Source organism: Neolamprologus brichardi, chromosome 3 (genome assembly GCF_056152115.1).
Source record: "Neolamprologus brichardi isolate AB-2024 chromosome 3, ASM5615211v1, whole genome shotgun sequence".
Lineage (NCBI taxonomy): Eukaryota > Metazoa > Chordata > Actinopteri > Cichliformes > Cichlidae > Neolamprologus > Neolamprologus brichardi.
In genome coordinates this window covers 326,966-471,144 of record NC_142106.1, presented here as the reverse complement: position 1 = coordinate 471,144, position 144,179 = coordinate 326,966, and the positions used below count along the sequence as shown (strand labels likewise).

Here is a 144,179-nt window from a genome sequence, read left to right as displayed (position 1 = left end):
TCATATGAGCTGTTCGCACTAAAGTAAAAAAATAACATCACTTCATGCGGATACCCTCTCGGCGCCAGCTACAAGGCCGGAGCCGGACAAAACACCCTGATAACGACTGTGTTTAGTCTGTTCCTTCCCATTCCATGCAAGGCCACCTGGGTTGGCTGGAAGACTGTTTACTTAGCCTGGCAGGGCGAAGGACACTGTCTCAGCTGAACTATGGAAACGCACACAGATACATATACTGATACTGATAAGCACTCACCGACGCATCACCCTCCCTACCCCGGATCCAACGCCACCTCCAACGCTTACCTCCCCTCTGATGTGGACATTGGGTCAGTTGGAGGCGCAGTCGAAAGATTGCAGCGGTCCCAGATCAGATGTACACACTGGAACTCTTTCCCATGTTGCTTGTCTGTGTTTATTGTGCTATGGTGTGTTGATATCTGTGCATTCCTGTATTATCCTTCTGTGTTACACATTTCGATGTTTTTTTCCTCGCTACCTAGCCTGACCTGTCTCCCCAATGTGATGTTTGTGTATTGTATGTACGGTCGGCAAGGTCTGTCATCTCGGTTGTGGGCAAAAGACCTGCAACTGACAAATAAAGGCTATCTCATCATCTCTCTCATCTCCACCCTGGGTTGGGTTTTGGATTCCTACAGAAATCCCTCTCGAGGCTGGCCCAGAAGGCATCGAGACAGGACCCATTCATCAAGAATCCAGACGGTCAACAAGAACGACCAAAGAACTGCCCCCACAGAGATTTGGAGACTAACATTTATAGATTACATGGTCATTGGAGCAGGGAGGGGTGTAACATGGTAGACTAATGTGCCTGTGTTAATTTAGCTCCATATTATTGTGTGAAGTTGCACTGGGTTGGGAGTGGTTGTGTCTGTGTGTGTCACATTTTTGGGGAGCCAATGGCTGGAATCGGGTTGGACTAATTAGAGTCAGGTGTACTTGATTGCACTGATACACCGGTCTACTTATAGCCCACATTACAAACATTACTGTGTCATTTTGTCTCTCTGTGCACGTATGTAATGTGATGAAATCGGATATGTTTGGGATGGATGGGTTTTGCGCTATGAATTCTATAGTGAATGTGTCATTTTGTCTCTCTGTGCAGGCCAGGGCCTATTATATGCCACAGCCTAAAGGCAGGAGATAGTGATGGCCAAATGAAGCTTTCTGAAGCATTCAAGCTTGTATTGGAAAACGGTTCATTACTCGAAGCTTTTCAACACAGTCCTGTCTGGTGACATCTGGTGGCCAAAAATATGAAGAGCAGCTTGAATCTAGAATGAACTGAAACAAATTGCTTCATTATGATTGCCAGCTCTACAGAGTGGAGTTCACATTTCTGTCTGATATTGGGCAACCGTTGTGTTGCTTTGAACATGTATTTTTTGGGGTGAAAAAAATTGTTGTTTATTTGTTTAATAAATAATTTTAATCAATAAACTGTTTAAACATGTGCCAAGGTGTGGTCTCTCTATATTTGTGACTTCTTGATGTTGGTAAATAGTAATAATTTAAAAATACATATAATGCACACATTACAATGTAGAACACATTATGGAGTATGCTTCTGCTGTGAGGTCCCGCCTCCATGTACTTATGCAATTAATTACTGGACAGCTGAACAGGTATGTTTAATAATATTATATTAGGCCAATTTTCTTATACATATTTTTTACCTGGGGGTAAAAGTGATTGTGAAATGGAAAGGTTAAATGCTGATGAACTTGCAAATTAAAAACATGATGCATTTAAGGAAACCTTTAGAGAGAATTTGTTCCACTGTGTGATGGCCGAGCTTGTTTTCATGGAGATAATTTCTCCTGCCATGAAGAAAATCCTCTCACATGGAACAGAAGAGGCTGGAGTGCACAGAAACTGGTAGAGATGCAGGTCTTCCTGGGTCCCACAGACTATCAGCTATAAAAAATAAAAACATTACATTGCTGCACATTTGTAGAATAACATTTTAAGATTATTTTAACAATAAAATATATTTTTATTAAATGTAAAGAGTCAAATTGAAGTCTTTCTAAAGTTATTTCATGATATTTATATTATGAAAAGCAGATTTTTGACATTTTACGTTTTTTACGTTTTCAGATAAAATAAACACGCACAAAACAAAAACAAACAATAAGAACACAAAGCTGGCAAACCCAACCAGAATTGACCAAACTCAACCCAAAATACTGCCACACAACAGAACCTCTCCTCTGCCTCGCTGGCTCCATATCTCTCAATAGAATGATCAGTGGTTCGCTATCTCTCACCATCAAAACACTCCATGAATCCTGCGAATGATTCACTTCCTTATAAACCACTGAATCACGTACATTCTAAATGAAGCTTCGGACGTCACTGATCACGTGAATCTGGCAAAACGAATCAAACCTCGACACAGTGCTTCTGAAGCAGTGTGTTGAATTTTTTGACACACTCACCGGAGCGTCAGCTTCAAGCAGGCCATCACTAGCAGCAGAATTGCAGAGGCTGGAGTGACCACTGGCTATCTACTTGCGGGGTGGTGGGTCTTAGAGGACAACTGCTAACCCATCAACACATGGAGTGCAACTGATAGTGTGGCATAGCTTGCTCTGGCCTTGGGACTGTGTGTTTTTACTTGATTCATAAATGGGACACTGGACTGTTTTATCTTTTATCTTTTGATTATTTCGCATTAAATTATCTTTTAGAATTTTATTGACTGTCAATAAAATTCTAAGAGGGGGTTGACTGTTGTGGCCGGAGCCTATTGGGTAAAAGTCATAGGATCAGAGATCACAACCTTTTCAACTGAGAGCTGTCACGGGACCGAGTGGTCTGTACTGAACTGAACTCAGGCACAGAAACCCAGAACAGAGACAGCTGATGGTTTAACAATATTTTATTAGGCTTAAGCTCTGGAAATGTGGCAAGGGCAAAAGCAATAAAACGTAGAGCTTGAAGTGGCGTGGCCTGGGAAACGTGGCTAGGGGAATGCAGAACTAGGGCGAGGGAACGGGGCCTGAGATGCATACTGGAGCTAGGCAGGAAACAGTCACACTGAAGAGAGATGTTGTTATGTTTCAGGTACATGGGCCAGACGTGGCCGTCAAAAAGGCCAGATGGGTCTGGTACCAGGTAGTTTCTTGAGCACCTCCTCTTTTTGCATTCTTCATATGGGATGGAAATAAAGTAGCATTGAAAAATATTGTTTTCAATATTTATTAGTGTGAATACGGTATTTACACTTTGTTACATCAACACGTCAACGACATAACCCGTTGAGGGTTTAGGTGTTAGGGAGGTAGCGGAGGTAGCCCTGAAGTGGTAAGTAGTAAGTATGGCAATTCTTACTTGCAGTAGGGGAAACAGAATAATTGCTTGGTATCCTGAGTCTGAAGGTAGAGCGTGAGCCAGGGGTTTGAGCTGGTGATGGCCCGCTTGAAGCTGATGCTCCGCGGCGTGTGTCAATAAAATCAACACACTGCTTCAGAAGCTCTGTGTCGAGGCTTGATTCGTTTGGTCAGAGTCACGTGATCAGTGACGTCTGAAGCTTCTTTTAGAACCTAACTGCTTCAGTATCTGATTCAATGGTTTATAAGGAAGTGAATCATTCGTGGGATTTGTGGAGCGCCTTTAATGGTGACACATAGCAAACCACTGATATTTCTACTGAGAGATATGGAGCCAGTGAGGAATAGAGGAGGTTCTGTTGTGTGGGAGTATTTTGAGTTGATTTTGGGTTTTCGAGCTTTGTGTTCTTGCTGTTTGCTTTTGTTTTGTGCGTTTATTTGATCTGAAAACAGGAAAAATTTAATATGTCAAAAATCTGCTTTTCATAATATAAATATCATTGAATAACTTTAGAAAGACTTCTCTTTGACTCTTTACATTTAATGTTACACAAAGATATATTTTATTTTTTAAATAATCTTAAACTGTTAGTCTGCAAAATGTGCAGCAATTTAATGTATTTATGCTCTTTTGCTGATAGTTTGTGGGGCCCAGGTAGACTGTGTAACTGCATCTCTACCAGTTTCTGTGCACTGCAGCTTCTTCTGTTCCATATGAGGGGATTTTCTTTAAGGCAGGAGAAATGAAATTTACTGGTAAAAATTATTTATTAAACAAAAAAAACACATTTTTCACCCCCCAAAAATACACGTTAAAAGCAACACAACGGTGGCCCAATATCAGACAGTATTCCACTCTGTAGAGTGAGCAATCATAACGAAGCAGTTAGTTTTATTTTGTGGATTCAAGCTGCTTTTCATATTTTTGGCCACCAGATTTTACCAGAGAGTGAGTGTGTTGAAAAGCTTCGAGTAATGAACCGTTTTTCAATACAAGCCCTCCCTGTACGTTGATGCCCAGTTTGGCAGATAGATAAACAGTTCTTCAAAAGGAGAGGCAAAGGCTTCCAGTTCTCATTGCAGGGTGTATTTGTCTCCCTAATGAAGGCACTGTAAAACTACAAACATAACAAAAGCATATTAAAACATACATTTGGAACATAATATATTTCTCACATTACAAAGTACAGACTGAAGACTTAGCAACTTGAATTATAGCTGGTATAACCAAGAAAAATAAATGAAAACATGTTAACTCCAAATCCCGCTAGCTTGATGCTAACCCATAATGGAATTTCCTATTGACATGCTAACACAATTAGCATCGGCAGTGCAGCTAACATGCCGGCTTCAAATATGAGAGTCAACAACCCATTTTACATCAAATGCTTAACATGAACACAGAATATAATCGTACTTACAAGTATATATTTCTCATGCTCCAGTACAGCCAACTTCAGGGCTAATATTTTGTGTGCTGGTATCAACTTGGCCAGACTCCATGAACTTTTCCTATATTTACTAGAGAAAATTGAGGAGAAATGAACCTTGTGTATGTAACCCATGGTTATTTTATTGCCAATTGTATTCCATTTTTATTCTAATTTGAAGTGTTACTGTTTTGTTAAGTTCTGAGTTTTCCCATGTACCGTGAATGCACCATAGCGCGTGCGTGGTGACTTTCTTTCACTGCATCCGCCTGCACGGAGCTAGATGCGCAAAGCTGTGTGGAGATTCAGTCTGTAACGTGTTGCGCTACGGAATTAATGTTTTCTTTGAAGAATATCCTGGTGAGTCTCATAGTTGCAGTTTAAGTTGTGACTCACAGGCCAGAACTGAGCATAAAACCAGTCAGGATACTATGCTTGTCAGAAATGTGATATTTGTCTTAGAACCTGCTAATGATTGCTTACCTGTGTTAGCCTGTGGAAAGTATGCTAGCGTACCCACATGTGCTCCCTGGGCTAATGCGCTTACATGTGACGTTTTAGCTAACACACCACGGAGACACATTTCATGCTTCATGATTTGCAGTGAAATGTATTTTTGTTGTTGATAAATTGTTATTGGCCAATAAGAACTGTATAGATGTGTGATGTGTGGGGAAAAAAGGGATAATATTAGAGGAAGACATGTTTTATTTTACAAGTGAAGTGATTGGACTGCACGTTGTGTGCAGACTGGTTTTTTATGTGGTAGAAATCTGCTGCAAGGACCAAGCGGTGCCATCTAAGGACTGGATGCCACTGGAGGTGCCTAGAAGGGACGTTCTCAATCTGAAGGCCACCTGTTCCCTTGGAGGGTGGTAGGATACAACGATTTGCAATTTTTTTTTGGATTAACGTTTTTCTGAGATCTCAGGACGCTTTGTGTTGTTACTTTTTTCCTTTTTTTTGGGTCAGATCTGATTCCACTTAACAAAAAGAAACTGGTGAAAAAAAAGCAAACCAGTGACTAAAGACAATTAACACTTACTAAGAACACTGAACACTAAGTGCACTGAACTGAAATGGACAGCCTACCTAAACCATTTATGGACACTTTAAGTGATATATTGTACATTGTTGAGATTTACATGTTTGAGATTATTTAAATGTTTTGTTCATGTCTATGCTTTGGACCATTTAAATGTTGAATACACTCAAATCACTTTTCTTCCTTTAAGTTGTTGTCAGTGTCTCATTCTGAGTGGAGGGATATTCCTTCTTTAAGTTGAGTTACCACTGCCAGTCTCCTTACGATCCTAACTGAACCCAATGAGTAGATTCTCAAATACTGTTTTTCCTTGACTTTGTATGACAGATTACTGCGGATTCGACTGATTTTGGACTACTCCGTTAAAAAGGGTGACAATTAGTGGCGAGCCAGCCAGGAGATTGGCATAGTGGTTTTACCTCCAACTCATATGACACACTGAGTAATACGTTTATTTTTGAAAATGGCACTTGACCTTTGTGAACGCTTTAGAGTTGATAGCCAGAAAACCCTGGTTATTACAGGTATCGAAAGACACCGTAGTGAACATGATATAACTAATGTTTTCGAAGTCAATGGTAAGATCTCTAACATTGTCAGGGTCCCTGATGAGCCACATCAGCCCGAAGGCAGAACACTTATAGCGTATGAGTCTGAACAGGCTATCTTAAAGATAGACCCTTCCACCTTAGGGGAAGTTGTCAGCCCTGTAGACCCTACAGTGAAATGGGTTTCCAAAACTGTCAGAGATATCACCCAAGAAGAAATGGGCAAGGAAGTGGCCCGTAGATACCTGAAGGAACTTGAGTTTATGGGGGGCAGTGGGAGGGCAGGCTTCCTCAGTATTTTCCAAGACGAGTTGCAGGCCAGCCCTACCCCCCAGACTGAGACACGATCACCCGTTGACCATAACGTTAATACGACAGCTGACATCATTCCCAATACTGATTCAAGTGAACCCGTAGAACCCACAAGTGCTTTCAGCCCACATACTGACACTTTTGCTGGTCCAGTGCATGTAGACGAGAGCATCTACAACCCTTCGCATATTCAGAAAGTAGTGGTTGAACATGTTATTCGTAATGAGCCAAGTCACGCACCCCTTGCTCATGCTAAGATACGTACCTTCTCAGGCCGACTTCCACGGCCCAACGGTGAAGTCGACTATGAGACATGGCGTACCCAAGTCGATCTTCTACTCACTGACCCTTTTCTGACTGATGCCCTCAAAGTGAGGAAGATACTTGAGAGCTTACTTAGCCCTGCATCTGAAATTGTAAAGCCTCTGGGGGTCACTGCGACACCAAGCACTTATGTCACTCAGCTTGATTCAGCCTTTGGAGTTGTTGAGGACGGTGAAGAGCTTTACACTGCCTTTCTTGGCTCGAATCAAAACAGCGGAGAGAACCCATCTGCCTTCTTGAACCGTCTTCACAGCCTTCTCACACGAGTCATTTCTAGAGGGGGAGCCCCTCCTGCAAATGTAAATGAACTGCTTCTTAAGCAATTCATTAGAGGTTGCTGGGACCAAAGCTTGATAATAAGTCTCCAGCTTGAAGCAAAAAAGAGCTTTCCACCCTCATTTTCGGAGCTTCTCCTCATGTTAAGGACTGAGGAAGAGCGTCGCTTCGCCAAGTTGGACCGCATGAAGAAACATTTGGGTGCAACAAAAGCTGCTGCACACGCACACTCAGTTTTTAGTATGCCCATTTTTGGCCAAGCGCCACTTGCGACTCCTACTCCAACCGACAGTGAAGCTGTGAAACTCGAACAAAAAGTTAGTGAGCTCACAAAGCAAGTTGAACAGTTAACTTTAACTCAAAGGCCAAGGAGCACCGCCCCAAGTACTGGACCTCTTGTAAGCACTAAATCCAGATCTGTGAACCCAAAACCGAATGAAACTGCCAAGCTTGAAGGTCAAATAGCTGAGTTGACCAAACAAGTCCAAATGCTTGTCCAAAGCCAAAGCCATTCAACCAAACCTGAGAGATATGAGCCCAAAAATTCTCTAGCTGTCAACACCAGAAACTCACAGGCATTTGCTAAAGTTCCTGGCACACCTAGGGCATGGTTTTGCTTTAAGTGTGGGGAAGACAATCATATTGCAGTAAGCTGCACAAATGACGCTAATCCCACACTTGTCCGAGAAAAGCACGCAGAGTTGAGAAAGAAACGGGCTGATTTTGCTGCACGTCAGGCCACAGCCCCGTTTGCTTTAAACTAGTGGCAGCTCCTGTCGTGGGACACCCAGGAGCTGAAACCCTTGATTCCCCCAGTCCCGAGACATTAGCTTGTGGTCCTGAAGTGCAAATCACAGAACCCATTCATCCCATACACAGCCTAGATCCTAACTTCCTCTTCCCTCAAGGTCTCATAGGCCCACGCTGTGCAGCCTCAGTATTTGTTGACGGGGTACCCTGTGAATCCATAATGGATTCAGGCTCACAGGTTACGACCATTTCTGAGTCTTTTCACAAGATGCACCTTTCCCACCTTCCCATCCAACCAATACATGCTCTTCTTGAAATTGAAGGAGCAGGAGGGCAAAACGTGCCATACTTGGGTTATGTTCAGACTTGCATTACATTTCCCGAAAACATTGCAGGCAAAGAACAACAATTAGCTGTCTTGGCCCTTGTTGTTCCTGAGTGTCACTTTAACAGTAGAATTCCGCTGTTGATAGGGACAAATGTGCTTTTACGGGTTTATGGACAGTTAGTACATCAAGATGGTCCCAAGTTCATTCGTAAGCTACACTCTAAGCAGTTTGCAACGATCCTTCAACACGTTGCCCAAGTACAAAGAAATGATACTCATTCCTGCCCTGTCATGTTGCATAGCAAAGGGGCAGTGACAATCCCTGCAAGACACAAACAATGCCTAATGGGAAATGTGAGGTTAAGAAAGAACAACCGGAACACAAGTTTTGTCCTTGAGCCGCATGAGCAATACAAGTTACCAGGTGGATTGCTTCTTGAATCTGCTTTAGTGGACATTCCTTTTAATTCCAGCAGTAAAGTACCTGTCATTGTACACAATGTTAGTGAACATGCTGTTACATTGCAGTCAAATAGCATTGTCGCTCAAGCTTGTGCAGCCCAACACGTTTCCCCACTAGCACCGAGTCAAACTCAGAATCCTCCAAGTCGAAATGAACCAGACAGCGACAACCTCACATTCAACCTTGATGATTCTCCCATCCCAGAGCAATGGAAAGAGCGAATTCTGGGAAAACTGAGATCCATCCCTGAAGTTTTTGCTCTCGATGACATGTCCCATGGCCACACCACAGCTGTGAAGCACCAAATCAAATTGAACAATGAAACACCTTTCAAAGAGCGGCCAAGGCCCATACACCCAAGTGACAGAGAAGCTGTCAAACAACATCTAAGGGAATTACTGGATGCAGGCATCATTCGAGAGTCACAAAGTCCTTTCGCCTCACCAATTGTATTGGTAAGGAAAAAGAATGGCTCGATAAGGCTATGCATAGATTACCGTAAACTAAATCTAAGAACTATTCGAGATGCATATGCCCTGCCAAATATTGAGGAGACATTCACAGCTCTGAGTGGAGCTAAATGGTTTTCAGTCATGGACCTTAAGTCCGGTTACTATCAGGTGGAGGTAGCCGAGGAGGACAAGCCTAAGACAGCCTTTGTGTGTCCTCTTGGGTTCTATGAATTTAATAGGATGCCACAGGGTGTTACAAATGCCCCAAGCACCTTCCAACGCCTGATGGAGAAGTGTGTGGGTGATCTCCACCTCACCGAAGTGCTTGTCTTTTTAGACGACCTGATTGTGTTCTTAGACACATTAGAAGAGCACGAATCCAGGCTAATGAAAGTTCTTACTCGCTTAAGAGACTACGGTCTTAAATTATCCCCAGAAAAATGCCACTTCTTCAAAACATCTGTGAAGTATTTAGGGCATGTTGTGGATGCTCACGGAGTCCACACCGATCCCGAAAAGATCTCTTCTCTGAAATGTTGGCCGCGCCCATCCAATTTCAAAGAGCTTAAATGTTTTTTAGGCTTCGCTGGATACTATAGGCGTTTCGTTGAAGGGTACTCCAAGATAGCCAAACCGCTGAATCGTCTCACTGCCGGTTACCGGCCACCGAAAAAGAGAGGCAAGATTTACAAGAGAGAACCGCCCAGACTTTCTTACAGTCCCACTCAGCCTCTCGGGGAACAATGGACTCATGAGTGTGAAACCTCCTTCCGAACAATAATCGAAAAGCTGACTTCTGCACCAATTCTTGCTTTTGCCAACCCACAACTCCCCTATGTATTGCACACGGATGCTTGTCGGGATGGGTTGGGAGCTGCGCTCTATCAGGAGCAAGAGGGGAGGCTGAGAGCAGTTGCTTACGCTAGCAGGGGGCTTTCTAAGAGTGAACAGAACTATCCCACACACAAACTTGAATTCTTAGCCCTCAAGTGGGCTGTGTGTGAAAAGTTCAATGACTACCTTTACGGTTCTAGCTTCACAGTCCTGACTGACAATAACCCGCTAACTTATGTTTTGACAACTGCGAAACTAGATGCGGCAGGACACAGGTGGCTGGCTGCCTTGTCTACTTACAATTTCAATATTAAGTACAGGGCAGGTCAAGCAAACAAAGATGCTGATGGGTTGTCACGGCGGCCCCAAGAGCCTCCTCATGAAGATGAGGCATTTGTCAAAGAAAAAGCTCGTATTGATGACATGAAAGAACGTCTCATTAACATGCCAGACAATCTTGACCATGAAACGTTTTCTGCCTTGTGTCAGCGTCACTCAGTGTCATGCCATTCAGAAACCCTCTCAGTCGCCGAGAGTCTCGCTATCGACCCCAGCTCAGTCACTGAGGCTTATGGAGAAGACATCTTACCCTCAATGACAGATGCTGATTGGTGCGCTGCACAAAAGGATGATCCTTCTCTTACTCGTGTTATAGCCCTGTTGGGAAGAGGCTTGAAACCCAGCCCCAAAGAAACAAATCTTGAATCGTCAGATGTTAAACTCCTTCTGAAACAATGGAACAAACTCGAGCTCAGTAATGGCGTGCTTTACAGGAAATTCAACGACAGAGATTCCCTTCTGTACCAGTTAGTACTGCCCCAAAAGTACCGCGACAGAGCCCTGGAAGGTGTACATGACGAGGTTGGTCACCTCGGGTTTGAGCGTGCCTTACATCTCGCACGGGCAAGGTTCTACTGGCCACGAATGGCTCAGTCCATTGAAGAGAAGTGTAAGAAATGCTCACGTTGTCTCATGAGGAAGGCCCTTCCCCAAAAGGCTGCTCCACTACAGAATATCCAGGCAACTTACCCCCTTGAGCTAGTGTGCATTGATTACTTGTGTATTGAGCCCGATAGTCGAGACACCAGAAATGTGTTAGTATTGACGGACCATTTCACAAAATTTGCAGTCGCGGTCCCGACAAAAGATCAAAAGGCTAAAACAATAGCCAGGGCTCTTTGGGATCACCTTATCATCCCCTATGGTATCCCTAGCCGTCTGCTTAGTGACCAAGGCAGAGATTTTGAATCTAAGCTTGTTAAACAGCTCTGCACATTGATTGGGACAAGTAAAATTCGCACAACACCCTATCATCCACGAGGAAACCCGGTGGAAAGGTACAATAGGACTCTCTTAGACATGTTAGGCACACTGGAGGACAAAGACAAGTACCATTGGAGAGACTTTGTTAGGCCATTAACACATGCCTACAACTGTACACGAAATGACACAACAGGGTACTGTCCATACGAACTTATGTTCGGCAGACAGCCGAGGTTGCCTATTGATCTTGTCCTTGGTACTCACCCGGGCAAAACCAGTCCAAAGTCTTACTCTGACTATGTTAAAGGTCTTCGTCAAAACCTCCAAGAGAGTTACACCCTTGCCAGCGAACACTCACAAAAGATGGGTGCGAAGAATAAGATGAGGTTTGATAAGAAGATCAAAGCTGCAGAACTGTTTCCAGGTGACAGAGTTTTAGTAAGGAACGTGAATGTTAGAGGTAAGCACAAACTTGCTAACCGTTGGGAACAAAATATTCACATTGTTGTCAACCGGGTCAAAGACAGCCCAGTGTATGTTGTCAGACCGGAAACCGGAGACGGCCCCCAGCGTACATTACACAGGGATTTGCTTCTCCCTTGCGGGTTCTTACCTGTTGGAGATCAGGTGGGACCGGACTCTCAAAATGGGAATCAAAGGAAAATGAGGACCAGGAGTAAACCAAACCGCACAAAAGGCAACGACAGGGATAATGGAGGACAGTACAGTGATGAGGATGAGATGAGTGATGAAGGGGATTTATGTATTGGCACATGGAATCCACAAATCATCATAAAAGGCCCTTACATTCAAACTGAGTCAGCTCATCCTAAAGGCCAACAGCAAATGAACAGTCATCCCCCTGTATCATCCCCTGATACTGCTGTACCGGAAACATCCTTACTTGATATTGGAAAGCCAACCTTCACACAACCTGAAGTCTCTAACACAAGTCATGTGGACTATGTTCCTTCCGATGCTAGGTCTTCAGACCATGTTGTGATTGACATTCCCGAACCCAACTTGACACCTACCATGACTGACGCAGATCTCATTCCACCAGAGCCTGCAGTCATTAATGATGATGCTGTTAGTACTGATGCTGGTGCTACAGAACCAGTGAGGTTGAGGCGCTCTGACAGAGAAAGACGCCCACCTCAGAAGTTCACTTATGATGAGTTAGGAGAGCCGCTGACCTTGGCTGTTAGCTCCTTTTTCCAAACCTTAGGTGTTGCATTCTCCAAAACTGTCATGTCACCTTTACCAGGTCCCAGTTGGTCAACGATGCATGAAGGGACTCATGCCGTTTAGAGGGGGAGAGTGTAACCCATGGTTATTTTATTGCCAATTGTATTCCATTTTTATTCTAATTTGAAGTGTTACTGTTTTGTTAAGTTCTGAGTTTTCCCATGTACCGTGAATGCACCATAGCGCGTGCGTGGTGACTTTCTTTCACTGCATCCGCCTGCACGGAGCTAGATGCGCAAAGCTGTGTGGAGATTCAGTCTGTAACGTGTTGCGCTACGGAATTAATGTTTTCTTTGAAGAATATCCTGGTGAGTCTCATAGTTGCAGTTTAAGTTGTGACTCACAGGCCAGAACTGAGCATAAAACCAGTCAGGATACTATGCTTGTCAGAAATGTGATATTTGTCTTAGAACCTGCTAATGATTGCTTACCTGTGTTAGCCTGTGGAAAGTATGCTAGCGTACCCACATGTGCTCCCTGGGCTAATGCGTTTATATGTGACGTTTTAGCTAACACACCACGGAGACACTTTTCATGCTTCATGATTTGCAGTGAAATGTATTTTTGTTGTTGATAAATTGTTATTGGCCAATAAGAACTGTATAGATGTGTGATGTGTGGGGAAAAAAGGGATAATATTAGAGGAAGACATGTTTTATTTTACAAGTGAAGTGATTGGACTGCACGTTGTGTGCAGACTGGTTTTTTATGTGGTAGAAATCTGCTGCAAGGACCAAGCGGTGCCATCTAAGGACTGGATGCCACTGGAGGTGCCTAGAAGGGACGTTCTCAATCTGAAGGCCACCTGTTCCCTTGGAGGGTGGTAGGATACAACGATTTGCAATTTTTTTTTGGATTAACGTTTTTCTGAGATCTCAGGACGCTTTGTGTTGTTACTTTTTTCCTTTTTTTTGGGTCAGATCTGATTCCACTTAACAAAAAGAAACTGGTGAAAAAAAAGCAAACCAGTGACTAAAGACAATTAACACTTACTAAGAACACTGAACACTAAGTGCACTGAACTGAAATGGACAGCCTACCTAAACCATTTATGGACACTTTAAGTGATATATTGTACATTGTTGAGATTTACATGTTTGAGATTATTTAAATGTTTTGTTCATGTCTATGCTTTGGACCATTTAAATGTTGAATACACTCAAATCACTTTTCTTCCTTTAAGTTGTTGTCAGTGTCTCATTCTGAGTGGAGGGATATTCCTTCTTTAAGTTGAGTTACCACTGCCAGTCTCCTTACGATCCTAACTGAACCCAATGAGTAGATTCTCAAATACTGTTTTTCCTTGACTTTGTATGACAGATTACTGCGGATTCGACTGATTTTGGACTACTCAGTTAAAAAGGGTGACATGTAGTTTAAAAACTTTTTTATTTAATCAAACTGTAATGTTGTTGAACTCTGACGGACGTGTCTTTTAATCTTGTCAACAAATCCTTAATCATCTAAATCTGCCATTTATCATCTTGTAAAATGTTCCCTCTGCTTCTGTTGCACATCTCCCCGACACCCTCTGCTTCACCTGTCCTGTGCAGGTGGTCCAACCCCTGCCTGCCTCCTTAAACTGGTGTGTTTAAATCTCTTTACCTCTGTTGTGAACTTCACACAAAGTTTGTGGTAACAAAATCAAACTGACGGGGATCTCGTTTGAAAAACACACACTCACGAGACAAAATAAAAACAGACTGCTCAAAGCAAAAGCAGAGCCCTCACAGCTGGTAGTACAAAACACAGTGACAACGTGCGTATTAGATACCCTCAGTCCCAAAAGCATAAATAGGAAAAATGGGATCACCAAGAATATCCTAAAAATGGCATTGAGGGGGGTGTTACAGTGAAAAAAAAAAACAAAAAGCAGCCAAATTTTCATCTGAAAATGTTGAATTTTAGTAAAGACAATGCTCTATAGTTTTATACTGGTGTTACAGACAAAGCGGATGTTTAAAGCCTTTGGACGCACATTTGAAATGCACTCATTCTCCTTATCAGCTGGAAACATTAAAGCCGTAAAATGACTTTTTCGAACGGATAAAAACTATTGAACAACAGCAATGTTGAGCCTGTTCCAAAATTTGAATGTACATGTGTTGAAGGTGCGGGTCTTGTTGAATTATTAAACATACTTTCTTTCATTTTTCGAGCCACAAAAACAACAACTTTTAATTTTCTTCTGCTTGAGTATTGGCCTCGGTTAGCTCTTCTTATCATTGCTGAGTCAGTTGTCTGTTTGTGCTACTTTTTTCAAGGAGCAGTGGATTATTGGTAAGGGTTACTTTATGTGTTTAGTTACTTATGTGGAAGTACTGTGGAAAGTTTTACCTTACATACATAGATCTGACAGTACAGCTTCTGAGGTAGCTGTTTACAAAATGTTATATTCTATCCACAAGTTCTTTGCAATTTTACATTGATAAACATTATCCTTAACACATTTGACCCACATAAAGTACCATGGCCATCACACTGTCATTTAGAATTGTTTAAATAACTCGTGTCTTAAGTCCTTCCATAAAACAGAAAATTAAAAAAAAACTTTTACATCACAAAATGTTAGAAATATAAGTCGTTCATAACAACCTGAAAGGTTGGGAGTTTAAAATGCAAACCGATGGAAGGAGATGTAGAAGACTATAATGTCACAGAGCACACGGCGTCTATTATTGTGTAGACATGTATAAATAAGAGCTTAATAAAGACGCTTAATTTCTTAAGAAATAAACAGGTGGAGTGATCTTTGTCAAAAGTGGATGTTGCATCTGTGGGTAAACCACTGTACCCAAAAACTTTTGTAGCCCGGATGGGAATTTGGGAGTAGATACTCATAATTCCCATGGACTTAAACGCCACAGTAACATAAGGTGTTCACAGTTAAGTTTATGTGATGTAACTGTACCCTGAATGTAATTTGCCCTGTAATATGTCACAAGGTAAATACAGGTAATTAGAGCAATGAAACTGTTATGTTAATCATAAAGTATTATTTTATGGTATGTAACCCTGAAGAGAGTTAAAATATTGTTCAGAGTTCCAATTTTCTGGAGGCCCGTGAAGGTAGCATAGAACGGGACCTGTGATCTGTTGCAATGGAGGAGGGGAGAACGGCATGGAGAGATGCACGAGGTTAGCTGGACAGATGTGAGAGACTCGGCTAGTTTACTGAGGTTAACTAGCACAAGAGAGTGCGTGTCTAGAAAGTTAACCGTGCGAGAGTTTTGCAACAGAGTGCGGGCGAAGTGACTTTTTGTTTCAACGGTCGCACCACCGTGAAAAAACTGTGTTTCTAGCTACGACAGCCGAGGCTAAAGGCTAGCCCGGACTGCTCGGCTGCGCCACGGAGGCAACCGCTATGGACTGTCGGAGAGCTGGACAGTGACTGGCTAACGCGCTGTAGCAGAGACAGCATCGGGTCCGCAGGGAGAGCGGACAGTGGATTTATTTTGGACTGGTGAACGACAACCTACCGAGCAACTGAACTGTAAGTTGGACTTTTGTGCTCATACTGGGGAGAAGGGGATTTTTCTCCATCGTCCGCTGTGAGCAGCGAACAGGCCTGCAACAAGTGTGAATGTGAGTGCGTGTGGGGCCCATGTGTGAATATTGTCTATCTAGTGGAGTTATATAGCATATTTTTGAGTGTATATTAGTGAGTCACTTACCAAGAGGTGATAACATAATTTGTGTTGTTTAACATAATGTCAAAGGGAATTATTTCATGTACACAGCATGTTTCATTTGTTATGAAGCTGGATATCATTTGAGTTAAGAAAAGGGTGTGTTGTACATTACTTTTGGCAGCCCTTACATTCAGTAAACGTTTGGTTGGTGTTAAAGAGTTGTCTGGGGTTGATTCTTTTACTACTGGTTAAGTCTAACTTGCAGGCAAAGGTTTACTGATAGTTTCTCTGATTCCTGTCTATACCAGAACCATTTGTTGGTATCTAGGCTGTAAAGAACCTAACACCCCGCCTAGGGGGTCCAAACTGAGGTAAGTGGATTTAGACTAGTATCAGGGTGGGGTGCTACACTTTAAAAATCTACTGTGTAAGTAAAGCTTGCCCTTCACACCCGCGTGTAACAAATCATTTGTTGGGGGTTGTGGATTTGACACCTCAGCATTGTGAAAGTGGGGAAACATGTTTCTGGCTGTGCATAAGATTTCTGCTTCCAACTTAGACTCTCAGCTCTAAATGACATTCAGATGTTTTATAAGTGTGGCTAATGTGTTATTTGACTTCTAAGGCACACACACACACACACACACACACACGAACAACAACAACACAGAGAAGAAGAAGAGGGGATAGTTTTACTAAGCATCATAAAAACACAATCATTCATCTTCTAACTGTATCTTTCTGTTCTGGCTTTAGGATCATAGGTTGTTTACTGATCTGTACTTTGGGAGTCACACTGTTGTGATACTGGGAGAAAAGGGTCAGGTTTGATAGACTAAACCATTACACACAAAACTTGAAAAACCTAAAGAGTGTGTGAGACTGCTAGCTGTGTCGTTCAGCAATAAACTCATCTACAAATGTGCTAGTAAAGAAACTGCAAACTATAAAAGGAATCTGGATTTAAACAGAACATAGTAGTGATGGATTAAGTGCAGGAAACACTAGGATTAGGTGTCTATGCAACAGATCTCCTTCAGCGTTAAAATGACCAAAGTGAGGCCTACAGGCGTTTCTCTCAGTTGGTTGTGTTCAGGGAAAAAGCAGCTAAATACACTGAGACTGCTCCACATTGTTAGTGAGTTAACTCTGGATATCTGTAGGTTTGTCAAACTTGGAGTGAACAAAAGCAGAAAAACAGTAGAAGATGCAGACACAAAGTCTGGTTTATTTCATGAACACAGTGAAACATTTTACAGTCCACAGAGCAAAGTAGCATACATGATAAATAGATACACATAACACGGCCTGTGAGAAGTAAAACTCATCGTCTTACCACATGTTATATTCTGTAAGTGTCACGCTGGACGGAGGCTATATTCTGTAAACTTTAAATAAAACAATGAAATTAGTGTTTGGTGTTTTAAAGTCATTATTAAAAAACATGAGTTAACATTACTGAAGTGACACTTTAACCCTTTAAAGCCGGTCGGAGCAGCACGCTCTGTTTTGCGTAACTATTTTTAAATCCCGGTAGCTCTGCAACCACGTGAGCTAGCGCAGTAATTTTTTTGCATATGAAACCGGAGGAGTTGTACTTACATCTTATGCCATCAGCTTGTCCTCGGTCACAGTTTCCTTCCACATATAGTTTTGCAAAAACTGCATAAAAAGCACTTGCAGCAACACAAACATAATATTCCAGAAACACGCTTTGCCGATCCGATCAGCTGTTTGTAACACTTCCTACGTCCATCAGCGTGAACTTTCACATGTCCGCCATGACCTGCCCGAAACCGGAAGTGACATCATTTTGCGGAAATGTAGTTTTTTACCATCAGGGCCTCATGAGCCTATACTGGTGTTTTTAAAAGTTATGTTTGACTTTATGACTTTCTGTGTGGTTTCTGGGATGCTTAGGACTCATATTGCACTGCTGGAAATAGTTTATTTTGATGCATATGCTGCTTTTTTGCAAATTTCCATTATAATATTTATTTTCGTTTTTCCTGCCGTGTATAAAAATTGGTGTATTTCAAAAATAAAACTATGAAGACACTCAAAATAAATTTCCTGTGGTGGGAAACTATTTTGTGCAACTTTTTTGTATTTACAGTTTTGAGGGATAAGCCTCTTAAATTTCTCTAACTAGAAATATATGTTAAAACAACAAAAACGATTTTACATTTTTTTGTAGTTTATTGCACTTTTTTGCAATTTATGTAATCACTATGCACTTAATGCAGACATATTATTACAATCTAGGCTGTAATGGTTGTATTGATGTATAGCAACTTGAAATGCTCCCAAAAATGGCTCCACAGCATGTAAACATATAATATAAGCTCTGGCGGACTTGGTTCTATGGTCGGTCTTAAAGGGTTAACGATGCTTCATATCACAGTCTTTATGACGATAAAACTTGTTCTCTCATTAGTAGATGTCTGCGCTTTCACTTGTCATGAAAAAGTCCAGAGCCAGGGTTCAAGCTTCCTCTTCAATTACCATTGATCATTAATAGGGTCACAAAAGATTTGTCACATTATCCTCATAAACAACATGCTTTTATAGAAATCATTGTGACACAAATATTTAGATTCTTGTTTCACAATGTGCACGAACTCAAAATCTTTAGAGTTTCATATTTATAAAGTATAGAAAAGAATACATGTATACCATTGTATGAGCTACACTTGTTGTAAAAAATAAACTGATTGGTAATGCGTTTGAGAAAACCTCCTGCTGTGAGGGCGCACACACACACACACACACACACACACACACACACACACACACACACACACACACAGAGGGAGATCATTAATACAAATGATTGGAGCCCGATTTTTGGATTTTCGCTTGTTGTTGGCTTTAATATGAACAGTCACATAAAATTCATTCCAGTTTTTTGCCTTTGCTTCAATTAAGATGTTTCTTTAAATCTACAACAGCTTCCTTTTCAAAAAGTTTACTGACATAGTAAAGAAGTAGCTAGGGAACTCAGTAAGCATGAGCAACAATAGCTTAGGGACAGTTTCTACAATAAAGAGGAATTCATCATCTGCAGTTCGTCAAAAAGTGCCGTATTGAAAACAATTCAGCAGACCCTCAGAGTGCGGATACAAACTGTCTTCAGCTGTAGAGGTAGAGGTACACTTCATGTACTTATCAACATACAGTTCAGAGGTTTGCATTAGAGTGCTTTGGTGCTTGGGCCTCTTTTATTTAGCACGGTTATACCATTGTGAATTTAGCTATATAAATATGCTCAAGAGTCTATCGTATGTTTGTCATGCAATTAAAAATTCAAAAAATATTTTTTTTAAATCAGTAACTTTGCAAATTAAGAGGAAATGTTTTCAGACAACATATGTGTCACATTTTAAACAGGGTTTGAATAATCAGCACTGACATACAGACATTTATGCGCTGGGTATAACAGACATGCTTACCGTGTGAAAGGCCCTCGGATTTCTTGGAGCAGAGAAACACACTGTATTGTTGCTTTTCTCTGTTGTATAAGCAGCGCCCGAAACGCTCTGTGCGGGTAGCAAAGTCGGCTCAATGCACATCCAGGAATCCGTGTGAAAGAAAGGTGTCGCTGCAGCTAGGCTCTCAGGATAGTCAGGCTTTTATTTATATTTGCATTCTGGTGTGTTACAACTAGCAGCCTCTGTGTCGCGCTTGGATCCTCATTCCGAAAATTCAGACATTTAAATAAAATGGTGATGAGGAGCCACTTAGATCCGTAAAATGAGGTTTGATTAAAGTAAACTCTTAAACAGCTATGAATTCTACCTCTGCTGATGTGTTCCAAACAAACAATGTTTTCTACATGTCCAAACTGTGTGCTAACTACCTCACACTGCTGTGTCTGGGATCTGAAAAAATAAAAAATTAAAACGATATACCTTGCAGCAGTTGTGAAGTGCTGAGGAAAATACTGTGTGTCTGATGGGGTGTTTTTATATAGGTGGACTTGGTTTCAGTTGGCCTCTGAGATGCAGACGTAAAGAGCAGGTTGTAAAGAGAAAGGTGGAAAAACTATGGAGGTTCGGTTAGTCAGTAGGAGGTGTAATTGTCTGCCTGTAGACATAAAGGTGTGGGGTGTAAGAAAATGTGAAAAACCTTTGGAGGTTCAGTTGGACATGGTTTCAGTTGACCTCTGACATGATAAGATAAGATAATGGAACTGTTTGTAACTAAAAAAAAATGTGGAAACTATGGAACTACAGTTGGGATGTGTGTGCTGGGATGCTCTTGATAAGGGAGCCTCTTTTATTGTTTTCTGACTTCTTTTGCTGACTGTTGGGGCCCTACCTGTAACCCACTCTGTCTAACTGTTGCAGAGTGTGACTAGGTGTGAATATGTGGTTTTAGAAGTATCACAAGAAAAGTTTATTTCTAAAGGAATACCTGTTGTTGTTTGTGGTACTCTATTTAAATCTATTAGCCTCTGTGTCTTTTCAGAGCACTAAAGAAAAAGCAAAATGCTCCTAATGCAGTTAAATCATCTATGTGTAATCATTGAGTCTTACAGGGTGTTTGTGACTAGTAGATAATTAGAGGTTTAGTTGCATTAAAGGCACATTGGGGGTTGATACAGTGCTAGTGTGGCTATGTGTGAATATGTGCTTTTAGAAGTATCACAGTTTATTTCTAAAGGGTTACATGTTATTTGTGGTACTCTATTTAAAAACTACTAGCCTGTGAAACTATTAGAAAAGTGAAATCTTCCTAAACTAGCTAAATTAAATGCTGTGTGGGAATACACGGTTTTTAGAAGTATCACTGTTTATTTCTAAAGGGATACCTGTTATTTGTGGCTCTCTGTTTGAAACTATTAACCTCTGTGTGTTTCAGAGCACTAAAGAAAAAGCAAAATGCTCCTAACTAGTTAAAATACCCCTAAACTAGTTAAATTAAATCATCTATGTCTAAATAACAGAGCTCTGAGACCTATATAATCCTTCAGACACAGACCTTCAAATTAAAGTAAATATTAAATATTAAAGTAAAGACGAGCTGCTTGAAGAACAGCTTGAGCTCATATTAATCTCATACTGTGTACACAGTATAATATTAATATGAGCTGTGCTTCTTATTGACATGAAGCACAGCTCATATTAATGAGAGTGCAGCCTCTACATGTACAAATATGTGATCCAGTCTTATTTGTTCAGTGTGAATGAGCACAGATACTGAATGCTTTCTTTCCTCCATCCTGGCTCACTGAGCACTGATGATGCATATTTGGAATAAGTGCACATCTAAAGGGCACAAACAGTGAAGCTGTGAACTCTCTCTGCAGTGACTCCATCATCTAAAGACACTGTGGATGTGACACAGAGAGGAAACTCAGCTTTTCTTCCTGCTCTTTCTCTCGCTTCACTTTCCTGTTAAACTTTGGAAGCACAAATCAAAGACAGTCAGAGGAACTCAGCCAGACCAGCTGCTGCTCCATCTACAGGTGGAGACACCACCCACGTGTCTCTCCACCTGTAGCTTTCTCATTGGCAGTCCTCTTACATGTGACCTTGGCTACATTTTTGCTGAGTCAGAGTTTTCTTTCAGATTTCTCCACCCTGAGGTCAGGGGTCAGCTCTGTCTCACACTCAGTACAAACCACAGCATCACTCAGTCTGCAAGTGTCACATTAGTCGACTGGTAGTGACGGTTGTGCCGATGCAGTGGATTTACCACATGTGAACTTCCTGCAGTATTTTGACACAGATGTGCTTTCAGATCCACCTGAGCCTGTCTTGGATCAGCACCAGCACCACGAGCAGCCCTGTAACATCACACCTCAGCCTGTGGGATATTCACCTGTTAGTACTGAGCTGGAGATAAACTGAGCTGTCAGCCACAGATCACTAAACTGTTGTCCTACACACAACTCTGCAAACACATCTTTACATCCTGTCACACATCATTTGCACCTCTGGATGAACTTTAGCAAAGGTCACGTGTTAAAAAACAAAAACAGCTGATTGAAAAGCCTGGCTGAGTGATAACACAGACAGGTTTCAATATGTACACAAGGATCTCCACACAGAGCTACATGCTGAAATACATGCACACAAAAACAGTTTTACTGCAGTAACAGCTCCATAAGGTAACTCCCATTCCCAGCAACACACCCACTGTGTTTAAGGTGGACTGGATGAAGAGTCGTCAACAAGAACAGACAAACAGATGAAGGTGAACAAATGCTCAGACATGTGAGATAAAGGCTCTGTACTTGTGCTGGTAGATGTCTGGGTCTGGGCTGATGTGGTTCTGATGTACAGGTCATAGACAGCCGTGCAGCACCGCGTACCTCATCACTCCAATCCTGTTTTTAATCTACAAGGAAACCAAGAAGGCTCACTGCTCTGTGCAAGCAAATCTGTTTTTGAAAGGATTTCCTCAAACTACCAGTGTTTACATCTTGTACAAGCACATCACACATTATCAGGAAATAATGCTTTTTTCTTCTTTGAAAGCTGTGATGCTGCTTGGAGACAATTACAAAAGTAACGTGTTCAGCAGCAGCAGCTCAGAGCTGGAAGTACAAGTGTGGCAACATGTGGCCAGAGTGGTGACAGAGCTGAACACTAACCTCTGTCATGGTGGATAAATAATGCAGCTGCATTATTAAGGCTCCTCATGGCTGTACAATACATGCATCAGCAGAGGACAAGAATCCCAATGAGGAGTGGAGCCGAACCCGAACACTTTCGAGCATAGTGTAGCAGTATGTGAAGGAGATCTTTGCTGTGAAAGCCGGCAGGTAGCTCATCATTTAGTCCTAACAAGCAAGTCCTTGGACCCAGATGCAGTCGGCAATTAAATATAATACAGAGCTTATCTATGAGTGATCTCCAAAACTGCAGAATAACAGGGTAGCTCCACAGACAATGAAAAAAGGAACCAACAGCAGACTGACATTTGTTACAGAGATTAGGCAAAGCTGGAGACATTATGTGCCTCTTCTCAGGTGTAATATAAAGCCTATTTATAAGTTTAAACTACCTTTCCCAAATAGAATTAGATGCCAAGGCTTTAAAAGGACGACAACACAACTCATCCCAAGCTTCAGCATCTATGGCGCCTACATCTGATTCCCATTGGCCCTTGATTTTGTTAGAGTTATCCATTCTAAGATCAGAGAGAACGTTATAAATCTTTTTAGTGATGCATTTTAGTTGGGTCGTTTTTACCACGAGTGATTCTATAGGAGAAAGACCAAACCCTCCATTAAAATCCTTCAATTTAGAAGTAATATAGTGCTTTACCTGAAAGTACTTCAAAAAATCCTTATTGGTCAGACCAAACTTGCTTTTATGTTGACTAAAAGTAAGAAGAGAGTTCTCGTGAACAAGATCACCCGCTGTATTAATCCCTTTTTGAGACCAGTCCGCAAAACCAGCCTGAAGACCAGGTAAGAAGTCAGGGTTTTCATGAATAGGAGTAAGAAGGGAGAAACAATTATAATATCCTTCCAGGCGCCTGACTTTGCGCCAAATAGTGAGCATATTCTTTAACACCATATTATCTTGTGCTAGAACTGTGGCTTTACAGGAGGAAATATATAGCAGGTTGCCCTTTAAAGAAGTGGACTCAGCGCTGAAGTAAATGCTCTGGGGGTGAATATGCTTTGGTGGCCAGACCTGGGCGTGGTGGCAGTTGTTTTGAATGTTCTCCACTTATAAACAATTTCCGGATGGTGGAAGGGCTGATGTCAAAGAGATCTTTTTGAATCCCTTACCAGACTGATAAGCAGCCACAGTTGTCTTTCTGAGGGCATCCCACACCTCTCTAGATCTCACTATGGCACTCACTTCAACAGTCAGGGGCACAACAGACTCAATCTGAGGTTTAAATAGGGCTCCTTTAAAATGCTGGTTAACGATGTACTGATCGTGTGCACCTGACGTGATACACCTGTGTGTGATTTTAACCATTTTAAGTGGGATAACATGTGGGGCTGTCCTCATTTAAAGTCTTGAAAAGGCTTTTCTTATTTTCTTAATTGTTTAGTTATGTTATTTGGATTCCTCAGTATGATTTAAATTGATATTAAATATCCATATGTCCAAATATGTTTTACAATATACACGCTTTCATAGGGTGTCCTAGTTTTCTCATGTGACTGTACTCCGATGAGTAATTAAGTCATGTAAATGTTGGATGTACTTCAACAGGGAGTCATTATGACCACCAGTCTATGGCAATACACAGAGGTTGTTGCTTCTGTTATTCAGACTGACGTCTTTAGACCAAACAAAATGATTATATTACTGGAAACATTGACAGATAATTAAATATCAGTTATCAGGTATGTCAACAGGTGAAGTTGATGTTGAGACAGAAGAAAGATGTCGCAAATAAATTGTCGTGACTGTGTGTGGAGCAGGCAGGACTTTAGCTCAAAAACATCCAGCTTTATTGCGAGAAGGAAAAATAAATACAACACTCGACCAGGAGAAACACAAAAAAAACTCACAAAGGAACACACAGCCATCAGGGAGGTCGCGATGCAGGACAGAGGGAGACACACACATAAATGTGGGCAAATGGGGACGGCAACACAGCTGAAGGTGATCTACAAAACAGGCAAATAAAGCTGAACATGACGCACACCAGACAGGAAACTACCAAAGTAAAACAGGAAACACTAAGGTGCAGACTAACTCACACAAGAGGTTGCTTTTGTGTGGAGACAACGAGAGCGATGTGGAAACGGTTAATGGAGATGAGACACAGAGAGTGAGGAAAGATTGAAGCATTAGGAGAACATGGGGACAGAAAAGGGAAAGAACTCACAAGGACACAGAGACACAAGGGGAACCAAAGAGGAATATTAGAAACTCAGACTAACCTAAAGACTGCTAATGTACCTAAAACATTGTTTTAAAAATATGTATGACCTGCACTCAGATATAGTGTATTTCTATGTTAAAACCAAGTAACACTTACTGATTTCTGTTTGTACACGGACATGATTTAAGTGAAAAGTGCAGACGGCAGTCTCAGCTGTCCCTCAGCTGTTGGTCTCTCCCAATGAACATCTTTGCATCTTTAACTCTGCCTCCTCCAACTTCTGTGGAGAGGGGAGGCAGCACTGAACAAAGAGCTGTAACTGCTAAATGTAGTCCAGTAAAGCTGCACTAATGAATTAAACTATTCACTTGAGCTGGATTAAGAAGTCATTCATCATGTCAGAGCAGCAGACAAACTCTCAGGTTGGTAATAAATGTATTACATGTATAAGAACAGGCGTCATGTAAACAAATGATAGCCTGACAGTAACTGTTATACTTATTGTAGCTGTTAGCTATAAATGCTAATTTAGCATAGTTTGCTGTGGTTCAGCTCTGACACACAAACATGTTTGCAATTAACAGATGCTGTTGATTTCTGTCAGCAACACTTTCTATGCGCTGGTAAAACGTAGTCCTATTAATCTGCACTCAGTTACTGTTGAAACGTCAGTCCAAAAAAACTGAATTGTAGAACTAAAACTGAATGGCAAGAAGTGACATTTTTAAAAGATAAAATACAGTTTCAAAGCATTTATTCAAGTTACAATTCAGATTCAATCTGAGCAGTTCAAACTCGAATTTAACTTTTTCAAATTCAGTTTCTGATGGCACAAAGTTCTGCCTGTATCACGGCTCCATCTAGTGGACTGATAGTAGAGCAGCTGATGGCAGCTTCCTCTGCCTCACACTGCTGTCTGACTGCATTCAGCTGACACTGACATGAAGCAGCTGATATTTGGACAGCACACATGATGGAAAGGAGGATTTCAGTCAATGTGCACATGAATGATTTGTGTTTCCTCTGCAGGTGAAGGTAGAAAGTGTGTGTGAGCTGAATCAGTGTGGATGGATCAGTGTGAGGACAGAGAGGAGGGAGCCCCTCCCTCTAAAAGAACCAGAGACAGCCAGACCAAAGCTCAGAGGTGAGATGACCATCTCTAACTGTCCATGACTCTTCTCCATGTCACTGCTCAGCACTCACATCACTGCTCCATCATTATTCACAGGAACCAGCCTGGACCTCCACCCAGCTCTGTGTCCTTACAGAGTGATAGGTCTAAAGATCACCTCTTCATTGATTTTGAATCCCAGCAGGAGTCAGCTGCAGACAGGTGAGCTGTTACCGTGTGAAAAACTGTTTACCTCTGGGTGGGGCTCTGTTCTTACACCCTCAACACTAGTTTGGAGTTTCCTTTTGCTCATGCTCAGCCTGCAAACCAGTTTATTTTTGGAACAACGGTAATCTGAGTTCTGTGGCTGCAAATGAAAAACATGTTTTTCTTCTTTAACAGGATCTTCTCTAAGAGAATTTTTGGACCTGAACCTGGACGCAGCATGCAGGATGAGGTGTCATACTGTCATAGCAATGATTACAGCTTTAGAAGAAACACAGTCTCTGAAGTCGGGGGGTTAAGGAGGTGAGCTGTTAGTAACATGAACTCTTTGATTAAACTGCTCGATGTTGTTGAATATAAACTGCAAACACGTCATTCCCTCAATCCCATTTAAACTGTCTCTTAAAAACAAGCCTTTGGTTTCTAACCAACTGAAAAACCACTTCAGCAAACAGGAAGTGAAGCTCATGATCTTGTTTTCTTTATCAGTCATGCTGTGCTGGATGTTGGAGGAAGTTAGCAGTAAACTCAGTAAAGCATAAATATCACTTATACTCAAAACTCACTCTGACCATCAGTAATTATTTCTTAAATTACATTCAGTTTGAACCCTAGTTTTCATAGAAAACAACAGTAAGCTGCTGTCTGTCTTTCAGGCCAAGAAGACACTTTTCTACCAGGAAATAAAATCACAAGACAGTTTCTAAAGAAATTAAATATCAGCTGTTTATCCAACTGGTTCAGGAGTCAATATAATCATTGCATTTGTTTTTAAACACAAAGGAATCAAACTTTGTCCTGACATAAGAACTGAACATCTTGTCTAAAGATCAGAGAGGAGAAAGCATCCCCAACAATCCTCTCCCCATATTTCTCCACTCCACTAAATAAAAATGAAACAATAATCTGTTAAAATGATGAAAATAATCTTTCATGTTGGACTTTTTTCCTCTTGGATGTCCATCCATCTTCTGCTTAATGAACTGTTCTGTAGGATTAGTTACCTTTGATGGTTGAACCAATCCAATTATCAGTAGCAGGAATTCATTAGCAGTTCCCAATAATATGTTTTTCAATTCTTTGTTTGCCCTGAAATAATAAAGTAAAAGATTTAATTGAAGACACAAGTCCAACTTCTTAGTATACACATGTATTTGCACACTACACAACTTTTTTTTTTTTGCTCTAGGTTTTGACACAAGCAGTACACTGCATGTCACACACGACAGTAAATTTGATTAAGCTTGATTTATGCCTGTGAAGGTTCAATGGAACTTGGAAAGAAAAGCAGTTCCAAAGTTCCATTGACTGAATGCTTGATTTATACTTTCTCCTCCCTATATTTTGCTCTTTCAGGAAGGAACTCCGAGAAATATGTATGCAACATGGTTGGTCAAAAAACCTCTGACTCTTACATGATGACCTCTTACATCCAATTGTGTCCAGCACACACAAGTTAAGAGGTTTTAAATCAAAAGCAACATTAAGACTCACTGAGAGGCAGAATCCTGGTTACATTTGTTACAACGTCATCTAACCTTGAAACCTGCTCTCGTTGTAAATGATCCTTTTATTGGGTTACACCAGGGGTCAGCAACCTTTAACACCCAAAGAGCTATCTGGACGCGGTTTCCACGCAAATGAAAACTCTGGGAGCCACAAATACTTTTTGACATCTAAAATGAAGATAACACTGTATATATTGTTTTTTACCTTTATGCTTTGTGTGAACAACTAAGGTGTGTTGCTTATGAAATCCATGAAGTGCTACAGAGAAAATTACATTTTATTTATGTAATTAACACATTTTGAACTCTTTTTTTTTTTTTTGCCTGTCCCATTTGGTTCTTTAGCCGTCAGAATTGTTGTCTGAAGACCAACAAGGATACCCAATGGATTTATTTTGCCAAATGGATCATCATGGCATTGCCGTATTGGTCCATTTGATCGACCTTTGTTTTTATTATTTATTTTATTATATTTTCAGTTGTTACAGACGGGACAGACATGAGTGAGGGATAGGAAAGGGAGAAAGAAAGAGGAAGGAAAAGAAAAACAGAAGGGGAGAGGGACAGTGGGAAAGGGGGGAAGAAAAAATATCTCCGGGATCACCTGTTGAGAGAAAAAGAATAGAAAACAAGCAAAAAAAACAAAACAAAGCAACATACTAAACACAACACCATCGCATTAATCTAGCTAAGTGTAAACAGCAGTAAATACTAAATATTGAATGTTGTTGTGCAGCACACAGGACAGACAGCGCACAATGTGCTTTGAAGTAGCAGCCAAGAAAGGTGTAATTTAAGTCTACGAACAGTGAACACCCGTGTGCACACCTGTGTGGATCGGCGCGCTTGTATTCAAAAGGTTTCCCCATGTAATGGTCTGCAAGAGGATGTAGAGAGCCATAGCCCCGCCCCCAGGGCATGAAGCAGGCATGGAGGAGATCCAGGCCCCAGACATCCAGAGGCCCCAGAGTGCAAGAGCCCAAGGAGGACCACCGGAGGGGCATCCGTGCCACCTTCATGGGAAGGGCTGAGGATCCCCAGACGAGGGGTCACCCAGTAGCCACCAAGCAGAAGCTAAAGGTCCTGCACCGGCGTGCCCGCCAGCTCCGCCGGCAGCCAGCTGTGCCAGAGTGAACTGAGCCCCAGGCCCAGAGGCCGGAGGGCCCCCCGCGCCCCGGAAGAGGCCTGACTGAGCAACAGGCACCAGGCCCCGCCAAGTAGCCACCCGGACACCAAGAACCACCAATGCACCGACCCCTGAGGGCATCAGTCACCGGCAGGGAGTGTGGTGAGGGGAGATAGGCCTTTGGAGGGCCTGGGAGTTCCCAGAGAGGTGGAGTCTAAGACCCGACCTGACATATAGACACAGACAAACAGGCACACACAGACACAGACATGCATTCCCACCCTCATGCACACATATACAAACACTCAGCACTCACCCAACGTAGGAATAAACGTAAATGGACATGTACACACAATCACACTCCCCAAACAAACTCTATACCCCGGGTCCAGGTATCCTCGCCCCCAGAGGGGGAAACAGCACCCAGACCCAAGAGATGTTACCCTTCCCTCCGGGGTGGAGGCTAGCAGACCGCCCCAGGCTCCGCAGCAGCAGGGAGGCCAATCGGACAGCCAGCATCTCTTCCCAGCCCCCCCGCCCCGATGGCTAGCAGAGAACGGGGGTGTGTTAAGACCCCATACCTCCCTCCTCCCGCACATGTGTAGTGTTGCTGCGTGTTGCTCTAAAGTGTATTTAAAACAAGGGAGAGCATGGTGCTGCTGCCAGAGAGCAGCAGGTGTTAGCACGGCCCCTCCCGAGAACCCTCAATGTCTACATGGATTTAAAATTGAGAGGTGGGCACCGGCGCCAGAGGTAGGTTTGAATACACAGACCGTCTACTGGACGCCGTTAACGTGCCCACCCTCAAGGCCCGTGTGTGTGTTATGAGAGTGTAAGTAATGTGGATGTCTAAGTTGTGAGATAAAATTGAGGCACAGGTGGCCAGAAGAGGACAGAGGGGGGGGATGTCTCCCCTGCACCCTGGTGACACACCTGCACCCCAAGGCCCTACCTGTGTGGGTGGGTGTGGTGGAGCGGGAAGAGGGAGGCAGCCGGGGATGGGGAGGAAAAGAAGGGAGGGGAGGATGTCCCTCCCTAGGGCCAGCTCCCCCGCTGACCCCAATAGGCACCCCCGTCCTCTGGTATCCACCGAGGCAAGGGAGCCCAGGCCCATCCAGACCGGGGCCTACGGCAGCAGCACCGCCAAGCCCCACAGGACCCGGGGCAGCCCATCCTACCCCACCGCAGAGGAAACTGTACCCACCCCAACATTCAATCATCTCCCAGACTACACAAGACACAGACACCCAGGTTAAGTTTATTCTCCACCTCTCCTATGTCTCTCCCCCACCTGCAGAGTGGACTCCTGCAAGGATGGAACAACCTCCCTGCCGGTTCAAGAGCCCCCCGGTTAGGCCGATGCACAAGAGGCCCCCTGCGCCAGGGCTGAGCCCCCGTGCACCCACCCGCCCACAACCTCGGCGACACACCGACGAGGACCGAAGCCCCCAAGGCCCAGCCAGAGCCCCAGCACGGAGGCGAAGCACCCCCAAACCCCAAACCCCCACGCCCGCCCCGGATCCACTCAGGGGCAGCCAGGCCACCAGGCCAGTAACCTACGTCCGCCAACTCTTAAAGAAATATAACAAAAGGAAAGACACCCAGCTGAACTAAAATGATCCAGCAAACACAAACTGTTGTGAGCCATCCTTATATTGCCTTTGAGCTTTTGGAGCCTTGACCTGACTTTTAAAAAATAACTGGAAAAAAGATATAAAAAATGAAAAATAGATATTTGCAAAATTCTGCCTAAATATGTATTTTACCTGGTTAATGTGTGTGGCGGGGCGTGGTCTGCAGCGCCGCTGCAGGGGAGGCGGACGCACCTGAGCAACACCCGCAATCACGCCTCGCCGCCTTTACGTCTGTGCTGTTGTGTTGGTGTGTGTCGGGCTGTGAGCTGAAAAGCTACAGCCGGCTGTGTGCGTACAGCAACCGTGTGCAGTCTGGAGAAATGTCATCATCCAGTCTGTCCTGTTTCCATCAATCACTGTCTGGTTGGCCTCAGTCCTGAAGCATGACGGGGCCAGACAATAAGGTCCTTAGAGAGGATCAGCTGTGCTGTCTTTCCTCCATCCAGGACCTGTAAAGGTCCAGAATGAGGGACAAACACATCTCTACAGACCTTTCACATCATGGAGATAAACTGTTCACATTTCTTCCTTCAGGCAGACGATACAGAGTGTTGTTAACAAAAAAAACGATACCACAGACAAGTCATTCCCCCGGGCTTTCACTTTGATGAACACTGTGAATGTTCATGTGTATGAGAGCCATGTAATGTCCATGTGTGCATGCTGACTGTGCTGCTCTGACCCCCCTCCTCCTTTCAGGGTGGAGCCTGCTGGAGTCCGATGGTTGACACCAGGTCTGAGGAAGTGTAAGTGTGTTTTTAATGGGATTCATGAAAACAAAGCAGCACACATTCAACCATCTTCATCATGTCAGGAGTCATCATCAAAGTGTCAATCAATGAACAGATGATGGATCAATAACTGCAGCTGGATTGTGTTTGTTCTCTCCATCAGATTCCTGTCAACTCACAATCAACACAAACACAGTGAACACAAACCTCCAACTGTCTGACAACAACAGGAAGGTGACACATGTGGAGGAGGTTCAGTCATATCCTGATCATCCAGACAGATTTGATCGTCCTCAGCTGCTGTGTAGAAATGGTCTGACTGGTCGCTGTTACTGGGAGGTCCAGTGGAGAGGAACCGTTTATATATCAGTGAGTTACAGAAGCATCAGAAGGAAAGGAGGCAGTGATGACTGTGTGTTTGGATGGAATGATCAGTCCTGGAGTCTGAGCTGCACTGATGATGGTCCTCATTCTGTCTGGCACAATAACAGAGTAACATCCATCTCCTCCTCCTCCTCCTCCTCCTCCTCTGTCTCTCACAGAGCAGCAGTGTATGTGGACTGTCCTGCTGGCACTCTGTCCTTCTACAGAGTCTCCTCTGACACTCTGATCCACCTCCACACCTTCAACACCACATTCACTCAAACTCTTTATCCTGGGTTTAGGTTCTGGTCTCCTGGTTCATCAGTTTCTCTGTGTGCAGTTGAGTATCAGCAGTCTCGTCTTGTTATAGAAAACCATCAATTGCGTGAAGTAATTTCCTAATCTTTTTTTACTGTCCACTTTTTAGGATTTCAGAAAAGCACAAATGACTGAGGCTGAAAAACCTTCATACAGGTGACCAAATTATAATTATTTTGTTTGTTTATTTAGAAAAAGAATGGGGGTCTTTTTTGGATTTATTTGATAGGGACAGTAGAGACTGACAGAAAAGCAGAGGGAGCGAGAGAGGGAAGACCAGGGCCACAGGTCCGACTCAAACCCAGGCAAGACACTATTCGCCAAACGGCATATGTCCGCTTGCTCTTCCCATTAAACTAAAGGTGTGCCAGGTGACCATAATTACTAAAAAAACTCAACCTGAGGGAACAGATTATGTGATAACTCACTTGAGTTTACGGTTTACATTGCTTCTGGTTAATTACAGTTTAATTCAGATCCCTCTAACACACACCACCAGACAAAAGTTTGTCATTTAATGTTTTTTCTGTATTTTCATGATTATTTACATTGTAGATTCACACTGAAGGTATTAACACTGTAACACACTACAAGCTGCAACGTGTCCAGAACTCTGCTGCCCGTATTATTACTAGGACTTCCTCTACCCACCACATCTCCCCAATCCTGAAGCAGCTTCACTGGCTCCCGGTTAAATTTCGCATCCATTTTAAAATAATCCTTTATACATTTAAGGCTATTCATTCTCTCTCTCCACCATACCTCTCTGATTTAGTACAGATGTACTTCCCATCCCTCAGATCTTCATCTTCTCTTTCTCTCTCTGTTCCTTCCGCTCGTCTGATAACAATGGGGGGCGGGGCTTTTGGTTGCTCTGCCCCTCGACTTTGGAATTCCTTACCCCCTGACCTCAGAAACATTACTTCATTCCCTCTTTTTAAGTCCACCCTCAAAACTCATCTGTTTAAAATTGCTTATGTTTAAACCTCTGCATGCTCTTAACTTTTATCTGTTACTGTTTTTATTGTATATGTTGTGTATTTGTTGTACAGTGTCCTTGGGTGCTTTGAAAGGCGCTATTTTTAAATAAAATGTATTATTATTATTAATGAACACATATACAGTTATGTAGTAAACAAAAACGTGTAAAATAACTTAAATTATGTTTCATATTTTAGATTCTTTGCTTTGATTAGTGCTTTGAACACTCTTTGCATTCTCTAAATGAGCATCATGAGGTAGTTCAATTCAATTCAATTCAATTTTATTTATATAGCACCTAATCACAACAACAGTCGCCTCAAGGCGCTTCATACTGTAGAGTATGTCCTATAATAATGGATACAGAGAAAAACGCAACAATCATATGACCCCCTATGAGCAGCACTTTGGCGACAGTGGGAAGGAAAAACTCCCTTTTAACAGGAAGAAACCTCCAGCAGAACCAGGCTCAGGGAGGGGAGGGGCGGGGCCATCTGCTGTGATTGGTTGGGGTGAGAGAAGGAAGACAGGATAAAGACATGCTGTGGAAGAGAGACAGAGGTTAATAACAGATATGATTCAACACAGAGAGGTCTGTTAATACATAGTGAGCGAGAAGGGTGACTGGAAAGGAAAAACTCAATGCATCATGGGAATCCCCGGCAGCCTACATCTATTGCAGCATAACTAAGGGAGGATTCAGGGTCACCTGGTCCAGCCCTAACTATATGCTTTAGCAAAAAGGAAAGTTTAAAGCCTAATCTTGAAAGTAGAGATAGTGTCTGTCTCCTGAATCCAAACTGGAAGCTGGTTCCACAGAAGAGGGGCCTGAAAACTGAAGGCTCTGCCTCCCATTCTACTTTTAAATACTCTAGGAACAACAAGTAGGCCTGCAGAGCGAGAGCGAAGTGCTCTAATAGGGTGATATGGTACTACAAGGTCATTAAGATAAGATGGGGCCTGATTATTTAAGACCTTGTATGTGAGGAGCAGGATTTTGAATTCAATTCTGGATTTAACAGGAAGCCAATGAAGGGAAGCCAAAACAGGAGAAATATGCTCTCTCTTTCTAGTCCCTGTCAGTACTCTTGCTGCAGCATTTTGGATTAACTGAAGGCTTTTCAGTGAGTTTTTTGGACATCCTGATAATAATGAATTGCAGTAGTCCAGCCTGGAAGTAATAAATGCATGAACTAGTTTTTCAGCGTCACTCTGAGACAGGATATTTCTAATTTTAGAGATGTTGCGCAAATGGAAGAACGCAGTCTTACATATTTGTTTAATATGTGCGTTGAAGGACATATCCTGGTCAAAAATGACTCCAAGGTTCCTCACAGTGTTACTGGAGGCCAAGGTAATGCCATCCAGAGTAAGAATCTGGTTAGATACCATATTTCTAAGCTTTTCAGGGCCGAGTACAATAACCTCAGTTTTATCTGAGTTAAGAAGCAGAAAGTTAGTGGCCATCCAAGTCTTTATGTCTTTAAGACATTCCTGCAGTTTAACTAATTGGTGTGTGTTATCTGGCTTCATGGACAGATAGAGCTGGGTGTCATCTGCATAGCAGTGAAAATGTATGCTATGTCTTCTAATGATGCTGCCTAGGGGAAGCATGTATAATGTAAACAGAATTGGTCCTAGCACTGAACCCTGTGGAACTCCATGATTAACCTCAGTGTGTGAAGAGGACTCTCCATTTACATGCACAAACTGGAGTCTATTAGATAGATATGATACAAACCACTGCAGTGCAATACCTGTAAAATACCTACAGCATGTTCTAATCGCTCTAATAGGTATTATGGTCAACAGTATCGAATGCTGCACTAAGGTCAAGAAGGACAAGCACAGAGATGAGTCCACTGTCAGAGGCCATAAGAAGATCATTTGTAACCTTCACTAAAGCTGTTTCTGTGCTGTGATGAACTCTGAAACCTGACTGAAACTCTTCAAATAAAGCATTCCTCTGCAGATGATCTGTTAGCTGTTTGACAACTACTCTTTCAAGGATTTTTGATATGAAAGGAAGGTTGGAGATTGGCCTATAATTAGCTAAGACTGCTGGGTCTAGAGATGGCTTTTTGAGTAAAGGTTTAACTGCAGCCACCTTGAAGGCCTGTGGTACATAGCCGATTATTAGAGATAGGTTGATCATATATAAGATCGAAGAATTAATCAATGGCAGGACTTCTTTGAGCAGTTTTGTAGGAATGGGGTCTAAAAGACACGTTGATGGTTTGGAGGAAGTAATTATTGAAGTTAACTCAGAAAGATCGATTGGAGAAAAAGAGTCTAACTTAACATCAATGGAACTAAGAGTAGCTGTTGATAATATTACATCTGTGGGATGATTATTGGTAATTTTTTCTCTAATGATAAAAATTTTATTTGTGAAGAAGTTCATGAAGTCATCACTAGTTAACGTTAAAGGGATGGTTGGCTCAACAGAGCTCTGACTTTTTGTCAGCCTGGCTACAGTGCTGAAGAGAAACCTGGGGTTGTTCTTATTTTCTTCAATCAGTGATGAGTAGTAAGCTGTTCTGGCTTTGCGGAGGGCTTTCTTATAAAGCAACAAACTATTTCTCCAGGCTAAATGATGATCCTCTAAATTTGTGACACGCCATTTCCTCTCCAGATTACGAGTCATCTGCTTTAGGGTACGTGTTTGAGAATTATACCACGGGGTCAGGTACTTCTGATTAGAGACCTTAGTTTTCACTGGAGCTACAGTATCCAGAGTCGTACGTAGTGAGGAGGTGAAATTATTAACAAGATAATCGACCTTTAACCCAAATGTTCCGTTTCTATGTCATATGTTAACACAAGATCTAGAGTGTGATTAAAGTGGTGGGTGGGTTCTTTTACATTTTGAGAGAAACCAATTGAGTCTAATAACAGATTAAATGCCATGTTGAGGCTGTCATTTTTAGCATCTACATGGATGTTAAAATCACCCACAATAATTATTTTATCTGAGCTGAGCACTAAATCAGATAAAAAGTCTGAGAAATCAGACAGAAACTCTGTGTATTCCATGTTGCTTGCAGTGTCCTGTTGTGAGATGAAAGAAAAATGTCACTGACTGGCAGATGTCCTAGAAAATGTCCTTCACCCAGTTAAGGAAGACTGGTTTAAGAAATTTCATAATGTGTTCTTGTGTTCTTGGTGGATCATTATTATCTGTCTTCAGCCTGGTCTGGTGCACTCCAGAATCCTTCAGCTGGCAACACAGAGCACCTCCATTATCCATTTTAACCAAAATATAAATTTTGATAGTTCTGATCCTTTGAGCTTCTCTAGCAGGAAAACCTATGCAGAGTTATTCAGATATTCAAAAACAAACTTTAAATGTTTGTGTTTTGTGCAACAGGTCCAATAGTCTAAATGAGTTCAAACTAATTCAAAAGTACCATAGGCTATTTTAGTGTTAAATAGGAAACGTAACAAAAACCATCTAAAATGCTAAAAACTACAAAATTAAATCGTTCACCCAACACTAGAAGCATTAATTTAACAATTGGGCATAATGATAACGGAATAATAGGAAAAATAATAGGAAAAGCAAGTATTTAATAAATGAAACACAAAACTTAAGCTTCACTAACCCAGCATTAGCTCACTGGCTCTTTGAATGAACGATCGCGGCTCCATATTTTCATCAATTATATCCAAAATAAAGTAGCTGACTCACCATCGAGTGGATTGAGTGAGGGCACACTGGTGAATCAATCAGCAGGATTATCTCACACTGTCAAATAGTGTTGTGTCAGTAATTAGCCATATGTTGACAGAGCACAGCAGCCACAGAGACAGTAGAGGAGGTGCTACAGATCGCCTCAGAACTTACGAAAAGTAAATGACCTCAACACTAAAAGGACCATATGTGGTCTGATTTAAATTTGGTGACATACATTCTTCACAAACTTTGTGACTAAAAGCATTGCCTGAAATTTAATAGTTAGTATAATAGAGCGGAACTTGAGACTTAGAAGTCAGGTTACTAAATTAAACTGTGAACCTATGAACTACAGCAGATACCAAAGTAAATTGTCTGTTTCCACACTTTCTCACAGTCTACTGGTAACTGGGTCTCCTGAATGCAGCAATGAAGAAAAGCTTGAAAAACCTTTTGGAGCTTCTCTCTGGCAAGCAGAAACCCATCCAGATGTTGAAAATCATACAGGAGAAACACCTGTCAGGACTGAGTTTAATTCAGTGAGCAGCACCCTGCCACCAAGCTCCCACCTGCACTACTCCACAGCTTTCTGCTGCCTGACTCGCTCTCAAAGTCACTCATCTTTATTGAGCAACGTACCAAGGAACAACTTAACACGGGCAGCAAGCTTACCATCCATGAAGTTACATGAGTATACACCCAACATCAGTGTTGATGGTTTTGGTGATGAAACCTACATGTTCCAGTGCTCCTGTCCAGGCCTGTTCCAGTGCAGTGTGACCAACCTGGTGTTTGTCATGAAGGGAGAAGGAGATGTGGTTTACAGGACTGTCCCTTGGAACAGAAGGCTGCTGGCCCAACACCACAAGAAGCCTGCAGGACCCCTGTTTGACATCACATGTCCTCAGCAGTCTTTGTGTCAGCTTCATATCCTACACTGTGAGGTCATCTCCACAGGTGGAGGCCAGTTCTTGCAGGTTGCTCATGTGAAAGATGAGAGCATTGAGTTTATCCACCCTGACCAGATAACCAAAACTCATGCTATTATAAATATCAAAGGGTTTTCTGCTTATGGTAATGTCAAGGATGAAGACTCTCCTCCTGACCCAGTCCAATCATTGGTTCTGCTCTTCTACAAACCCCTAAACGATTGTAATCCCAGATCTGTCCTCAGTGTCTTCATGTTGCCACGTAATATTGTGTTCCCCAAAATGCGGCGTGACAGGAAGAAGTCGGACAAAACTGAGATATACATCGAGACAACCTCTGACTGCAAACTGCATCCAAAGCAGGCTTACACTCTGGCCACTGATCCTGAGCATGACCTCATTAAAGTTCAACCAAAACAAGCTGATTTTCAAGAGGAGTCCTTCGAAAGCTACTTCCCATCATTTCAGGTGTTCTTAAAAGAAGTCTTTACAGATATTAACCTGTGTCTGAGAGACAAGAGCAGCTCCACCTGTGTTTGGGAAACAGAGGTTTGTCTTTTGCCTACTGGAGGAACAACTGGTACTGTGAAATCTTTGGATGCTGGTCCAAAAAAGATACGGAGGAGCTTTATCGAAAGTATATCAGGACCTGTTCTCAGCAGTCTGCTGGACCACCTGCTGGAAAAAGAACTGTTAACTATAGATGAAGTGGACAAAGCAAAAACAGAGGAAAACAGAAAAGATAAAGCTCGTTGGGTTTTTGACACTGTGAGCAGGAAAGGTGCTGATTCAGAAATGTTTGAGATTCTCCGTGAGGAGGATCCCTTTCTCTATAAACATCTAGGTTTGAAATAAAATGGAGAGCTGTCACATACAGATGATCTTGCTAACAGCCACTGTCACTAAACATAACATTCTCAGTGCTCCTAGCACCTGTCCAAATGCTGAATTTGTGCCTACCTAGCTATTAATCTCTTCAAGGGGTAAAGAAAAACTCATTACTCATCGATTTTTTTCTTATTGACTTATAGCATTTTGACACCATGAATTTGGGTTATGATACACAACAATTACAGATTTTTTTTTACCTTTTCATGGCATGATAGTGTATGCTTATAGTGTATTTCTTAACAACATCTATTTATGTTTCATGTGGTTTTTAATATTATATTTAAACATTTTCATTTAAACCTTTCGCCAAATGTGTGATTGCAAATTTCTGCATGTTTTTTTGTTTTGTTTTAGAATTTGATTCTTTAAAAAAATTTTCTGCATACTTCTGACCTTATTAGTTTAACGTTAATTTGTTGTTGGGTTTTTATTTTTTGGTTCATGGCAATGTCTGCAAGATATTTACTGATATATTTACTGTATAATTACTTACTTTTGCTTTGTCTTAATATTGTAAACTCTTTCACTTTTACCAACATAAAATCACATCTTAATTAAAGTGCTGAATGTAAGTATTTTCATGTAGCTATTAATAAGTTTTCACTGGCAGTGCCTGAATGGATTGCAATATAGTTTGAAATGTATGAAGGGCTCAGGTGAAATTTTGTATAAAAACCCAGAGGTTGTTACTCTTATGTTTACTCAAAAATGTTTTTGTGTTATAACTCTCTTCTGCTCCCAGTAAAAACAGTGACTAACGTATTATCTGCACTATAAGGTGCACTTAAAATCCTTTAATTTTCTCAAAAATCGACAGTGCGCCTTATGTATGAATTCTGGTTGTGCTCACTGACCTCGAACTGATTTTATGTGATACACGGCGCTCAAAAAGCTGTCAGAAATGTTTTAGTACGACTTTGGTAAGCTACGAAGTTGCACCGCTTTGCTTGATGGATAGCATTACGGCTACCGTAGTCAGGAGCCAGTAATCAGTTATCTGTGCCCAAAACTCCATCCATGTCAGGGACCTGGGTCTGAGTGACCCAGGGTCCATGAGCAGTTATGACTCCTTTTATATTATGTGTGTTTCTGCACTTTGCTGCTGTTCTCGTGTCCATGCTTGTGTGTGTATAGGAAGGTGTGTGTGCGTGTGTGTGGCTGTGACAGGCATCTTCAGGCCTGGTGGGTGTGGCACTGCCAGCCGGCTGGCCGCACCTGATGAGAGAAAACAGGGATTGCAGAGACACAGGAGCAGCGAGCGCTAAACGCAGACTTTTTGGAAAGAAGACAGGATGGGAGTCGAGGGAACTCACAGGGATTTATTGTTATGTAATATTTGCCTTACTGTAAATAAACGCACTGCTTTCTTTGCACCAATTCCTGCGTTTTGGGTTCAATTTCCCCCACATCCCAGGGTCTGCCACACAGACCGTGGCAGTCTGCTTTTGGTCCCAAAGTCAAACAAACACTGCAGCATCACTGAGAGTTAAAAACTGTATAAATTCTTTCATCTTTAATAACATGATCAGCATTGCTGCTTTACCAGGTGTAACAATTAAGTTTAACGTCCAGGCATCCATGAAAACAGGATTCATTACATTTAACAGAGTCAGAAGTAGCATGGCAGGATGCTGTAAACGGACCAAACTTTAGTCAGGAGAACAACTGAGATAATCCATCCACAATATGAGGTTAGTCATTAATATACTGCAACAACACGGGAACAGAGCAGCTGTGGTAGAATTCAACATTAATGAATCAATGTTACAGAAGTGGAGGAAGAAGAATGAGTTGAGTAAAGTTTGATTTATCTGACAGGCTCCAAATCCTCCATTACTGTAGTCCTACAAAGGTCAAACATGGAGGCCCAAAATAAACTGAGTAGTTCACTGAATGATTAATGGACTGTGAGCTCAGTTCCTTCATCATTAGTATAGATTATATATGTATATGTATTATATTAGTATCATATATATCAGGTGCTGCTGGTTTCAGTCATTGTGCAAATGTGCTGTTTGTAAGGTTGTAAAGCTGCAGTCAGCTGAGACTGAAGAAGTCACCTGATCAGTGAGCAAACGTTTCTGAAAACGTCCAGATGAACAGAATCAACCTTTTGGGATCAGCCAGCAATGCAGCATCATTGTTGTTCAGGTTCAGAGGTTTGCAGGAATGAACTGATGACCAGAAACAGCTGCAAAGTCCAATAAAATACCAGCTGGAGTTCAGCTGCATTTGAAGAAGTCAAAGAAAAGTAAGGATGGCAAAGGGCGATGTTTTCTTCCAAAGAACTGAAAACATGGTCGACGCCTCATTAGAAGAATAATCTGGACATTTGTGAGGAACTCTAACCAAGAAAGCAACACAAGAAAGCAACGTCAAACAGATCCAACAGACAGTTTCATGACTGGAAGTGTTGAGTGTAAAAATGCTACATTGCATTATTGCATCCTCTCACCACAGGAGGTGCTGTTGGCACCACTGATTGTTATTGTTTCCATGCAGAATCAAGACTGAAGTCAAATAAATCCACTGTATGTTTAGATAGTGTGTTAGTGTCATTTCCATGGTAACACTGACTTATAAAAACAAAGTCCATCAGTCCAGATCAATAATGTGAGCTCATTTAAGTGCATGTTTGTGTATTCAGAGCCATGAAAGCTGATGTCCACTGATGACTGCTGACATCTAGTGGACATTTGATGACATTACAACAACAGTTTGTGTGAAATAAACAAAATGCAGATAGTACTCTAAAAATAAAACCCTAACCCTTCAAAACATACACACCTCTGTGTTTGTGCTGTTCCAACATACGCACAGTGGTGACAACAAAATAGTCACGTTCAATAAATCTGATTGTGTAACATTTCTGAGAAGTTTGAACTTTTTCATACAAACATTAGTAAACGAGGCCCACACAGGTGATGACTTCATGCCTGTTGCTCTCTAATCTGGAAACACAGAAGAAGAGTCAGACGTGTGTGCAGCAGGGAGACGAGCGCTGTCATGAAGTGTGATGCTTCCAGCCTGCAGTCAAACACCACCTTCAGCATGTTTCAGCCTTTTCTCCACCCTCACACCATGAAGCCGCCTCCAGTCAGAGCAGCTACGTACTCTGAGCGCTTTGTCATCGGGTCTCCTTCGCCTCCTCGTGTCCTTGTCTCCTCCCTCCTCGTGTCTCAGGTGAAGCTCCACAGAAACCTGCCCAGCTCGTGTGATTCATCTGTGCAGAGCCTTAAACTCAGACTCTCCTGTCACACAAGCTCAGTTAAATAAAGTTTTTTGTCCTCATGTGAACAAAGTGAGTGTGTGTGCTGAAAGCAGCTGCTGTGTGTGTGTGTTTCACTTCTTATTGCAAACTAAAACACACACACGCTCTTTCAGCTCAGTTTAGTGTGTGCAGCCAAACATCACGGCAGACTGCCACAGAGTTCAGCTTCCTCATAGTTTCACACGTCATAAGCCTTCACATCACTTCCTGTCCTCACAGGAAGCTAAACCACATCTCTCACAGCAAAGAACGGAGCGTTTGTCAGAGCCACACATATTCTTAAGGACAAAATCAGTGTTTCACAATAAAAGCCTTGTTGATACAAAACTGTCCAGCAGCTATTAGGAGGGCCTTTAATTTGAAATAGATGGAAAAGGAAGCAGAAAAGAGCAGGCAGCTTCAGCGGTCAGAGGTTAAAGGTCATGTGCATGAAGAAATGCTGTTCATACTTTGGTTATTTTTTCTGTCTGAACTGGCAGGAAGTCCTCTGTGAGAAGCAGGAAGTCCCACTTTTGTTGTTTTTGGTGACTTTCAGAAATCTTCCAGCCGCTATAAAATAAAGTGATGCTGGAAACATCGCTGTGGCAGATGGAGGGCTCCGCCGCCTCCAACCGAGTAAAGAGGTTCAGGCTCAGCAGCTCTGATCGTTCATTGGAGTCAGCACAGAGTGTGGAGACATCTAGTGGTGGTGGAGAGAAGTGCAATCAAAGCTCTGCTGGTGGATGTAGTTACTGTAAGGTCCCTGATGGAGCTCTGTGATTGGTGGATTGTCCAAACTAAACTCAGTGATAAAGTTTCCTCTGATAAACAATGAAAGGACCGATCAGCTGATCAGCATCGTGACACGAACACTGGATCCAAATTTGAAGTTCTTTTCTCTGACCCACTCATGATCTTCAGAGTGTCCATTTGAGAGCTCCTTCATCCCCCACAGTCACAGTGTGACTGTGGGGGATGAAGGAGCTCTCAGGGCCTCCACAGCCTCCTGCAGGGGGTGGAGGTGCTGTCCATCATGGGGACAACTACAGCTTTAGAAGTGACTACATGGCTTGTTTTTACAATATGTGACACCTGCTTCCTTTAAGAAGTCAGTGAGTGTTTGTTCTACCTGGCAGCAGGTGAAAGTCGTATCATACAGCTGCAGCTACTGTGTGTGTGGTCAGGTTTAGGCTTCAGTTTGGAGAATAAGTGGCGATAAAAAGCATCATCTTAATTAGATGTCCTCCCTAAAACATGAAAACAAGCGTGTTTGTGTGAAAAGCCAGCGGGCTAAGTGGGTAAATGTAGCGGTGCATCCATGAAAACAGTGATCTGCCACAGTCACAGGTCATGTTCTCTATCTCATGTGGAAAACATGTTTATATTTGTTACATGGAGCTGCTTCTGTTCCTGATGCCCTCTGTTTGATCAAGGACCAGAGGAGACACACACACACACACACACACACACACACACACACACACACAGACACACACACACACACACACCCACACACACAGACACACACACACACACACACACACACACACACACACACACACACACACACACACACACACACACACACACACACACACAGATAGAGAACATGACTCTGTGACTCTGGCAGATCACTGTTTTAATGGATGCAGCGCTACATTTAGCCACTTAGCCGCTGCTCTGAGTTTGTTCCAGACTCAAACAAAAATAATCCATTTAAAGAATAAAAACATTGTTTTTCATCATAAGGTGAAGATGACCCTGTTGCCATGGTGAATTCCTGTTTTAATGGCTGCACCGATGTGCTGAGAGAAGTTGTTTCTAACTTTCCCATAATTCCTCCAACTCTGATTTGCTTTGTTTCTAAAAGCAGCAGCAGCAGCTTCAATGACAGGAGGGGGAATAATTATGTGTTTAGTTACAAACAACAAAGTCTCTGATTTTATGCTGTTTCATTTTAATGCAGACAGAATATCAACAGCATCATAAAGGCTGCAGATAAAGTGTTTTCATGTTCCTGAGTGAGGAAAGTATTAGATGCTAAAACACACACACACACTGTGTCTGGGATCTGAAAAAATAAAAAGTTAAAACGATATACCTTGCGGCAGTTGTGAAGTGCTGAGGAAAATACTGTGTGTCTGATGGGGTGTTTTTATATAGGTGGACTTGGTTTCAGTTGACCTTTGAGATGCAGACATAAAGAGCAGGTTGTAAAGAGAAAGGTGGAAAAACTATGGAGGTTCGGTTAGTCAGTAGGAGGTGTGATTGTCTGCCTGTAGACATAAAGGTGTGGGGTGTAAGAAAATGTGAAAAACCTTTGGAGGTTCAGTTGGACATGGTTTCAGTTGACCTCTGACATGATAAGATAATGGAACTGTTTGTAATTAAAAAATGTGGAAACTATGGAACTACAGTTGGGATGTGTGTGCTGGGATGCTCTTGATCAGGGAGCCTCTTTTATTGTTTTCTGACTTCTTTTGCTGACTGTTGGGGCCCTACCTGTAACCCACTCTGTCTAACTGTTGCAGAGTGTGACTAGGTGTGAATATGTGGTTTTAGAAGTATCACAAGAAAAGTTTATTTCTAAAGGAATCTGTTGTTGTTTGTGGTACTCTATTTAAATCTATTAGCCTCTGTGTCTTTTCAGAGCACTAAAGAAAAAGCAAAATGCTCCTAATGCAGTTAAATCATCTATGTGTAATCATTGAGTCTTACTGTTACAGGGTGTTTGTGACTAGTAGATAATTAGAGGTTTAGTTGCATTAAAGGAACATTGGGGGTTGATACAGTGCTAGTGTGGCTATGTGTGAATATGTGCTTTTAGAAGTATCACAGTTTATTTCTAAAGCGTTACATGTTGTTTGTGGTATTCTATTTAAAAACTATTAGCCTGTGAAACTATTAGAAAAGTGAAATCTTCCGAAACTAGCTAAATTAAATGCTGTGTGGGAATACACGGTTTTTAGAAGTATCACAGTTTATTTCTAAAGGGATACCTGTTATTTGTGGTATTCTATTTACCTATTAGCCTGTGAAACTATTAGAAAAGTGAAATCTTCCGAAACTAGCTAAATTAAATGTTGTGTGGGAATACACGGTTTTTAGAAGTATCACTATTTATTTCTAAAGGGATACCTGTTATTTGCGGCACTCTGTTTGAAACTATTTACCTCTGTGTGTTTCAGAGCACTAAAGAAAAAGCAAAATGATCCTAACTAGTTAAAATACCCCTAAACTAGTTAAATTAAACCATCTATGTCTGAATAACAGAGCTCTGAGACCTATACAATCCTTTAAAAAGAGTTTAATTAAAACACATCATGGTTTCATTAAATAAAACGCTATTAAACACATGTAAACTCATATGACCCCTGAACCCACATGCACGTGCAAAAAGTCCGTTCACGTGCACGTGCACGCACATGAACGCGGAGGCGGATAGGGGAGGGGGGAAAGAGGAAGTGGGGGTGTGGGGGGAAAAGGGGAAGTGGGGGTGGGGGGGGGGGGGCAAAAAAAGTATAGGTATTTTACTACTCTCGCGGAATTCTTCCACTGACCGCTGCTGCACACCTGCACCAGGGTAAACCTCCGCCTACCTGCTTTACAGGTGAAAATAGAGCAACAGGACCGCTAGTCTTTGACTTTATTTTCTGCTGTGTTTTACTTGCATCTATTTGAAAGACTGAGTGTTCAATTCAATTCAATTCAATTCCTAAATATTTTATATTTCCCGATTGCAGTGGTGTAGAAGAGGAATTATGGAAGGAGCAATTAATAGGAAGGACTGTAGATTTTGACCACTTAAAATGAGTAATCTGATATTCTTGCAAAACAGTTTATCAATTCAATCACCCCAGAGATATTGGTTTGTGAATTTTGGAGAAAGAGTAACACATCATCCACATAAAGGCTGATTTTATGTTCCACGTTCTTGGATTTTATGCCCTTAATTACTGAATTCCGTCGAATTGCTGCTGCTAGTGGTTCAATAAAAATTGCAAACAGTGAAGGGGAGAGTGGGCATCCCTGCCTCAGGAGACAGAAGCTGGAGGATGTCTGGTCATTTGTTCTGACACAAGCTGTTGGGGAGTTATATAATACTTTTAGCCAGTTAATGAAAGAGGATCCAAAACCAAATTTGTGTAAAGTTGCAAATAGAAATTTCCAGTTAACTCTGACAAATGCTTTTTCTGCATCTAAAGAAAATATTGTAGTTTCTAGGTTTTTACTGTATGAGTAGTCTATCAAATTAAGTAATCTATGTGTATTTGTTGATGAGTGCCTACCTTTTATGAAACCAGGTCAGGATGAATTAAGAGGGGGGTTATTTTCTCTAATCTCTTTGAGAGAGCTTTGCAGATTATTTTAAGGCCTACATTTATAAGGGATATTGGACAATAGCTTGAGGGATATACAGGGTCTTTGCCTGGTTTTAGCAGGAGATTAATGTTTGCAGAATTCATATTTTATGGAAGTCTGCCCTTTTCTTTGATTTCTAACAACGTTCTGTAGAAAACTGGTGCTAGAATCGTCCAGAATTCTTTGTAGAATTCTGCAGGAAAGCCGTCTGGACCTGGAGCCTTATTATTGGACATACTTATCAGGGCTTCCTGGAGTTCACCTGATGTCAGTGGCGAATCCAGTGCCATTGCTTGAGTGTCTAATAATTTTGGAAGAGTTATGTTGTCCAAAAACTGATCAATTTCCTTTTTAGATGGGTTTATTTGTGGTGAATACAACGTTTTATAGAAATCCCTAAAAATGTTGTTTATTTGTTTCGGTTCATATATTGTGTTCCCAGATGAATCTTGAACAGCACATATAGCTGTTTTTCTTTATTCATTTTTAGCTGGTTTGCTAGAAATTGACCGGATTTATTACCATGTTCATAATTTTGTAAGCGTAGTCTTTGTACTAAGAATTTTGTTTGTTTATCAATTATCTCATTTAATTCTGTTTTGTTTTGCGTATTTTGTTCATTGTTTCCTGATCTTGGTGGGACGCGTAGGCTTCTTCTAGTGATTTGATGTTTTTTTCTAATTCCTGAATATTTTTGTTTTCTTTTTTCTTTTCAGATCTGGCCTTTGGACCAAAATAGTTCCAAAGCCCAGACCTGAATGAGGTTGGGGGAGGTTCAATTTGCCATGTTGCAACGAGCTTAGCTTCTGTTTTGCTAGCTTGTGCTGCGCTCAGTGGATCTGCGCTCGACAGTGCAGCCTAGGCGGAGTAGTCGAATGCAGATCCACTGAGCTCTCAACACAGACAGCATCGTCAGAAGAAAAGCTGATAAAATAAATTAAAAGTTTTGTATTGTTTGATACATATGCGTACCGATCCAAAAGCATTGTATCGAATGGTTCAATATCGATAAAAGTATCGTTGCACCCATAATGATCATTGTATGACTTTTTGGGTGTTTGATAATTTAGGTACGGTAAAACTTATGTGTAAATAATTGTTTTCATATTTAAGCTTAACTGATTAGAATAAATTAAATCCTGTTTAGAAGATAAAATGCCTGTGTTCATGAGAAGCTGAGTACTACACTTAAGGGGAACTGTGGGACAGCAGGCTGAATGAAACATATGCTTTTGTGAAAGAAGGGAAGATGTTAAGATTGAAAATGTTTGATTTCTTTTTTGGATTTCTTTTACTAGAATAAGCGGTTATAATCATTTTTCATACACACATTGCAATTGTGATCATAGGAATTGCCACTCAGTCTTGTGAAGGTCATAAGCTTCGTTCATATATAGGAGGAAAATGTAGGAAAATGGCTTAGAGTGTGTGCACACATAAATAATATTTTGACTAATCGTCTAGATCAGAGAGTCCCGAATATAAAAATTTGAACCAACTTTGAGTAACTAGAAGAACAATGGATGAACATATTAGATTATTGAGGTGTCGCAGAGAGGTGTTTTCCTTTTCTGTCCTTTACAGAAGAAGGAGCAAATTCCAGAAACACAGCAAAACCACGAAGGGGTTGGCCAGAATCCAGGAAGCACCAGACCAAACAGATCTGGCCAATAAAGGGGGGCACGGATGTGACCTAAAAGAAGCGTAGATCTCAGAAAATTGCCCGTTCCAGAAGATTAGTTGTTTGAATTGTAAAGAAGGTCAAAAAGCTCGTTAGACAGAGGTGTTGGTCATGCTGGATATGGTCTACCCGTTAAAGGGGGCAAAGGGACAATTAAGTGAACTGTAAGTTGTGTGCTTAGAAACCAGGAGTAATTTTAAAGAGGAAACGGCTTTACTCTATAGAGACTGTTTCCACAGATTGACAAAAGTAATCTAGGACCTTTTACTAGGAAAAGCTAATTATATCTGTTTGGATTTTACCGTGAGCAGTGAGGGAAGTCAGAAGTGGGTTTAAACTGTGACGCTGGGTGAAAAGGGGGTGTTAGGAAGTAAATGTAGGACAGCTCACAGCCCGGTGTAGACGCAAGGTGCAGTCTTAGAGCTTGACATATTGGTTTGATTTATTTGTTGGATAGAAGTAATTATGCAACAATAATAAGGGAACATTGAAAATACACGACCCGTTGAGGGGACGGATGACATATATGTTTGGGCAAGTGAAAGGTTTCATTTTGTTTAGTATGATTTCTTTGGTTAAATTCTTAGCTATTATTCTCACATGCAAGTGAAGTTAAGGGGATAACTTAGGTATTATGTCATCTCTCTGTAGGAAAGATGAAAAAGGGTGGAGTTGTTATGGAATAAATATATATTCTTAGTGGTTATATTTCTGTTTATATTGTTTTATAGAGGCCAGTATAGTAAAACGCCACTTTGAGTTAGAATGTGTGCTAAAGGTCACATAGTACTGTGTAAGACAGGAAACTGCAGAAGACGCTTTGTGCAGGCCTGCAGAGTACAGGGAGTGAAACTAGGCAGAGTGCACTGAGTTGTTTTGATCAAAACTGTGTGTGATGTATAAGAGAACAATATTATATGCATTCAGCTTGTAATGCTTCAAATCTGCTCAGGATTTAGCCTGTGCACATCCCTTTCCGGAAAGTAATGATTGAATAAAATAATTATTATTTTTGACCACACTGAGTCGGGTTTTTCTCTGTGTCAGTAAAATAATTTAATAATTTGATAGTTACACTATAATTCCAATTTAGAAATTGGGAAACTATTACACTGATTTGTATTACACTATACTGCTGAATTATGACTGCAAATGAATTACACTGTTTCATGATACAATATACTGCTGATTTAAAAAGAAATACCATTTGCATAGAGTCATGGCCTTAAATTTTTCTGATTACAAAGAGAACAGAACATACTGCTCAGAGATTCTCCCTTGTCTCACACAGGAGGAGAAAAAACAGGAAGCCAAGGTCGTAACTTAGGCTCTCGGAGGTGAGGAAATAATGTGAAGGTTTAGGTTTTTATGACGGAGGGGGCTTGAAGCTATAAGAATGTTTGAAACTGTCAGACACTTCGAAATCTGCAAAATGCCCTCTCTGCGCATATCTCCAATCCAAATGATTGAGAATGCTCAAAGTGTTTGTATGAAATAAAGAGATTGTTGATTGAGCATTAAACACCGAGTGTTGTTCTTCCTGTGGCCCGAAGATAAAAGGAGCTGAGCTGAGCTGAGGAAGGCAGAATTGGCCTGTGGTGGAATCTAGTGTTGGGTCACGAACGAACAAAATGGCTCTTACTGCCGGGTCTTTGACGTGAACGACGCGAGCCGGCTCCTTATTGTGATCCGTGGTTTTTTTTTTCTTTCTCTCACTCTCTCTCTCGCACTTTCTTTCCACTTCACTCAGCATGCGAGCCTTGTGCTTTACGCTGGGAAGAGGGGGGAGGGGCGGTAGTTACACTCAGTAGCACAGGAACAGAGCGGGAGGGAGAGAGAGAGAAAGAGAGCCAGGGACAACAATGTCACATTAGAAAGGTATAGTAATCATCCACAACTATTTTCAGTTGCAGATGATAAAGGATTCAGAAAGTTTATTCATGCAGGCCCATATGACAGAATATGCATGTTCTTTTTGTTTTCATATTTTAATTTATATTTAATTGTGTTGTGGTTTGCAGTGTTTTGTGTTGTTTCATTTTAAATTTGTTTAAAAGGAAAAAGATGAAAATTTAAATAGTTAAAAGTTGAAATGTGAATAGTTGATTTTTATATTATATGAATGAAAGCTTTATTTGTCACACACAGGTTGCCCTGCTGCGAAATGGGGACCCCCCCCCCCCCCCCCCCCCCCCCCGACCTTACACACAAGACACAAACATTACATGGGGTTACAAGTCGGAGATTGGTAGTATTACAGAAAAACACCGAAATGTCCACACAACGGGAAGGTACAAGAGGAAAAAAAAGAGACCTCCACTCATGCTGTGCTTCCATGGTAGGACAGCACGAGAACAGGAAACAAAAAAAAACTCCTCTGCACAAAAAAAGCACATGAATGTTCACAGCACAACATTATTAAGACATAACAAGCCACAGGGTTGGGTAGGGGATGAGGAGTAAACCCAGGAAACACAGCAGCAATCCTGCAACGGCGCCGTCTCTGCAGCGCGGGCCCAGACCCGCCTCGTGTTCCCGGGGGACAACAAGCATCGAAGGCGTTGGAAAGGGGGGGGGGGAGATGAGTGAGTGCTTATCAGTGTAAGTGTGTGTGTGCGTGTCCATAGTTCAGCTGAGACAGTGTCCTTCGCCCTATCAGGCTAAGTAAACAGTCCTCCAGCCAATCCAGGTGTCCTTGCATGGGATGGGGAGAATAGTCATATCACAGTCGTTATCAGGGAGTGTTTGTCCGGCTTCAGCCTTGGGCCTGTGCAGCTGGCGCCGTGGTGGTTTCTGCATTTTGATCCCGAATTTGTTGATTTTCTTTCCAAACGAGCAGCTCACGAGAATTTTCAAAGCTGATCTTAACACACTGATGCTGGTCTCTCGATCTCCCGTTGGAGAGCCGCGAGCCTCCCCATGATGGTATCATAAATCATATTTATTTATGTAATAAATAAATATGATTTATTTATTACATTTTATGTGGAGTGAATAAATAAAAGTATATTTACGGTGGCCCCTAGAGACAAACCACATACAAACTTCAAATCACGTACGAACCCTGAAGCACGTACAAACTCCAAAGCACGTAAAAACTCAAAACACGTAGAAAAGACAACAGAAGTGCTCCAGGATGCTAGGGGGCAGTGTTGAGCTTTTGTTACCTAGCAGCTACACAAGTCAGGAAGTACCAACGACCGGATTTGGTGTGTGGTAGTAACAGGTAAATGAACATTTTTTTTAAATTATTTGACTATATATGAATGCTTGTGTATAAATACATAAACAATACACATATACCTTCATGCTTTCAATTGTGTAATTTAAGTGATCTAGGTAGCTCTGTTTTGGAAGTTCAGTTCATGCTAGAAATGTGTTTTGGAGTTTGTACGTGTTTTGTCTCTAGGCTCCACCACATATATTTATATATAAACATATATAAATAAAACCATTTTTTTTACATTAGTAATTCCTTTTGTGCATAATTTTATATTATTGTTAATAATAAATTAATTAAAGCAACAAAACAACCTGAAGAGCCGGTTCGGAGCCGAAAGAGCCGGCTCTTTTTAGTGAGCTGAACCGAAAGAGCCGGTTCTCTAAAAAGAGTGGGAAATCCCATCACTAGTGGGATCGTAAGATGTGGCGAACAGAGGACCGGTCCAACAGAACAAAGGGTTAGCACCACCTGTTACATCAAATTGTGGAATTCTAAAAAAATCTGTTCAAGTTATACGTATTTTCATATTAAATTTTGTCTGTGACTGGCTTCAGCGCAAGAGACTTTATAACATTCTAAGTTGCGGCTAGAAGTTAGACTTCCGGTTGCGCTGTAAGATGGCTGCACCGACGAGAGCTCCCAGTCACCTCAGCAATGTTATTATTTATTTTGTTCTGCTTTCAATTTCTGTGCGCACAGCGCAATCATACACTCGGTATGACAGACAAACGCTTTTGGAGCTACGTTCGTCAGCCAGTTCGGACTTTACAGCGGGTTTTGACTCCGTGGACGCTCTGTTGCCTGGGATCCTTTGTTTACTCGCTGGACGTGGAGGAAAAATAAAGAGGGGGAAACGCGCCGGAGTTTTGTGCCGAACGCGACAGAGAAACAGCAAGCCACCTCTCCCCAGCATCCTGCTCGCGAATCTCCAGTCTCTGGACAACAAACTTGACGAGTTGCGTGCACGGATTAAACACCAACAAGACATCAGGAACTGCTGCGTTCTGGCCTTCACAGAGACATGGCTGGAGCCCAGCGTCCCCGACTGCGCCATCACGCCGGATGGATTCACTGTTTACCGGGGAGACCGAACGAAGGACTCAGGCAAGAAAAGGGGAGGAGGGGTGTGCTTTATGGTTAACTCCTTGTGGGCTAGAGATGTGTGTATCTTAAAAATGTACTGCTCTCAGAGCCTTGAGCTGCTGACCATTAAAGTCAGGCCTTTTTACCTCCCGAGGGAGTTCAGCTCAGTTCTCCTCTCAGCTGTTTACATTCCCCCACATGCTGAGAAAGCTACGGCTATGGACGAACTGTATGACATCATCACTGGACTTGAGAACAACAATCCAGAAGCTGCCTTTATTGTGCTGGGAGACTTCAACAGAGCCAACATGAAGAAGGTTCTCCCCAAATACTATCAGCACATCTCCTTCCCCACAAGAGGTGATCAAACACTGGACCACTGTTACACTCCATTCAAAGAGTGCTACAAACCCCTCCCCGCCCAGCTTTTGGTAAGGCAGACCATTGTTCCATACTGCTGCTGCCTGCATACAGACAAAGACTGAAACAGGAAAAACCAGCTTCCAGGGTTATTCACAAATGGGACAGTGAGGCTGAGGAGGTCCTGCAGGACTGCTTTGAGACAACTGACTGGCAGATATTTGTGGATGCAGCTGATGGCAACATCAATGAACTCACAGACTCTGTCATTGGATATATTGGAAAGTGCATGGATGATACCATCACAAAAACCACTGTCCGCATATATCCAAATCAGAAACCCTGGGTAAATAAAGACGTTCGCGCCTAGCTAAAAGTGCGAACCTCTGCCTTTAACTCCGGGGATGCTGATGCTTATAAAGCAGCCAGGTATGACCTCCGAAAGTCCATAAAAAAGGCCAGAAAGGACTACAGGGACAAAATGAGTCCAGCTACCACAGCTTTGACACCAGGCGACTGTGGAATGGACTGCGCTGCATCACTGACTACAAGAAGGTCAACACAGTCAGTGTTCAGCCCGCTGCATCTCTCGCAGACGAGCTCAACAACTTCTATGCTCGTTTTGACGCAGACAACAGAGAGCAGATCCTCTACCCTCAGGAGAACAGTGAGGCTGCAACTTTAACTCTGGAAACAGAAGCTGTGAGATGGACCTTTAAAAAGGTCAATCCTCACAAAGCTTCTCAGAGTGTGTGCCGACCAGCTGGCAGAGGTGTTCACCAACATCTTCAACCTCTCCCTGAGGCAGTCAGTGGTCCCCACGTCCCTCAAAGCATCCACCATCATTCCCGTTCCCAAAAAATCAGTGGTCTCCTGTCTGAATGACTACCGTCCTGTTGCACTGACATCAGTCATCATGAAGTGCCTGGAGCAGCTGGTCAAAGGTCACATCTGCTCCTCCCTCCCTGACACACTGGACCCTCTTCAGTTTGCCTATCGGACAAACAGAGCCACAGAGGATGCCATCGCCCTGGCAACGCACACCACCCTCACTCACCTGGAGAAAGGGAATACATATGCAAGGATGCTCTTCATCGACTACAGCTCGGCATTTAACACCATCATCCCCTCAAAACTTGCCACGAAGCTCGTCGACCTTGGGCTGGGAACACCGATCTGCAGATGGATTCTAAACTTCCTCACAAACAGGCCCCAGGTGGTGAGAGTTGGTAAGCACACCTCCTCATCACTCATCCTAAACACAGGAACGCCACAGGGTTGTGTGCTTAGCCCCCTCCTATATTCCCTGTTCACACACGTCTGTGTTGCTAAACACGAGTCCAACACCATCATCAAGTTTGCTGATGACACAACCATCATAGGCCTCATCACAGGCAATGATGAGACGGCCTACAGAGAGGAGGTGATGGCGCTGTACGAGTGGTGTCTGGAAAATAACCTGACTCTCAACATCAGCAAAACTAGAGAGATGATAGTGGACTACCGGAAACGCCCAGTCAGAGAACACCAGCCCATCCACATCAACGGTGTCAAGGTCGAAAGGGTCAGCAGCTTCAAGTTCCTTGGAGTCAACATCACAGAGGACTTCTCCTGGACCCTTCACACAGACAATGCTATCAGAAAAGCTCGCCAGCGGCTTTACTTCCTGAGGAGGCTGAGGAAGTTTAGCATGAACGCCAACATCACCTCAAATTTTTACAGGTGTGCAATTGAGAGCTTGCTGACGAGCTGCATTACAGTTTGGTACGGAAGCTGCTCTGCCAGCAGCCGTAAATCACTACAGAGGGTGGTGAAGGCAGCAGAGCACATCACTGGAGGCTTCCTGCCATTCAGGACATTTACCTCCAGCGATGCCTCCGTAAAGCACACAGCATCATCAAGGACCACAGCCACCCAGCACATCTGCTGTTCTCCTTGTTACAATCTGGCAGACGTTACAGGAGTCTGTCTGCTCGGACTACAAGACTTTAAAACAGTTTTTACCACCAAGCCGTACGACACCTCAACCACAACACTTAAACACACACAACACAGCACTCAGAAGCTACCTTGCAGCTTCACAAGTACTCTGTTTAATCTGCACTGGTCACTTCACTTTATTGTCATTGATATTTATATTTAAAAGTGCAATACTATAATTTTCTGCTGCTCATTCCTGTGCAATATCCCATCTGCCCTCCCGTCTTATTTCTTTTCAAGATTTTCTTATTTAATCACTAGTGTACATATATTTATATTTATAGATACATATATATTTAGTCATCTTTTCTCTTTTACCATGTCTCTCTAATATTTAGCTCCTTACTATTTTTATATTTTATTTTATTTTATTATATTTTATTATATTTTCTCCTACTGTATCATGCTGCTGAGTGACTCCTGCTCGTCAAACACATTTCATTGCAATGTTGACCCTGTGCTAACTTGCATATGACAAATAAAACTGAAACTGAACTGAAACTGAAACTGAACTGAAGTTGCAGTGTGTTCCAAATTGAATTCCACATTTAATTCTGTTGATGACTGGCTTGATGACTGGCGAGGAAGCAGAGAGAGGACTGTGTTGGTGTATGGGTGTGTGAGGGGGTGTGTATAACAGTGAGTGAGTGTGTGTATGAGTGCAGCTGGAAATCAGCTGATATGTCTGGGATGAATGATGGAAAAACTATGGATGGAGGAGCACAGCAAGCACAGCGGCTGGTGCAAAATGATAGATTAACATAATTGGAACCAGGCCATATTTTGGCAGAAAATTTCACACTGATTGACCTCCACGTACATCTTATACTGAAAAACAGGCTTTGAAGATAATCAACCCCTCTGAAGAAAAAATACAGCTTCAGAGTAACAGTATCCACTTAAAGACTCAGCAGCTGGGGAACGGTTAAGGTTGAGAAAGTGTCCGAAGCAAGGAAATAAAGGTAAAATTAAATACACACATGTAAACAGAGAGGCGCAAAAGAAAGGCACCTTTTAAGGAGATGCCTTTTTAGAAAAAAAAAAAGAGGAAAAAGGCAAAAAAGGAGCTAGGGGAGAGACTCCACTGAATACATATTTAACCCGCCTACTAATGCACACACATGCAGTGAGGTCAAAAGTCATCTCAGAACAGACAGAACACAGAACCTGATGCAGGTTTTATCTGCGGAGAGCATGGACACTGGAGAAAGGACAGCCCCAATCGGGGTCAGAACCAAAGTGGATAGCACTGTGAACATGGAGCAGCGGTAGTCACAAACAGACTGAAAGGAGGAGGGCAGGACCCCGGGGCACCCTTCAGGCTGTTGTTTACCGAAGACACCAGAAACGGAAAGTGATGCACACACACCCACTCACACAGTATAAAGTGACCTACACACACACAGACTCAGCATGAAGTGATAAACACATACACAAACATATGTACACACGTTGATTCAGTGAATAAAATGACACACACACCAACACACTGACTCAGTGAGAAGGGATACACATGCACATGCTGGTGCAATGCAACGTGCAGACGGTGGGTCTGCGTCCAGCGCCAGATAATGGCGCTGGACGCAGACCCACGCTGGACGATGTCTGTTGTCTACACCGGATCATTCCTTACCTCAGTTGCATGTCACGTTCTTTTACATGGTGTAAGATGTGAAGATTCATGTGCTCGTTTGTGCTGAGGCTTTTTTTTACTTTCCTCAAAGCTCTCCTATAGAAGCTCAGTTTGATTGGAGTTGACTGCCGGTAGGGGTTCAGTGCCAGTTTTAATGGCTTGCTTTTATGTGACAGGTTACAGACATTCAGTGAAAAATAAAGGCATTAAAACACAAGTAAAATAAACATTAAAATATACAAGAAATTAAAACAAAATTAACAAAAATAAAAAAAATATTTAGAGCGACCAAAAGCTGACTAAAGGTGACTCTGGTAATACTCCTTAAAAGCCTTGGAAAAAAGGTGTGTTTTTAAAAGTGATTAGAACATTTCAAGTGTTGGGGCCATGAATATGGATGGGCAGCGTATTCCATAATTTGGGGGCCACAACAAGGAAAGCTCGGTTCCCCCGGTGTTTCAGTCTCGACATGGGGGCAGCAAGTAGTGACTAGTCAGTTGATCTGGTGCAGACTGCAGTGGACTGTATGGGAGGCAGAAAAGATGATGGCGACCCCCTGCCCTCCATCCAGGACCTGTACCTCTCAAGAACCAGGAAACAGGCAGGGAATATCATCACAAACCCCTTCACACCCTGCACACAGACTTTTTGATCTGCTGCCCTCTGGCAGACGGTACAGAAGCCTGCAGACCACGACCACCCGACATAGGAACAGTTTCTTTCCCCTCGCCATTTCCCTCCTAAACAGTTGAACTGTCACACTGCTCACACTGCTAGACTGCAACTGCACCTTATGTACATCCTATTGTATGTATTCATTTCTGTCATCGTGTATTTTATGTATATAAGATTTAGATTGGTTGTTTATGGTTGGATGTGTGTGTATGTGTATTGTGTTGTTTACATACTGTTGTGATTTACATTGCTGTGCTTGAGAGCCACCATCTACTGGAACCAAATTCTGTGTATGTGTTTCAGAATCAGAATCAGAATACTATATTGATCCTTAGGGGGAATTATGTTGGTTACAGTGCTCCAGTACAAACAGTAAAAAAGACAGACAATGCAAGAAGTAAGAAATAGCATAATATATACATATATATATGTTTTTAGCCCAGTCCAGTTTATTGTCAATGTATACTCCAAGGTATTTATAGTCATCCACAACGTCAACATTGACCCCCTGGATTGAAACAGGGGTCAAGCGATCGTGGCTCAAGAGTTGGCAGTTCGTCTTGTAATCGGAAAGTTGCCAGTTCAAGCCCCGGCTCAGACAGTCTCGGTCATTGTGTCCTTGGGCAAGACACTTCACCTACTGCCTACTGGTGATGGTCAGAGGGGCCGATGGCGCGATATGGCAGCCTCGCTTCTGTCAGTCTGCCCCAGGGCAGCTGTGGCTACAACGGTAGCTTGCCTTCACCAGTGTGTGAATGGGTGGATGACTGGGTGTGTAAAGCGCTTTGGGGTCCCTAGGGGGGACTAGTAAAAGCACTATACAAATACTGGCCATTTACCATTTACATCCAATTCTGGTTCCAGAGTAATCGAGCGCAGAGTAATAGAACTACGTTTTACCAATGAAAGTGTTACTGTAGCTGCCTTCACCAGTGTGTGAATGTGAGAGTGAATGAATAGTGGAATTGTAAAGCGCTTTGAGGGTCCCGAAAAGCGCTATATCAATGCAATCTATTATTAAGTGTTTCCTGGACTTTCTAACGTCCACAATCTATTCCTTGGTCTTTGCCACATTGAGCTGCAGATGATTCTGCTCACACCATGTGACAAATGAGTTGACCACAGCCCGGTACTCTGTCTCATCATCCCTGCTGATGCATCCAACCACTGCAGAGTCATCAGCAAACTTCTGAAGATGGCAGGTCTCTGTGCAGTGGCTGAAGTTTGTGATGGGGAAGACGGACATATTGTGGTCTTCCTGTCAGGTAATCAACAATCCAGGACACCAGATAAGCATCCAGCTGCATCGCCATCAGCAAAAACAGATTTCCAATGTTACCATGTGTTTGTGCATGTGTAATGTCTTTACTTATACTGGTCAATAGACTTTAGTGAACACATTATTGAAAGGTGTTATTGATAGGGTTGTCTAGCACAACCCTATTGCTGGAACAATCAGAGACAATTCTACTGCCTCTAGCAAAGCACTGGACACCAGGCAGAACACTCTGTGTGATCTCGTGCACGAGGGAGATGCCTGTGACGAGCGCTGTTCCTGCCGCTTGAACCCCAGTCACTCTCTGTCAGCTCCCTCGTAGCACTGCCCTTTATTGAGGTTATATGAATATGCTTAGGTCATTAACATATGACATCTTACACCAGCATACATACATGAACTATAATGCAGCACCAGAAAAGAAAACTACATAATATGTGCTAAAAGAAGGAAACCATTAACATATGTTTAGGTTTAAATGAATAACTTATTAGATATGTGCCATTACATGCCCATTAATTACATACAACACTCTTTATGTCATCAAGCAGGCTTAAAAATAATCTTTATCAATTAAACTACTAGTTTACTGGGATAAAACTCAAGTTGATTGCCATTACAAACATGCACACCAATTTATCTACCATCACGTGAACAAAGAGTACCTTGTCTGTGTTAGTGTATGTATGTGTGTGTATGTGTGTGTGTCAAGATATGGCCCTCTGAACGCCTCCTTAAAAAGCCGGTGCAAGGAGTCCAGCGGTCCACCTAAAGAAAGGGCTCTTATACTTGAACAGATACAGAGTAGGTGTCCTCCTATACCATAAATCAGAAAGATAAGATACGACCTCTCTCATGACCATAGGATGTGTGTGTGTACCATAACACTCTGGAAGGCACACAGAGTCTTTTCAGACTACTAAGGATCAGACCTTTATCACTATACAATTGATTATGTACCTTTAAGCATATATGATTATATATTTCTAAGTATAATTGACAATCCAACAATATAAATATGACAGTTATACATAAATTAAAAACAGTTTTTCAAGTATCTTTATTCCTCTGAAGCAGCTGCATTATAACCAATCTTGTCCTCTGTGGCCATTTAAAATAGCCTTAAATAACTGTTGTTATATTTGTTGCAGTTTCTGCTCCTCTTGGACAGACGACTCTTGAAAAGACATATTTGATTTTCGATGTGACTTTTAACTGGATAAATATCAGATATATAAACGTCCCTCTGCAACAAGTCCAGCTTCTACCTCACGATAGGAATGTTTTTGTGGCTCAAGATGACCTCATATCTTTGATGATGGATACATTTGACTCGTGTTTTACATATTATAGACCAACAAGTGCCCATCTCAGTGTGAAGTGAACTGGAGTTCGTCTGTACTGGATCTGGATTCATTGTCGTCCCTCCAACAGCGACATAGCGATCCGGCTCACCAATTGGTGAGAACGACCTACTGAGCCTGCTAGCAGGTGCAGGAGGGCCAATCTGAGCCACAATTATGGGGCTAATAATGCCCATTGATGGACTGATAACATGTATATTTAATGTCAGCTCCCTCCAAAATAAGAGCTTTTTTAAAAACTCAGACTGAGGTCTTATTTTGAAAGCCAGAGTTTGTTGAAGCTGTTTCCTGGAGCGGGACCCTGAACAATTAGAAAAAGCAGATTTTAAAACACTTAATGTCATCTGTGCTCATTAAACGGACGTCATGCAGTTTATCTTCTCACCAGCAGAGGGCCACATATCACCATCAACGAAGAGCTCAAGAAGATGTTAGTGACATCAGAGCTGTACGTATTGATCTGATCAATATTGAAGTTCATGTTGCTGTGATTGGTAGTGATGTGTCAGTCGCGAACGAAACGGTTCTTAGAGCCAGATCTTTGAAGTGAACGACACGAGCCGGCTCCTTATTGGGATCCATGGGTTTTTATTCTTTCTCTCACCCTCACTCTCGCACTTTTTTTCCCGCTTCATTCCGCACGCAACTTGTGCTTTGTGCTGGAAAGACAGAGGAGGGGCGGTAGTTACACTCACAGTAGCACAGGAAAAGAGCAGGAGGGAGAGAGAGAGAAAGAGACTCAGGGACAACAACATCACATTAGAAAGGTATAGTAATCATCCACAACTATTTTAAGCTGTGGGTGATAAAGGATCCAGAAAGTTTATTCATGCAGGTCCATATGACAGAGAATGTGCATCTTCTTTTTGTTTTCATATTTGATTTATTTATTACATTTTATGTGGAGTGAATAAATGAAAGTATATTTAAAGTATATTTAAAGTATATTTACGTCACGTACAAACTCTGAAGCACGCACAAACTCCGAAGGACGTACAAACCCAGAAGCACATACAAACACCAAAACACCTAAAAACTCCAAAACACGTACAAACTCCGAAGCACTAACAAAACCAAACAGAAGTGCTCCAGGATGCCAGACGCAGTGTTGAACTTTTGTTACCTAGCAGCTACACAAGTCAGGAAGTACCAACAACTCGATTCTGTGTGTGGTAGTAACAGGTAAATGAACATTTTTTTAAATTATTTAAATATATATGAGTGCTTGTATATAAATACACAAACAATACACATGCTTTCAATTGTGTAATTTAAGTGATCTAGGTAGCTCTGTTTTGAAAGTTCAGTTAACGCTAGAAATGTGTTTTGGAGTTTGTACATGCTTTGTCTCTAGGGGCCACCGTATATATTTATATATAAACATATATAAATAAAACCACTTTTTTTACATTAGTAATTCCTTTTGTGCATAATTTTATATTACTGTTAATAATAAATTAATTAAAGCAACAAAACAACCCGAAGAGCCGGTTGGGAGCCGAAAGAGCCGGCTCTTTTTAGTGAGCTGAGCCGAAAGAGCAGGTTCTCTAAAAAGAGCCGGAAATCCCATCACTAGTGATTGGATCAGTTTCAAAACCAGCTGTTTTTATAGAATGACAGGAACATGAGAGAAACTGAATGTCTTTAATATTTGATACACTGAGTACTATTCGATGTCTACTTACTCAGCCATGATGGAAACATCCCATTAAGAAAGAGAAATCAAAAATTTGGATTCATTTTAATGAGCCCCATGACTTGTTGAAAATGCAGAGGAGCTGGTTGTGAACTGAGCTTCAGAGAAACACAACATACTGAGATTCATTGTGAAGCTTTGAGTAGAAAAAGACAGAAAACAACATGTGGATCCTGGAATAAGGGGAGCTTCCATCTTTAAAGGACTGAAGAGGAAGAAGTTTACAAAGAATCATTTAGAACAGTTTCAAACATCAACTGATTGAATCCATGAATCTGAAAACATGTTTCTGAGTGAAAGAGACAGACATGTAGAGACTGAACTATCTGTTCAACATTCAGAGTGTTTCTCTAACAGGAGGACACTCTTTACACCCCACTCAGCACAGGGACACTGAGGAATCAGGAGGATAAGACCAGGCCATAAACCCAGGATAAAGAGGTTCAGTGAATGTGGTGTTGAAGGTGTGGAGGTGGATCAGAGTGTCAGAGGAGACTCTGTAGAAGGACAGAGTGCCAGCAGGACAGTCCACATACACTGCTACTCTGTTAGAGACAGAGGAGGAGGAGGAGGTGGTGGCGGATACAAATTTTGTGTTGTAACAGACATAAACAGGACCATCATTAGTGCAGTATAGATTCCAGGAATGATCATTCCGTCCAAACCAACAGTCATTACTGTCTCCTTTCCTTCTGATTCTTCTGTAACTCACGGATATATAAACTTCTCCTGTCCACTTGACCTCCCAGTAACAGCGACCAGTCAGACCATCTCTACACAGCAGCTGAGGAAGAACATCAAATCTGTCTGGATGATCAAGATATGACTGAACCTCCCCCACATGTGTCACCTTCCTGTTGTTGTCAGAGAGTTGGAGCTTTGTGTGCACTGTGTTTGTGTCGATTGTGAGTTGACAGGAATCTGATGGAGAGAACAAACACAATCCAGCTGCAGTTATTGATCCATCATCTGTTCATTGATTGACACTTTGATGATGACTCCTGACATGATGAAGATGGTTGAACGTGTGCTGCTTTGGTTTCATGAATCCCATTAAAAACACACTTACACTTCCTCAGACCTGGTGTCAACCATCGGACTCCAGCAGGCTCCACCCTGAAAGGAGGAGGGGGGTCAGAGCAGCACAGTCAGCATGCACAGATGGACATTACATGGCTCTCATACACATACTGTTAGACACTGATAAGGGAACAGTGCAACATTATCACAAATACAGTTCAATCCATACGTGGATCAAACTGCTGATGATTTGGGCTGATCCTGGATCAATCAGTACCCCACTGTATGAATGAAATATGACTGATTCAAACTGTCACCTTTATTATCCTTATATTCCTCTTTTGTTTAGCTGGAAAGGACACCTCCCTGCCTTCGCTGCCAGCTGTTTTTCTCCACAAGGAGAGAGGAAACAGGTGTCTAACAAAATCAGACGTCCTCACTTTGAAGCCTCATTTTAAATGAATGTTACATTAATGTTCATTGTAATAGCTGTAATTGGGCTTATTACACAGTGGGGACATGAATAGTTTTGTTACAGGCCAAGTACAGCTGGATTTTATGACAATAAAGCTAGCTTACTTTTGTAACATATATGTCTACTTTTAATTAAATTTCTACCATGGGCAGTGTTGGGGAGTAACGGAATACATGTACTGCTGTTACGTATTTAAAATACAAAATATGAGTAACATTATTCCGTTACGGTTACCGTTTAAAAATGTGATATTCAGAATACAGTTACTTCACGGAAATAGATGGATTACATGGTGGTGTTTTCCTGCTTCATATGTTAGTCTGTCCTCTCTCTAATTTTGGTAATCCCACACCAGTGGAAACTGTTGAGGTTTAAATTTATAATCTTAAATGCTTATATGCTGATTATATTCCTTTATATAAGAAAGGCGTAACTCTGAGTACACTCTGTGCCAAAAGTCCTGACAGGAAACTGCATGCTTTTGCAGAAGCATAGGACCTGCTGCAGAAAGTGAAACCAACTAGGTTGTTTGATCGAAACTTAAGGGAGAATGTGTGGGACTGCCCCTCCCATTATATGTGTGTGAGCGCAAGGGAGGGAGAAAAAGGAGAGTGGAAAAGTTGTCACCGACCAGAAACGGGAGATGGAAGCATGTAAATATAATAATAACCACTGCACTAAGTTGTTAAGACTCAACTGTACACTGTGTTCTTGTTATTCAACGCCTCTCTCTCTCTCTCTCTCGCTAGCAAAATTGACAATAGACAATTGACAATAAAGCTAGTTACCAGCTACGAGCCCAACACAGAACCCGACGCATTAGCCTGATGTCCCTTTACTTTGGTTCGGAACCGCGCACGTGTTTTATATACGCGCAGAATAGTTTTCTATAAGAGATCACTGCAAAAGGTGCAGTCTGACCTAATGTCCACCCTGTGGATTACTTAATATATTATCATGCTTTTTACAAGTACATGAATGTACTATTTCTATGTGATTTATTACTATTACTGAATATAATTCGCCATACCAATACCTACCAGATTTTTAAAATCTTAATATAAAATGAGTAACAGTAGTATTCAGAATACGTCACTCTCATTGAGTAATATAAGGGAATACATTACAAAATACATTATGTGGAAGTATTCTGTAATCTCTAGTGGAATATATTTTAAAAGTAACCCTCCCAACACTGACCATGGGGCAATATGACAGATGCTCTCTAAAAAGCCTTGTGTTTTAAATAGGATAGGAATTTGCGTTTCCTGATTGTTCCGCTGCCTCTTTAAGATTCTGATGGTAAACATGTTTAAACAATGTGTATATTCTTGATCCTAGATATTCTGTATCACTTTTAAATAGTTTTCATGTTTAATTGTTTTCTCATGGTGCTCTTCACTTTTAATGTTCATTTTGTGTTCTATGTGTGCTACATATTGGCTTTAAAAGTGCTATAAATAAAGTAACAAAGAAATAAACAAATCTTGCTAATAATTAATTTTTCTTGATTTTCTTGATACCTCTTCTTAGTGCTAAGGTAGGTTAGACATGAGCCTACTTTGTGCACTGGTGAGGAGTCATGTTGGAAAAGGAAGACGCTATCTTTAACTCTCTAGGGTCCAGGGTATAATTTGCCTTTTTTGACTACTTTTGATTTGACCTCTATATTTCACCTTTAAAAAATGTTTATCATGCCTCGTACCGTTACTTTCAGCACAACGTCAAAAATCTGAAATTGAAATTACTATATTAGCACAACTGATCTAAATTCAGAGAAAAACATTTAAATCTGAGTAGAAAAAGTTATATTTTTTACTGTAAAAACCACAAACATGTTTAACAAATCATTTTCATTACTTGAAATGCAAATAGAAATTACACATTTCTAAAAATTATGCACAAGGTTTGCACACCAAAGTTTAATGGTACAGCCAAGGCCTCAGGCATTTTTTATATAACCATTTAAAACTATTTACAGATGAATTAGGTGTTCTGCAAATTGTTTCTGTCCACTCTAAAACAGAGGAGAATACCACAGGCCTAAACCCTGCAGGTCTGACAACAGGAGGTGTCTATATCCAGTTTTCCAGGTGGAGACAGCGTTTACACTGGAATCTCCCGTTGGTGGCTGTTTTGGAGCAACTGTGACATTCAGCAGTATAACTGACACACAACACAAAACTATAGCCTGCAAAGATGCTAAACGTTACTAATGTCTCACATATGAAAATTCATTCTCTCTATTTCTTTGCTTGACCGCTTTCTCTCACCGGTGTCACCCCTAAAACTTCTCCCTCTTCCTAAAGAACCAAATGCCACATGTTGCCATATCATGCTTGGATAAAATGGTCAAATGGTCATTTCACCCTTTTCTTTCCAAGCTCCTTAGACTACGATGACCTGGATGACTGAGAACCTTCACAGACATTGGCTGACATGGTAAACTTTTACACCAAGAGGGAAGAGGTGTTTCTTTTTTCACTTGCAACCGGAGAGTGTTTGCTACCTCTGTCCTTAGAAAACGCTGTTTTTACCGTAAACACCACTGTTTTGTTCAGAAAAAAAACATCGCAAGGTTTGGCATTTGGTGAATCAAATGGACCATTACGGCAAAGCTGGGATGGTCAATTTGTTAAAGTAAATCCGTTGGGCATCTTTCCTCACCTTTAGACAATAATTCTGATGGCAAAAGAGCCAAATAGACAGGCAAAAAAAAAACAAAACATTGCATGTATTTTTTATCATAATTCTGGTTTTATGTGGCCTATCGACACAATTTAAAAACTGGTATATAGTTTGAAGTCCGCACTTTCGACCCAAGTTGAAATGGACTCTGCGTCCTCTTTTTGCTGAGTCGTCTTAAATTGTCATGTGATTTTGACACGCCGGCATGTCCGTCAATCCCACGGGGTTAAACTGTTTCTTCAAATTTGGGAGGATGAAATTGTCCAAAATGTCTAGCATTGAGAGTTCCTTTCACTGGAACCAAGAGACTGAGCCCAGCTCCTGAAAAACTACCTTGCACTGTAATCCCGCCCCACCCACCACCACCACCAAACTTAACACTTATCCATTGGATAGTCAGAAGTAGAAGTGTGATTTATCATTCCAGAGAACACGTCTCGATTGCTCTGGAGTCCAGTGGCAGCGTGTTTTACACCACTTCATCTGACACTTTCCATTGGGCTTCATGATTTACGGTTTGGATGCAGCTGCGTGCTCATGGAAACCCATTCCATGTAACTCTCCATGCACTGTTGTTGAGATAATCTGAAGACCACAAAGTTTGGTGGTCTGTATTGATTGACTCTACAGAAAGTTGGTGACATCTATGCTCGATACACCTCAGCATTCAATGGCATAAGGGCTGTGCATTGCCATTGATTTCTATAATCGATGTGATTCCTCTTCACAAGGTCCCGTTCGATTAGATCAGTGATTTGATTCTGAGAAATTTTGCCTCAGACAGTCAGAAGCATTATAATTCTTATCAGTACTGAAACTTTAGAAGCTTCATCAGAGGTATAAGCATCACTGTAGATGTCTTTGTGTCAAAGTAACTGTGGATAAAACACAGAAAACATGAAGGAGATTTTCCTGGCCTGGCTTCTTATAGCAGAAAACAACCTTTAAAATATTCTGCAGTGGAACAAAAATGAAGGAAAACCATGAATCAACATCTGAACATTACCTGATGCTGCTGAAGTGAAGCAGAGCAAAGTTACAGAGGTTTTATTAGATACACAGATAAGGGTTTGCAATTTGGCATCATTTAAAAAGTTCACATTAATAATAGCTCATAATTAAAACAGAGGTGTATAAACACACAATGAGTGAAAAGAGGTGAAAGAAGGAGAAACACTGCAATAGATATATGGAATAAATAGATTTCCTGTCTGTGATTGTTTATGTTATGTCTGCGTGAAACAAACATGAACTAAAGAATCAAATTATTTAAAGGAAATGTTCCAGCTCTTCCTCCTCCATCAGAGATTCTCTCCATACCTGAGAGTGTCCAGTCTCCAGCCTGGATCCTTCAGTCCAGCCGACAGTAGCTTCATTCCTGACCCTCCTGGATGATTGTAGCTCAGGTCCAGCTCTCTCAGACAGGAGGGGTTGGAGCTCAGAGCTGAGGCCAGAGAAGTACAGCCTTCCTCCGTGATCAGACAGCCTGACAGACTGCGGACAAAAAACAACACAAAACAGTTCAGCTGTGAATACTGGAAGCCAATGTTGCAGTTTCAAATTTGTTTCTGTGTAAAATGCCTTGGACCCAGAAATACTATGGTCACTGGAATGCCTTCATGCACATTTCTGATAACCAATAACCAAAGTTTTTTATTTATTAAACTTTTTTCTACTTGATGGGTGTGTCACAGAACAGGGAACAGGGAATTGGTGGTTTATCAGAAGTTTATGTTTTAGGCCACACTTGCTAATTTTCAAATAATATTTTCAGGACAGTAAAGTACCTTTAGCGTTGAAAGAGGCGGCTAAATAACAAATCATTTGATACTGCTGGTGGTGACACAGCTGGAGAACCACAGACCATACTGCTAGTGACATACTAAGAATTGAATTTGCTGGTGATTGAAGATAAAGTGTATAAGTGTATTACAAGTCTAGTACAATTAAAAAATAAGTCACTATGTAAAAATTTGAAATTAACTGATCTGAAATGTTTAAGCTACGCAAATCACCAAATTGTGTTGTAACAGGAAGTGATACAATAACACAGTGAGAACTAAAGATTATAGCACACATGTTATTAAAGCTTCTCTACCATAATGAAACATCTGTGAGAAATCTGTAAAGGACTTACATAAACACAATAATTAATGCTACCATTCAGACCTACAGCCAATTTACAATCCTCACATGACAACAGTAGTTGGAGGAGTATGGGCTCAAATTGTGGTCATAATTTTTTTGTGCTCAGGTTCCCTGGCTGTGTGTGGATTTGGAAGTACAATTTTTTTCTTCCTTTCAGCTGATTGGTCAATGTCATGTAAAGCACAAATTTAACAGTCCAATCAGAGAACAGATGGGTTTGGGTGTTGGAGAGGCACTTTACTGAGCTTCACATCCTGGAAGAATAAATGCCCTTTCACATGCCAGCCCAGCATTTTCCTTCATCACCACAAAGGAAAACAGTCTGTGTGTGTTTATACTTGTAAAGTGGATACACAGCCAGGGAACCCGAGCGCAGAGTTTTACACCTAGACTTTTGCTTTGTATCTGTAACCAGACCTTAACAAAAAAAATTGTAACTTGTCTAAATATTTTTTTACAAACACAAATCTTTTTTGCACGCACACAAATTGTCATCTGTAGATGCACAAATATACCATTTTCACATATTTTGGTTTACAAGGTTACAAAACTCAGTTCACAAAAAAATATTTGATTTAAAAGTACAAAATATTTATGACCACAATCTGAGCCCACAGAGGAGAATCCACACACGTACAGGGAGAGCATGAAAAATTTCTTTGTGGCACCAATGCATCTGAGGCAAATACATGTTGATTCTCAAGGGGAGACACAACAGATAAAAGAAGTACCCAATATATAAGCTTGGATTTCTGCATAAATTGACACAGAGGTCATTGGTTATGGTTATTGGCTATGTATCGTAAACAGATAAACCGGACTAAATTCTGCAGCAGACAGTGGAGCACTTTATCTGTTTCAACTTCACTGCCACTGTCACAGTTCTGGGTAAGTTTGACCCAGTATTTTGAGTTATGTTTTGGTGTGTTTTCGCATTTTGGATTCTTTTCTCATTGTCGTGCTTTTGATGATGATGATGATGATGATGATGATTATTATTATTATTATTATTATGAATCTATGTTTCAGTTATTCTTGTTTAGCGATTAGTTCTCAGGTTTTGTGTTCTCATGTTTATTGCAGGTTTAGTTCAGTGTCTAGTCTGTCTCTCAGTGTTGTGTCTGCGTCTTTGTTTGGTGGTTTCTTGTTTCCTGTTTTATTGTGAAAGTCTATGTCTTATGTCAGTGTATGCAGCTTTGCTCCCCCTGTCTCGTTAGTCCAATCCCTCCCAGCTGTGTCTCCCTCCTGTTGCCCATTCCCTGATTACCACCCTGTGTATATAAGCCCGTTTTTTTCCTGTGCTCAGTGTCGTACCCTCAGATTCTGCCTGTGAGTTTCCGGTTCTCAGTGTTCGTTGTTCTGTTCATGTTTTGTTCATTGCCAGCAATAAAGCTGTGGTTTTCTGTTGAAATTTGGCTTCACGAGTCCTGCGTTTGGATCCTCACCTCCGCCTGCCCGCACACAGAGCCCTGACAGCCACAGGATCAGATATAGAAAATATTTCCTTTATTATATTTAGTGCCTTCTTTTGTGGAATCTTTTACATTTCAATTTGTTTGTGTTACTGAATGTAGCTGAATAAGTATATATTCAAAAACAGACCCAAAAAACTTTTATCCATTTTTACAATTGATAGGTGCGGTTTATTTCTTTTTTGACTTCCTTAAGGTTTTGCCAACTCACAGGTTAGGATTTTATTTGCTATGTTGAAAACATCAAGTTTACATGTAATAACATGTGAAATAGAAATGAAATGGCCACTGCCATTTTATTGATTTAATTTTTTAAATTTTAGTTTACAAAGTTAATTTTGGATTAGTTATTTATTTTTTTTTAAATTTAATTCAAAAGGGATGAATGAATAACATGAATAAATCAAACTCCAATGTATAAACATACTTTGTAAATTGTTACAGAATACAGAAAATGAATCAAACTGGAAAGTTTTGTTGATGGAAGTAAACATTTTTGACTTATTGGACAAGACAAAAGAATAATTTTTAGAAACCTTGCTTTATACTTCCTTTTAGCCTTTGCTGTAGTGTCACAGAGTTCATTCCTTCCATTTTTTCTGGGTTTATTGCACAACTGTTAGGTCTCTGGTGATGTCCTATTTTTGACTTCTCTTTTAGATCTGGTCTTCCCATTAAATAAAACGTCCATTCTCTTCTGCTTGTTCTTTTCAGGGTCGCTACCATAGGGCAAGAGGCAGGGTACACCCTGGACAGGTCGCCAGTCTGTCACAGGGCTAACACATAGGGACAAACAACCATTCACACTCACATTCACACCTGTGGGCAATTTAGAATGATCAGTTAACCTAACCCCACTAATTGCATGTCTTTGGACTGTAGGAGGAAGCCGAAGTACCCAGAGAGAACCACACAAAAAACGGGCAGAACATGCACACTTCACACGGAAAGGACACAGCGATGTGGCGGAATGTGGCGGAATGAACCTCAGGACCCTGTGCCACTGTGCTGGCAGGTTTGAAGATTTGAAGTACAATCCAGTATGAAAACAGTTTGTAACAAAGAAAGGAAATTGATATGTTATGAATCTCAAAAGACCAGCGCTTAAAAAGCATATTATGCTTAAAAAGCATGTTATGCGCCTCACCTGAGAGTTTCCAGGATACAGTTTGGACTCTTCAATCCAGCAGCCAACAGCTTTACTCCCGAGTCTTGCAGGTCATTATTACTCAGGTCCAGTTCTCCAAGACTAAAAACCTTAGAGATGAGAACTGTCCACAGAGCTTCACAGCTTCTCTCTGAGAGATTACAGCCAGACAGTCTGAAAAAAGGTTATATTTGTGATCGAATTAAATGACTTATTTTCAACTTACCACAAGAAAAACAAACAATTATATGTCCACATTATAAATGAGAATACAACTCAAAATTCATGCATTAAAAAAAATAGAACTTGCTTTGAAACAGCACAGTCACACCTTTGTATCTGTTAAACATGTGGGGAGTTAGTACTTTTAGTGATTATAAATTAATACCCACTGAAACAGGCATTCTTACTTTCCAAAGTAGAATATCAGTGATTGTTGTTGGTGGATACTGTTCAAAATAATCCTTAATGATCACAGACTGAACCCTCATGTAGCCACCATTCATCATCTGTTGTAAACAAGTTGCTTTAACTCCTTGCAAGAATTTTCTTTTTTATTTATATTCGATTTTGAAGTAAATCTCTGGGCCCACTTTGATATGGGTTACATCCACAAATGTCTTGGAAATGCTAAGATTTTCTGCTGCTATAGACTGTACATTGCAATATTTAAACAATAAAAGTGTGCATAGATGCATACTCACAGAGCTTTGTTGGAGGCTTTGATCACTGGCAGCATTCTCAGAAGCGCCTCCTCTGAAGCAGAGTATTTCTTCAGGTCAAACACATCCAGATCTTTTTCTGATGACAGTAAGATGAAGACCAGAGCTGACCACTGAGCAGGAGACAGTTTGTGTCTGGACAGTCTTCCCGATCTCAGAGACTGTTGGATCTCCTCCACCAGAGAACGATCAGTCAGTTCATTTAGACAGTGGAACAGATTGATGATTTTCTCTGCAGACAGATTCTCACTGAGTTTCTCCTTGATGTACTGGACTGTTTCCTGTTTGGTACTTCCTGTCTGTGTCAGCAGGCCTTTTAGGAGAGTCTGATTGGTCTGCAGTGAAAAACCCAGGAGGAAGCGGAGGAACAAGTCCAGGTGTCCATTTGGACTTTGTAAGGCCTTGTCCGCAGCACTCTGGTAGAAGTGTCTCAATGCAGATTCTTCTCTTCCTTCAGACTTCTGGGATGTAATTACTCGCTCTTCCAGCAGATTAACTCCGGAGTTTATGAAGGTCAGATGGACATGAAGAGCAGCCAGAAACTCCTGAACACTCAGATGGATGAAGCAGAACACCTTGTCCTGGTACAATCCTCTCTCCTCTTTAAAGATCTGTGTGAACACTCCTGAGTACACTGAGGCTGCTCTGATATTGATGCCACACTCTGTCAGGTCTGATTCATAGAAGATCAGGTTTCCTTTCTGCAGCTGATCAAAAGCCAGTTTTCCCAGAGATTCAATCATCTTCTTGCTCTCTGGACTCCAGTGTGGATCTGTCTCAGCTCCTCCATCATACTTGACCTTCTTCACTTTGGCCTGAACAACTAGGAAGTGTATGTACATCTCAGTCAGGGTCTTAGGTAGCTGTCCTCCCTCTCTGGTTTCCAGCACATCTTCCAGAACTGTAGCAGTGATCCAGCAGAAGACTGGGATGTGGCACATGATGTGGAGGCTTTGTGATGTCTTGATGTGGGAGATAATGGTGCTGATTTGCTTCTTCTCTCTGAATCTCTTCCTGAAGTACTCCTCCTTCTGTGGGTCAGTGAACCCGCTGACCTCTGTCACTCTGCCAACACATTCAGGAGGGATCTGATTGGCTGCTGCAGGTCGTGTGGTTATCCAGAGGCGAGCAGAGGGAAGCAGTTTCCCCCTGATGAGGTTTATCAGCAGAACATCCACTGAGGTGGACATTCTAGGGTCAGTTAGGATTGTAGTTTTGTGGAAGTCCAGAGGAAGTCGACACTCATCCAGACCATCAAAGATGAACACAACCTGAAAGTCTTCAAAGCTGCAGATTCCTGCTTCTTTGGTTTCAGTAAAGAACTGATGAACAAGTTCCACCAAGCTGAACTTTTCCTCTTTCAGCACATTCAGCTCTCTGAAAGTGAATGGAAATATGAACTGGATGTCCTGGTTGACTTTGTCTTCAGCCCAGTCCAGTGTGTATTTCTGTGTTAAGACTGTTTTCCCAATGCCAGCCACTCCCTTTGTCAGCACTGTTCTGATTGGTTCATCTCTTCCAGGTGAGGCTTTAAAGATGTCTTCTTGTCTGATTATGGCTTCTAGACTGTCTGGCTTACTGGATATTGTTTCAATCTGTCTGACCTCATGTTCATCATTGACCTCTACAGTCCTCCCCTCTGTGATGTAAAGCTCTGTGTAGATCTGATTCAGAAGGGTTGGGGTTCCTGCTTTAGCAATCCCCTCAAACACACACTGGAACTTCTTCTTCAGTGCAGATTTAAGGTTTCGTTGACTCCACTGAAAGCTCCTAGTTCCCGTTCCTGATTGACCCAATATACACACACACACATCAAGAATTTATGAAGTGCACATATTTTGAATATATTTTTGTGTATTTCTTGAGACATTGTTGAATGTCTTAGCAGCGTAAATATTCATGGAATAGTCTAAGGAGCTTGGAAAGAAAAGCGTCTGGACTTGTTTAAGTTGCTTGAAAATGTTTCCCCTCTTATCCGAGAAGCTTCTTCAGTTCTAAGGGTCAAATGGTGGACAGTCCCAGATTTAAGCTCTGTGGGAGTATCCCCCCAAAGAGGGACAAAGGACCCCTGATGATCCTCTACCTAATCACATGAGCCGAGGTGTGAAAACGGGTGTGGGTCACAATCAGCCAGGGTTTCGGGCGAGCTCATTGTGAAACCTGGCCCCACCCTATCATGTGATTTCCTGAGGTCAGGTGGCCCAGGATGTGAGTGGGCGTTAAGGCGTCTGGGAAGGGTTCTCAAATCTGGATTATAGATGGCAGACAGTTGGTGTCGTAAACCACCGCCTCTGTTCAAAGATGGTCGCTCTCAGTGGACATAAATGGCTTCTTTCACTCCTCTTTCAAGACCAAACACCAGTGAGGGAGGATAAGAAAGACAGACGCAACAACATTGTCATCCCCTATGTGGCCGGTGTATCAGAGAAACTCAGGAGAGTTTTCTCCAAGCACGACATCCCGGTGTACTTCAGACCCAGCAACACACTCAGACAGAAACTGGTTCATCCCAAAGACAAAACTCCAAAACACAAACTTAACAATGTCGTGTATGCTGTATAGTGCAGAGAGGAATGCCCAGACCTCTAGATTGGAGAGACCAAACAGCCACATCACAAGAGCATGGCGCAACATAGAAGAGCCATCGCCAAAGGACAAAACTCAGCTGTTCATCTGCATCTTAAGGATAAAGGACACTTTTTTGAGGATGCCAATGTTCACATTTTGGACAGAGAGGACAGATGGTTTGAAAGAGAAATGAAAGAAGCCATTTATGTCCACTCTGAGTGACTATCTTTGAACAGAGATGGTGGTTTACGACACCAACTCTCTGCCATCTGTAATCCAGTTTTGAGAACCCTTCCCAGAGGCCTTAACGCCCACTTACATTCTGGGCCATCTGACCTCAGGAAATCACATGATAGGGTGGGGCCAGGTTTCACAATGAGCTCGCCCGAAACCCTGGCTGATTGTGACCCACACCCGTTTTCACACCTCGGCTCATGTGATTAGGTAGAGTATCATCAGGACTTTGTCCCTCTTTGGGGGGATACTCCCACAGAGCTTAAATCTGGGACTCTCCACCATTTTACCCTTAGAACTGAAGAAGCTTCTCAGATGAGAGGAGAAACATCTTCAAGCAACTTAAACAAGTTCAGCCGCTTTTCTTTCCAAGCTCCTTAGACTATGAAGACCTGGATCACTGAGAACCTTCACAGACATATTTATGGAATAATTCTCACTTCTCAGCAAACGCTCAGCGAACTTATTCTGCTTCATTCTCTGCAGTAAGTCCACTGTAATCGTCACAAATGCTTCTCTGCTTCTCTTGCTCTGTTCCTCATTCACACTTTGTAAGACATCCTCGTCCTCACATTGACTCTTAAAACATTGTAGGTCATCTGGACTCAGATCTGTCTGGATCTTCTTCAGCTCGTTCTTCACAAAAGTGATGATTTTGTCCTCCAGTATCTGGAACATAATATTTTATGAATGACCCAGAAACTTTTCTCACAACACAGACAAAAAAAAGTACACAGGAGGAGGTATGTTTCTGGGAATCATTTTAATTAGGCACCATAAACACAATCCCTCAATGAAATTCAAACTCTGGCTGTCTAAAAGAATTGGGAAAAGGTAAATTCCACATATCTAATTTGTTCTACTGCTCTTAAATCTAAATGTTGTCACTAAAAGGTATCACGCATGTTGTTCATAAGAACCTTTATCTCATACACACAACTTTAAGGATGCTCTATCTGCAGCTGAATCTGGATATTATGAAACATTTATCCGATCTGGTGACGCAAACAGTAAAACTCTTTTCTCAACTATATTTGTGTCTTTTAGCCACCTAAGTGTTACCTAAGTGTGTGGTGTAACAATTTTATGCCCCTTTTCAGTACTGTAATTTTACGATAATAATCATTTGTTATTATTGCTGTATAAAAACATGTAAGGCTGCTTCAGGGCATCCATGGCATGAGGCAGAATGTTGTATCAGACCATGGTCCATAGCGCTGTGTCAAATTTGTAATTCCCACTGCCGTAGCAAATTAAATCTTATTAACCCTTTATGACCTACCATAGAACCAAGTCTGCCAGAGCTTATATTATATTTTTACATGTTGTAGAGCCATTTTTGGGAGCATTTCAAGTTGCTATACATCAATACAACCATTACAGCCTAAATTTTAATAATATGTATGCATTAAGTGCATAGTAATTGCATAAATTGCAAAAAGAAGTGCCACAAACTACAAAAAAAACGTTTTTGTTTTTTTAACATATATTTCTAGTTAGAGAAATTTAAGAGACTTATCCCTCAAAACTGTAAATACAAAAAAGTTGCACAAAATAGTTTCCCACCACAGGAAATTTATTTTGAGAGCCTTCATAATTTTATTTTTGAAATACACCAATTTTTATACACTGCAGGAAAAACAAAAATAAATATTATAGTGCAAAAAAGCAGCATATGCATCAAAAAAAACTATTTCCAGCAGTGCAATATGAGTCCTAAGCAACCCAGAAACGACACAGAAAGTCATAAACTCAAAAATAACTTTTAAAAACACCAGTATAGGCTCATGAGGCCTGGATGGTAAAAAACTACATTTCCGCGAAAATGACATCTCTTCCGGTTTTGGGCAGGTCATGGCGGACATGCGATAGTTCGCGCTGACATCTAATCCAATGTAGGAAGTTTTATGAACAGCTGATCGGATTGGCAAAGCGTTTTTTCTGGAATATTATGTTTTTGTTGCTGCAAGTGCTTTTTATGCAGTTTGCAAAGCTATATGTGGAAGGAAACCGTGACCTAGGACAAGATGATGGCATAAGATGTAAGTACAACTCCTCCGGTTTCATATGCAAAAAAAATTATTGTGCTAACTCACGTGGTTGCAGTGCTACTGGGATTTAAATGTAGTTACGCAAAACGGAGCGTGCCCGCTCTGACCGGTTTTAAAGGGTTAAACGACAAAACTTTCTCCTGATTTCCTTCTGAAAATTTGAACATGACATATTCACAATCCATATTCCTTATGGATTATTATAATTTATCCTTTTTAGATTATAGAGACATGTGTGTGGTAGACTTCAGCTGGTGCAAATTTCAGCTGCTTGTGTTAATAATAGAACCCATTACTACTGTCCCTCAACAACTTCACTTGCTTCCTGTGAAATATCACAATGATTGTAGATTCTGCTTCTTTCTTTAAGTATCCCCATAAAGTCACAGCTCCATGTGGAAACAGAGAGGAAATGAGGAGAGTCCAGAAGGAGCTAAGTAGAGAGATAAGGAGGGGAAGGGACAGCTACAGGAGAAAGCTAGAGGAGCAGCTCCAGCAGAGTATTCCGTTTCGTTACTCAAGGAGAGTAACATATTCGGAATACTTTGGATCACTTAATATATGGCGAACACAGCTACTGCCAGATTGGCGTCTCAGAATAGGTTGTGTGATTAATTCTAAGTCAAATATATTTTGCTTGAAACAAAACACAAACAAACAAAAAGGAGAAAATGGCAAAGATAAGAAAAATTGAAGAAGATTTGGAGGAGATTAAGCTGTCGCTTAACTCGTTGTCAACAGACGTCGAAAGAATAGTTAAGCAACAAGGAATTTTAACGACTTTAATGAACCAAATCAAAGAATTAAAAAGCTTGATTAAGGAAAAGAATAAAACAATCCAGCTCTTAGAAAGGAGAGTGGAGGATTTAGAACAGCATGCACGACTGGAGGACGTGATTATTACCAGTTTGGAAACCAAACACAGGAGCTATGCAAGAGTTACTGAGACTGGGAGTGGTGTGAGGTCTGGTGGAGATGAGCCCCCGGTGGAGGAGAAACAAACAGAGCGTCAAGTAGTGGAGTTTTTTGCAAGTAAAAAACTTCCCCTGGATAGCAACAACATTGCGGCGTGTTATACCCTCCCCAGAAAGAATGCCAGGGCACCTGCAGCAATAGTAGTAAAATTTCTGAATCGAAAACACAAAATTGAGCTACTGAGGCAGTCCAGACAACTGAAAGGGAGTGGAGTATATGTGAAGGAACATCTCACAAAAAAGAACGCCAATATTGCCAGACAAGCCCGTATCATGCGTAAAGAAAAAAAAATCCAAGCAACATGGACAAGAAATTGCAAAGTGATGATAAAGCTCAACGGAACACCAAAAGAACCCAAGTTTGTAATGATCAGGGATTCCAAATCCCCCGTAGATTTGGACAACTACGGGGGATGATTACGCTGTTGCGGTCGGATGGCAGAAGGTCTGTTATGATGTGCTTGCTAACAACTAGCCGAACTTATTCAATGAAAGACACTATTTCCGACTGTCGAAGGGGGAAAATGGCAAGGTAGGAGACAGTTGACTGGAAGAGTATTAGTGTGAAGCTGCAGGTAGATATGGAACTGGGATCAACGGTGTTACCATTATGCGCGGAGACGAGATATAGATCTGACCCGCAGTTATTTATGGATCAGAAAGAACTGTATAGCTATGAGTGGTTTCTCAAAATATGTTGTGAAATACTTTTATGGATGTTGATGGGTATTTCATAAGGGTAACAGACATTTAAAGAATACCCAATCACAATGACTGAAGATTCGAATTACAAATTACATGATTTTGAAAATAATATCAATCCAGAAGGGAATGTGCTTAATGCAATTAATGTTACATGCGAGTATTATACTGAGAATCAATTTAGGGATAATGTTGACTTAGGCAATACATTTTCATTAATTCATTTCAACTGTAGATGCCTCTATAAAAGTTTTGTTCTGATCAAAGATTTTTTGAATAATCTGAAAGGCAAGTTTAAAGTGATAGCACTATCAGAAACATGGATAGATGAGGAAAGGGGTTGGGACTTTCACATTGATGGGTATGAATTACATCATATAAACAGATCTAATAAGAAGGCAGGAGGTATGGCACTTTTTGTTGATAGTGATTTGAAATGTAAACAGGTTGAATATATGTCTGTGGCTATTGATGATTTAATGGAGTGTGTGACAGTAGAAATAGAAATGGAAAGAAAGAGTAATATAATTGTTACTTGTATGTATAGAAGGCCTGGGACACTGATAGAAACATTCACAGATGTAGTAGAAGATTTATTGAGCAAGGTAAAGGGAAATAAGACATTCTGTATTTGCGGTGATTATAATATTGATTTTTTTTAAAATGTCAAATCATAAGGCATCATCAGATTATTTTGAGTTATTATTTGGAAGAGGGTTCTACCCTCTGATTACTAAACCTAGTAGAATAACTGGAAAGTCAGCTACTTTAATTGATCACATTTTCATTAATTGCTTGGAAAGCAACATTATAAGTGGTCTTGTCGTGAATGACATAAGTGATCATTTACCTGTTTTTGTTACTTTAGATTATAAAATGACACTAAAGGAGGAAGTGTGTGTGGACAGACATATGAGAATTAAAAATGATGATGCAATAAATAAGTTCAGGCAAGATCTTATGAAAGAAGATTGGAATGAGGTTTATGTGAATTACGTCAATGCTGCATACGAGGCATTCTTAAATACTTATTTGGTTTTTTTATGAAAATCACTGTCCACTGGTATTATATAAGCAAAAGAAAAAGAAAACTACTGGTAAACCATGGATAACAAAAGGACTAGAAAATGCATGTAAAAAGAAAAATAAACTGTATAGAGATTATATAAAACTTAGAACAAAGCCTGCTGAAATGAAATATAAAGTTTATAAAAATAAGTCAGTATTAATTATCAGAAAGGCTAAGAAAGAGTATTATAATAAATTATTTTACAAAAAAAAAATAATGTTAAGGGTACGTGGATTATCTTTAAAAAAGTATTGGATAATAAACATACTGTCACGGACCCGGTTCCTGGGACTCGGGGTCCGTGAACGGTGTGAACCTTTTATTGTTATTGTTATCATTATTATTGCGTGTATGTTTGCTGCACTGTGCTCTTGTGTTCCATGCTGGTGTGTGTGTGTGTGTGTGTGTGTGTACGTGTGTCTGCGGGTGTGGCTGGAGGATGAAGGACAGCCACCTGCAGGCCTGATGGGTGTGGCCCTGCCAGCTGCTGGTCACGCCTAGGTTCCCACACACCTGCTTCTGATCAGGCTCGTCGGGGGAGCTACTTAACAGAGCAATGGAGCTTCCTCCGGCGCAGGATCGTTGAGTTAGACTCCATGTCAGTGTCGCAAGTTCTGTTAAGTGTATGCCTGCTGGAGTGGTGCCATAACGGCTGCGTCTGTTGGTTTTTCCTCAGGAGAGCGGAACACGGGACTGCAGGACGCACGGGGTGTGCGTAGGCACAGGAGCAGAGAGCACGGAATACCAGCACTTGGGAGAAGGCACGACACAGGAGTTGAGGGAGCACTCGGGAGACTTATCGTGTGGTGTATATTTACCCCCACTGTAAATAAATGCACTGTTCATTGCACTAAGTCCAGCGTTTGGGTCCTTTCTCCAACATTCCCCACGGCTTGCCCTGGCAAACCGTGACAGAACGATCCTGCCAGATGGACCCAGCGGACTTTTCGGAGAGGTTCAGGAGGGAGGTGACAGAATAATCCCACCAACCACCATGGACCCAGCGGACTCGGGAGTCGCCATGGAGGAGGGATCGCTCACACAGCTCTGGGGTTACTGCCGAAGCGTAATCCAGGCTGTTGATCCACACAAAAGACACATACAGGTAGTGTTTTTTGACAATTACCTCTCCTCCACTACCTTCTCTATTAGCTTTCCGGACATTGCAAAACTAATTCAGATTGTAACCGTGCTGAGGGCAAGCTCTAGTTTTGAACTGTTTGGTTTGGGCTGTCCGGGCAAGGATGATGCGGCTGCCTCCCTGGCAGCCCTTGCTGCCTGGTTTTTTCTTAATAGGCGGAGAGTTTTCCCACCGCCGCTTGCTGCTCACCTATTGGACCCTCCACCGCAAGGAAGACTGCGCCCTACTCCAAGTCCTCTCACTCCTTCAATGGCCTCTGTGTCGGCAGTGCTGGTCACCACAGTGAGTAAACCGGACCCTGTCATTTCAATTAATCCAGTCACAGATGAACAGGGGACAGAGTCCTTTGCCCCGCCATCACGAAAGAGACGGCGCCGGCGTCATCTTCGCCAAACCGAAGCTCACCTCACTCCTGTGGTTTCGGAAGAACCAGCTGACTCTGGACTAGCCGCACAAAGAGCCGCATCAGACTCTCATCTACATCCTCAGTCGGAGGTCGATTCACCGGCTGCACCCACTCCACCAGCGTCCCATCAGTCTGCAACCATCACAGCACTCTCGGCTTCACCATCCACATCACCTGATCTACCATCGTCTCCACCGCCTGCAGCTGCTGTATCACCATCTTCGCCTCCGGATCAACCATCTGTAGCTGCAGCGCAGCCGCTGGAGCTCAGCGAGCGGGAGGAGCCCGCGCCGCAGCCGCTGGAGCTCAGCGAGCGGGAGGAGCCCGCGCCGCAGCCGCTGGAGCTCAGCGAGCGGGAGGAGCCCGCGCCGCAGCCGCTGGAGCTCAGCGAGCGGGAGGAGCCCGCGCCGCAGCCGCTGGAGCTCAGCGAGCGGGAGGAGCCGGTTGCTTCTTTGTTTTTAGTGGATGGTGACACCGCCGACGCTGCTGTAAGCCAGCCAACAGTGCAGCTAGCGTCTCCTCGTTCAGCGATCTCCACACCGCTCAGCTCTTCACCATCTGTAGCAGTGCCACCTGCTACGACGCCACCCGGACCTGCTCGGCCCGAGCCGGAGGAGCTCGTGCTGCCAGCCGAGGAGCAGCTCAGCGGGCAGGAGCCGGAGGAGCTCGTGCTGCCAGCCGAGGAGCAGCTCAGCGGGCCGGTGGAGCCAGCGCCGCTGCCGGAGGGACCTCCACGTCTAGCGCGCCCTCCCCGCCGTCCACATCCAGCGCGTCCACGTCAGCGACCAGCGCGTCATCAGCCATGTACCACATCTCGCTGTTGCTCACCGGAGCAGCGCCACCGGGCCCGGGGCAAGCCGCCGGAGGAGCAGCTCAGCGAGCCGGTGGTGCCAGCGCCGCTCGCTGAGGAGCGCGGCAAGCCGGAGGGGGCCGAGCTGGAGCTCAGCGAGCGGAGGGAGTGGGACGAGCCGGAGCAACCCGCGCCGCAGCCTGAGCTGGAGCTCAGCAAGCCTGTGGAGCCCGCGCCGCCACCGGAGGAGCTCAGCGGGCAGGAGGAACCCGTGCTGCCCACGCAAGACCTTGGAGAGCCGGAGGGCTCAGCACGTCCGCGACCCGCACGACCGCAACCAGCACGTCGTAGATCAGGTGCCACACCTCGCGGTTGCTCGTCGGAGCTACGCCGCCGCTACCGGACCCGTGGCCGCCCGCCGCTGCTGCCACGCCGCCGCTACCGGACCCGTGGCCGCCCGTCGCTGCTGCCACGCCGCCGCTACCGGACCCGTGGCCGCCCGTCGCTGCTGCCACGCCGCCGCTACCGGACCCGTGGCCGCCCGTTGCTGCTGCCACGCCGCCGTTACCGGACTCGTGGCCGCCCACCGCAGCTGCCACGCTGCCGCCACCGGACCCGGGGCAGGCCGCCGGAGCTGTCACACCGCCGCCAGATCCGTGGCCGCCCGTCGGAGTTGCAGCGTCGCCCCTGCCAAATCCATGGCAGGCCACCAGAACCGTTTCGCCGCCGCCACCGGACCTGTGGCAGGCCGCCGGAGCTGCTGCGTTTCCATCAAGGGGTTAGAGGTAGGCCACCTGAACTGTTTTGCCGCCACTGCCTAACCCACAGCAGGTCCCGCTTGTTTTGCCGTCCTACGGGTCGGCCGCCAGAACTGTGTTTGCTGCCACCGGACCGGGGGATTGGACTGTTGAACTGTGTTTTTCTTTTGTTGCTTTGTGGTGGCTGTTTGGCGGAGAGGTTTTGGGTTGATTCGTTGATTTAAGAAAAGCTTTTGACACTCTGCAACACTCCATCTTGATTTCTAAGTTAAGTACTTATGGTGTGAAAGGAATAGTATTGAACTGGTTAAGCAGCTATTTAGATAATAGGTTTCAGTATGTGCAGTTTTAGGCAATTCATTTGATAGAATGAAAATAGAATGTGGGGTCCCTCAAGGTTCTGTTTTAGGACCAAAACCTTTTAATTTATATATAAACGACATTTGTGATATGTCAAAAATGTTAAATTTTGTTTTGTTTGCAGATGATACAAATTTTTATTGTTCCGAAGAAAACTTGAAAGAATTGGCTAAAATTATGGATATTGAAATGAAAAAAATTAAAAAATGGTTTGATGTAAGTGAGTTATCGCTGAATTTGAAAAAAACAAAGTTTAATAATTTGGAAACCGTGTAAAGGAGGAAGAGGTAGTATTATCTATAGAGGGAGTATTTATTGAAAGAGTGACAGAATTCCATTTTCTGGGTGTAATAGTGGACAAGTTAACATGGAAATCACATATTGAACATGTTAAAAAAAAGTTGGCTAAAAGTATTTATATCCTGGGTAATGTAAGATATATATTAGATTACAAGACAATGAGAATATTATATTTTTCATTGTTTCTACCCTATCTGAGTTATTGTGTTGAAGTATGGGGGAATACATACATGACTAATATGAAATCCATTATATTTATTACAGAAGAGAGTGCTTCGAATTATGCATAATGTTAAATATAGAGAACACACTTATAGTTTGTTTATAAAATCGAAATTATTAAAACTAGAAGATATAGTGAAATTACAGACATTGATTATTATGTTTAGGGCAAAAAATAAAACAGTACCTCCGCTGCACCTGTCTGCTGCAGCGTGCCTCAAGGATCTGTGTTAGGCCCTATTCTTTTCTCACTGTATATGCTCCCTCTAAGTGCAATCTTTGAGAAATACCACACCGTTTTCCACTGCTATGCTGACGATATACAGATCTACTTTGAACTAAATGATGATCTTGCTTTGTCCTTGCACTGTTTCCAAGAGTGCATGCGCGAGGTCAAAGAATGGCTCCTAGCAAACTCTCTTATCCTAAATGATAAGAAAACTGAAATTGTGGTATTTGGCAGCAACGTTCCTCGTGGCCAACTTCGTGATGCCTTTGGTTCCCTTACCAGCTCCCTTTCTGACACTGTTAGCAATCTGGGCGTGTTGCTTGACAGCTCATTCAAACTCGATAAACAAGTATCTGCTGTAGTTAGATCTAGTTTCTACCAACTCCGTCTCATCTCTAAGGCTAGGCAGTATGTTCCGCATAAGGACCTGGGAAAGCTCATCCACGCCTTTGTGACCTCAAGGCTGGATTACTGCAACTCACTTTATTTTGGTCTTCATTCTGCCCTCCTTCATAGACTGCAGACAGTCCAAAATGCTGCAGCACGCATTCTGACCAGAACTGGGAAGTTTGCCTGTATCACTCCTGTCCTAGCTGACCTGCATTGGCTACCCATAAAATACCGCATCCAATTTAAAATACTGCTGCTTACGTTTAAAATTACCAACAACACAGCACCGAGCTACCTTAAGGAACTCCTTAAATCGTATGTTCCTGCCAGAGCATTAAGATCATCTACTCAGTTACTCTTGGTTCAGCCTAGATCTCGGCTGAAGTCTAGAGGTGACCGGGCGTTTGCCCTGGCTGCACCAGAGTTGTGGAATAACCTTCCGATTGTGATCCGTCTGATTCCATCCAATCTTTTAAATCACGGTTAAAAACCTATTTGTTTAATCTTTACTTTCCTGCTTGTTAATGCTCGCACCTGACTTTTAGACATTTTCTATTTTTTTCTTATACATATTTTTATGGCTTGTGCTTTTATTATGTTTTTATTTTGATATGCATTTTATATTGCCCCTGTGTATTAGTGGCATTGACCTGTGAGGATATTTGATACTTTGCTAAGGCCTTATAATACTCGTGTTACTTCTCTGTCTCTTATGTTAAGCACTTTGGTATACCGCTGGTTTTTAAATGTGCTCTATAAATAAAGATTGTTGTTTTTGTTGTACCTCTTAAGTAACAAAGTTTATTTGTATTGTGTTTGGAAAATGGGGACGGCAGAAGGAAGTTTTATTTTAAGCATTGGTTTGCTCGAACCACACAAAGGCAAATGTGTCTGTGGCAGGAATAAGGCACGGCGGGTCCAGGGATCAGTGTTCACAGACATTTTTTATTCAAAACACCACACACCACACCCTACACACACCTGAGTCCCTGTGTTTTAACGTGGCGGGCGTGATTGCGGATGCCGTGCAGGTGCGTCCGCCCTCCCTGCACGCCACCGCAGACCACGCCCCACCACACACCCCCATCGCCCGATTGAGGCCGGGGAGTCATCCGGCCGAACCTACTCCCCACCGGTCCCCAACCCCGGAACAGAGCAAAGTCCGTCGCGGAGGCCGCCCACACCTCCAATGGCGGCGAGCCTTGTCCGGGGGTCGGCCACGCCTCCAGCAGCAGCGGCGAAACCGGTCTGGAGCAGCGGCAAGCCGGCACGACCCCGCCGGCCCCGGGAGGGGCTCACTACCCGGCGCATCTGACGCTCCGGGGCAGCTCGATCCTCGGCCTCGGGCACAGGTCGAGCAGGCTCCCCTGGCACGGGGACCGCCATCTCCCCTCCCGGTTTCTCCACCGCCGCTGGCTGGAGCGCTGGCTGGAGCGGCTCGTCCGCCGCTGGCTGGGGCGCTGGCGGGAGCGGCTCGTCCGCCGCTGGCTGGGGCGCCTGCGGGAGCGGCTCGTCCGCCGCTGGCTGGGGCGCTGGCGGGAGCGGCTCCGGCAGCCCCTCCCGCGACTCCTCTTCCTCCAGCCGGTGCAGACCCTCGCGCGCCTCGTCTGCCACCTCCGGTCGGAGCGGCTCATCCACCGCTCCCGGCAGGAGCAGCCCTTCACCCGGCTGTTCCCCCTCCTCCGGCAGGCGCAGATCCCCGCGCGCCTCGTCTGCCACCTCCGGCTGCTCAGCTGCCCCACGCGGCTCCTCCACCGCTTCACTGCCCTCGGTACACACCTGTGGGGGTGGCGCCCAGACCCAGAGCAGCGCCGCCAGCTCCCCAATCCGTTGCAGGTGGCGCTCGGACTGGTCCTGTAGCTCTGCCTGCTGGCGACGCACCTCCGCCGCCTGCTCCCGCTGGGCGGCCGCCATTTCGGCCACCCTCTGGGCCTGCTCCTCCACTCCCTGGCTCCGATAAGGACCCGCCGTGCCGCCTCCTGGGTTTCGGCACCACTGTGGCATAAATAAGGCACGGCGGGTCCAGGGATCAGTGTTCACAGACATTTTTTATTCAAAACACCACACACCACACCCTACACACACCTGAGTCCCTGTGTTTTAACGTGGCGGGCGTGATTGCGGATGCCGTGCAGGTGCGTCCGCCCTCCCTGCACGCCACCGCAGACCACGCCCCACCACAGTGTCCAAAAGTCACAGGCATAAGAAACTGGAATTCTCTCAATGATCATTGTGTTGTACAAATGTTTCTCAATTTAAAATCTGCTATAAGAATAAAATGATAAACCAGTATGAAGAAGGTTGTGTATGGGAAATGAATTACTGCTGTACCATGTGTGAAACAAAATAAATAAATAAGTATTATCATGCTGTTTACAACTACATGAATGTGATTTATTACTATTACTGAAGTTCCGCGGCTCGTAGCCAAACTAGCTTTACTTTGTTGTGTGGGTCAAGTTTTCTAGCGAGAGACAGAGAAAGGCGTTCAAAGGCTGCTTCAACAGAACTTATTGTTTCAGAGGAAAAACAGGAACACAGTGTACAGTCGAGTCTTAATAGCTTACTTACAACTTGGCTCATCAGGCACTCTTTTTGGCTGCAGTGGTTATTATTATATTTACATGCTTCCAGCTCCCGTTTCTGCTCTGTGACAGCTCGTACTTTTCCTTTTTCTCCCTCCTTGCGCTCAGAGGTGGGTAGTAACGAGTTACATTTACTCCGTTACATTTACTTGAGTAAGTTTTTGAAAAAAATATTCTTTTAAAGTACCTTTTTTGCACGATACGTTTTACTTTTACTTGAGTACATTTGTAAAGAAGAAACTGTACTTTTACTCCGCTACATTTGTAAAATTGGACTCGTTACTTTTTAAAAAATAATTAGTTTAGCAGCAGCATGGTGGCACGGTGGTTAGCACTGTTTTGCCATACAGCAAGAAGGTCCTGAGTTCAATTCCACCATCAGGCCGGGGTCTTTCTGTGTGGAGTTTGGACGTTCTCCCCATGTTTGCGTGGGTTCCCTCCGGGTACTCCGGCTTCCTCCCACCGTTCAAAGACATGCTTGTGGGGATAGGTTAATTGGATAATCCAAATTGACACTAGGTGTGAATGTGAGTGCGAATGGTTGTCTGTCCCTGTGTGTTGGCTCTGCAACAGACTGGTGACCTGTCCAGGGTGTACCCCGCCTCTCGCCCTATGACAGCTGGGATAGGCTCCAGCGCCCTCCACAACCCTGAAAAGGATAAGCGGAAGCGAATGGATGGATGGAATTCATTTAACACATTAGATAACATGCCGCCAGTGGAGTTCCCGGTAACTTTTTTACCAATCAGATGTGGACATGCAGTCACATGACCAGTTTGAAACGGTGGCGGGCAGAGCCGCCCAAGCGTATCAAGGTAGTGGACACACGGAAAGAAGAAACACATGAACACATGGCAGAGCCAATAGTCTACGCTAGAGCTGAAGAGGATGAACAGCATTTTTCTCACATATAAAAAATGTTTCACTTACAAGCAGTACAAAACAACAGCTATGTCTTCAGTGTCGGTGTCTTCAGTGAGAGCCAAAACAAACCAACTTTTCAGCGTGAAAAAACTCAGCTCGTGTAACCTGAGGAAACGGTAAGTTTTCTCTAAATATCTTTTTAGCTGTGGTTAGCTGGATGTCAGTCTTATGTTACAGCAGCTGTGTCGAGCTCGAGCTGGGAGTCATATTTTTGGTGCTACGTTGTAGTGAGATAAGTTTGCTTTGTGAAGCTTCGGCTGTACTTTTTACTGCTCGCTGGTTAGCTAGCGTGAGCTATAAGCTAACAGATAGCCTGGTTAATGACGCTAGAGTTCCACGCACATGTAAACACAGCTTGTCTCTACTGCTTTAACTGTTAAAACAGAAGGCAATACTGCAGGTGACCAGGTTTATTATGTGAAACAGCAGCTTGTTTGGTTTAAACAGTCTGCATTAAGCTGGGCAAACACTGTGTGATTTTTTCAGTCGCGTTATTCAGCTCCTGCTCAAACTGTACAATTAAATCGCAAAGGTTAGAAGTTCATAGGTCACGATGCAGGCCTGCTGCTCTGATGCGAACTGAGTGCTCAAACTGTGCGTCCATAACATGAAGTTTATCATACAAAATCTGTCTCTCGCTCTCTCTGTCTTTCACTCACACAGACACTGTCATGGTCCTGGGTCGGTGACCCAGCGCTTTAAGTTTATTATTATCATTTTCTAGTTTATTGTTATGATTATTATTTGAGTTGTCTTCGGTCTGCCTCTGAGTCTGCGTCTGTATCTCTGTCTATGGTGTCACCCCATCTGTTTGTGAATCTGTCTGTTTAGTTCAGCGTCTTGTCTGGTTCCCGGTGTCTGAGTTAACTGTTTTATTGTGAAGGTCTGTGTCTTTTGTGAGTGTACTCAGTTTACGTTTCCCCTGTCTCGTCAGCTGTGATTTCTCCCAGGTGTGTTCCCCTCCTGTCTCTCATCCCTTGATTACTGCCATCTGTGTATTTAAGCCCTGTGTTTCTCTGTGTCAGTGTCGCGTCGTTAACGTCTGCTCACCCTTAGATTTCACTGTGTGTTCCGTTACCCGTTATGCCTGCCTGTTAGTTTATTTTCCCCCCAGTGTAGTTAGTCTTTTGTTCAGTCTGCAACTTGCAATAAAGCTGTTTATTTTGAGTTCAACTTTGCCTCAGCGAGTCCTGCATTTTGGGTCCTTCCTTCCTGCCTGCCTGCACACAGCCATGACAGACACACACACCACCACCATCAACTTTGCTAAATTACTAATGAAAAACTTTGACCAGGCAGCTGCAATTGAGCAGCAGTGTCCATCCAACTCTTTTCATGGTTGTTGTAGTCTTTGTCATGGTCCTGGGTCATTTTGACCCAGTGTTCTCGGTTTTCCCGTGGTTTTGTATTTTGTTCCTTATGTTCATTGGATTGTTTGGTTTGGTATTTGGATTCCCTCCGTGTCCATGCTTTTATTGTGGTGTTTGTTCTGGTACCGTGTTCCCGTCCTTTGTGTTCTGTGTTCTCCTCATCCCCTCGTGTATTCATCCTTGTTCTCTGCCTCTCTCTGTCTGTGCTCATCTCTGTGTACTGTGTTGTATTTAAGGTCCACATCTCGGTGTCAGTATTTTCAGTTTTGTGTCCTCCCCGCTCGGTCATGAGTAGTTGTCCTCAGCTGTGTTCCCCGTGTGTTCCCACTTCCCTCATTACCTTCTGTGTATTTATGTCAGAGTGTCCCTTTGTTCCGTGTTGCGTCGTCCCTCTAGGTTGTGTGCATTTCCCGTGTCTTCCCAGCGCCTCAGCTTTAGTTTCTCCCAGTATAGTTTTGTATGTCTTCTTATGTTCCTGTTAATAAAGACCTGCCTTTGAGTTCACCCCCCGTGTGTCTAGAGCCGTGCATTTGGGTCCTCTCTTGCCTTCACACAGCCGCCCCATGACAGTCTTAATAATTTTGTGAGGCCACATTGAAAAGACTCGGATACGGAAGCATAGAGCTGCCACCCAGGCAAAAGAAAAATAGAAGAAGTATATCGTTCTAACAATATACTTTTCACGTTTGAACAATATAATATCACGTTATTACAATATACATAATTATCACGTTCGTACAATATAAATATTATATAGGCTACATCGCAGCTCCAGTCACGGCTTCCATCACCGTCTTTCTTGTCTTTTCCCAGAGTAACAGCCAAACAGGAGGATCCATTGGCTTGCACTGCTTGGCCTTGCACGTGTTCTTATTTTAAACTTAAACTGGAATTCATTGCAAACTGTTTGTGCGGGATATTGCGTTTCTACAAGAGTTAGTAAAAAAACATCTCCAGTGGGATCAAATCTTCTTGCCAAACATCCGCAGCTTGGCAGTGTTTACACCACTATAATGACCAGACCTAAATCTTTTGAAAACCATACATCTTTTCACAGGTTTCAACTTCATCAGACATCACCTAGACTCAGAGCTGGATGAGGCCAGCACAAACAGCAGCCTAACCGACGAAGATGATGGATCCATGGGGTCAGGAAAGCAAGAAGCAGAGGAGCTGGAGAGGTACCTTTCATGTCCATTCACTGGAGGTGTGGATCTATTGCATGGCGTTCCTCGCATCAAGAAGCTGTCGATCAAAATCAATGCAGCTCTTCATCTTGATGCATTCTCAATCATCCAGGAAAGTAAATCTCCAAAAGTTGATTCTGTTCATCTGGACGTAGCGTTTTGTGGGAGAAACGTTTCGTCACTCATCCAAGTGACTTCTTCAGTCTCAGCTGACTGCAGGTTTTCCCAAATCTTATAAACAGTACATTTGCAAAATGACTGAAACCAGCCCACTGAAGGAACAATGGGCTGGGAGGTCAGTTACCTAATCATAATTATGCAAATTCTCATGACCATTGATCAAAAACCACTGACCAAAACCCACTGATCAAAGACCACTGATCAATGGCCATGAGCACCATTCACAGAGAGTTGGGGAATGGCTGCAATCACAGCATTGTAAGATGGTGAAAGATGTACCCAGAAAGACTATCATGAGAAGATTTTTTCACTACTCAGTGATGAAAATACTTATGAGCCCCTGAAACGAGACCCAGGAAGTGGCTACAGGAAGAGGGTGATAGACTGTCTGAAGCAGTTAGAACAAGACAAGGCTATTGACCGGACCTCATACCACAGGCTATACCCAGGGGAGTCTACACCAAGTCTGTATGGTTTACCGAAAATACATAAACAGGGTGCACCTTTAAGACCGATTGTCTGCATGATCAACTCTGTCACCTATAACATCTTGAAGTTTCTGGCTTCGATCCTCAACCCGCTGGTGGGCAGCTCTGAACACCACATCCAGAACACCCTGGATTTTGTTGAGAAGGTGAGAGATGTCATTATGAAGGCAGATGAAACCATGGTCTCGTACGACGTTACATCTCTCTTCACTTGCATCCCAGTCACAGAAGCGTTGGAGGTAGTCTATAAGAGATTACAGGATGACACCAACCTCAGCTACAAGACCACTCTCAGGATCGACCAAGTGTGTTTGAACTGTGTCTTCATTCCACCTACTTCACATACAAAGGTCAGTTCTACAGGCAGAAACATGGGTGTGCCATGGGCTCCCCAGTTTCACCCATCGTGGCCAATTTGTACATGGAAGAAGTGGAAAAGAGGGCTTTGCTATCCTACCCTGGAACACCACAAAGCCATTGGTTCAGATATGTGGATGACACCTAGGTGAAAATCAAATCTCAGGATGTACCACAATTCATGGATCACATTAACTCGGTGGACTGACACATCAAATTCACCAGGGAGGATGTGAAAAGTGGCAAGTTAGCCTTCTTAGACTGTGAGATTTCCATCAGTAATGGGGGACATCTAAAAGCCGACGTGTACCGTAAACCGACACATACGGATCAGTATCTAAGGTTTGACTCTCATCATCCACTGGAGCACAAACTGGGTGTCATCAGGACGCTACAACACAGAGCGAACACCATCCCCACTGACACAGTGGCCAGGGAGGCAGAAGAACATCAAGAAGGCCCTGAGTAAATGTGGTTATCCCAGCTGGACTTTTGTCAAAGAGGGAAAGACACCTAAAGAAAGCTCCAGCCGATCCAGGAGAGAAGGACAACCGCTGCCCAAGCGAAAACCTTTAGTGATCCCATATGTGTCAGGAGTATCAGAGCAGCTGAGACGCATTTTTTTCTAAACACTGGGTCTCTGTGGCTTTTAAACCCCAAAACACACTGCACCAAAAATTGGTCCACCCCAAGGATCGGGTCTCCCGACACAAACAGAGTAACATAGTGTACACTGTTAAGTGCCAGGAGGATTTCCAGGATTTATACATCGGGGAAACCAAACAACCTCTGTCGAAGCGGATGGCACAACACAGAAGAGCGACCTCGTCAGGCCAGGACTCTGCAGTCTATTTACACCTACAGGCCAGTGGACACTCTTTCAATGATGAGGATGTACACATCCTGGACAGGGAGGAATGCTGGTTTGTGCGCGGAGTCAAGGAGGCCATTTACGCCATCTTACAATGCTGTGATTGCAGCCATTCCCCAACTCTCTGTGAATGGTATTCATGGCCATTGATCAGTGCTCTTTGATCAGTGGGTTTTGGTCAGTGGTTGTTGATGAATGGTCATGAGAATTTGCATAATTATGATTAGGGAACTGACCTCCCACCCCATTGTTCCTTCAGTGGGCTGATCAGCTGAGTCAGCTGCAGTCAGCTGAGACTGAAGAATTCACTTGGATGAGTGACGAAACGTTTCTCCCACAAAACGCTATGTCCACATGAACAGAATCAACTTTTGGAGAATACAGCTCTTCATGCTTCAGGAGCTTGTGAAGGACTTCTTAGTTATGCAGGACTCCTGTTCACTGCTGAACAGTCACAGCTTCACAGAAAGAACCTTGAGAGCAAACTGCTGCTGAAGCTTAACCATCACTTCACTGAGTGAAGAAATGGCACATTTTTGCTAAATATGCAGAAATAAATGCACACCCATACAATTTATGGTAAACTGAGCTGCCTTGTATGTACATATGTTGAAGATGCCTCGTTCTAATGTTTTCTCTGAGGCTGCTGTGCCATTTGCAGCAAAAATGAATATAAAGTTTACAGCATATCTTGTCACTGGAAATTGTTTGCACTGTTTATATATTTATATTATTTACTGTAGGTATTGGTGAAAAAAGCTTTATGTTGGGAAAAACTGAAATCTGGAAATTAGAATTGTTGTTGTAGTCTTTTCACCAAGTACTTTTTTACTCTTACTTGAGTAACTTTTTTGAAGACTACTTTTCACTTTTACTTGAGTAATAATATTTTAAAGTAATGTTACTTATACTTGAGTGCAATTTTTGGATACTCAACCCACCTCTGCTCGCGCTCACAGACACATAACGGGTATGGCAGTCCATTCTCCCTGCAGCACGGACTACACTGCCCATGAGGCTACATTCTTTAGGGCTATGCCTGTAGCATTCTGCCTATTATCTTAGCACAACAACAACAAAAATGCGCTCTCTCACCCAGGAAACACACAGTCGCAGAGAGAGCGCGCATCACACTGTAACCATGGCAACCGTAACGCTGCCGCCTGGAACAACAGAACATAGCTTTCAAACAAAACCTAAACAGTCCTGACCCACGACAATATGAATCAGGAAAATACCGCAGTGTAATCCATTTATTTCAACAAAGTAACTGTATTCTAAATACCACTGTTTTAAATGGTAACTGTAACGGAATACAGTTACTCATATTTTGTATTTTAAATACGTAACGGCGGTACATGTATTCCCTTACTCCCCAACACTGACAACAATACATAGTATTAGGTAGTATTTTATCTTTCAAGTGTTGTTGGCCATAGTGTGATTTTATTATTTAGTTGCTTGTAAGGTTTACTTCACTGTGTTGAAAAGTACTTCTAAATAAAACGTTCTTTTATCCATGTATTATTTTCGGCCTGGGCAGCTGCCAAAATCTAACATTTTTTTCTAAAATACTGAGAAGTGCTTGATATTTGCAGATGTATTTGCAGTTCAAAGGAAAGTTTGCTCTACCTTCTGAGCCAGAACCCAGCAGGGAGATGACTGTGAACAGAATAGATGTAAAAGTAGTTGTACATGTACAGACCATAAATATGGAGTCCAGGTGTGTTTGATGATGCTGGGCAGACTGACCACTGGGAACCTCTGAGCTCTCCTGGTCCACTCTGTGGAGGAATAATGAAGAGTCCAAATAATACAATAAAACATCCCAACCTATAATGCAACCTGCTGGTGCTCTGCACTAAAAAAAATATATATTTTTTTAATCTAAAGAAATGAAAAACCTCTACTTGATAATGCCTAGAGGTCTGATGGTAGCATATCTGACACAAAGACATCCTGCCAGTTATCTAATCTTAACATTCTCTTGTTATTGTAATATTCTGTTTATATCTGAACATTAACAACAAGCAAATCTAATCGGTGTAAACATCAAAACCCTGACAACAACTGCTGAATAGAGAATTTTGATTTTGTAAAAACACTGTTCCCTATTAGAAGACCATCAAGGGAACAGTTCACCCTGCCCAGGATAGGGTTACCAGTGGCCTGCGCTAGAGCCAGGCTCAGCGAGGGTGCCCGAGGGTGAACTTCTGGTCGCTGGGCCTTAGTCCATGGGGCATGGTGAGCACTGCCCGAAAAAGGGACATGGGCCCATCTTCCTGCAGGCCCACCACCCGCAGGAGGCACCATAGGGGTCGGGTGCATTGTGAGCTGGGTGGCGGCCTGGAGCGGAGGTCCTGGCGGACCGATCCCCAGCTTCCAAGACTGGTGATTGGGAATGTCATTTCTCTGGTGGGGAAGAACCCTGAGTTAGTGCATGACGTTGAAAGGTACTGGCTAGACATAGTTGGACTCACTTCAATGCACGGCTTGGGCTCTGCAACGAGTCTCTTGGAGAAGTGCTGGACTCAGTCTGGATTTACCCCTGTTGAGAGGTGGTGGGCTGGGGTGGGTATCCTAGTATCTCCTCGGTTTGCTGCCTATATGTTGGGGTTTCTCCCAGTGAATGAGAGGGTTTGTTCCCTGCACCTCCGGGTCAGGGAACGGGTCCTGTCGTCTGCTCTTATGCGCCAAGTGGTGGTTCAGAGTACCCAGCCTTCTTGGAGTCCCTGGGTGGGGTACTGGAAGGTGCTCTGCCTGGGGACTCAGTTGTTTTACTGGGGAATTTCAATACTCACGTGGGCAGTGACAGCAACACCCGGAGGGGTGTGATTGTGAGGAATGGCCTCCTGGATCTGAACACGAACGGTGTTTTGTTTATGGACTTCTGTGCAAATCACAGTTTGGCTATAACGAACACCTTGTTTGAACATAAGAGTGCCCATAAGTGTATGTAGCACCAGGACGCTTTATTCTGCAGGTCAATGATCAATTTTGTAATTGTATCACCAGACCTAAGGGCACATGTTTTGGACACTCAGGTAAAGAGAGGGGCTGAGTTGTCAACTGGTCATCACCTGGTGGTGAGTTGGATCAGGTGGCGGGGGAGGACGCTGGACAGACCTGGCGCACCTTAACTTACAGTGAAGGTGTGCTGGGAATGCCTAGCAGAGGCCATGGTCCACGAGATCTTCAACACACACCTCCGGCAGAGCTTCAACAGGATTCCGAGGGAGACTGGGGACATTGAGTCTGAATGGACCATGTTCTGCATTTCCATTGACGAAGCTGCTGCACTGTGCTGCGGCTGCAAGGTGGTTGGTGCCTGTGGTGGTGGTAACCCCCTAACCAAAGGGTGGACACAAGAGGTGAGGGGAGCCACCAGGCTGAAGAAGGAGTCCTGTCAGGCTTGGTTAGCCTGTGGAACTTTGGAGGCAGCTGATAGGTATCGACAGGCCAAGCGGAACGTGGCGCGGGCAGGGGCTGAAGCAAAAACTCGAGTGTGGGAGGAGTTTGGAGAGGCCATGGAAAAAGACTTTCGGACTGCCTCAAAGGGATTCTGGCAAACCGTCAGGCGACTCAGTAGGGGAAAGTTGTGTGCTACCTGCACTGTGTATAGTACAGGTGGCTGCTGACTTCAACTGAGAACATTTTTGGGCTGTGGAAGGAATGCTTCAAGGACCTCCTTAATCCCACTGGCACGTTTTCCATCGAGGAAGGAGAGTCTGGGGACAAAGGGGAAGACCGCCAATCTCCGGGGGTGAGGTCACTGAGGCAGTTAATTGGTGGCAGAGCCCCTTTGGTGGATGAGGTCCAGAGGATGAGGTGGACCAGAGTGTGTGTTCCAATCACAGGGGAATCACACTCCTCAGCCTCCCAGGGAAAGTCTATGTCAGGGTGCTGGAAAGGATAGTGTGTCTGTTAGTTGAACCTCGTATACAGGAGGAACAATGTGATTCGTCCTGGTAGTGGAACACTGGATCAGCTCCTTATTCTCTCAAGGACACTTGAGGGTGCATGGGAGTTTGCCTAAACCAGTCTACATGTGTTTTGTGGACTTGGAAAAGGGATTCAACTGTTTTCCTCGGGGGGTCCTGTGGGGGGGAGGGGGGGGTGCTCTGGGAGTACTGGCCACTCAATGCTTATACAACCGTTGCAAGAGCTTGGTCCACATAGCCGGCAATAAGTCGGACTCATTCCCAGTGTGTGATGGGCTTCACCGGGGCTGCCCTTTGTCACTGATTCTGTCCATAATTTTTTAAACAGAATTTCTAGAAATAGCCAAGTGGCGGAAGGCTTTCACTTGGGTGGTCTTATTATTGTAATTTGTTATTTCTAGTGTTTAATATAAGTTTGGTGCCTCTGAGTTTTGTCTATGGATTTCCTGTTTTACTTTGAAGGTCTGTGTCTTATAGACATTAGAGAGTAGATTAGACTGTATCGAATAGTTCAATATTGATACGAGTATTGTTGCACCCCTAATATATAGATACAGAATATACAATATGGATAAATAGGATTGCTCACTTGAGTGAGTATATTGCACAGTGATTATTGCACAGTCGAATATAATAAAAAAAAGACAAAACAAAAAACTAATATTGCAAATATTGCACAGTGTAAAAAAGCACCTACAGCTCAGTTGTTCCCGCCCTCCCTTGTCCCCCTGTTTCTCCTCCCTCTCCCCTCCAGTGAGGAGTTAAACAGATTGATGGTGTGTGGGACAAAGGAGTTTTTAAGTCTGTTGGTTTTTGACTTTGGGAGAAGCAGCCTGTCGCTGAATAGGCTCCTCTGATTGTTTACGACCGTGTGCAGAGGATGTCCGGCATTGTTTCATAATGTCCATCAGTTTCTTTAATGTCCTTTTCTCTGCCACTGTCACCAGAGTGTCCAGCTTCATGCCGACCACAGAGCCTGCCTTCCTGATCAGTTTCTCCAGCCTGGATGAGTCCTTCTTTGCTGTGCTGCTCCCCCAGCACACCACACCATAGAAAAGTACTCCTGCAACCACCGACTGGTAAAACATCCTCAGGAGCTTCGTGCAGATGTTGAAAGACCTCAGCCTCCTGAGGAAGTACAGTCGACTTTGGCCTTTTTTATACAGGTGGTGCGTGTTGCATGTCCAGTCCAGTTTGTTGTCCACCCAGAACCCGAGGTACTGAGGTATGTGTTGACCACCTCCACCTCCTCTCCCTCTTTCTGAACTGGCAGTGGACCTGGTCTGGACCTCCAAAAATCCACAACCAGTTCCTTGGTCTTTGAGGTGTTGAGTTGCAGGTGGTTTGTGTGACTCCATGTGACAAAGTTCCTCACCAGGCTCCTGTACTCCTCTTCCTGATCATCCCAGATACACCCCATGATGGCCGTGTCGTCTGCAAACTTCTGAATATGGCATAATTCAGAGTTATAGCAGAAGTCAGAGGTGTACAGGGTGAAGAGAAGAGGGGACAGCACAGTTCCCTGTGGTGCTCCTGTGCTGCTGACCACAGTGTCTGATGTGATGTCTTTCAGCCTGACGTACTGTGGTCTGTCAGTGAGGTAGTTGGAGATCCAAGCGACTAGGCAGGGGTCTACCTGCATCCTATTTAGTTTCTCCTGGAGCAGACAGGGCCGGATGGTAAAGGCACTGGAAAAGTCAAGAAAAAGGATCCTGACCATGCCTTTTCCCTTGTCCAGGTGTGAGTGGGCTCTGTGTAGGAGGTACAGGATGGCATCCTCCACTCCTACATCTGCCTTGTAGGCAAACTGTATTGGGTCCTGGGCATGTTGTACCTGTGGTTGGAGGAGGTTGAGGAAAAGCCGCTCTAGAGTCTTCATAAGATGTGACGTCAGTGCCACCGGTCGGAAGTCATTCAGCTCATTGGGATTGTTCTTTTTGGGGACCGGGAGGATGCAGGATGTGTCATGTTGATGCTTCTAGTTTTGCGTCCACCTGGTCCCGTCAGTTAATTTGCATCAGCTGTGTTTCCCTTCTGATCCTTGTTCCCTGTGTGTTTGCCTGTCCTTCAGTGCTCGTTGTCATATCACACCAGCGTTCCTGCCCGTTTGTTTCGTTCATGTGCCATTTTGAGTTTTGCATTTCGCTTTTCTTTTGAGTTCACTTCTGCCTCCACAAGTCCTGCACTTGGGTCTTTTTTCCTGCCTGCCTACACACAGTTCTGAATCTGATGAAGAAATTTCAAATATTAAGACGTCTCTGCAGTTTGCTTGTTTTATTTATTTATTTATATCTGTATTTCTTATGTCCCTCCCTGTCCCCCTTCTCTAGATAGATAGATCAAATAAGACGTCTTTCAGTCAGTTACTTTCTGTTTTACTTTACATTTTTGAATAAAATGTTGTTTTTTTGCATATTTCACTTCCTGTTTGCTAAAGTGTATTTTCAGTTGTTTACAAACCAAAGGCTTGTTTTTAAGAGACAGTTTAAATGGGATTGGGGGAATGACGTGTTTGCACTGCAGTTTATATCCAACAACATCAAGCAGTTAAATCAAAGAGTTCATGTTATTAACAGCTCACCTCGCTGCAGCAGACTGAGGCTGGGATTTAAATTCAATGGGGTCATCTTTAGACCGATCACTCTTTAAGGACACAGAGCTGGGTGCAGGTCCAGCAGGTCTCTCTATGATCCTGTTAGAGGAGAATAATGTGTTTTTCATTTGCAGCCACAGAAGCTGAAGAAGACTTACAATACCTTCATCATCCCAAATAGAAACATGTTTGCAGGCTGAGCATGAGCTGAAGGAAACTCCAAACTACTCTTGGCAGTCTAAGAAAAGAGCTCCACTCAGAGGTAAACACAGTCATTTACACTGTGCAGGACTGTTGATGGTCCTACTGTGAGCAGCAGGAGTTTAATGTTTTATAGGATGAAAGTAATTCTTCGCTCAGTGACTTTCTTTGAGATGCAGTTTAGATACCAGGAAACAACATCAAGCAGTTCGTTTAAATCAGACACCAAACTGAGATCAAAGTGTTCATGTTACTAACAGCTCACCTCTCTGCAGCAGACAGAGGCTGGGATTTAAATTCAATGGCTTCATCTTTAGACCAATCACTCCTTAAGGACACAGAGCTGGGTGGAGGTCCAGGTTGGTTCCTGTGAATAATGATGGAGCAGTGATGTGAGTGCTGAGCTGTGACATGGAGAAGAGTCATGGACAATTAGAGATGGTCATCTCACCTCTGAGCTTTGGTCTGGCTCTCATGTTCCCCACACAGAGTGGTTTTAGAGGGAGGGACTCCCTCCTCTCTGTCCTCACGCTGATCCATGCTGCTCGATTCAACTCACACACACTTTCTACTTTCACCTGCAGAGGAAACACAAATCATTTATGTGCACACCAACTGAAATCCTCCTTTCCATCATGTGTGCTTTCCAAATATCAGCTGCTTCTTTCCTGCTTCATCTCCCTGTCAGCTGAATGCGGTCAGACAACAGTTAGGTGAACAGCGAGTGACAGTGTGAGGCAGAGGAAGCTGCCATCAGCTGCTCATCAGCTGCTCATCAGCTGCTCTACTTCTATTATCAGTCCACTAGTTCTCAAACTTTTCAGAATGAGTACCACCTCATAAAATGTATAGCTCTTGGAGTAGCACCCTTATGACTGACATTAAAATATAGTAGTATCGGCCTATTTAACACCACACACAGTTTCCACGAAATAAACAGGATGTGACAAGCGACGATAACTGTACTACATTAAAACATTCACAGATGGGTGGGATATCCAATCACACAGTCGCAGAGAGAGAGAGCGTCGCCCTGTAACCATGGCAACCGTAACGCTGCCGCCTGGAACAACAGAACGTAGCTGTCAAACAAAACCTAAACAGTCCTGACCCGCGACAACATGAAACAGGGAAATACCGCAGTGTAATCCATTTATTTCAACAAACTGTATTCTGAATACCACCTTTTTAAACGGTAACTGTAACGGAATACAGTTACTCATATTTTGTATTTTAAATACGTAACGGCGGTACATGTATGCCGTTATTCCCCAACACTGACCACAGTTTGATAATCATTGCACTAGATAGAGCCATGAAGCACACACGATCCATTCACTGACACACACTGATTCCACAGTGAATCAGTGTGTGTCAGCAGTGGGTAAAAACTTCACACTAATTGAATTCTGAGTTTGAACAGGAAATATAATCAGAGACAGATATTCCATCTCAGCTGGTTTCACATCTGTATCTTCTTCTGTGCAGAGACTCCAAGACTCTATAGGTCACTTCTTCATACAAATTTTGCTCACCCTGGCAAAGGAACTCATCAGATGAAAACTGGCTCTGGTTAGTCAAGTCAGGGCAAACAACAAAGAGCTACCTCCAGTTGCAACTTGAGATGGACAGATCCGATATTACGTATCGGTATCGGTCCGATACTGACATAAATTACTGGATCGGATATCGGAGAGAAATAAAAAATGTATTTCGATCTATTAAATATCAAAAAAGCACCTCACAAAACTTGCAACATGGCGTAAAGCTGGGCATACACTGTGCGATTTTTTCAGTCGCGCGATTCAGCTCCTGCTCAAACTGCACGATTGATTCACAGGGTTTAGAAGTTCGTAGGTCACGATGCAGGGTCTCACACTATACGGCCTGATGCTCTGATGCTACCTGAGTGCTCACACTGTGCGTCCATAAAATGAAGCTTATAACAGAAAATCTGTCGCTCGCTCTCCCTCTCTGTCTTTCACTCACACAGACACCACCACTATCAACTTTGCTAAATTGCTAATGAAAAACATTGATCAAGCAGCTGTGATTGAGCAGCAATGTAAATCCAACTATTTTACGGTTGTTGTGGTCGTGATAATTTTGTGAGGCCACATCGAAAAGGCTCGGATGAGCTTTCCAAAGTTCTAAAAGTTGTGCCTCCATCGCTAGTGTCCAGATCACACGCTTCACTGCTGTGCTACTACGTCTTTTTAACTGACATTTATGTGTTTGCGCATGCGCAGTGTGAGCCGTCGTGATTGAAATCCTCCCGACCAAGCGATTGATGATCGGGAGCTGGTCGCGAGGTGTTAATCGCTTCTCGTTACCCCATGTATACTACACGATGCACGACGCACGATGAAGGCCAAACTCGGGCCGATCACCAAAACGGTTGCACGACTCAAAAATCGTCTCAAAATGGGCCAAAAATCGCACGGTGTAAGCCCAGCATAACTCGGCTCATAACCATAGCACGGCAGAGCAGTATGCGTCACCTGATAGAGCGGTTGTGGCGTGCAAGACCTGTACGGGGTCTGGTTCAGCATTTAGAGCCTCGCTACCAAACCGGCATTTTATCTCCGAGAAAGTTATCCCAGAGAGAATTAAAGCAAGTGTGTAAGTTCATCTCTGAATGTTTGCAAAGCTTTAAGCTTAACAACCGATATATTCTTCTCTCTCCCCCCCCCCCCTCTCCTGCTGCTACTTCAATCATGAAACTGATCAATGATCAGCTGATTGTCTCTCTTGTTTGTTTATCGCCCACTTCTCACCAGAAAGAGGAAACCAGCGGCTGAACAACAGCAGCACGTTTAAGCTTGATAAGCTGTTGTTAGAATTTATTTAATATTACTTTCTACACCAGTATCTTTTTCTACAGCTGACGGCTGGTAACTGTGCAGGGGCGGATCTAGCAAAGTTTAGCCAGGGGGGCCGATAGGGCATGAACAGGGAAAAGGGGGCACAAAGACATACTTTTCTTTCTTATTCTCATTTAAAATGTCGAGCTTTTAATAAATAATTATCTGAATCTTACACCCAAAGATTTAATCTGATGTAAAATGTATAGAAGTCCATTACTGTATATAGTAACTGTTAAGTCTAATATACCCTAGTAAGCTATAGTACTTTTTCCTTTGGGAACCATCTGTGCAGTCTGCAATTCTGTTGAAGAAAGATGTTGAATCTATTTAATTATTCTTGAAAAATAATTTATTTCTAGGCATTGTTTTCACACTGCATCAAATTAAAGTTGATTACCTCAATTAAGCATCATGAAGTGGGGGGTGGTTCCCTATTTTTTTTTGCTGGGAGTTTGCAACCCTATTAGTTAGGTTGCTTAATATTTCTGCTAAGTACTCTTTAAAATACCAGAATAGGGAGGATGGAGCAGGTTTAAGTTTATTAGATTGATCAGTGTTGCTGAACTATGAAATATTTTGGGTGCAGTGTATTTTTTGCATTCAGGTATAACAGAATAGCTTTAGTGTTGTTGTTTATTTAAACTTGAGTATGAACTTATACAAGATGCAGCAAGATATTAAAAAAAGGTAGGAAGGAGGTAAGTGACGGAAGTGACGGGAAAAGGTAAGCAACCCATGTTGTAGGTGACGTCAGACGCTGGAGATTTGGCGGAAAAAATGGTAGCATAGAATTTAACAAAATTTCTTTAAACTTCAATTATACCAAATATACTAATCAATTGTCATATAACTAACAACATCTGTCCTTTCATCTCTAACACCCTGGAGGACAACGGGGAGAGTTTAGACGCTCTCCAAGATAATGAAGAAGGCTCAGAGTGCATCGTCCCCGGCCAAAATTGAGACACCGTCATCGAAGGGTAACTTTATTGTCCCCAGTGAGAAAGTGATTTGTAGTGTGTCCATACAGAGAGACAAAAACAAACAAACACAACACACATGGAAAAAAACAAAACAAAAACAAATGGCCCAAATTTTATCATCAAAAAAGTGCAACAAGCTGGTTTAGTGTTTTTAACCATGATAATAGCAGCAGTTACAAAAGACACGGTATCTCTCTTTGTCTTCACTGCAGGCACTTTATACCGACGACTTGAGGGAAGCAGCTGAAAATCATTAAAGAGAGGATGGCCTGAGTATAAGATGACAGAGGTTTGCCTTCCTCCGCACCTGCCTGTTATAAAATAGAAATATATATATATATATATATATATATATATATATATATATATATATATATATATATATATATATATATAGGATATTAAAACAGATTCAATAAAACTTTAATAAAAAAGGATCATAATTTTAGATTCAACTTTAAAACCTCTCACACACTGAGATCTGTCAGTCTAAAGTCTAAAATCCAACCAACCAGATAAAATCAAGTTTAAACTGGTTCAGAAGTTTATCAGCTAGAAGATGTGCCTATATTAAAGGCTGAAGAGAAATCAATAAATAAGAGCCGAGCATGAGCTTTGGTGCCATCAAGATTAGTGATATAGGAAATTCAACAGAGTGACCACTGCATCATCAACACCTCTACGAGGCCTGTATGCACACTGTAGTGGGTCAATAAGCTTTTCTACCTGCTGGAGAATCTCCTTCCTGAAGTTTTTCAAAGGACTTCATCAGCACCTTCTGTTGCTGAAGTGATAAATGAAAGATGTAGGAAGAAAAAAAGAGACTTTTTCCATTTGATTACATTTTATATGATGGATTATACAGAAATAGTAGAATTGGGATTGAAAGACTGAAGATCTCTCTCTTCATTACCTATTCAGGGTGTAAATCATGTTTTTAAAAAGTAACTAAGTAACTAAGTAATTAATCACTTTCAAAAATAAGTAATCAGTAAATTAACGGGATTACTTTTGGAGGGAAGTCATCAGTAATTAGTTACTGATTACTTTTTTCAAGTAACTTGACCAACACTGTTTCGCACTGATCTGTACTCTACTTTTAACAACTTTACAGTACTGTTTTGGTAACTATTGTCCATGATATAAATATGTAAAAGTTCAAATCAAATTCAAATCAAAGAATCAAATGCATTCAGGGACACGGGCATAAGGAAGTTTGTGAGAAACCTCAAAGGTAGAAAATGTTATAGCGATCCCTGAACACAGTCAGGTCAGAAGAAGTGGCTCCTGGGATTTTCATTAAAGTCAGCATTAGCTCTTTGCTCTGTCCTACATCAAATAATTGACAAATAAAGGTATCTTTTTAATGACGTCAGGTGTTCTCAAATAAGGAAACATTCTTTCATAATAGTTCCCATCATCACCAAACTAGAAAAACTGGTAACTGCATGCTGCATAGTTTCAGTTTGCAGAACACTTGATCTTTGTAAAGCTTCACAGTAACAACATGTTATATAACAGGAGAGTACAAAGACTAACATACATGAAGAGTTTGATTTGCACCTTTAATACAGATCATACATCAGATATACACCTAGAGTAAACCTGCTCTAAAAGAAGTCTTTCTACAGAAAATGACCTGGCTAATGACCAAAGACCAAAGGTGAAAGGCCTCTGGTCTAATCCATGAACTAGGATGGATCCAAAGACTTCAATGAAGAGCAACACACAGGGAAACACTCTGACCAAATAATTAAAAGCTTCTAACACTAAAAGAATAAAACCCAGACTCAAATGTACTGATTAAGAACAGAAAGTACAAAGTGAACACAAAACCCTCAGAGTGTGACGACAGCAATAAAAGTGATTGTCAAAACACAAAAACTAGGAAAAGCTGACAAGTCCAAGGATTTTTTATGCTCTTTGATTGACATAAGTCTCAGCCTCGATTTGCAGATATTATCAGCAAACACAGGATTTAAAACAGGCTGAAATAATGTTCATAATGTTGGTGGAAATCTATATTTTCTTTTGACTGACGTTCCTTTGAATAACTCTGAACTGAGCTTGAGCTGCTTTCATAATACTTTATTTATCCCGAGGGAAATTGTTTTAAAGGCTGCCAGACAATCCGGTGCCATGCTCTGCTTTTTGTTGTTTTGATGTTACTTCAGTAAAACCTGAATGTCAACTTAAGAACACACTGATTTTATCTCTTTGTTCTTGCAGTTTCCAGTTAAACTGAACAACAACGTCCCACTGGTGATGACTGATTAGTGATCAGTGTCTAAAGTTTGATACGACCTGATTTAAACATTATCACAGTAAAAAATAAATGTTTAATTGCAGAGTCAGGCACTGATAATCAGTTTGGATCACTTGAAGTCAACTCTCTGCGGAACATGAAACTGGGAGTTTTCCTTAGATGTGAGCTGTGACTGTGTGGATGGCAGCTTTGTGCTTTCACAGTCAGACTGATGTGTTTGTGGAACCACTGAAATCCTGGGAGGATCCACAGAATCAAGCTTTTTCTGTCCAGCTTCACTGTGTTCATGTTCATGTGAGTGTCACTGTGTAGCAGTTTGATGAACAAACACATCATTTTCTCTCTCACACTGTCTGGCTCACATGTCAACAATGATGCTAATAAGAAATAAGTAAATAAAAGCTGAACATCTGGTCCAAACATTACAGAGCAGAAACAAACCATAAAACTGTTAAAGGAGGAAACAAAGAAAACAGAGACACGACCAGCAAGCTCCACTCCACACCTGAACATACTGTCGAGCTGTTTCCTGGAAGGAGGCAGGACTCCACCTGAAGCAGGATAGGTTGAAGGGGGAGGAGGCAGATTTTCAGATGAGTTTATGAATGTTTACCTTTGTGCCATCAGATTTAAAGAGGACTTAATTTTGTCTCATTTCATTCTGTTATTCTTCTAGAGTTGTTCTATAATAATATGGTTTTATTACAAATAACGTTAACTTAAACAGCCGGCAACTGTGTTTTACCATTAATGCCAAAGAAACAAAGGAAACAGTCACAGCAACAAAAGAGAAAACTACCAAATAGATAAGGGAGGCACTTCCCACTTCTCACCACGGGGAGACACTTGCAGGGCCCACAAGCCCATCTACTCACTACTCCCAAGGAGGCTGTCTGTCCAAAACCTAGCAGAGTAGAGCCACAGAGGGGGGAAAAAAGCCCACCTCTCACGGTTCATCCCTAGCTTATATAGCCTCAGAAGTGATTGCTGACTGGGCCCAGGTGGCAAACGAGGCTAATCAAAGGCAGCTGTGTTCTGGGGAGAGAGGAGAGTGAGAGAGACAGAGGGGGTAGGAGTCCAAGTGAGTAGGAGGCGGAGAAAGCGGGCAATCACCCCTCGCAGACATCCCCCCCCCTTTTACATTCAAGCTCTACCAAAACAACAAAAGCACTTTATTGTGAGCTGCATGAGAGTGCATCAGCTACTATATTGTCAGTGCCTTTCTTGAGCTTGATTACCAGATTATAAACCTGAGCTAGCAGTGCCCAGCACATCAGTCGCTGGTTGTGGTTGTACATCCGGTTCAGAAAGACAAGGGGATTGTGATCTGTGAACACGGTCACCATGGAAGAGCTGGAGCCCACATACACTGCAAAATGCTGCAGAGCCAGAAGCAGAGCTAAAGCTTCCTTCGCTATGGTAAAGTAGTTCAGCTGATGGCGTTTGAACTTCGCACAGAAATAACAGACCGGATGGCACACACCCTCCTCGTCATCCTGCAGTAGAACAGCCCTGGCTCCGGTCGACCTCTAGGTTAAAGGGTCGAGAGACGTCAGGAGCCGCGAAAACAGGTGTGCTGCACAGGAGGGATTTTGCCAAGTCAAAGGCATGCTGGCCCTCAACTGACCATTCAAAAGGCACCTTTTGGCTACATAGTTTAGTTAGCGGAGCCACGACCACAGAAAAGTTCTTACAGAAGCCCCGGTAATATCCGGTCATACCTAGGAACTGCTTCAGTTCCCGTCTGTTGGTTGCAAAGCAATTTTTCCAGTCGGGCTACCAAAATCTAACTCAGCCCTGCCCGTCGGGCTATCATAGGAAGAAAAATATATGTCTATGCTTTTGCATTCTTTCGCCAATGTAGCTGAGTAATTATGTCATTGGCATCGACTAGCCACTGTCAACATGTGACATATTGAAATCTCATTTGAATTTGCGCTTGCTTTTTGCTTTCACTTTCATTTTGCAATTGCGGAAAGGTGTGTAGAGAGCGGCAGCACTGATTGGTGAGTGACGATTACTTGCGCACCAATTCCTCTGACATCGACTTATTACTTATTAGTTTACTATTCAAACATGACATGTGAAATCTCTCTGGCAAAATTTAGCAGTCTTTGCAAACTTCAAAAAGCAAATGGCCTCGATCTTGGTTCCACTTACTTCTTACCCGTGACTTCAGTGGAAATTTCAGATTCAGGATCTGACACAGACTGATTCATGTTCTACACAGTTCTTACAAGTTCATAGAAATTTCTGTTCAATTTGAACCAAGTATTTGAGTTGATGGTTGTAATTTCTATTGAGTTGTTGTGATTTGTATTTTAACAGTTTTTTGATTAATTTTTGTTTCCGTTACAATATTATACTTTAAAGTACAATAAAGGAAACAAAACATAAAAAAAATGCTTTCTATTTTTTTCGGGCTACTTAAATTTATTTTGGGCTACCAAAAACTGAAGAATGCGCCTGAAGGGCTACCAGAGATTTTGAAATTTTGCGAGCCTTGAATGCGCTCAGCAATGTAGTTCTTAAATTCCTCAATCAGCATTAGTTCACGTATCGAAGCCAGGCCAGTAGCTTTGCAGGCCGCACACCACCGATCGAAAAAGACACGTTTTCCCTGGCAAAATCAAGATAGGACTGACTCTGTCCCCTTTTCAACCCCCGGAAATGCTGGGACCAGCTCATAAACCAACAGGACAGCACTTTTCAGTTTGTCATAGTCCAGGCTGTCCTCAGCTGACAGCAAGGAACAAACTTCCTGAACCTTACCTGCCAGCTTACATTGTAGCAAAATAGCCCACGAATCCCGTGGCCAGAGCAAGGCTGTGGCTATTCAAATGACTTGAAGTAACTGTCAACCTCAATTTTGGGAACACCGGAACCAGCCAACTGTTTTTCACAGTGAGGCAGTGTCATCAGCTGGTCCTCAGGCAGCCCCTGCGCAACAGGCGTGGACACTGATGGAGCTACAGCTTGAGCTGGCACCTGCGAAAAAGGCTGAGATGCTACACCATGCTCAGGTGGACTGGCAGACACTGGCAAGGCCACTATCCCTTTCTCCACCAAGCCAGACACAAGAGCAGCTTTTAGCTCAGCTTTAGGCAGAGCTGTGGAGATACCAATGCCATAAAATGATGCCACCTCATGCAAATCTCTCCAGCTGGACAAGCGAAGGGTTTGCCTTAAACACAGCAATATCAAAGGTAGCCATTAAAATTAAAACAAAAAACTACCTGACGCTAACAATAACAACAAAGAAGAACACTTCCAACACACAAGTCAAAGACAGGTGGCAAATATGTGTGGCCACAGGGTTAACCAATAAATAAAAATACCACCGACCATCTCCCCAGACCAACCTACTAAAATCCTAGCCTGCTTAGCTTCTGGAGTGTACCAGGCTCGAGGCAGCTTTAAAGGCTAAGCATCAGGTACACAAAGCACCAACAAGCCTACCCGCGACAGGGAACTAATCCCCACCCGGGATTACTCCAAAAATAAAAAAGGCAAAATAAAAAACGAGTGCCTGAAGGAGGAGCTTACGCTCAGCTAGACATTACCCTGTGCTAACTGGAGAGAGAGCCCAGCAGATACACTAGAACTAAACAAGCGACCGGAAAACAACACACCAAAACTCAATCGCTGTTCCTTCCATTCATATCCCGGACGAGCACCCACATTGTTACGTCCCCACGAAGAGGGCTAGGCGTGGGAATGAGGGGACCAGTAACAAATGGGTCCGGAAATAGAATGAAAAGGAAAACAGACAGAGTTGTTCTATAATAATATAGTTTTATTACAAATAATATAGTTTTATTACAAATAATGTTAACTTAAACAGCCTCAGAGGTGATTGTTGACTGGGCCCAGGAGGCAAACGAGGCTAATCAAAAGCAGCTGTGTCCTGGGGAGAGAGGAGAGTGAGAGACACAGAGGGAGTAGGAGTGGCAAGAGAGGAGGAGGCGGAGAGAGCGGGCAAACACCCCACCCACACACTCCCACAGCCTCACAGGATGTAACACCATCGTTCAAATTGATACAGTTTTTAAAGGTTTTAAATTCTGAAAAACAACTGTCTAGTTGATGTTTCAATGTTGCTCCTGAGTGCTGCACACAGATGGACTTTCCACTACAAGTTTCACATGACTTGAACACAGACTGATCAGGGAAGTCTTATTCTTATCTAACAAACTTTATTGAGACCCATGAATAATCCAGCAAGACTACATGAACATGTTGATCAGGAGGAGAATTAAGAAAACTGTAGACAGAAAAAAAATCAGAGCTGCTAAACTACTAATAACTTGCTTTGGAAACTCTGATCAAACTTAAAGTCATAATGTCTTGATGCATTCTCAATCATCCAGGAAAGTAAATCTCCAAAAGTTGATTCTGTTCATCTGGACGTAGCATTTTGTGGGAGATGTTCACATCCTGGACAGATAGGAACGCTGGTTTGAGTGCGGAGTCAAGGAGGCCATTTACATGAAAAGGGAAAGACCATCTCTGAATCAAGGAGGGGGCCTAAGAGTACATCTTTCGCCATCTTACAATGCTGTGATTGCAGCCATTCCCCAACTCTCTGTGAATGGTACTCATGGCCATTGATCAGTGGTCTTTGATCAGTGGGTTTTGGTCAGTGGTTGTTGATCAATGGTCATGAGAATTTATTAATTATAATTATAATAATTAATTTATATAATTATGATCAAGGAACTGATCTCCCAGCCCATTGTTCCCTCAATGGGCTAGTTTCAGTCATTATGCACATGTACTGTTTATAAGAATTGGGGAAACCTGCAGTCAGCTGAGACTGAAGAAGTCACTTGGATGAGTGACGAAACGTTTCTCCCACAAAACGCTACGTCCAGATGAACAGAATCAACTTTTGGAGGTTAAAGCCATAATGTTAAACTTTTTTAGATTTTGTGTTCAAGAAATTGTTTAGAAATAATATTAAACTATAACAGTACAGCGATGTACAGTGAACCCCCCTATAAAAATACAGAGACACAAGTCTGTATTCATGCAGCCATCATACAAGAGTATTTTTTCAACATTCACAGGTAATACACGAGCAGGACACAAAAATTAATTGGTAGCAATACCAGAGAAGCAAAGCACCAGATACTGGTAATAATAATAATAATGGATTGCATTTATATAGTGCTTTTCGGGGCCCTCAAAGAACTTTACAATTCCACTATTCATTCACTCTCACATTCACACAGTGGTGGAGGCAAGCTACAGTTGTAGCCACAGCGGCCCTGGGGGAGACTGACAAAAGCGAGGCTGCCATATCGCACCATCGGCCCCTCTGGCCATCACCAGTAGACCGAGCAGTCGCCTGAGACTGCAAGACTATGCTGACCAACCTGTGGACTGCCTGGATTGATTACAAGAAGGCCTATGACCAGAGATGGGCGGCAACACGTTACGCGTTACTGTAATCCGATTATTTTTTTCAAGTAACCAGTAAAGTAAGGGATTACTATTGCAAAAACGGTAATTAGATTACTGTTACTTTCTCGTAAGCATGCTGCGTTACTGCGTTACTAAAACCGTGATTTTTTTGCGAGAGTGTCTCATGACAATGACGAAAGCAAGTGCGACGTTCGTGACAACAGCTGTGTGCAGATCAACAATGGATAATATATCGAGTGCAGAGAGAGTACGAGCGTGCAGTGTTTAAAGCGTGGAAGTACTGACCTTACTTTGAGTTAGATTCTGTAGAAAGTGACAAAAACATTAGCGTCCGCTGTTCACTGCGTGGGAAGAAAACTTCTTTTTACGGTGAAACCCCCCCACCCCCCAAACTTCCAAGTTTAAAAAGAGACTTTTCCATTTGATTATATTTTGTATGATGGATTATGCAGAAAAAGTAGAATTGGGCTGAAAGATCTATAGCTTTATCACCTATTCAGGTTGTAAATCATGTTTTTAAAAAGTAACTAACTAATTAATTACTTTGAAAATAAGTAATCACTTTTTCCATTTGATTACATTTTATATGATGCATTATACAGAAACAGTAGAATTGGGATTGAAGTGACTCAAGATCTATCGCTTACCTATTCAGGGTGTAAATCATGTTTTTAAAAAGTAACTAAGTAACTAAGTATTAATCACTTTCAAATATAAGTAATCAGTAAGTAACAGGATTAAATTTTTCGGGGAAGTAATCAGTAATTAGTTACTGATTACTTTTTTCAAGTAACTTGACCAACACTGCCTATGACATGATGCCTCGCATGTGGAATACCTAGACCTATTTAAGATCAGCAGGATCCTGAAAGCCTTCATCAGGAACTCAATGGGGATGTGGCGGAAAACACTAGGGGCCAACTTCAAGCCAATTGGCACAGGTCACCATCAAGTGTGGGATCTACCACAGCGATGTCCCCACTCCTGTTCTACAGCAATTAATAATATATAAAAGACTTCATAGTCTGTCAGCCCCAAATGATTAAACTGCAGCTTCTTGGCTTCAACAGTGTTTGTGTGTGTGTGTGTGTGTGTGGGGGTGGGGAACAACTTTATGTGTTCACTCAAGAAAAATGCCGTCTGACTGCTCAGACTGATTCTCAGTCAGAGTAAAGTTCACATATTGTGTTAGAGCTGTTAGTGAATAAGGAAATAATGTATTACACATTACTGGTTACTTTAAAAAAAAAGTACCACAGTACGTTACTTAATTACTCAATGGAGTAAGACATTTGCTACCGTACCTGTTAAATTATTAATGACCTGGAACTGTCACATAATCAACATTTAAAAATATAAACCTATAAAGTGCAGCCCAGCACACCAACACCAATTATTACCCTAATCAGGAAATTGTATTTCTAATATTTAGGCATGAGCTCAAAGTCAACAGCACAAAGCAAAAAGAAAAACAAACAGAAATAACTTTAAAATGATCACCGCGGTTTCATCAGTTTCTGTTACCCCTCAATCATGAGCTGTCAGCAGAGGAATGTTTACCTGAAAGCTTCCTCAGTCTGAATGTGTCACAGTGTGTGCCTCTGCATACTGACCAGGTTATTAAAATTATATTTCACTCAGCTCCTTCTGTTTTTAAATCCATTTTTGTGATTTGATCAATAAATCTTAGTCCTTGTTAATAAAAACATGGACAGGCGTGATACGTGGAAACTGATCTTCTGGACAGAACCAGCTGATCTGTGGTTCTGATCTTTATTCCTGAACATTTCCAACAAACAGAGTTCAGTCCATCTGATACAGGAGGACTCTGATATCAGGTAATCCGGACATAATGTTTATTTTTGATTACTTGAGCTTCTGACTGCATCTTGTGTGGCGATGTTAACCTTTACATGAGTATGTCTGCTCCAAAGAGACAGCCTTTTTACAGAATAATGAACAGGCTACTGAGCACAGACTGAAGGTGGAATGAGTCAGTGGGCCTTTGGTCTTATTCACAAAGGGACATAAAATCACCAAAAAACCATCGATAAACCTTTACTTTGTGTTTAATGTAATAAAACCTACAGAATTTTAACATGTATCACTTCAACTATTTATTTCATTTATATGTACCATTGAGGGATAAATGTATTTAACACTAGATTATTGGCATTAGCTGAGGTTTGTAGCCAAATCCAGGACAACTGACTCAAACAACTTTAAGCGAGCCTTGATTCAGTCCAAAAACAGTTGAAAAGGAACAAGATTCAAAGCATTTAACCAAAAATCCAAAGCCTTTAAAGGCGGGAGACATGAGAGACCACACACTGAACAACTATTAATGATTAAAGCTTCAGACACTAAAAGAAGAAAACTCAGACTCAAATACACTAATTAAAAACAAGTTCTAAGTGAACATGAGAGCAAAACAAAGACGCATCCCAGTCCAAATACTTTGAAGCACAATACGCATGACTAACGTAGTAGCGTCCATATGCAATAAATATAATTCTATATTTTCAATTGATTAATTTTGTTTGCAGTAAGAGTGAACTGAGCAGGAGCTGCATTACTTTGTGTTTTTTACTTAAGTAAAACCTGAAAGGCGACTTCTTAAGAACAAACTGAGTTTATATGATTGTTTCCAGTTAAAGAGACGATCAGTGTTCCATCAGATCTCTGATCGGTGTCTAAAGTTTCACACAGATCCATTTAAAATGTTCATCACAGTAACAAATGCTTCAGTGCAGTTACTGACTGATAACCAGAGTGGATTCAGTCAATCTATAATCATGTGTCTTCAAACACAAGAGTGATCAAAGTTTGTCCTGAAATAAGAGCTGAACATCAGGTCCAAACATCATAGAGCAAAACCAAACAGTCAAACTGTTAAAGGAGGAAACAAATCAAACTTACAGTGTCTTCAAACACACACCAACAACAAACTCTGCTCCACAGCTGGACACTAAACACTGACACACAGGTGAGCTGCTCCTTACTGGAAGAGGGTGGGACTCCACCTTGAAGACTGTGACAGGGCCACACCTCCATGTGCTGGTTTACAAATATGTTGTCAGACTGGCACAGAGTGAACAAGCTGATCACAGCTCGTCTCTGATACAACCACAGTGTTTACTTTGCTTGGAGTATACTACAAATATCTTCAGCATGTTTCTGTGTTTGCAGTCTATAGATCCAGTCACACTTTCTACCGTCACCTGTGCAGTAAAGCCTGAGAGCAGAGCTGAAACCAATACATGTCTTTATTTAACACATCAGCAGGGCTGAAGCTCTCATGTTAAACACACACTGATCTATGGACACGTTCATGTGTTTCTAACAGAACCAGGCTGTTATCAGCCCTGCACTAACATTATGTCACACACACTGAATGTAACAGTGACAGTTTACATCATCACACAATCAGCTGTGATTGTTTCACTGTCATCAAGCTAGTCAACAGGAAGTAGAATCAATAGAAACCAATCATTTACTGTATGAAGTATAACTGCACACAGTAACTGTATTACAATAAGGACTTAACAGCGCCCTCTGCTGGAGTGTTTCAGTAGTATGTTAACTAGAATACACCACCTCCTCCTCCTCCTCACACCACCTGCTACAGCTCTACTCTTCTATGACTACAGTCATCCACAGCACTGATGTGAGGTTTACAACAGTCTAACATGTGCTGTCAACCAAACCATTTCATGTTTCTATGGTAACTAAATCATTAGGATTGAGTCTGTTCTTGTTGAGGTGACCTGTTAGTGTTTGGACTCGTGATCACGCCACAAGATCACGTGAGATTTCAAAGCACAGGAGAATCACTGTGGTTATAAGAGGCAGACACCCGCACACACACCACGTGTCTGCTGTTGTTGTCAGGGAAATGAAGGCAGCATCTTTGCACCTTTGTATTGGGACAGCCTTCATTTCATCACTGTGATGCAATTGGCCTCAAAATGTGGCCTTTAAGGCTGCAGACCCTGAAATGGGACACAGCCAGGGTCTGCATCCTTTGGAGGCTCCAATTGAAGGCTGCAGGATGAGTCGGATGTATCTTTCATGGGCCACTATATTTCAGAATTATAGTGTTACATCATATTTTATAAGGATGTGTTTGTAAACCTTCTGTCCAGTTTGGCCCATTTAGCAGAAGTCAGAGCTTTTCTTGGTGGACAGACTTCCAGAGCGGAGACAGCAGGTTTTTCTGCTTCCTGATTGGGAGTCTGGCAAGATGTGCAGGGCTTGAATGTTGGGCGCATCATGTTGAGAACACACAAACAAAGGCAGCAGACACACAAAAGGCAACTTCTAAGTTCACCAGCTCACTGACAAAAGCTGACAAAAACAAAAAGATGAAGAGCTAAAGAGACAAAACGGCAGACAGCAACAGAGAGACAGACCAATGAAGACGCAGTAAGAACAGATACAAATACACTGACGTGGCTCTTAAACGGGCCTTTGGGAGGTTTTCAAAAAAGCAGATGTAGGAAGCAACAACAGGCTGATTGTTTACTCAGCAGGTTCTTCATCAAAGTATTGTGAATTCAGAAGCACCTTATACACCAGTGTTTATCTGTGCTGCCACACTGGGAGATATTTGTAGGACTGGCTTAGACTAGTGGAGAGAAATTTAGTTGTGTTGATGCAAGTTTGACTTGTTTTAACTACAACAAGTAGTACAGTATATTAATTACATGTCAAAATAAATCTATACATTAAATCCTTCGTGATGGGAAGACATTCAGGCATGCAGCTGCAAACTGTCGGTGCAGTGTAACGACTGAGTAATGTGAGTGAGCAATGATATTTTGCTGGTACTTGTTTTATGTCTGCTCGATCTTTGTATTGGTGAAACCTGACAGTGTAAAGCTTTTGACTGCACATTTTCACTCTTTATATTTGTGCCCTTGTGTATATCACGCTATTTATTGTTGTTAGAGTATTTATAGAATGATCTTTCTATTTTAATCATTTAATGTTTTCCGTTTCTCACTTAAAACATTTTAAAAGTCCACAGAAGTGGTTTGTGTCATCTGTCTGTTACTACAATGGCGCCATCGTGTGGACACCAGCAGGACCTACACAGCTGAGGAGGAACTACAGGAAGTGTTTGTTTTATGAATGAAAGTAGCTTCAGCTCGGAGGCTCTGCTTCGCTGCTCAGGTATGTTTTCACTTTAGTTTTAAAGATGTTTTGAGGTCAGACTCCCGCCGTTACTTCGAGTGTGTGTTTCATAACATCGTCACATTCGGTTATTTTCGCTTTAAACTTGATCGACGCGGTAAACTCTCCGCATGTGTTCAGGTTATGATAGGATACTCTGACGTTAAATAGTCGTTCGTGCAGACACGGGAACCATAAACTGAGCTGTAAACGTTTAAAGAGAGACACAAGTGTTACGACTCTAACTTGTATGTACTGTAAACGTTTTTTGTTTTTTTTGTAAAATATATAGGTCATATCTACATGGCTGCCTTTATTACGGCGAGGCGTCGGCCATACCGGGCTACTCAGGGGAAGGATTATTGTAACATTACAGCAGACAGTGTAACACCGAGAAATGTATAATGTTAATAACAATAATCAATTAATACATCCATAAACCATTCTAACAGTACTGGTCTCTGACAGACACAGCTGTTCGAGTGTGTGTTTTTCCCGTCACGGTTACAGGAAGTGACCAAATCAAACGCCAGGGATGTTTTTGACTTCCTAGTTCAAACTTTGTGCAGAAGAGTTTAAGTAGTGAAGTAATACGATTTAAAATCAATAATTAAAAACTACAGACATTACAAAACAATAAAGAAAGTTTATGTTGTTTAATGTTTTTTGTGAAATCCTGGAGATCAACCAGTAATCATTCAGCTGTTAACCCAGAGTGTTTTTAATAATGGAGAAATAAGATTGTCACGCCCAAAACGAGGGAGTGGACACAACTCGAAAGCACTTAAAATAAGATGGCTAAAAACATTTACATTTTGGGTAAGGTTAGAGATTTATTAGACTACAAGGCGATGCATACTTTATACTTTTTCCTGTATCTTAGTTACTGTGTAGAAATTTGGGGGGAATACATATGTAAATACCATAAAACCTCCATACTTATTACAGAAGAAAGTGACATAAAGGAGTCATATTCATGTTAAATCCAGAGGACAAACGAATAATAATTTGTTTGTTTATAAAATTGAAACTATTGAAAGATTTAGTGAAATTACAGACAAAATAAGGCTAAAAATAATATATTAGCCCTCAAGTTATAAAGATTATTTTCAATTTGTTTAGGAGGTGAGGACAGAAGGAAATATCATTTTTAGCATCAGTTCGCAGGACTACACAAATGAGTCCAACGGTTATAAGATTGTGGAACTCCTCATTATAATTTTAAGAGCTGTACAAACATGCGCTGTTTTAAAATGTGCTATGTTTAAAATGAGAAATGAATATGATGAATTTGAAAGAAATCTGAGTTAACTGGGGGTCATTCTCTTCTCCTTGCTATTATGCGGTGGGGAATATTGCTGGTTATATTCTTGTTGTGTGGTTTGTGCTACGAACTGTAGACAAATGTTAATGTGTTCCTTGGTTGATGGTGCCCACTTGTAATATCATTTGGAGTGCAGATAGGGGACAGGGTTTAATAAGAATATTTTCTTCTTCCTGCTCCTGTTCACTCAGGGGTGCAGTGTGATATTAAGGGAAATCACAGTCTGTGTGTGTATGAAAGGAAACTGTTGAACCAAGTGTGAAATAATTAACTCTCAGATCTCAAAGTTTATTACAGGAAGTCAGGTGTGACAAAAGAGAGTAATAAAAACAAGACTTTTAGAGAAAGACAAACTAAAGACGAGAGCCTAAAAACCAGTTCTGAGGGATGTTCTTAATTTACAAGGAGTCACATCACTTTGCATGAAACAAAACGAATCACTATAAATAATCTACAAGCTATGAGATGCTGACGAAGCACTAGAGGAACCGGTATGAACAGTACTGTGAGAAAAACGCTATAAACTATGAAACAGTACTATGAGTAAACATTTCAGTGAGCCACCATAGTGCCAGGAATCCCCACATGTGCTAGGGTGAGGACTAACAGTCACAAAGGGAAGGGGGGGTCATCAAGGAAGAGGAATGGGGAACCAGGCACGGGGTAACATCCAGCAGGAACCTTGAAGCTATTGGCAAGTGCAGTTATGAGCTGGAGACCTCAGAGTCACTGTGACAGGGACGTGTTAACGGCAGGCTAGACGTGCTTTCAGTGAACGTGCAGCAGATTGCAACAGTCTTACTTAACGCGGGTGGCTGGCCTCTCCTTTAGAGATAGGGTGAGAAGTTCGGCCATCCAGGAGGGGCTCAGAGTAGAGCCGCTGCTGCTCCACATCGAAAGGAGCCAGCTGAGGTGGTTCGGGCATCTGACAAGGATGCCCCCTGTGCGCCTCCTGGGTGAAGTGTTCCAGGCATGTCCCACCGGGAGGAGGCCCCGGGGTAGACCCAGGACACGCTGGAGAGACTATATCTCCCGGCTGGCCTGGGTCTGTCCTGGGAACGCCTTGGTGTTCCCCCGGATAAGCTGGAGGAGGTAGCTAGGAAGAGGGAGGTCTGGGCCTCTTCGCTTAGGCTGCTGCCCCCGCGACCCGGCCCCGGATAAAGCGGATGAAGATGGATGGATGGATCGATGCTAAGCAGATAAGCTACTCAGAAACACCACTGTGGTTGAGCAGGAACAGGAAGTGATACTCTACCGCAGAGCGAGCGAACTCCAAGTGACAGCGCCACCAAGAGAGTGGTGGCGCTGTCAATTTAAAGAAGACAAGAAAATAAAATCAAAAACCAGAATGCTGAAAAAACTCAAAGTCAAAGACTGAGGATAAATTATAAACACACTTGACACATCAATTTAAAACAAAGCCTACCAATGCTAGGAACAGGAGCAACATCAAAATTATATATTAGTCTGAATCTTTGAAATGAATTACATTTTGTTTAAATCCACATTTTTTTCAATAGAAATCCAGGAAATAAAGGAAACATGGCTTGTACATCTCAGTCCGCTGTGGAGTACGTCAGGAGGGCCAAGCCCAAACTGGTGGGAACATTAAAGGGGCTCACTGTGATTGTAGAGCATCTCTACCAGAAAGAAGTTTTCTCAGAGGAAGAAGTCAGTAAAATAAAGACAGCGGGTGACGACTTTGACAAAACCAGAGAAATTTTGAACCGTGTCATAAAAAAGGGGGAAGCAGCCTGCTATGAGTTTCTCAGGATTATTGACAATACAAGAAAGAGAAGAACAGAAAGGCCGCCATCTTTTCTGGAAATTACAGCATCAGATTCCTCTTCACGAGACAAATTTGACCTGAACTATTGGATCAGCTGCTTTTCCTTCAAGGATGACACCAACATGGATGTAACGTATTTACAAGGTATTTTTAAACAAACTGAAGTCTGTGGCAAGATTTCATGTGATCACACTCATTTATAAGGCAGTGTTGTTCAGTGACACATGAGTTAAATCCCTAAATAAATGTTTAATTAATTTCTCCTACACCTCTTTTCTTTCAGGCCCTAAACCGTGTCACAGGTACCAGCAAAAGTTGAAAATTAAAGCTCAGAAGATTTCAGAAAGATCATGGATCCAAAGTAAAGCAGTCCTGTTCAACAAGGAGACATCTTTGTCCTACACTCCACTTGTGTTAGACACACAAGGACAGGCTTCAGCATCCAAAATAAAAAAGTCAAAGTTCAAGAAAAGCAGGAAGGTTCGCACTAAAAAACTCAAGGCCTACATACCCGAGGACAAACATGGAACCTCTTCGAGTGAACTGCTGAAAACATATGAAAGAAAAATACTTCTGGTAGGAAAACCTGGAACTGGGAAAACAGCTGTGGTCAATCAGATGTTGAAACTGTGGTCAGAGAAAGATAACAAGGATCTAGATTACATGTTCTACTTTGATATGAGAGAAACACTCAACATCACAGAGGTCCATAAACTGGAGGATCTTCTCTTCAGTGTGTTCTGTGAACCAGATGAAGGCAAAGATGAGGTCTTAGTGGACATAAAGAATAATGCTGACAGTGTTACCATCATTTTTGATGGAGTGCCAAATGTTTCCTCTACATCAACCCAGTCTGCAGTGCTGGAGCTCATACAGAAGACCCTTCTACCTGAAGCAAAGATCATCATCACCTGCAGACCAGAGGGGGAGTCAGCAGACTTCCTGTTGGATTGGGACTGTCTCAGAGTGGAAGTGAAAGGCTTCAGTGAGCAGGGCATCAGAGAGTACTTATCCAAGAATCTGAGTGAGAACCACCTCAACAAGGTTTTGTGTAACCTGGAGTTATTCTCTCTTTGCCATGTCCCCATGTACGCCCTGATGCTGGTCGCGTGCTTTAGCTTTGAGGGCTCAGATTTCTCTCCACATCCCTGCACAGTTACTGAAATATACCTCCATATCCTCCATTTCTGCAATCAGAGAAATGTTTCCAAGACACCTGAAAATGAAAGCACTAAATGGGATGCAATACTGTCTTTATCTCAGGCAGCTTTTTGTGCAACAGAAGGGAAAAATGTGAGCCTAACATCACTGCCCAAACTAGACAGCTGTGCTAATTTGGCCATTTTGAGCAAGCTTCTGATTCAAATCAGCCCAACTGTAAGGAGACCCTTGTGTGCCTTTCTCCACTACACGGTTCAGGAGTTTTTTGCAGCTCTGTGGGTCTTAAAGGATCCAGAGAAGACCAGGTGTGTTCTACAGCAGTGTCTGGTTCAGGGCAGCAAACACATGAAACATTTGGTCCCTTTCCTGTGTGGACTGTTGAGTGAGAAGAACATTGATTTGTTAGAAAGTCTCCTTCCTTCTCAGCAGCTCAGAGACACGTCTGACTGGTTCTTCAAACACTTGGTGACCACCTTTGTAGGTTGTAGTGACAGTGAAGACTGTGAAATGGACTTAATGTTCTTATGTCAATGCCTCTATGAGTCTCAGTCACCTGATGCCTGCCTCTGCCTCCTGGATAAACTGGACTACTTTATTGATGTGAGTGGAGAGACTCTTGATCCTCAGCAGTGTTGTGTTCTGGCCTATGTAGTCAGCCAGAGTAAGGAGAGGAAAATAGAGCTGAACCTGGAGGATACAACAGTATCAAAACAGGGAATGAGGCCTTTGCTGGGATGCCTCAGCAAACTTCAAAGGTAAGTGAGAACATTTAGAACTGAAGTTAAAGGGTTTTGTACATCTGTTTCAGCTTTGTTTCATCACATTTCCAGTGAGTTGTAGACAGTAGAAAGTTTGTACGTAGTGTTTAGGTATTTGGTAACAGTATTGTTTAGTCTTGATACATACATAATAATCCAGGTGAGGAGATCCCAGAAAGCTGACTAACTTCACCTCGACTTTTGTCATTTGAATGAGAGATTGTATTACTTAAGCCCCACGCCCCCGGTACCGGGGGCAAAAAGGAGGAGATCACGTTTGATCGGTTATAACGCGGGTTGAGAAATATAAGTCCAGACATGTGTGGTATCCACAGAAACCTCAGAATCTCAGCTAAAATGTCATATAAACCATTTCTACAACCACCAAACACACCAAAAACAAGCCGCGATTAAACGAGCAGTTTCGTAAATGCGCAGAAGTCCGCTGAACAAACAAAACCGAACCAGAAATTCTTCAGACTTCATGTAACTGGCTAAAGATGGGCTGGTTAGTTTCCAGAGCTATCACTGACTCCACACACCAAGGTTCAACACGATCTGACCAAAATTCACTGAATGAGCCACAAAAGAAGACCACAAAAATACATAGCGGCGCAAATGCGCTAAGACAGAAATTGGTTTCCCATCCCAATTTCCTTCGGTATTTTTGCCGGTAGCCGGTAACCACGTAATTGCCGGTAGCTACCATGCCTACCTAGCCACATCAGAGCAGTTTTCCGTCAACAACCTCCATTTTAGACCCACCTACAGACACGTGACTGGACAGACGCCACATGCAATAAAGTTGGACACACGTGGGTTTTGGCATTACAATGTCTGATTGGTTGAAGTGACGTGAACGTGGCATCGTTACTTTGAATCTATTGGCTAAAACGATTAAAAAGAGGTGTCAATCACGCAAATTGACCAAAAGAAACCAAAGTTACAGCCCCTCGGAGCTTAAAGGGCCAGAGGCCAATCAAACGCTCTATGCGCACTGCAGAAAAGGGCCATTACCATGTAAATGTGTGGTTAATTCTTCAAAAATATATATATATAAAAAAAGCATGTTTAGGCCTGTTAATAAAATTTATAAATTTCTGCTCTTTAATACCTAAAAAAATAAACTGCCATGATGTCCAATTGTGTGCCAAAATTGGATATTTTTGTACAACATCTGGATATTCCTGTATTGACAGGGCTGTAGTTTTTCACTGTTTTACTTTAGAAACATAAATCTTTGCACAGATGATGTTTATATGTTGGTTACTGGATTTCTGGAACCAAATGTGAGCTGAGGCATATTTTTCAAAGGGTTATATGCTAAAAATTACAAAAAAAATAATTAGGCGAGGATAAAATCTACTTACTTTTTCTGTGTTCCAGTCTCAGTAATTTTGACACAGTAGTATCTACTTTAATATTTACACCTCTGATTGAATTTCCCAAGTGTTAGCTTTATTTTGATACCAAGATTGTAAGGACAGAGTTTGTTATTGCAGGGAAATAATCAATTAAATTTGGGCATTACATTTTCGAGCAGGAAGCTCAGAAACCCCCTTGGGGCTTAAGAGGTTAAGACATTTTCAGTCTCAGCTGAAGCACATTTAACTTATAAACTAACACCACTGCATAACACTGACCCATGGTCTCATAATTGTTGTGAAGTTAATTTCATGATCAGAGGTCAAGAGCAATGCTAAAGACAACCCAAAGTAAGGTTAGAGTAACAGACTTATCTCCCAGATTAATGTTGTGTTACTCCTGAGTTATCAGGCAGACACATGACAAACATACTGTCTTTGTTACATTGTGTTCAGTCAAAACCCACAAAGTCAAAATGTCTCACCCTCTAGCTCACATATAAACATAAATATAAGAATGTCCTCTACAAAAATATGTTTATATAAATTTTCATGTTGTTAGTCTGCTTATTCAATACAGTTTTCTCATTAAAGTACAAAGAATTATAAATATTAGCTCATCACCTGAACACAACAAACAAGGTGACAGTGAATAAAACCTGCCACGGTGTGGGGTGGGCAGACCGTGTGTGGGAGGGTGTTTGGAGGACCCAGGTGCGGACAAGGACGAAGGAGGTAAAACATTTACTGAACTCAAAGTGAGCCTTTATTAGGGCCGGTAAACAGTGAAGCAAAAATAACCAAACATAACTCTGGCAATGACCTAAACAAAGAGCATAAACAGGGAAACTACTAAAGACTAAGAAAAGCTAAGACTCTGACTTGAGCTGTAACTAAGAACTATGACCACGACATGAAAAAAGCAAAGGACAGACTTCTGGACTGGTACATGAAAGGCTATGAAAACATGACAGGGGAGATTACTATGAACATGACCAGAACAGAGACTGAAAAACTATGACTCATGACGTGTAGCTAGAATTACAGGAATGGTAACAGACGACGCGACACAGACTGAATGAAACACGGAGACTAAACACACATACGGGATGATCAAGGGAAGTGGCCACACATGGGAGCACAGCTGACACACATGAACCTAAAGACAGCACAGGAGAAGTGAAACTAAATGCACTGACACTGAATACAGACTTTCAATGTAAAACAGGAAACATGGAGTTAGGCATGACATGAACTTAACATAACCACACAGACAAGACGCACAACAGGTAGGTGCATGAACCAGGGAGTACAGGAGGAGATGACATAAACCACTAAGAAACAAAGGACTAAACAGCAATCTACAAATTAACTAGATGAACTAAACTAGGGCACAAATCAATACCAAAGTTACATAAAAAACTCAAACACTGGGTCACATGACCCAGGACCATGACAACACCTTTAAGATTTAAGAGAAGTGTCTTTGTGTTTTAGTTTCTAACCAAACAGCGAGACCCAAACACGTCAGCAATGATCAGTCCATTAACCCCCCAACACCCCAACTCTTTAATGGCGTGCAATTTTAATTTCTCTTTGTTCTTGTGACTTTATAGTGTCGATGGAACACTATAAAGTCACAACTGAGTAATGATGTACAAAGCTCTTTATTTGGTGTCTGAACACAGCAGCATTTTTCCTGAGTGCAAAAACAAACTGAGAAACAACAACTGTGCCCCTTTGAGCCACAGGGTTCATTTGAAAGAGCAAAACTTAGTATTGTTGTCTAGGCAACCAAAATGTGATGTCCCCATATGTGGACGCCACATCCTAGCAGGTTAAACTTGTCCTTGTAACCAGAGACAAAAACTGCTACAACAGGTAAACTTAGTCAGACTTTTATCATTTAGACAGAATGATTCTTACATCCTGTTCTAACTGCGGCGACTCTCTTCTGACTATATCTGTTCATATTTTGAATGTACATTTTACACTTGTTTAAGATTTACTTTCTAAAACTTGAAGACTGAAAACTCACTTAAGTCTCTGGTATTGTATGCAGAGTTATCCTCTCAAGCCTCTTGCAGCTCTGCACAAATGAGAAGTTTTGCATGAAAAAGGCGAACATGGTTCTTCAGTTTCAGCATGAATAAATAGACTTTGTTCTCAGCAGCTGATTAAATGTGAACTAATGAAGTTCTCTACCAACCTTCCAACTGTAGGAGGGACTCCTTGTCACGCCAGCTGTGGACCATTTCTCTTCTGAGTGAGGTGGACGTGGATTACGTGAGTTTACTTGACTTCACTGAGAATCAGCTGCACCTCCCAGTCAACAGTGAAACACAACTGTATGACGGAGCTGTGAGAGTCCTGCAGAAGAGGAAGGTGAAAGTCTGCCTTCACTGTGATCACAGAGTCTGTCAAAGTGCGAGCTCATTCCTCTTACAACATTTACCCCACATCCACTCACTCAGGTATGCTCTTTGGTTTTACTTATTAAACACTCAGTGTGTTCATGTGCTCTTCAGTTGTGGTTTAAAATCCAGTTGAGTTACTTTACATAAATAATTGAACCAACTCTAATACTGACCTTATGTGTCTTTAATATATTTTTAATGTTGCAGATGTTTATCTGAGACATTTCTAGGATGGTATCAGTGAGTGCTGCTTGTTTCAATTCATGGTGCTCAGATCAAATCATCACATCATGTTTCCTTCTCATTCTTCCAGTTTCTGTCAGTCATCAGGAAATCTCTCAGATCAAACTGAGTTCTTGATGAATCTCTTCATTGGAGCAGCAGAGAGAGAACAGAGGACAGGAGAGAAGATCCTCAACATGCTCTCATCAGTCTGCTCTTATCGAACATTTCCTCTTCATTCTAATTCCAATGACAAATATCAGAGTGACTTCCTGTTGGATCTGTGCTCCCATGTGAAGGACTGTGAGACTAAAACAGGTCTGAGTGTCCTTCCATCATTACAGTCAGTATTTTCAGCTCCTGCAGTCTGGATCATAAAGCTCTCAGAGAGAAAGACCTCCATCCTCCTGGAGCTGCTGAAACTCCAACCAGAGAAGAAACAAGTGGAGCTGACAGACTGCTCACATGAAGAGAGTGAAGTGAGGAGTTTGCTGCAGTGTCTGCCTTATATCTCACAGCTCAGGTAAATAACACATGATGATGTCTGTCTAACAAGAAATGAGAGCTGAAAATAATTCATGAAAATATTTGAAGCTCTATTTGACAATTTAGCTGCTGGTTGATTGAACTCAGTTTATAGAAATGAGTCCACAAATTTTTAACGTTTACCTTCAACAGTTTGTAAACATGTGACAGTTTGTCTGTGCACTTGGTGACATTTACAGCATCACTAACAGCTTCATTACTCACTGAGCAGCTGGAGCCACTCACAGCTTTAACTTCAATGTACTCAAACTTCTTCTTTCAAATCAAATGTGAATGATCACAAAACACTAGTGAATGTTTCACACAGCGTGACAGACGAGTGTAAACAGCACGAACACAATGTTGATATTGAAGTGATCAAGGCTACTTTAGCTGCTCCCTCATCACAAGGAGTCACCTGATGATGCAGGAAAGTGTCTCTGGGATGTTTAAGAGATTCTGTAGTTGTTCCTCTGGTTTGTAGTCAGTCAGTTTTAGTAAAGACGTCCAGTCAGGTTCACTTCCAAAGTGCTCCTGAATGAAACACAGCAGCTAAGCTGTTTGGTGCTGTGCTTTCACACAGGTGAACTCAGGTGAAGGCTGAAAAAGGGGGCGTGGCCTCCTGGCACAGTGAAAACTCAGAGCAGCTGCTCAGGCTAAGGAGGTGATCAGGTTCAGAGGTGGCTCGCCATCTCCTTCATCATAGAGAATCCAACGCAAACAGCATTTCCTGTCATATAAACATTGTAGAAAACAGACACGTTACTGCATTAAACCAAGAAATACCAGGATTCAGTGACCGTAGCAAAATCTAAACTCTCCAAATACTCCGACGTACATGAATAATACAATATTACAGCTGTTCTCACACAGTGTTCTACCTTTTTACAGCAGTGACATCATTATTTGATCCTCTGCTCAACTTAAGAGTTTGCTGACTTCCAAAGAAATAAACCGACTCTGATTTCTATCATAGTTTCATTTTACTGAAGACAGAAAATCAACAAAGATTCAGATTAAAAACACAAACATTGCAAAGTGTGTCAGCAGTGTGTGGTTGTTTTTATGCAGCTCCCATCAAACCATCACTGAATGTTTCCTTCTTATTGTTCCAGAGTTGATGCTGAGACATCAGATGAAGACCGAACGAGGATCTTTGTGAGTCTGTTCTTTGCAGCAGCAGAGAGAGAGCAGAGGACAGGAGAGAAGATCCTGGAGCTGTTAGCATCAGTGTGCACATATCAGACATTCCCTCTTCATGAGAGATACATGTATGGTTATTATCGTCTTGACTTCCTGTTGGATCTGTACTCCCATGTGAAGGACTGTGAGACTAAAACAGGTCTGAGTGTCCTTCCATCATTACAGTCAGTATTTTCAGCTCCTGCAGTCTGGTTCATAAAGCTCTCAGAGAGAAAGACCTCCATCCTCCTGGAGCTGCTGAAACTCCAACCAGAGAAGAAACAAGTGGAGCTGACAGGCTGCTCACATGAAGAGAGTGAAGTGAGGAGTTTGCTGCAGTGTCTGCCTTACATCTCACAGCTCAGGTAAATCATTGTTATCCACTCTCTTATTTCTGTGACTGCACTTTGATTCCAAATAAGATTTCAACCTTCAACAATCACGGTTTGTTTCATCATTTCATCAGTAGTTGTACTTTTATAAAACTCTGCTCTCGTATTTTTATTTATTTGTTTTATCATTTTTGGTTAAATCGGGGGTAGTCACACTCCGTTTACATGGGGTGCCACATACAGCCCACTTTGACCTTCAGTGGGCCGCACAAGTGAAACTCTCCTTTCTGTCAGTGTAAAGAAGTGACATATGTATCTGTTTTTCTCCATGATGAAGAAAAAGCTGCTGTGACAGACAAAGAAATCTGTCAGTGTGACTCTTTGGACTTAAACTGTAAGAAATCAAAGTGTAAAATTAAGTTCTGGTATCTCAGACTGTCCAGTTTTACTGTAACTGTAAACAAACTAGTTTCTATAGAAGAAAGTGAGAAACAAACTTTTCTGTCATTTCATTATTGTTTAAGGACTTTGTGTTGTCTGAATGTTCATAATGAGGTTTTATCAGTAAGAAAGCTCTAAAAATTTTGAAGATAGAGTTTCAAAGTTTCTGCTTGTACTTCTTGTAATTCTAATTCTAATTACAAGTATAATTATAATTGGCTTACAAGAGCACATTTATGCCTGTTAGTCTCATGTAGACAGTCAGACACCAGGGGTGGAGCTACGGTGACATCAAAATCAAATGTGGTGGCAAAATCAAAGCCATTTTGTTACACATATGCAGGTGTTACATCTTGTATTATGTCTTATATATTACGTGCTTCAGAGTTTGTACGTGTTTTGAAGTTTGTATGTGCTTTGTCTCTTAGGGGCCACCGTAGCCTTTGGTGGCTTTTTGTCAGCAACTGTGACATTAGCTACTGCCCTCACTAACACACAAAACAAAACATCAACAACACACTGACTACACACTCGAAACACGTGAAACGTCACAAATCTACAACATCTCAAAACTCTCTGTTGATATCAGTATGGTATCAGTGAGTGCTGCTTGTTTCTGTTCATGGTGCTCAGATCAAATCATCACATCGTGTTTCCTTCTGGTTCTTCCAGTTTCTGTCAGTCATCAGGAAATCTCTCAGGTCAAACTGAGTTCTTGATGAATCTCTTCATTGGAGCAGCAGAGAGAGAACAGAGGACAGGAGAGAAGATCCTCAACATGCTCTCATCAGTCTGCTCTTATCAGACATTTCCTCTTCGTTCTAATTCCAATGACAAATATCAGAGTGACTTCCTGTTGGATCTGTACTCCCATGTGAAGGACTATCAGACTAAAACAGGTCTGAGTGTCCTTCCATCATTACAGTCAGTATTTTCAGCTCCTGCAGTCTGGTCCATAAAGCTCTCAGAGAGAAAGACCTCCATCCTCCTGGAGCTGCTGAAACTCCAACCAGAGAAGAAACAAGTGGAGCTGACAGGCTGCTCACATGAAGAGAGTGAAGTGAGGAGTTTGCTGCAGTGTCTGCCTTATATCTCACAGCTCAGGTAAATACGACAGATTTTATTTAGAAGCTTAGTGAGCACTTTTAGAGATCATGTGTTCACCACATGCAGTGTACATATAGTATATAGTATACTTTAGAAAGAAAGCAGAAAAAATTATTTCTATTAAGAAATTTAATCTTAAAGTCAGATTTTTACAGTCTGTTCTTGTTTTAAAGAAGCTTCTAAAAGTGGAATTTATAGTTAAGTGCTGTAACTGAGATATGTTTCCCTCTTGTATGTTATATATAACATGGAGCTTCATTATGTACAGGAAGGACATGGAAGAGATGGAGTCCATCAGCAGTGTGTGGCTGTTTTTATGCAGCTCATCAAATCATCACTAAATGTTTCCTTCTTATTGTTCCAGTGTTAATGATGATGGGTGGTCAGATCTTCATGAAGCAGTCAGGTTCTTTGTGAGTCTGTTCTGTGCAGCAGCAGAGAGAGAGCAGCAGACAGGAGAGAAGATCCTGGAGCTGTTAGCATCAGTGTGCACATATCAGACATTCCCTTTTGATGAGAGATACATGCATGGTTATTATCAGAGTGACTTCCTGTTGGATCTGTACTCCCATGTGAAGGACTATCAGACTAAAACAGGTCTGAGTGTCCTTCCATCATTACAGTCAGTTTTCCAGTCAGCTCCTGCAGTCTGGTCGATAAAGCTCTCAGAGAGAAAGACCTCCATCCTCCTGGAGGTGCTGAAACTCCAACCAGAGAAGAAACAAGTGGAGCTGACAGGCTGCTCACATGAAGAGAGTGAAGTGAGGAGTTTGCTGCAGTGTCTGCCTTATATCTCACAGCTCAGGTACATGAATTCTACTTTACATGATTAATTATTCATAAGACGAGATTCTCCCTGAAGTCAGCAGTGGAAATGTTTTATATTCTTTGAATTTTATTGAAATTTTTTAGTTTTAGAATAGAATAGAATAATCCTTTAATTGTCCCACAAGGGGAAATTTGGTTGTATCAGCAGCACAAACACACATATACAAACAGAACAGAAACACAATTTTTACATATTTACATCATGGACAATAGTTTCCAGAGCAGAGTACAGTTGTTAAAATTAGCTTACACATAGTGTGCACACAGAGCAGGATACTGAAAGATGTTTAAATAGTTAAGAATATTTAGAATAATTAGAAAAGTGCAGATTGTTTATTGTACCTGTGCATTAAAAAGTAGACATGTAACTTTCAATAATATATGAGCTGAGAAAAGTAATGTGCAGTTATAACAGTAGAAGTAGTTACAGCACTGATGTAAACATCTATGTTTGTTGGGAGCAGTTCTGATTGTACAGTCTGACAGCTGCAGGGAGGAAGGACCTGCAGAAACGCTCCTTCATGCATTGAGGACGCAGCAGTCTGTCACTGAAGCAGCTCTGCAGCAACATTTACATGCATGGGCTGGGAGACTCTGTCCAGCTGCAGATAAACTGCTGCTCCAACATACCACACTGTAAAAAATGACAGATGCCACCACAGAGTCATAGAAGGTCTTTAAAAGTGCTCCCTGTACTCCAAATGACCTCAGCCGCCTCAGCAGGTAGAGTCTGCTCTGACCCTTCCTGTAAACAGCATCAGTGTTGTGGCTCCAGTTTATTATTCAGGTGAACACCCAGGTACCTATAAGAGTCAACTATCTCAATGTCCACTCCCTGGATGTTCACCGGTGTCAGTGTGGTGGGTCTGCGTCTCCGGAAGTCCACCAACAACTCCTTGGTTTTCCCGAGTTGATCAGCAGGTGGTTCTGCTGACACCAGTCCACAAAGTCCAGAGTCCACTGTCTGTACTCTGAGTCGTCCTCACCTGTGATGAGGCCGATTATGGCAGAGTCGTCAGAGAACTTCTGTAGGTGGCAGCGTGGGGAGTTGATGGAGAAGTCTGCAGTGTAGAGGGTGAAGAGGAACGGTGCCAGCACAGTTCCCTGTGGGGCCCCCGTACTGCAGACCAGAGACACAGCCCTGTGACCTCACATACTGTGGACCTGTGAGGTAGTCCAGTATCCACTGGGACATGTGGTGGTCCACTCCTGATAGCCCAGCTTGTCCCTCAGAAGTCGTGGCTGGATGGTATTGAAAGCACTGGAGAAATCAAAGAACATGATCCTCACAGTACCACTAGAGCTGGGCGATAGAACGATAACGATATGTATTGAGAAATAACTTTTTCTCGATAGAAAAATTAAACTATTGCGATAGGTTTATAGATTTATAGATTTAGGTTTATAGTCTATAGATTTATTTTTAGAATTAATATTTTGTTTCTAAGTGGAACTGACAATTTAGTAGTTTTGTTTGTTCTACTTTGAAACTTAAACGCTTTAGCGGCTGCCTTTTGTGTAGTTTGCAATATTTGCCTTTATTTATCTGAAAAAGTCTCATGTTCCTTAAGTACATCTACCCTGTTGAACTTATTATGGGAAATAAATATTTAAATCAAAACAAGCTGCTGATTATTTCACATTTTACTTGTGAGCAACATTTAAATCTTACAAATATAGTTATTTGGCTTATATCGTGATATATATCGTTATCGCCTGAAATGAAATAAACATCGTGATATGAAAAAAATCTCATATCGCCCAGCTCTAGGTACCACACAGGATGTCTTCCACAGCTGTGGTACTTTCCCCAGTGACAGGCTCAGGTTGAACAGATAACCTAGGATGCCACACAGTTCATCTGTGCAGCATCTCAGGAGCCTGGAGCTGACGCCATCTGGACCTGCAGCCTTCCACACCTTGATCTTGCAAAGCTCGTTCCTCACTTGAAGTGCTGAGATGGAGAGAGGGGGTTTCAGGGGAGGGGGTGTAAGTTGGAGTCCACAGAAGCCGGGGGTGGGTGTGATGACTGGGAGCTGGGAGGTGTGAAGTCCTGAGATGAAGGACAGACAGTCCTAAAAGATGAGGGAAAGACGGTGCTGGGGGTGGGTGGTTGATCAAACCTATTAAAATATTTATTTAGGTCATTCACCCACCCAGGTCTCCTGCAGCCTGGGGGGTTGGTTCTTGTCCTTCAGGCTGTTCCAAACCCCTCTGATGTTGTCCTGTTGCAGCTGCTCTTCCATCTTCCTCCTGTAGTTTTCCTTCCCTTGCCTTATCTTCCATTTCAGCTTCTTCTGGGAAACTCTCAGCTCCTGTTTGTCTCCTCAGGTGATGAGCTGTATGCCTCCTTGGTGTTAGCATACAATAAGTCCAACATTTTATTGTCTCTGGTGTAGCAGGTGACGTACTGGGTGAAGGTGGGGAGAGTGGAGGACAGGGAGATGTGATTAAAGTCCCCAGAGATCAGGAAAAGGGCCTGAGGGTGCTGTGTTTGGAGTCTGCTGGTTACAGTGTGCAGGTCCTCACAGGCTGCTGCAGCGCTAGCAGAGGGACATACACAGCTATCATAATCACGTGTGTAAACTCTCGCGGTAGATAGTACGGTCTCATGCTAACCGCTAGAAGCTCAATGTCCTTACAGCATAGCGTCTGTTTGATAGATAAATGCCCAGAGTTACACCATCTATCGTTCACAGCCAGACCCCCTCCACTCTTCTTACCACTCTCCGTTGTTCTGTTGGCCCGGATCAGATGAAAACCATCCATGTTTACATGTGAGTACGGAGTTAGCGCAGTTAGCCACGACTCTGTGCAGCACATCAGGCTGCACTCCCTGTAGCTCCTCTGATGTCGGGTAAGAGCCGCCAGTTCGTCTGTTTTATTGAAGAGCGATCTCACATTCCCCATAATAACAGAAGGAATCGCTCCTCCTGACTTTACTGCGACGCCCGATCCCGGCCCGAGTACCGTGTCTCTTCCTCCTCACCTCGCGGGGGATGTTAGCTTGCTCGGCGGTAGGCAGGGCAGCGGAGACTCCGAGGGCTAACAGCTGATCCCTGCTGTAAACAATGGGAGGTTGGACATCCACATGCTCTTTGGACACAGATGCTGTAAAAAATGTGATTAAAAAACAGGATTGTCCATAAAGTTCTGAGCTCCATTGTGGGGGACAGCAGTCCACAATAGAAAAACAAGAACAACAAAGAAACATATATTAAAGAGAAAAAAGGACTCTGCTGATACTGGCTGCCAGCTCGGAGCGGTGCTGGAAGTACATAAGTACATTTTCTGTATTCACATGATATTTCTCTGTAATCGGTTTTATATTGACACATTAGTTTTATCCACATTGATCCTTTATTTCATTTAAATGTTGTAAATTCACTAATGATGAAGGTTCAGTGTTTTCTTATTATTATTCAGTTGTTGTTAGCACTCGATTTGTTTACTCCTGTGAACATTAAAATGAGAAAGTTCAGCTGTTTTTAAAGCTTCACTGTCTGACTTACTGAACCAGTTTCCACTGTGAAACATGTTTGTGTGACAGTAATGAAATGATATTTAATAAGAATCAAACAGTAAAAAGAACTCCATCTCTGACTTGTAAAACGTTAACTGTGTTTTTCTTCTTTAAGTAATCATTTCCATAAATGCTAAAGTGTGAATCCAGAGAGAAATGTGAGCTGATCATTGCTGCTGAAACTCTGGAAGCTTCAGAGTGATGCAGATGTTTATCTGAGACATTTCTAGGATGTATCAGTGCTGCTTGTTTCAGTTTATTGTGCTCAGATCAAATCATCACATCGTGTTTCCTTCTCGTTCCAGTTTCTGTCAGTCATCAGGAAATCTGTCAGATCAAACTGAGTTCTTGATGAATCTCTTCACTGGAGCAGCAGAGAGAGAACAGAGGACAGGAGAGAAGATCCTCAACATGCTCTCATCAGTCTGCTCTTATCAGACATTTCCTCTTCTTTCTTATTCCAATGACAAATATCAGAGTGACTTCCTGCTTGATCTGTACTCCCATGTGAAGGACTGTGAGACTAAAACAGGTCTGAGTGTCCTTCCATCATTACAGTCAGTATTTTCAGCTCCTGCAGTCTGGTCCATAAAGCTCTCAGAGAGAAAGACCTCCATCCTCCTGGAGCTGCTGAAACTCCAACCAGAGAAGAAACAAGTGGAGCTGACAGGCTGCTCACATGAAGAGAGTGAAGTGAGGAGTTTGCTGCAGTGTCTGCCTTATATCTCACAGCTCAGGTAAATCATTGTTATCCACTCTCTTATTTCTGTGACTGCACTTTGATTCCAAATAAGATTTCAACCTTCAACAATCACGGTTTGTTTCATCATTTCATCAGTAGTTGTACTTTTATAAAACTCTGCTCTCGTATTTTTATTGGGGTCCTTTTGTTTTACCATTTTTGGTTAAATCGGGGGTAGTCACACTCCGTTTACATGGGGTGCCACATACAGCCCACTTTGACCTTCAGTGGGCCGGACAAGTGAAACTCTCCTTTCTGTCAGTGTAAAGAAGTGACATATGTATCTGTTTTTCTCCATGATGAAGCAAAAGCTGCTGTGACAAACAAAGAAATCTGTCAGTGTGACTCTTTGGACTTAAACTGTAAGAAATCAAAGTGTAAAATTAAGTTCTGGTATCTCAGACTGTCCAGTTTTACTGTAACTGTAAACAAACTAGTTTCTATAGAAGAAAGTGAGAAACAAACTTTTCTGTCATTTCATTATTGTTTAAGGACTTTGTGTTGTCTGAATGTTCATAATGAGGTTTTATCAGTAAGAAAGCTCTAAAAATTTTGAAGATAGAGTTTCAAAGTTTCTGCTTGTACTTCTTGTAATTCTAATTCTAATTACAAGTATAATTATAATTGGCTTACAAGAGCACATTTATGCCTGTTAGTCTCATTTAGACAGTCAGACACCAGGGGTGGAGCTACGGTGACATCAAAATCAAATGTGGTGGCAAAATCAAAGCCATTTTGTTACACATATGCAGGTGTTACATCTTGTAATATGTCTTATATATTACGTGCTTCAGAGTTTGTACGTGTTTTGAAGTTTGTATGTGCTTTGTATCTTAGGGGCCACCGTAGCCTTTGGTGGCTTTTTGTCAGCAACTGTGACATTAGCTACTGCCCTCACTAACACACAAAACAAAACATCAACAACACACTGACTACACACTCGAAACACGTGAAACGTCACAAATCTACAACATCTCAAAACTCTCTGTTGATATCACTCACTCTCTCTCTCTTCCACTCTGTCTTGCAACCATCACTCCCAAAACTTCCCCCTCTTCCTAAACAACCAAATCCCACATGTTGCCATATAAAGTTTTATTGATAGACATGGTACACTAACACCAATAAACAAAGAGGTGGCATTTTTTTCATTTTTTCTTTTTTTTGCTCTGTCCTTAGAAAACAAACTCTATAACTGCACTAAACGTGACGAGATTATTCAGGAAAAAACAGTGTGTATGTTTATTTATCATAGTGTCCTATCAATAAAATTTAAAATCTGGCATATAGTTTGAAGTAGGGCTGCCACAATTAGTCGACTAGTCACGATTACATCGACTATCAAAATCGTGGACGACTAATTTGATAGAAGACGCGTCATTTCTAATCAGAATCACAAATACTTTATTAATCCCGCTTCGGAAGGTCCTGAAAGACACAGGAATAAGCAGTAGGATTTAAGAGTGTAATAACGGACTGAAACAGAAGATGGCAGCACTGCATGTACAAGGATGCCAGCTACTGTTAAACCCCGAAGAAGAAGAAGCAGTGTCCGGTATCGTAGCTGTGTCCAAATTCAGGGGTCGCATCCTCCTGAGGAAGCATTTGTAGGCCGATTACATTACAGCGATGCGACGAAGGCTGTCCAAATTCAAAGACTCCTCCAAATGCGCCCGACAAATGTGTCCTTCGTGGCCCAACCTATCCCAGCATTCATAGCACGGCCTTGCCAATTCCAGTTTCCAACAATGGCGGCAGCTACTTAGTTTTAATATTACTCTTATTATTCTTCCTGGGTCGCAAAAAACATTTAACATATTTTCTGGCGACAATGTAGCTGTGTAAACCTCAAATATCTGCTTTATTTATCAAGACATCACATATTTGCATAAGTGCTCTGACATTTTTGGAGATTTTTGGTCTTTCGCTACTCAGGTTAAACATGATATATAAGTCACTTAGATAACTTAAAATGTTACTGTTTGGCTTTTTTCAGTTTTTATTTATTCCTGAGTGAATCGGTTTGGCTGAGATTAAAGTTACAGTTTTTACACAGCTGAATAAACGTCAAGCAGACAGCTGATTATCAGAAGTGTGAGATGCTCGAGAATTTACTCCGGTGTCCTGTTATATTTTAGATAGCAAGGAGCAGATGGCTGAATTTTTTAAAGTCGGTGGAGTTTAATAAACTATCATCTTGTCTTTATTTTTAGTTAGCACATACCTTAAACACTTAAAGCTGTAAGCTAATGATAGTTATATAAGAGCAGATGCTGATGGTGCAATAAGCTGTACGTTTTACGTCCAATGGATGATGATCTGATTAGTCGACTAATCGCAAAAATAATCGGTGACTGTTCGACTATCAAAACAATCTTTTGTGGCAGCCCTACTGTGAAGTCTGTTACAACTCAAGTTGTAACAGAGACTCAGCGTGGCTGCACCTTGTTGCTATGTGAGCTTAAATCACTCACGTGATTTGGAGGTGCTGTGCTTCTGTCGACCCCAGAGGGTCAATAACACTCACCTTAATTCCACACAACCAACCACCTGTGCTGAAATCTGAAATTTGATATCTGGTGTTGATTCATAATGTGCTCTGGCACAATCATATGATTCTACTGACAACAAGAAATGACGTGTGGGGTGTGACACTATGCAATATATTCAGTTTTAGAATTTATATTCAGTGTTAATTATAGCTAAGCTCAAAGTCTTAATGCTATTATGAAAGTGTTAATGCTATGTTATTTTGATGTGCAAAACTGGGGTGGCAGGAGATTCTTTTGGGGTGGACATGCCACCCCATGTCACCCCTGTAGATCTGCCCCTGTCAGACACTGAGCCATGATTCTGTGCTACATGCACACATTTCTGCATCTCTGCCATTCAAAAACACTTGTATGAGTTTATATTGTGTGATATTCAATACTGAACTGTAACTTTACTCTTTTTCACGGAAGCTGTTACAGGGTTTTCATAAAAACCTTATTTTTGTGCATTTACTAGTACTGGGGAGAAAAACACATTAGGTTTAAGGCCTGGAAGAGTTTGCAACCTTTCTGAAAATTACAACGATTCCACTTTATCAGCTCCTACTTTTGTAAATCCTGCACTCAGCTGTGAGTCTCCAACTTCACTGAAATGAAACCAGATGTTGCTCCTTTTACGTTTTCACTCATTTTCTCACTTTTTCCCCAACACGCTTCTATTTAAATGGGCCTTTCCTTTGTATACCTGGCCTGTACCACCGCTCTTGCTGTCTGTGGAACATCTGCCCCCCTCCTTCTTTCACATAATGGTATGAGCTTAGTCTGTGTTTACGTGTGATTGGCTGCATAGTCTAAGGAGCTTGGAAAGAAAAGCGTCTGGACCTCTTTAAGATGCTTGAAGACGTTTCACCTCTCATCCGAGAAGTTTCAGAGTGATGCAGATATTTATCTGAGACATTTCTAGGATGGTATCAGTGAGTGCTGCTTGTTTCTGTTCATGGTGCTCAGATCAAATCATCACATCGTGTTTCCTTCTCGTTCTTCCAGTTTCTGTCAGTCATCAGGAAATCTCTCAGATCAAACTGAGTTCTTGATGAATCTCTTCACTGGAGCAGCAGAGAGAGACCAGAGGACAGGAGAGAAGATCCTCAACATGCTCTCATCAGTCTGCTCTTATCAGACATTTCCTCTTCGTTCTAATTCTAATGACAAATATCGTCTTGACTTCCTGTTGGATCTGTACTCCCATGTGAAGGACAGTGAGACTAAAACAGGTCTGAGTGTCCTTCCATCATTACAGTCAGTATTTTCAGCTCCTGCAGTCTGGTCCATAAAGCTCTCAGAGAGAAAGACCTCCATCCTCCTGGAGCTGCTGAAACTCCAACCAGAGAAGAAACAAGTGGAGCTGACAGGCTGCTCACATGAAGAGAGTGAAGTGAGGAGTTTGCTGCAGTGTCTGCCTTATATCTCACAGCTCAGGTAAATCATTGTTATCCACTCTCTTATTTCTGTGACTGCACTTTGATTCCAAATAAGATTTCAACCTTCAACAATCACGGTTTGTTTCATCATTTCATCAGTAGTTGTACTTTTATAAAACTCTGCTCTCGTATTTTTATTTATTTGTTTTATCATTTTTGGTTAAATCGGGGGTAGTCACACTCCGTTTACATGGGGTGCCACATACAGCCCACTTTGACCTTCAGTGGGCCGGACAAGTGAAACTCTCCTTTCTGTCAGTGTAAAGAAGTGACATATGTATCTGTTTTTCTCCATGATGAAGAAAAAGCTGCTGTGACAAACAAATAAATCTGTCAGTGTGACTCTTTGGACTTAAACTGTAAGAAATCAAAGTGTAAAATTAAGTTCTGGTATCTCAGACTGTCCAGTTTTACTGTAACTGTAAACAAACTAGTTTCTATAGAAGAAAGTGAGAAACAAACTTTTCTGTCATTTCATTATTGTTTAAGGACTTTGTGTTGTCTGAATGTTCATAATGAGGTTTTATCAGTAAGAAAGCTCTAAAAATTTTGAAGATAGAGTTTCAAAGTTTCTGCTTGTACTTCTTGTAATTCTAATTCTAATTACAAGTATAATTATAATTGGCTTACAAGAGCACATTTATGCCTGTTAGTCTCATTTAGACAGTCAGACACCAGGGGTGGAGCTACGGTGACATCAAAATCAAATGTGGTGGCAAAATCAAAGCCATTTTGTTACACATATGCAGGTGTTACATCTTGTAATATGTCTTATATATTACGTGCTTCAGAGTTTGTACGTGTTTTGAAGTTTGTATGTGCTTTGTCTCTTAGGGGCCACCGTAGCCTTTGGTGGCTTTTTGTCAGCAACTGTGACATTAGCTACTGCCCTCACTAACACACAAAACAAAACATCAACAACACACTGACTACACACTCGAAACACGTGAAACGTCACAAATCTACAACATCTCAAAACTCTCTGTTGATATCAGTATGGTATCAGTGAGTGCTGCTTGTTTCTGTTCATGGTGCTCAGATCAAATCATCACATTGTGTTTCCTTCTCATTCTTCCAGTTTCTGTCAGTCATCAGGAAATCTCTCAGGTCAAACTGAGTTCTTGATGAATCTCTTCATTGGAGCAGCAGAGAGAGAACAGAGGACAGGAGAGAAGATCCTCAACATGTTATCATCAGTCTGCTCTTATCAGACATTTCCTCTTCGTTCTAATTCCAATGACAAATATCGTCTTGACTTCCTGTTGGATCTGTACTCCCATGTGAAGGACTATCAGACTAAAACAGGTCTGAGTGTCCTTCCATCATTACAGTCAGTTTTCCAGTCAGCTCCTGCAGTCTGGTCCATAAAGCTCTCAGAGAGAAAGACCTCCATCCTCCTGGAGGTGCTGAAACTCCAACCAGAGAAGAAACAAGTGGAGCTGACAGGCTGCTCACATGAAGAGAGTGAAGTGAGGAGTTTGCTGCAGTGTCTGCCTTATATCTCACAGCTCAGGTAAATCATTATTCATCTTTACAGCTGACAGTATTCAAAGGAAACATGAAACATGGTGTTCAAAATGTTTCATTTCTTGGATTTCTTCAATCCTGTGTTTTTACATTTGTTCATGTTTCTTCCTGTTTCAGATGTGATGCAGGTTTCTTCCAAAGGGTTTGTTCATGTTTTGCTGTCAAGTCCAAACAGGAAGTGCAGCAGTTGTCGTCTCTGCTGCAGCTCCTTGATTACAACCTATCCTTGACTGGATGGTTAACCAGGGGTACCTGCAGCTCTGTAGGCAGAGTTCTTGGCCTCTGTGGGTCTAACGTGGAGCTCAGCCTCAAACCCAGAAAGATCTCTACCAGGGGAGCCTCTCTGCTTCTTAAACATACATCAAATATCAAAAGTCTGAGGTCAGTGTCTTTGTGGTATCATCATTGTGTTGTTCTTTTCAAGGGAACACGTGTTCTACCTGAATATATCCTGTTTCTCTCTCAGGTTAAGCCCTGATGTGGTGTTGCTGCTGCTTCGATGGGTTAGAGCAGACAGAGTTTCTCAGTCGTTGGTCATTGAAACGCTTTCCATCACTGAAAGCTTCTTCCTGTCAGACAGAGTGTTGCTCAGAGTTGTCAGTAGTGTTGCGTCTCTGCTGAGGGTCTGGACAGTCAGACACTTAGACCTGTCAGAGCTCTGCATCCCACCTCAGCATCTCACTGCGCTGCTGCTTCATCGTGGCCCACTGAGTATCAGGTAATCTGTCTGAAGTCACATCATGTTTAAAGTAGCATATTCTTCTGTGTTTAACAAATGTGTTAATGAATGTTACTGTGATTCTTCTCCAGAGTGAAGAATGAGAACCTGCAGCAGCTTCCTGCCCTCCTTCATGAAGTCCAGGACCTGGAGCTGACTCAGAGTTTCTTCAGTAAAGTAGGTGGAGACCTGACTTCCTGCTGTCTGACCTGGGAGGTTCTTTACTTTCTCTTACAGCACTCATCAGGTCAGACCATCACAGTCAACCTGACAAAGGTCAGCTGTTTACAGGAAAACGTCTCACATCTGCTGCCCTTCCTGGACAGGATTGTGTTTCAAAGGTTGGTGTTGTATCTTAATAATATCCTGTGACTGGAGTTGTCCATCATGCCAGCGTTAACACTCTGAATGCTTTCAGGTCCAGTCCCAGCTTTGTGTTATCTGCCATCAGACACATCCATGAAGCTCACAGCAGTCACAGTGTAGCAGCTTTACTGAGGTCACTGCGTCATGTGATCAATCTGACCTGCACACAGCTGGACTCGGTGGACTTTTCAGCTCTGCTCTTCATCCTGCATCACAGTGATGGAGTCAAACTCAACCTGCTGTGGACCTCCATACCAGCAGGGAGCTCAGAGTCTCTCCTGTTTGCTCTGGACAAGTGTCTCAACTCAGGTCAGACATTACTGATGGTTTAACAACATAACCACTCGTCATCACTGAGGTAATGGTTTAATGCCTGCCTGGTGCTAATGAAAAGTATTATAAACCGGATGGACTGTAGAACAATAGCTGAGCTTATTAATCAGATCATGTAGGATGGATGGGTGGACTAGAATTAGAATCCCCTGCATGATATTAGCATGTGATCTGTATTTGGATAACTGGCTTCACTGGTCACGGAAAATGATGCATATTTTGACATTTCTGCGCTTTGACAGTTTGAAAGGTCGACTTCACAGATGTTTCTTTGAAATCAAACATCAGGCCTGTCGTGCTAATCAGGATCTGAATGGAAAGGACACATTTTTAGGTGGTCAGACTTGTGCTGTGATCAGACCTCATTACTGTGGGTGTAAAGTCAGGCTGGGCAGGTTAACTAAAGTTAGCAGGAAGAGGCAAGTTAACTAGAGTTAACTCCATGTAAGTAAATGTGGTTACAGTTCAGATGATGGGCTCCTGTATAAAATGTCAGGATTCAGTACAGATTGAATGTAAGCACCAGGTGTGAATCTGGTTTGTATCTTTTCTACAGTGTTGACAGGACTTTGCTGCTGAGGTTGGTCCACTGCTGTGCTACAGCCCAGCTGTGGGCATCAGCAGGCCTGCAGGGGGCTCTGCAGCACAGGCTGGATCTGTCCTGCTCCTCCTTTATGGACCTGGAACAGGAGGAGCAGAGAGAAGCTTTGAGATTGACGGCTGCTGACTGCTGGGCCCTCTCCACCGTCCTGGGGCACAGCAGCCAGGAGACACAGCTCGACCTCAGAGACTGTGAGGTGGACGATTTCGGGCTGGACCTGCTGCTTCCTGTTCTGGACAGAGTCCGACTCAGGTGAGAAACTTCAGTCTGTATTTATTTCATTAAAATCCATCTTTGGCTCGTACCTGATCTGTACTTCTGACCACTAGCGGCATTTTTCTGTCGATCAACTTTAGTAAATTTAATTTAAAGCCAAAAAAATGTTTGTACACTATTGTTTCAGTTGCACTTTCTATTACAGCTCGGTAATAAAGTGGTAATAGTAGGGTAACAAGGCAGAAACAAGAATGTAATAATGTGGTAATTTCTAAGTTGTTACCACTCAGAAACCTCAGGTAGTTTCTGTGTATTAAGCAGGATTCAGAGCTGCAAAATGCAAAACGTCTGTTTCTATTTAATAACACATTAATAACCTATTAATAACTTTAAAAGTGTGTAATTTTTACCTGGAAACATGTTATTAATTAGAAACAGGCAGTTTTGCATTTTGCAGCCCTGTTTCCTGCTTATTACACAGAAACTACCAGAGATATTTCCAGGTAATAGTCACACTTCTTTAAGTTAACTTTAATATATTATTGATGTGTTATTAAATGGAAGAGGTAGTTTTGCATTTTGTAGCAACTAACAAAGTGCTCCCAATATTTCTTAAAGGCCCCTGAAGTACGTATGGGTTTTTCTGCTTTTTGCAGCTCTCACATGAATGAGATTGTAAACCTTTCTGTTTCAGTCTAACAGTCTGTTTCCTCCTGCTCAGAGCCAGTAAAGCCATCCTCCTGCAGCTGGTGTCCCTGATCCCTCTGCACAGTCAGAGGGACTCGCTCAAACGTGCAGAGTCTCTGTGGAGAGCTCTGGATGGAGAACTGGACCTGAGTCACAGCACACTGGATCAGTGGACCTGCAGCTCTTTGGCTCGGCTGCTGGACTCGTCTGAAGGTCTGACAGAGCTGGACCTGAGTCACTGTGAGCTCACTGACCAGCTGCTGCACACACTGATCCCACAGCTGCACAAAGTCCAAGTCCTGGAGTGAGTTTCTGATCACAGTCTGATTTCTTCTTCACTCAGAGGAACTCTTGTGATTTTCTAACTTTTCTTTGTTTTTACAGTCTGAGTCACAATAAACTGACCGATGCCTCCACCAACATGTTACTCCACCTGACCTCCATCAGGTCCTCCATTCAATCTGTGAGGTGAGTGAACTCCAAAGTTAACAGAGCTCACAGTGACTTTCATCTGGGAGGATCTGTATTTATCACATGAATTTCTTTATCACTTCAGTATAATTAAGAAGACGAGAGAGTGTGGCTGTTTACTGACTCTGAAAACTTTGAAATTGTTCTCTCACCAAAAATACTGTTAGAAAAATACTCGTCACTACGTGAATTTGTTAAAAAGCGTCTGCACAGGAAAGATATTGATAACCTCAAGTCCTCAGTTTGGGAAAAGATGGTGCATTTTAATAATTTTACATTCTGCTGAGTAACTTAATAGACAATATTTATTAGTAGATTTATGAATGAAACTCAGTAAAGATATCTTTAAAGTTTACATACGAGAGTAAAGGATGTTTCTCCCTTCAGACACAAATTATATTGTATATGAGGTTATTACATAATAAAAATACTCGTATAATTTCACCATATTAACTATTACGATCGTGGCTCAAGAGTTGGGAGTTCGCCTTGTAATTGGAAGGTTGCCGGTTCGAGCCCTGACTTGGACAGTCTCAGTTGTTGTGTCCTTGGGCAAGACACTTCACCCATTGTCTACTGGTGGTGGCCCAGTGGCGGCAGTGTCTGGCAGCCTCGCCTCTGCCAGTGCGCCCCAGGGCGGCTGTGGCTACAATGTAGCTGCCATCACCAGTGTGTGAATGGGTGTGAATGACTGGATATGTAAAGTGCTTTGGGGTCCTTAGGGACTGAGTAAAGTGCTATACAATTACAGACCATTTACCATTTATTAAACTGTTAGATTACATTTACTGAAAGAAGTTAGAGAAATATCACTCCCATGTATCTCAAATAAAAGCACACCTGAAAGTAATCAGATTACTGCTGTAATATGTGATTCTGTGACTTAAAAGGCTTTTACACAGATTTCAGACCTCTGCTCTAAAATAATAAGTTATTATCATAGAGCTTTTATTCAGTGTAAAAATGTAAAGTTTCTAAAGTGTTTCAGCTCAAAAACGCTGCTTTTATTGGATCATGTGATCCTTCAGCTGTGTTTTTGTAAGATTGTGAATTTGTTTTACCAAAAATCCTGAAGATTAAAATTTAAAGTTTAGAGACAGAAGCATCACGGCGCTGGTTGTGTGTCCCTGCAGAGTAATCAGGGGTTTTATGGCTGTGATTCTCATCACTGTGAACAGTTTCTAGTTTTTCTCTGAGTGGCGTTCACTGACTCTGCTGTCGTCCTGTTTTTAGAGTTTTTGGCAACAACATCAAGGACAGACGACGCTTTAAAGACAAACGCTTTGAGATTTGGTAAATCAGCCGCCATCGGTCTTTGAGCTGAGCAACAGAATAAACATCATCATCATCATCATCATCATCATCATCATCATCATCACATCACCTGCTCAGGGAAATGTGCATGTCAGATTATCAGGATACTGAGAAAGGAAATATATTTATTTAAGTAGAGATCATATTGTTTGTTTTTAATTATTTTTTATTCTTGATTCATGTTTGAGATTTCGTTTTAGTTCACTTTGAGTTTCCAGAGTGAGTTTGTTGTTTCAGTTGAGCTTTAATGTTTGAAGCTGTTGAGTTTAGTTTGTATTAGTTCATGAAAAGTTCACGTGGTTCATGTAGAGTCTCTGTAAATGTGCATCAACGGCTCATCAGCAACGTCGTAGTGACATGTTTCTTATAAATGTTTCTTTCAGTGTTGTTGTTTTTATTTTTATTTCATTAACTGAAACGCTTGTTTTCACAACTACTTTCACTGTTTAATTTCTCTAACTGTCATTTTGTCGGTACGGAGAGTCGAGAATCTGATCAGTCCAAAGCTCAGAGACATCAGACTGAAACGTGACACATAAAGCTGATGATGTGTCATTTCTCATGTTTCTCAGCAGTAAAACTCTGTTATTTAATTTCTATATGTAGTTTCTGCTATTGTCCAACAGGAGGCGTCACCAGGCCTGACAAGAGCGGCATAACCCTATAAATGATCTTCTGCACTCAGACATAACTGTTCATTGTGTGAACGCTCTGCACGTTACCTTAAACTTGCGATTTGTGAATAGAGTCTGGTGTGAAGTCAGATCATTGATTAAGCTGGATGCTAAGGAGATGATCAGACCAGTATCCTACCAAACCCCCATTCAAATAAATAAGCTGCACATCTTTGCTTACGAGGACGGAAAAGAGCACAGAGAGTGGTGGTTAAAGATCTTTAGGTATTGATGTTCTCCTCACCTGATCAACAGACTCTTAATCAATGAAATGTTTCCACAAAGAATCTAAATATAAGACGGTGATTACAATCAGAGTATGTTTCTAAGTTATATGAAACCTTATTGAACTCCATTATTAAAAACACAGTTCTTGTACGTGTTGTTTCTTGCAATGAATGTAAATAAATTGGTTTTCAACACAAAATACTTCACATCCTCAGGGAGGCAGCGAGCGATGCTGTTGACTTCAAACGCCTTTCAGTCTGAGATGTGGGCATCAATAACATCCTGCTGCAGGATGTCTGTGAAGGTTCTCAGGCATCCAGATGATCGTAGTCTAAGGAGCTTGCAAAGAAAAGCATCTGGACTTCTTTAAGTTACTTGAAGACATTTCACCTCTCATCTGAGAGGCTTCTTCAGTTCTAAGGTCAAATGGTGGAGAGTCCCAGATTTAAACCTGGTGGGAGTTTCCCCCCACAGAGGGAATGATCCTCTAATCGCCTGAGCCAAGGTGTGAAACTGGGTGTGGGTCCCAATCAGCCAGAGTTTCAGGTGAGTTCATTATGAAACCTGGCCCCACCTTATCAGGTGATTTCCTGAGGTCCGCCCTCTGTTCAAAGATGGTCGCTCACAGTGGACATAGATGGCTTCTTTCACTCCTCTTTCAAACCATCTGTCCTCTCTGTCCAAAATGTGAACATTGGCATCCTCAAAGAGTGACCTTTGTCCTTAAGATGCAGATGGACAGCTGAGTCGTGTCCTGTGGAGGTGGCTCTTCTGTGTTGTGCCATGTGCTTGTGAAGTGGCTGTTTGGTCTCTCCAATGTAGAGGTCTGGGCATTCCTCGCTGCTGTACAGCAAACACCACATTGTTAAGTCTGTGTTTTGGAGTTTTGTCTTTCGGGTGAACCAGTTTTTGTCTGAGTGTGTTGCTGGG

At 42.2% G+C, this 144,179-nt stretch overlaps 3 protein-coding genes and 1 pseudogene across 5 annotated transcripts; 3 read left to right on the top strand and 1 right to left on the bottom strand.

Annotated features, from left to right (window-relative positions):
* The first annotated feature begins 31,056 nt into the window (after positions 1-31,056).
* Positions 31,057-38,743, top strand: LOC102779734 (uncharacterized). Its single transcript, XM_087831001.1, has 4 exons — positions 31,057-31,102; positions 31,568-32,106; positions 32,195-32,241; positions 37,140-38,743. The coding sequence occupies exons 1-4, from the start codon at positions 31,057-31,059 to the stop codon at positions 38,524-38,526; spliced, it is 2,019 nt and encodes a 672-aa protein (XP_087687127.1). The 3' UTR covers positions 38,527-38,743.
* A 22,150-nt stretch (positions 38,744-60,893) lies between these two features.
* LOC102795346 (protein NLRC3-like) lies at positions 60,894-98,285 on the bottom strand. 2 transcript variants are annotated; one of them, XM_087831058.1, is made up of 10 exons: positions 98,160-98,285; positions 97,974-98,075; positions 97,496-97,606; positions 92,679-92,757; positions 74,060-74,288; positions 70,800-72,600; positions 70,096-70,269; positions 66,649-66,822; positions 62,215-62,261; positions 60,894-62,066 (listed from the first exon to the last, which is right to left on the bottom strand). In XM_087831058.1, the coding sequence occupies exons 1-10, from the start codon at positions 98,246-98,248 to the stop codon at positions 61,525-61,527; spliced, it is 3,348 nt and encodes a 1,115-aa protein (XP_087687184.1). In that variant the 5' UTR covers positions 98,249-98,285; the 3' UTR covers positions 60,894-61,524. The 2 variants fall into 2 exon arrangements, with proteins under 2 accessions (XP_087687184.1, XP_087687188.1); XM_087831062.1 differs by lacking the exons at positions 60,894-62,066; positions 62,215-62,261; positions 66,649-66,822; positions 70,096-70,269; positions 97,496-97,606 and adding exons at positions 73,928-73,960; positions 93,464-93,498; positions 97,872-97,874 and having other exon boundaries at positions 70,796-72,572; positions 74,074-74,288; positions 92,679-92,818.
* On the top strand, positions 73,119-73,829 carry LOC148103071 (uncharacterized; annotated as a pseudogene).
* Positions 98,286-114,334: 16,049 nt separating the features above from the next.
* LOC102782665 (uncharacterized) lies at positions 114,335-143,426 on the top strand. 2 transcript variants are annotated; one of them, XM_087831051.1, is made up of 19 exons: positions 114,335-114,426; positions 117,271-117,683; positions 117,823-119,455; positions 123,045-123,296; positions 123,553-123,984; positions 125,102-125,533; positions 126,614-127,045; positions 127,413-127,853; positions 131,705-132,136; positions 135,681-136,112; positions 137,193-137,627; positions 137,759-138,022; positions 138,108-138,359; positions 138,452-138,700; positions 138,778-139,020; positions 139,585-139,911; positions 140,597-140,866; positions 140,947-141,030; positions 142,267-143,426. In XM_087831051.1, the coding sequence occupies exons 2-19, from the start codon at positions 117,293-117,295 to the stop codon at positions 142,328-142,330; spliced, it is 7,065 nt and encodes a 2,354-aa protein (XP_087687177.1). In that variant the 5' UTR covers positions 114,335-114,426; positions 117,271-117,292; the 3' UTR covers positions 142,331-143,426. The 2 variants fall into 2 exon arrangements, with proteins under 2 accessions (XP_087687177.1, XP_087687173.1); XM_087831047.1 differs by lacking the exons at positions 125,102-125,533; positions 140,597-140,866; positions 140,947-141,030; positions 142,267-143,426 and having other exon boundaries at positions 138,778-139,663.
* Positions 143,427-144,179: the final 753 nt, after the last annotated feature.

Excerpts from the sequence above, each read along its gene's own strand:
- LOC102795346 (XM_087831058.1), bottom strand. The coding sequence starts at position 98,248 with ATGGATCAGCGTGAGGACAGAGAGGAGGGAGTCCCTCCCTCTAAAACC. Across the intron at positions 98,076-98,159 it reads AGCCAGACCAAAGCTCAGAG|GAACCAACCTGGACCTCCAC; the intron begins GTGAGATGACCA and ends CATTATTCACAG. Across the intron at positions 70,270-70,799 it reads AAAGCCTCCAACAAAGCTCT|ACTGTCTGGCTGTAATCTCT; the intron begins GTGAGTATGCAT and ends ACCTTTTTTCAG.
- LOC102782665 (XM_087831051.1), top strand. The coding sequence starts at position 117,293 with ATGGCTTGTACATCTCAGTCCGCTGTGGAGTACGTCAGGAGGGCCAAG. Across the intron at positions 123,297-123,552 it reads CCCCACATCCACTCACTCAG|TTTCTGTCAGTCATCAGGAA; the intron begins GTATGCTCTTTG and ends TCATTCTTCCAG. Across the intron at positions 127,854-131,704 it reads CCTTATATCTCACAGCTCAG|TTTCTGTCAGTCATCAGGAA; the intron begins GTACATGAATTC and ends TTCTCGTTCCAG.
- LOC102779734 (XM_087831001.1), top strand. The coding sequence starts at position 31,057 with ATGACGGGGCCAGACAATAAGGTCCTTAGAGAGGATCAGCTGTGCT. Across the intron at positions 31,103-31,567 it reads TAGAGAGGATCAGCTGTGCT|ATTCCTGTCAACTCACAATC; the intron begins GTCTTTCCTCCA and ends TCTCTCCATCAG. Across the intron at positions 32,242-37,139 it reads GCTGAAAAACCTTCATACAG|TCTACTGGTAACTGGGTCTC; the intron begins GTGACCAAATTA and ends ACTTTCTCACAG.